The sequence below is a fragment of the Tinamus guttatus genome, unplaced genomic scaffold (genome assembly GCF_059628265.1).
Source record: "Tinamus guttatus ecotype Peru unplaced genomic scaffold, ASM5962826v1 Tinamus_guttatus_pri_ptg000459l, whole genome shotgun sequence".
In the NCBI taxonomy this organism is placed as follows: Eukaryota; Metazoa; Chordata; class Aves; order Tinamiformes; family Tinamidae; genus Tinamus; species Tinamus guttatus.
In genome coordinates, this window is record NW_028288993.1 from 2,577,916 (window position 1) to 2,680,446 (window position 102,531).

The 102,531-nt window shown below is 43.7% G+C and overlaps 2 protein-coding genes across 4 annotated transcripts; one reads left to right on the forward strand and one right to left on the reverse strand.

Annotated features, from left to right (window-relative positions):
• Positions 1 to 2,404: 2,404 nt before the first annotated feature.
• TAOK3 (TAO kinase 3) lies at positions 2,405 to 76,735 on the reverse strand. Of its 3 annotated transcripts, none has more exons than XM_088532310.1 (22): positions 76,674 to 76,735; positions 64,366 to 64,470; positions 47,450 to 47,548; positions 46,091 to 46,301; positions 41,320 to 41,391; positions 39,586 to 39,687; positions 39,039 to 39,084; positions 38,070 to 38,166; positions 35,231 to 35,344; positions 34,062 to 34,153; positions 31,015 to 31,108; positions 29,507 to 29,588; positions 25,275 to 25,442; positions 22,167 to 22,373; positions 14,617 to 14,751; positions 8,288 to 8,524; positions 7,611 to 7,739; positions 6,413 to 6,616; positions 4,449 to 4,688; positions 3,482 to 3,694; positions 2,851 to 3,033; positions 2,405 to 2,639 (listed from the first exon to the last, which is right to left on the reverse strand). In XM_088532310.1, exons 4-22 carry the CDS (start codon positions 46,208 to 46,210, stop codon positions 2,478 to 2,480), a joined length of 2,697 nt encoding a protein of 898 aa, XP_088388436.1. In that variant the 5' UTR covers positions 46,211 to 46,301; positions 47,450 to 47,548; positions 64,366 to 64,470; positions 76,674 to 76,735; the 3' UTR covers positions 2,405 to 2,477. The 3 variants fall into 3 exon arrangements, with proteins under 3 accessions (XP_088388436.1, XP_088388437.1, XP_088388438.1); XM_088532311.1 differs by lacking the exon at positions 76,674 to 76,735 and adding an exon at positions 70,760 to 70,778; XM_088532312.1 differs by lacking the exon at positions 22,167 to 22,373.
• A 2,868-nt stretch (positions 76,736 to 79,603) lies between these two features.
• SUDS3 (SIN3A corepressor complex component SDS3) lies at positions 79,604 to 96,541 on the forward strand. The gene is made up of 12 exons (XM_010224934.2): positions 79,604 to 79,775; positions 80,501 to 80,570; positions 81,380 to 81,435; positions 81,807 to 81,878; positions 82,754 to 82,773; positions 83,247 to 83,403; positions 85,727 to 85,822; positions 87,749 to 87,810; positions 88,634 to 88,655; positions 89,148 to 89,253; positions 92,985 to 93,069; positions 96,114 to 96,541. Exons 1-12 carry the CDS (start codon positions 79,604 to 79,606, stop codon positions 96,210 to 96,212), a joined length of 1,017 nt encoding a protein of 338 aa, XP_010223236.2. The 3' UTR covers positions 96,213 to 96,541.
• Positions 96,542 to 102,531: the final 5,990 nt, after the last annotated feature.

Sequence of the window (102,531 nt, forward strand, 5' to 3'; positions counted from 1 at the left end):
AGTTATTTTGAAGTGTCTGGGCCACATTATCAGTATTGTGTAGCCTGGGTGTGGGTGCTGGGTTGGTGCTGTATGGCTTGTCTCATCTTTTGGGAGGTGGGAGACATGGTGGCCTTGGGGAAGCTGCTTTTTTTGTATTGTGCTTTGCTTTTCTCTTCATTATTTCCACTAAAATAATGCTGGAATAATTGGTTGCATTAAGCAAGGAAGCTGGTTTAAAGAGATGTGTTCTGATCTGTGTAAGCTCTCAAAAGTTGACAGAATATTTTGTTTGTATTTTGTTGTAAGGTGTTACTGCTGTCCTGGTTACTCACAGTGCATTAAAAACTTGCCCAGGTGGAGGCTGTGGTTGTCTTCTTGTGGGGAGCAGCTGGGAGCAACCCACTCCCATTCTTCCTCCTGGCGTAATGGAGGAGAGAACTGGAACCATCCTCAAAGAGCCCCAAGTGCTGGCAATGTGGCTTGAAAGGACAAAGATGCATCAAGAAAAATACATGTGTGTTGAGCTTAATTTGCATCAAAGGGGAGGGGATGGCACCAGGCAAACATTAAACCTCTCGGTCTTGTCTCTGGAAGCATCTTTCAAAAAAAACCCTTTTACCAGAACACGTGTGTGCACACACACAGGTGCCATCTATGCAGCCTTATGGGGGCTGCTGCAAGCAGCTGGGGGATTAAAGCCTGCAACATGCTCAAAGTGGGGGCTAGAGGCTGCAGAAACTCCTGCTAGCTCCAAGGAAGGAGCAGGGCAGGGCTTGCAGGAAACACAAGGCTGTTAAACACTGGCCTAAGCAGAGCAGAAATTCGCCATGTCTTTAAAAATTAAGACAGGCTTTTTTCCAGGCTGGTTTTGAAGGCACAAGCTCATTTATCACAGGGTAACTTACCCCTGAAAACCCTCCTGGCACTTGGTCCCAGCTCTATCCTGTTTCTGGGAGCTGCAGGGAAGCAGGTTGGGCAGGTAGCAGATCCTCTCACCCCAGCTGCCCTTCCTGGGGTGCTGATAAAACCAGCACCCTTGGAGGACACTTCCCAGCAGGAAGAAGAGCCAGCTCAGCCCGAGCTCAGGCTGGAAGAAGGGCAGAAAAGCACCAATCCAGCAGCAAAACAGCCCAGAAAGTCCCAGCAAAACCTGGGGGACAGGCCCCAATGAGACAGCGAGGCAGTGTGAGGAACACTTTTATTTACAAATATAATTAAAAGCTCTGACAGTTATTCATGCTCTTCCTTTGAACCTGAAAAATGTTTTTGTTGTTTTTTCTTTTTTTTTTTTAAAGTGCATGCAAAAGAAGTAAAGCCTTTTTTTTTTAATCTTTTTATTGTAAGAAAATACACAGTTTGAAAGTGTGAATAATGCAATATTTATGACCAAGATCATGGGGTTGGGGGTGGACTTGGGGGAGGAACAAAAAAAAAAAGAAAAAAAGAAAAAGAAAAAAAAAAGAAAAAAAATAAAGAAAAGAAAGGGAGGGGGATGATCCGATAGACAGTGTTGAACTCCAAATACTGAACCGGAAAGTGGGGGGAGGGCTGGGACCAGGAGGGAAGGGGGGAAAGAAGTAAAAAAATTTTTGATCAGAGAAACAGTTAAAATACAATATGAAAATAAGTAAAAGCTCTCCTTAAATTCCTTCTATACACAAAATACACGATTTGACAAAGCCCAATTTGTGCTACTGGGATCCTGTGGGCTCATTTAAGTGTATTCACATTCTCTGCGACAGCAGAAAATGATTATGATACAATCAAGAATATGCCAAAGAGCGAGGTCTAATCCCCGCCTCGCCTGGCATGGTTCTTCTAAAAATCACCAGATCTTTGCCCCGTCCCTCCCCACCCCCAAAAAAGTAATAATATGTCACCACTGATATGTACATCACGATTAAGTTTTTTCTGTAAAATGTATCAAATTTTTCAATCTTTAATAAAATTTTTATTTTTATTATTTAATTATTCCTGATGAATAAATACCAAAAAAATAAAAATAAAATAAAATTATGCAGCAGCTAGTTAAGGTAAGGCTGCGGATTTAGTCTCTCTCCCCCTGGGTTTGTATATAGCATCTGATTATTTTTTTGCTTGTACTTCCATTGATTGGTGGAAAAATGAGTGATTGCTCAAAAGCAACATACATCCACTTTTTTTTTTTTTTTTTTTTTCCATTAAAACTGTCTCCAAAGTTTTCACTGAAACATTTTTTTAGTCATTGCACAGAGACATCAATACTGTGACATACTATGAAAAAGACCGCCAGGAGCTGCCCACCACTGGGACTCGACACAGGGGGGAAAGGGGGCCCCTGATGGAATAAGAATATACAGGCACTAGTCCGACACGATGTCAGTCAGAGAGACAGAAAGAGAGAGAGCTCGCCCGGTAACATGGGGAATGTTGCTTTTGCAGGTTTGATACCATTACTTTGCTTTTGTTGGTGTTGTGTTATTTTGTTTTTTTTTTAATGGCAAAGAAATTTAATCTCATCTACAGTCCTCCTTGGGATATTCTAACGTGACCAAATTCCCAAAGCCCATGCGCATACTCTCCATGTCAAAGGTTTCGATCTCTCGCTCCTGCCTCTCCAACAGGAACTTGATCCTCTCGCTGCGCTCCTTCTGCAGGGCCGCGAGCTCCTCCTCGATCTGAAAGCAGCAGAGCGAGCAGCGCCGCAGCGGGGTTACCGAAAACGCCGAGCTGCCCCCATGGCCTCGCCAGCTCCTCCCAGAACACCCACCCATGGATTCCGCTTCCCGATTCCTCCAGGGATCCAAAGCAGGATCTGGAAACCGCTGCGCGTGAGGCGAGACTGAGACCCACGGCCACGTACTGCCCCGCAGCCCGCCCCAAACGTACCTTCTGCTCAAGATGCGCCCTGCGCAGTGACACCCGTTGCTCCAGCTTCTGGAGTTCCCTTTCGTGCTGTGCTTCTGTCTGCATCTTAATTTTGCTCTGATAGGCGTTGAGCAGCTCCATCTCTTGCTGGAGTTGCAGTCTCAGGGCTTGGCATTCTGCTTCTTGGGCCTCATCCAGCCGTAGCTGTGAGATCACCCAGTGGGGAAAACAAACAAACAAACATTTAAGCCTCCACCAGTAACCGCTCTGATGCCGGCAACACGCGGCTCTTTCTTCCCCAAACCAGGGGGGCTGCATTTCCACATGGCCCAAATCGCAGCCTTTGTGCTTGCTGCAGGATAACAAGGAAGGGTTTTACAAACACCTGCTAAAAACCACTCACACCCAGAGGCAGGAGTCTCACCCAAGATCCTGATCTAAAACCTCAGTGTGCGAGGGAGAGGGTGTCTGTTTTAGCACATGCTGGTTACAAAAAATAAAAGTGGTGTCTAAGTCAGCAATTTAAAATGCTCCAAACACCACTGCACGGCCAGCAGCCCGCGGGAAGAGCCGACGGGCTACGCGGATGGCGGCCCGAGCGCGGCAGCTCCTGCACGTGCCACGCAGGGACAGCCCCGGGCGCCACGCTCACCGCTTGCGAGGCCATCATCTCATTGATGCTCTGCTCGTACTGCTCCGCGAGGATGGCGAGCTTCCTCGTCTGCTCATCCTTCAGACTCTTCAAAATCGTCTTGTGCTCACTCTTTGGAGTTACTTCCAGCTGGTGATTCTTCAGTGCTTTGTACTGCTTTGTTTGCACTTTGCATGTGTCCTGGAACTGCTTTTTGATCTGCATTTCCATAGCCTGCCGAGGAAGGAGCCATGTGAAGGGCACGAAGAGCTTTGGGAAGGGCCAGAATCAGCGGGGAGAAGCGACTTTCCCAAGCTCTGCACTATGTCCTGCCCCGTGCCCGGGCGCTGCCACTCCATATGTGCCCACAGCCTTGGGGGGCCCTGGGCATTTCCATCTAAAACTCATCCCCCAAGGCATTTCCATCTTCCCCCACTCCTTCCTGCTGCTCCCCTTCTCTGGAAGCTCTTGCTTTCCAAAATCCCCTCTTTTACTGCTCCACAAATGCCCCCCCATACACTGTGTGGAGACTGCGAATCTGAGAACTGTTACGAGTGCAAAGCAGCAAAAAAAAGGAGCGTGCTCCTGTGGCTTTCCAGAGGAGGAACACAGGTCTGCAAGAGCAGCCCACAGGCTTTAATTAACCAGTAGCTGAACTGGGAGGATGATGCACAGGGCTCAGCACACCCACGTTTGCTCCATCACCCAGCCCCTTTCCATACTGACAGGCTGCCACGAGCTGCACCTTGAAGAAAGCAGAGCTCCCCAAAAGCCAATTCTGTCACAGTTTGCTAAATATTAGTCTATTTCCACCCAGCAGGCCAAGTTACCGTGGCACTTAAAGATACTCAGCAAGCTCGTTGCTGTAACAGTCTGATGCGCGTCTGATCTGCGGAAGGGGAAAGGCCGCACGGGAAAGCACACGGAGGTGCTGGAGAAGGGGGTTCTGTGCCCAGCACTGCCCAGAGGCAGGGGAAGCTGCCAGCACCTTGAGGTTCTTTGGTTGCTGCCGGAGCTCCATGAAATGCTTCCTGTGCAGCTCCCGCTCTCGCCGCTTGTTGTACTCCAGCTGGTTCTCGAGCTCGGTCTGGTGCTGCAGCCGGATGAGGTCCATGCGCAGCTTCTGCAGCGTGTGCAGCTGCCGGTACTCCAGCTCGCGCGTGGACTCGTCGTGCCGGATCAGCATGGCGTGCTCCATCTCCTTCTGCGTCCGCTTCTTGTTCAGCTCCTGCGCAAGGCGACAGCAAAGCACAAGAGAGGAGCTGGGTGGCGGGGCACAGCTGGATGTCTCAGTCACTCATCCACTCACACCAGCAGGTTTGATCATACCCAGCCCGGCAGCACCTCCACTGAGGGCCCAAACCAGGGGGGATTCATTCCTGCCTGTTCCAGTTCACCCCATAGCCCCTGCTGCTCCGGTGCTGGGAGCTCCAGCATCCCCTCGACACGAGTTAAGGTGGTCAAAGCAAAGGGGCTCAGCTCCAACACGCAGCATTAGGGGGAACCACGTTATCAACCCCCCAGGGGATTTTGGGCCCTCTAGTTGCAGCAGGTTTTGCAAAGCAAGGAAGCCCTCCCAGTGCCCTGCTGGTTTTGTGAGTGCAGGTAGGAAATGCTTCACTCTGTAGCCTGGGGAAACGTCCCCCCACGTTGCAAACCAGGAAAAGAGGAGACTCTCCAATTCTTTCACTGATTTCTGTTAATATTTCTGATCCAGCAGATTTAAACTAAGTAGTTACTTTAGGGAATTTCAATGACATGTGCATCATTCTGAAAATTAAGTCTCTGAAGAGGCTAAATGAAGGAGCTCAAGGAAGGAAGGTGGGTTTCCTGCTTAAAGCACACTCAAATACCATGCTAGGAAACTGAAATGGGCTCTCATCCTTAGCCCAGAGCTTGCTCGCACTCACAAGGGTGCCCGAATCTGAGTTTTTGGTCACTCATGCCCTGTCATTCATTTGCAGGGTGTCCAAGCTGAGATCTTTGCATGTGATCTGCAAAGCAACTGAGCAGCCCTGGGCACCTCTAAAGCCAAAGGAAGCTCTGAGCAGGTTAAATACTAGGTAATGATAAAGCTGCTGAAAAAAAACACGTCACCAGACTAAGGACATAATTGTTAGAATTTTTTGACCACTTTCTCTCTGTCTTCACTAAAACTCTGACAGTCCTTATGCAAAAAAAGAATTCATGCAGAATTCAGATATATTGTAATGCTTGATACTGCGTAAAGGTCTAGAAGAATATAGTAATTCTATCTTCAAGCAGTATTTGATTATATGAAGCCTACTAGGCAAGGAAAAAAACAAGATGTTGAATAGCTTCTAATGAACAAACTACCACCCATTCTGGGCTTTAAGTAGGGCCCAAAGGCGACATCTGACTACTTGCAGCCAAGCAGAATGCAGACACATAAGAGCCTGAATTCTGGTATTAATTTTTTAGCATTTCGTTTGGCACCCTTAACCCTCTGCCCCTTTAGGGGGAAGGCCTAACTCCTGTGGGTGAGGACTGTTCTGCTCAGTGTATTTGTCCCGTGTGAGGCTGTTTTAGCCCCTGGGTTGACGTGCTCACCCGACGCCCTCTCAGTTGTCCCACAGCTCTCCCACACGTGTCCCCAGCACCCACTCGGGCCCACGATGCAGCTGGAACCCTGCAGCCTCCCCTGAAGCCCCAGGAGCAGCAGGTTCAGGTGGACGTGTGGGATCCAGAGCGGGCTGCCCACACCTTGGTTCTGACAGGAAGCTAATTCTGTCACTTTCTCTCATTAATGAAAGTCACCACCCACCAACTGCGTTTCCAGATGGAATACCAGCACTCGAAACACGTTCCCTACATTTTTCTTGGTTCAGATTAGCAACCGAAAACATGAAGACCTAGTACCACATAACATATCTTATAGACACAAAGCTAAAGCATTTAAACACTTGGGAGAGGAATTGAAGAGTGCCCTACTTCCCGAATGTTCTGCTGCTCCATCTCGTGCCTCTTGATCATCGTTCTTCTCTTGAAGGAACGGCAGTTTTTGTCGTAGTAGAGTCTCTGCTGGCTGAGAAGATGGGCCTCCTCTTCAGCCTGTGTGTGCTGCAGGTTCTCTTTGTGTTTGGATATTCTTTCTTGCTTCTCTTTCTTGGGTGTGCTGTGGTCCTCATTCATTTCCTGCGTGCAGGCAGAGCCAAGAAAACACAACTTTCCTTAGGATCACGGAAACATTGGACTCTCAGGACCTTCTGCTCACTGGCTGACTACCCCTCTGCAATTTAATTCACAAAAGCAGGACACCAAAAGCCTGACTGCAGCAGCAGCTATCAGCAGAACCAGACTTGTCACCTGCCTGTGCTCAGCTCTGCTGTTTTTAGAGCTGTATTATTAAAAGGAGGGGAAAAAAAAAAAAAAAAAAAGAAGAAGAAAATAGAGAACCATCTCTAGATCTAAACAGCACTACAAAGAAAAGAATGAAACATCACTGAAGGGGAGGCTCTGGTGGCCCAGGAAAGAGAAGGGGTCAAAAGCCTCATCTCACTTCCCAGCTCCCCACCTGTTTCACAAAGCCTTCCAGCTTGGATTCCAGCTTTCTTTATTCCAATGGGATCTGAATACAAGCTCAATTCCCTGCTGAATCACAAGTGTAACAGGGCTCCCTTTTCTTTCTCCTTTTTCTCCCCTCTACATTCTTAACAGCAGATGATTTTGGAGCTCAGCTGGGAACACTGTCCTTAGGTAACACAATTTGCAATGGATTAGCTATGTACTTCATTACTCATTTCTTTATTCTAATTTGTATAAGTGATCACAAGGCTTTTAGCAAAGTGACATCTACATGGCTGCTGTGGTTCCTTAAGGCTTGAGGGGAAAAGCAGGTAAGGAAAGGAGGAAGGGAGTTCTCCATAATTCCCATTTCACCTCATCACTCACAGTTTCAAAGCCCCTGCTCTGCAGAGAACCATGCAGACCTCTCTAGCAGCCTCATAGATTATTCTAGAAGTGTTGCAAGATGCTCCTACTACCTGAAAGGCAATTGCTGGGAACCTAAATTTGCTTCCAAGTATAACAGTGTCCCTTAAAACCCTGGGCTGGCCCAGATTTATCAAAAGGAAAGTCTAGTTCATGCTCATTCCACACCCCTTCAACCCTGAAAATAACAGTTTCTTGCCTCTTTAATCTTTTCCTTGCAAAGCTTGTATTGTTTCTTCTGACTTTCTAAAAAGGTCGCCAGGTCTTTCTTTTGCTGAGCCAAAATCTGTTGCTGGAATTTCTTTTCATCTGCTGCAGCTGCCTTTGCCTGTAAGGCACAGAGAGGGAGAGAGAAAAAGGGTGAGGGAGCAGGTACCAAATGCATCACAAAAATCAACCTCCAGATGTGCAGTTTCAGCATCCCCTCATCCTGGGCCAGAGAAAGCCGCAAGTATTCGGCTGCATTAAACCTACTTGTAAACAATAAACCACAAACAATAAACCACAAAGCCCCCAACCATATATGAATTTCCTTATGCATCCTGTATCTCCAGCAAAATAACCCGAGGGTAAAAAAAAATACCACTAATTTAACATGTGGACTAACACGGGACTTTTTGAAAGACTGAACACCGCAGCGGCGGCCGTTACAGCACCGTGAGCTTTTTCATACAGCTATAGGCAACCGAGGCCTCCATGAAGTCAATCTTTTCTTCTTGGCTGCCCCTAATTACGTTACTGGTCCATGCCAGTGCAACGCCATCCTCTAGAAGGGTTTTAAGAGCTACATCTACAGCCTCTTCCCAGAGGCTGGGACAAAGCTCTGCCCTTCTCACTTGCCTGGTACCCCTCCAAGCAGCCTATATCCGAACCCACCTCTTTCTCCATCACAGCTACTTGCTTCTTGGCCAGCTTCTCCAGCTCAATGGACGAGTTGTTGGCATGTGTCTCCACCTCCTTCTGCAGCTTGAGGCGGTGCTCGTCCATCTCGGCCTTCAACTTGTTTTCCAGGGCGATCAGCTGCTTCTGGTGCTGGCGCCGCATCCGCTTATATCCTGACATCTGTTCCCGCAACTCGTTCTCCTGCTCATGCTCATGGATCTGTCTTGTAACCTGGTGGCAGGAAAAGAGAAAAAGAAACTGCTGTGTGGCCTTCGTGCTCAGGCTTTCTCCTTATTAGCTGCTTACCTGGAAAGCAGGCCATGCTCTGCTGTACCCTCAGTAATGAACATCCAGGGAATGCTGTTTCAAGCTCTTGGGCAGTGCCATTGCTTAATATCACAAACTCTACCAGGAAGCTTCTCTTTTCTGGCATAGATAGCCAGATCTGGTATTTGCCCCCCATTTTTCCAAGGATTTTATGCACATTTCCACAGCAGAAAAGGTCATGTTATGAACAAAGGAAGCAGCAGGTTACAAACGGCTCAGGACAGATCCACGAAGGTGGCTGCTGTACAGCCTTCCTCAGAGCCAGGACACACCCCGAGCGTAGCAAGGGCTTAGCAAACAGCATCCATTTTAAATAAAATGCACATCCATACATCCTTCCCTCCTTACCAGGGCACCACAGCTCCGATTCACTCCCTCAATACCTATCCCCCGCTATGAGCTGCCTCCTTCAAAATTTCTTGATAAAATTCAGGAGATGGTAGCCTGATCCCATGTTTTCATCAATCTGCACATATTCTGCTGAAGCACCTGCCCAGTCTCCCATCTAGCTCATGAGATGAGAACAAACCATTTAATCCATTTTCATTATTAAACTGCAAAATTTCATATCAACTCGGCCTTACTCTGATCTTTTACTACAGCCACAGCGGAGCCCCTACGCTCAGCTAAATTTACGCTTCATGTGCATGGCACTTGCTTTCCAGTACAATTTTCTTCCTGCTTTTTTCCCCCCATATTGGTTGCAACAGCCTCTCCCTTCTCTGGATAGCTGCTGAACCCCAGGCAGAGTTTGCTACTCAGCTTTACTTCTCTGCCAACAGATGCTGAAGTCCCATTCCTGCTTATGCTGGACACAACCTGCAGACACACAAGCAGATCTTGCAACCAACAGGTTCCCAGGACCGTGCAGACACACACACAGGAGCAAAAGCTCAAAATGCTATAAAAACGCTAGCAAAAGAGAGGCGAGGAACTTTGTGCTGCGTAAGGAGCGCTCTCGCCTACGGGAAGAGAGTTTCTAGGAAGGGAACAGTGCTCTGGAACGGAGCACCCTTAACCAGGGTGATCATATGGCTGAAGCAGATTATAAACCTCGCTCAGCTGAAAAACTCACAGGTTCCACACGGATTTCCAAGCTCCGAGTGCATGCATGGGAAAGGAGGAAAAACGTGCGGGCGTGCCAAGAATTTTAGGAGGAAAATGCAAATGGAAATGCTTCCAATTCGAAAGATTAAGAAAGTGTCCAAATCTGAAATCATCTTTTTTAAGAATATAGTCCCAGGAACTTCACATATAAAGGTCTGCTCATCACTTTTAAGATAGTCCTGGGAGCCAAAAAGCTGCAGCCCTTTGCACACGTGGATGCAGAGCTGGAGACCACAGCTCCAAAGGGGGGACGACTTCTGCTTTCACACTTCACACATAGGAAGCAAACAGCCATTTGGGGAAGATCAGCAAAGCTTCAGAACCCCAAAATTCTTCTTGCCTGAAGTAGCTGCCGCTTTCCTGCGGTTTGCAAGATAAGGACACCATGGAAGTCAGAAGGAAAAAAAAAAAAAAAAAAAAGGAACATTTCATTCCTGAAGATGAAAGAGCAGCACAGGAGGCTCCAGGGACCTTTGGTGGATCTAAATGTCTGCACTCAGCATGTTGGTACTAAGGACCACCACGCTTTGGGCCGCTGGTTTTGAGGAAACTCTCAAAAATGGTGATTTTGGCCAAGGCCTAGAGGAAATGGAACTTCAAATAGTTACTGAGTGTGACCAGATCCTACTGAGATACCAGAGCAGCACTTCAGAGCACCCGTGGCAATACATTTAAATGAATGAATGATGATGGTTTTGGGGAGGAAGCCCAGAATGACTGAAGAGCTTTAGTGACAACTGTAAGAAGAAAATTTGAGAAAGTTGCAGTCCCCCCTTTCTGCTGTTCTTAGACAAAAGCACTTCAAACTTTCCCAACTTCTTCACAAACATAATCCCATAAATTATGAGGGAAAAAATGACAGTTGAAGTGCTCACTGCAGAACATTGTCCAGAAAAATGTCAGGATCCTTTAAAACAGAAATACTGCGGTTTCTTGAAACTCTATTTGAAGCACATAATAATCAATCAGGTCATCAGCAGAACTGAAAGCCTGTATAAAACAGAACAGCTTTCATTAAGGTATGACATTTTCTCAGTTTCTTATCTCCCTGCATCTTTGGCGTACACAGAACCGAGACAGACAGATGCCTTTCCCAACCTACTCTCGCAGGCAGGTCCCTTGTCATCTAGAATCCAGGCTTACTCTTTTTTTCTTTCCCCCCCTTCAAGATTTTAGCTTTACATAAGGAAGTTGGCCTTCCAATTCCTCCTTTAGTACTGGCAGTTCTTCACACTTCCTCCTTCTACACTGCCTAACCAAGATACCAAAGCCTCTCCTAAAGGACAGTTATTCTCCCCTCTCAATGTCCAAATGAAAGACAGAGGCAGATACTGGGCAAGACATTGGCTGCCTCTCACAACAAAAGAATTTTGAGACAAGAAAGAAGAAATTCAGTATTTTTAGTGTGAAAATCTACATAGGCAGCAGCCAGGTAAGTCCCTTAAGATAAAATCCACCATGGGGAACAAAATGTCATTGATTCAGCAGAAGGTGCAGAGGAACATGCAAATGTGCCACGTTTTGAAGCCAGGCTGGTCTGATGTTATTTTAATGACCACATCCACAGCAGGTCGCTCGCACGTGCTCAGACAGTTGGTTTTCACAGACCTGGGGTGAGATCACACTCTCTTGCTGGCATCTGGACTTGAAACGGAAAGCCAAGGCCATTGATGGAATCCACACTATCTGCTGTCTCTCAAGTTTTAAATATTAGATCATTTCACTTGAAAACTGTAGAAGCAGCCATCAAAAAAGTGAATGAAGCTGTGGAGTCTTAAGGGCTCAGGGCGAAAATAGAGTCAGAAACACTCATGCACATATGTACTTGTTAAAAAAATAAAAAACAAAGACCTTTCATAGGAAAAATATTTATAGGTATAGTCGTCTTTGGGTGCAGAATCTCTAGCTTTCTTTCAAAATGCAGCTTTGTCAGCTTCAGGGCTTAAGTCTCTAGTTTTAACTTTCAATTTATGGACCACTGCTAATCTGCAAAATAATATGGAAATTCAGCAGGCATTTGATCTTCTTTGCAGGCACTGAATTTCAGTGCAACAAATATTGTTGCAGTAGCACTACTGTAAGTGATGGTTATTTTTGCCAAAAGTGCTATTAAAAGAAAAAGTATGGGGGTAGACCATGCAATGTCCAAAGAGAAATTTACCGAAACTGAAATTATTTGAGTTTATTTTTGGAACGGGACTGGTCTTCAACTTGGCGAGCCTCCTTTTGGGATACCTGTCCTTCATCAGGCTGCAACATCCTGATCTAAGGCTGAAAAATGAGGGCTTGAGGGCTCAGGATGAGACCTGGTCCCAAGCGGAGCCTGCAGAAGGTGCCACAAAGCCCTGTGATGGCCCCGAGCTCAGCGCTCTCCCTCCACGATGCCCTTCCTTCACTTTAGAGGGGCTCCGCACATCTCACCGCAGAGTCTATACCCAAATGTCCTTCCAGTTACTGATTGGGTGTCAAAACTCCCATTTTCTGGTGGTCTGGGTTCTCTGCAATACAGCCACACGCCCCTCTCCACTGCATGACCCTTCTGTGCCTGGAAAGCAGCACCTAAGTGCTGAGAAACCATGGCCAGCAAAAAGGACAGGGCGTGCTTGATATCAGGGAACCTTGTGACTCTGGAGATGCTGCTTGAAAGACAGAGTGTAAATTAAGGGGACAGGCACGATGGAGGTTTTGCTGGGGCCAAAGCAGGAGCAGCAGCCACTACTACCACCCCGTGACAACCCCTGGGCGCGGAGAGACAATCAAATACTGCATGGAAAACACTGCTGTATGGAACAGTTTAAGTTATTATATAACAGTTTAAGTTAATTTCTACATTTCCATTTTGGCACATGCAGAAGTGAATGAACAATTACTAAGGGGAAAAGCCTGTCATGCAATTAACAGACATGAAAAAAAATACTTCTGTTATAAACTGTGAAATGAACCCTCTTGTCTCAAAACCCAAACACAGAGTAACATCTCCTATAATGCCAAGGTGGGGAGGTTCTTCCTGTGAGGGAAGTTCTCCCTGTATGATAAGGGCAAGAAAGCTTTTATGGGGCACATACAACCGTGTGCTCCCTCAAGGAAAGGCCTGCTGGCTAAAACAGGGAGTTACCATGTGGGAATTCTCACCTTCCCCGAAGGTACGGGGCTGTGCACGTACTGCTGCACTAGCGTGAACTTCAGCCTTCCTGGCATGAGCCCAGATGTGCTTCATCGCAGAGCACTTCCCACAGAAAAGCTGAAGGAGGGAAGTTCTCCAGAAAGCCTCATTTCTTTCTTACCTAGTATTCACTTCATTATAGTCATTTGGTCACTAAAGAGGAGCTTTAGCAAATCCAAGTGACCAAAGCAGCAAGGCAGGCACAACCCCAGCCTGCAGGATGCTGCTGTGGGATTTAGGAGTGACCTTGGCACAGCAGGTATCCTCTCCAGGGCTCAGAGGTCCGGGAAGACCTCACCATCCATATCCTCACACCCATGTTTTTTAACAGTTCTCCAGGGGCTTCACCACGAGAGAGCCTGGAGCCACTCAGAGAGCCCAGGGACGGCATTCTGAGAGGGGAGAATTTTGGACTCTGCTGCCGAAGGCAGGGCAGAAGATGCAATACCTTTCCTCAGGGAGTAGAAAAATACAACAAATACTCTCATGGACACATATCAATGAAATACATGCACGTTTAGAGCATGGTGCTCGAGTCGGTTGTCATTTTTGCCTCCAGTTGATCACCCTGCTTTTCCTCCCTGGCACCGCATGGGCACACACTCGTGTGCACACGCAAAGGAGGAAACGTGGTGGGGCAGAGGGTCCCCCTGAGCCAGGAGCACTGCACGGAGTCCCCTCCTGCACATGTTTCTAGGTCACGCTTTAGATCGGGGGAGGAGGCGACCCAGGGGACACTCGGGGCCCGGCAAGTGACAGCACCAGGGCCGTGCAGGAGCTCACCTGCAAGCCAAGGCAGCGCGGGCGCTCTGCCCATTTCCATGGTGGCAGCGGCCACCTCGGAGGGCCGCGAAGGGGCCCCGGTAGCCGGGGGGTGGCGGCCGCGCCGCGCTCATGTCGCCGGGGCCCGATGATGTCATTACAGCCACCGAGGAGCAGCGGCTACTCCGGCTCAACACCCGCCCACGTGACCCCCTGCACCGCGGGGCCCGGACGGTCCCCCCCGTTTGGGGGGATCGTCCCGTGTGTTTGGGGCTGGGAGGAGGCTCCGTGTGCAGGGGGGAGGCGGCGCAGCCACCCGTGCTCCCGGCACACACCCCTCTCGCTACTACAAAGGCATCTCCATGAGCACATTTGCAGTAGTAGGAACGCGGCGGGGGGCCTCCCTTCCCCCCCGGGGCTTTTTGCACCCCCAGATCCCCTGTCCAGGGCCGCAGCGGCCCCCAGCACCGCATGAATGAATGAAAGGATGAATGGAGGGATGGCGAGGAGCCGGCGCTCCGGCCGGCAGCCTTATTGTTTCCAAGAGCATCTGCATTTCCGTAGCACGGGAACGGATTCCACACATGCACACGGAGACGTTTTAGGCACATGCGGATAAAGACGCCTGGGGACATTAGGGGCCCTAGCAAAAGCAGAGGGGGAAAGGGGAGGGGAGATGAAAAAAAGAAAAAAAAAATCAGAATTGGGAGAGGATATTGCCCTCACCCTTAAATTTGGGTTATTTGACATATCCTGGAAATACCCCCCAATAGGAACCCATGAATATCAAATGCATTCAGCATTTTACACTTCATGCAGCTAAAGCATCTCTCGGTGCAATATCCAGTTGCTATGCCAACGAGAAAATTAAGGGCGGGGGGGCGAAAAGGAGACATCCATGACCCTTTCCCGGACAGACAGACACACGGACACGATGGGGGCCGGGGGGAGGACGGCTGCTTACCAAAGACGCCGATTTGATCGTGGCAAAGCGCTCGCGGTTCCGGTAGTGGAGGGCCTGATTCTGCACTGACTGGGTAGGCCGCACCTCAGGCCTGCGATCCCTGTGGCCCACCTCATCCCTTATAAATACATGATCCTGCAGAAATGGATAAAAACAAGGAGAAAGTCCAGCTGTGCTCGTTCCTGGCCGGCTGCTGCTCTCTCGCCCCTCTTTCTGCACAAGCGGCGCTGTTTGAAATGCATAGTTCAGCTCTCGGCTAGCCCCTGCAGCTCCCACGGTACGAAATGAATAAGCAACACATTGCAGCCAGCGGCTCGCAGCGTCAGCTGATCGCTAGCGGGACGCCCGCTCCAGCCCCTGCCTCCTTTTCCTTTTTTTTTTTTTTTTTTAAACTGCCGGTATTACATATGTGCCAAAAACCCAGCTGGGGAGCGCAAAGCGACGCAGAGCGGCCGGGCTCCTCAGAAAGGCCGGGCGCCGCAGCGCAGCGATCCCTCCAGCGAGGCCGGGGCCATGGCAAGGCGGGAAGATGCCGGTGCCTTTTGTCACGGCGGCGGCAGCATCGGCCTCATTCCCTCCTCATGCCCTCGGCGGCAGGGCCGGCCCCGGCGCGGACGGCGGCGCCCTCGGCCGCAGGGCAGCGCGCGGCCCGGCCGTGGGCATGGCGGGCGGCCCGTGTGGGAAGGCCTCCGTGCACGCTCAGGGATGCTGCTGGCCGGGCACGATCCGGCTCCCTTCTAGCACCTTCTCTCTACAGCCCACAAAAGGGTTTTTTTCTTCCTCTCCTTCTCTCTCCCTTCCCTCCTCTCCTTTAAAGCAACAGCTCCCAGGTTTCCAGTGCGCAATGGCTCCCTCAGCAGCCACCCTACTTTGTCCCTGCACACTCTTGGATATACCCGAAGCTGAAAGGCCACGGAGATGGTGTTAGCGAAATGGCCGAACCCCGACGTGTGCCCCATACGGGCTGCACCAGTGGGGCACGACCGAACCCTTCCCCTTGCCAGCTGCCCCGGGGGCAAAACGAAGGCATGGCGGGGCCCTCGGGTCATGTCCGCTAAGGCAGGTAAAGATGCCCTGGACGGGTGGCCCGCAGGGTGCGAGGCCAAACCTCCGCAGTCAAACGCAGGGCAGACACCCGTGCGGCTGGGGAGCCCGATGGCGACACCGCCGCGGGGCCGATGCCCTCGGCTCCCGTCCTGCTCCACCATCCACCGCTACCTGCGCCTCCTGCCCTGCTGCCACACAAGTTCAAGTGCTTCCCGTATGCGCTGCTACATGATTTGCAGGAAAAACAAAAAAGCTGCAGAAGTACTGATACAAAGAACCATATCATGGGTTGATTTTAAGTGCTTTCAACCTTCCCCACATCCTCGGTTTTGAGTCTCTATGTTCCTGTCTTTATGTTGCTGTTGCAAGTGGATACTTGGAAGGTAAATGCCATCCTGATGCTGTTTTATGGGGCTTCCAGTTGCTTTGGGGTGCTCAAGAAGTCCATGGCAGAATGCAACCGCCCATCAAGAAGGCAAATTAACTGCCCTCTGTTTTTCAAACTGAAAAAACCTGGTCGAGGTAGGGAAAAATTCCTTTGCAACTAAGCAAACTAAAGCACCAAGACAAGTCGGCCCCCCATTTCAAGTGGGCAAAAAGCTGAATCATTTTCCCCAGTTTCCCTGGTCTGGTATCTAGAACTACTGACAGGCAGGCAGCTGTTACCAAGCCTCAGACATGCCTGTAAAACCTTAAAGGCAATATTTTTTTCCAGAAAACTTGCCAGGCTACCAGAAATAAATGGTCTGATAACTCTCCATGTCAAGTGCAAGTAAGCTACTCTGCTCCTGAGACTGCTAGTAAACTAACAACTATAAGAGAAATAACCTAGGAGTCTCACCTCACCAAACTTCCTCAGATAATGTGATTGACACCTGCTGAGACTACGTCCATCTACAGTTTTTGGTCTATTTCTCTTCCCCAAAGAAAACTAGTGCTACTAGATACTGCAAAACCAGCTGTTTACAGATGTGGGCCCAACTAGGAAATTTAGTTTTAAACTTTTAGTCTACACTTTCAGGAAGCAAAGATATGAAACTGGCATCTCTGGGTGGTCGACGCTTGATCTTTGCGTCTAAACAAAGCACTCCCAAATCTCATAAGGTTTGTGTCAGGGTCTCTCTCCACCCTAAATCTGCACTTCATGTTTTGTGCTGTTTTTAAAGTAACGCATCTTCTGTACATTTTTCTTTTTCCATCTATTTTCTGTCTTTACAATAAAGATTTGACTTATAAGCACAACTTTAGGCAGGCTCAGATTTCAGCTCATATTAAGGCTTTAAAATCTCTTTATTACAGGTCAATAATCTGGTATCTTCAAATTTCTCTCTAAGGGAGGCATTTGGTCTTCTGACTGTATTACCTTCTACATAACCAATTTTCATGTTGATCAGAAGAAGAAATAAATCTGACCTTATTATCAATGAGAATTTTTCTTCAAAATTTAGTGACAATAAAATTGGGTGGCCAGATACATGAATTGCATTTGATATTTACATTTGTTTTACACCAGAGGATTCACTAGCTGAAAAGGACCACCAATTTTCTAGACAAGTCAGAAAGGGAATCTCTGAACCAACTGTAGGAAGGACCTTACTGGAACTGCAAAGCAGTGCATAATACTACAGCACATTACTAACTTCTAAGAATTTCAAGAAAGAAGATAACAATGTACTATCAATCATTTTAAGACACTGCACTAAATGCCTCAATAATCTGCAGAGAGGCTTAAGTATCAAGAGTAGTCCTGCTTTCAAGAAAAAGCTTTATGCCACTAGCCTGCTATGCAAGAGGTCATTACAAACTTGCATCAGTGCCTGCATATGCAGGCCAAGACAGCGCTCTCACTCATTACCTAAATAGCCTTTACATCTCTTAATTTTTTTTCCCCAAATATGAATAATAAAAAACACATCCAGCTTTGCATCAGCTACAGTTCATGTACAAGCTACATGCCAGAGAACTCTCCATCCACAGGAACCAGCACAGCAGTGAAAGGCAGTGTGTGTGTGGATTTATTTGATTTAATGGATTTGGAAAGTCTCTCAGGTTGCCAGGCTATTACAGAAGTATGTTTTTATTACAAACATTAGGCAGAATTTCTGATGCTCAACTAAGAACATCCTCCTTTCACATCTCTTGGTATAAACTAAACTAAAAGCATAAGATTTCCTTGACAATTCCTTTTTTTTTTTTTTTTTTATTGACAGAGTTTCATCTCTGCAAGTACAAATGATTTTAAGGTTGAAGTAAATTTAACTGCAACAGCTCTGGATTGCAGTCGAACAAAACCATAGCATACTAGTTTTTTTTTTTTTTTTTTTTTAAGATTAAAACATAACAGCCTTTTTGCTATTATAAAGTTTTATGGCAGTAAAATAGTATCCTAAGGAAGCACCCCAAATCCTGCCATTTGGCATATTTATCTATGACAACAGAACAATATTCTTCGGAAGCCAAATGTACACCTACTAACATGCACCATCAGCTGAACAGATACACCATTGAATAAGAATTTGGTAAACATTAGCATATCTTACTCTTATTTCAGTACTAACTAAAGAGAATCTCAAATCACTTTTTGGCTGTACTTTCAGATGTAAAGAATTAAAACCAAAGACCACTATATCTTATGGTAAATGGGGCACTGAGAATACAGGTGAACTCCCCAAGGCCCTCACCTACACTGCACGCTTCCCGTGGCAATACTGTTGGTTTCTGCATGTGAACTGCATGTGAACACTCTTGCTTTGGGTCACGGTTCATAAGCGTCAGTCTGGACTTGTACTGCTCAGAAATCCTGAACAGCGACAAACAGGGACCCCCTGACTGTCCAAAATGGACAAACTTGTACAAGACTAGACATTCCTAACATCTAGAATGCCACAACGTCTGGACACCTGCATCCTCAAAGACACAAAAATCTTTATCCTCACTTTAATATTAACTAATGCCTGCATCATTTCTGGGCTACATGGCTTTGCAGCATACGCTGTGCTTGGAGTTCAACAGCTCTCCACCTCCCAACATTTTCCTTATTTCTTTTTGCTCCAGCTACAATTGGGTTTGTCACAGAACTGTCATTTACTCTTCAATTCTTAACCTGAACAACTGAATTAGCTCCCCAGGGGAGCTGGCCAGGGGAACGTATATCCATATGTAACGTGATTCTTGGGTGAGGAAGTACAGTTATGTAACAGAGCCTAGAAACCTGGAGCTCTTACACGACACAGGGAGGTAGCCAGCCTGCAACCTGTACAGAGAAAACAGAAGTTCCTCCAGGATCTCTCACTAAAACAGGGCTGAGACACCTGAGTCTCCTGTGAAGAACCTGCCTGCGATTATGGGATCCTCCTGAGGAAATGGTTTTTGGCTCTAAAAAGAGGTAAGACCCCAGGAAGGGAGGGTACAGGAGTTGCTGCCTGAATAGCACATTTTTTTTCTTCTAGGAGATTAGAAAGCAGCTGTAGAAACTAAATACACACTCCCCCCCGCCCCTTCCGTGTCCCCTCTCTTGCCTGGTGTTTCTTCCTCTAGCACACAGGTTTTCCCTTGGTGAATGGGAGTCACCTTAGCCCTAAGCACAAGCCTGGGAACACAGCAATTTATTGCTGCACCAAGGCTCACGTGTGGTGGCCCTTATCTCAATACAATGTCCATTCACATGTACTCTTCTGGACCACGCAGATCCCAAGCACCTCAGCCACCAAAAGGTAGTAACCCCAGTGAAAATGCACTAGGTCAGGCCCTTTACTCAGCCCGGGACCACAAAGCTGTCTAGCAGCCGTTAAAAAAGGCTGTTGTTTACAAATGCTTGCGCTATCCCAGCCTGTTCCTTATGCTTCACCTCTGATTCAGCAGAGTTAGTCACAGTGAAGATGCCTGATGCAGGGATGCTCCAAGCTTCTCCCGCTCCAGCACCGGCTCCGCAGCACGGGCAGCACCGGTGCCCGGGAGCTGCAGCATCCCCACGACCACAGCTTTGTCACCCAAGACTTTTACAATTGCACATGACATCCGAGGGCTGCGGTAACACGCAAAGGCCTGTGACATTTAGAGCTTTGAGCCTTTAAAAAACAGGCTGGGCAATTTTGCCTCTGGATGTACCAGACTGGATATTAAGCCATTTATGGAATATCGTCACATTGCACAATGCTTTCATCTGACCCTTGCCAAAGCAGCCCGGTGTCTGAACCTGTGTCCACAGAATGGAGGCAGCTGGCTAATTATGTTCATCAAGATTTTCTTTTTAACCTTTAAAAGGGGTTTAAATGCAAAGCAAAAGCTTAATTTAAACTCTGACCCTAAATTCTTTCATTTAGTTTGTGGATGCTGGATTCGACATTCCCTACCTCTCATCTGTTAAGAGGAAAACAGGTTGCTTGGATCACTTTAATCACAAAGCATAGAAATACAGTTAAAGCAAACACATAAAGTGATTTTTCAGAATAAGAAACTTTATATGAGCTTGGAAATAGAAGGGGATTTATGTAAATTTATACAGATAGATAGGTAGATGACCTTCCTGAAATATCTAAATCCCACCTGGTGGTCACTCTTACCAACTGAGAAGATACCTGCCCTGCTACAAGGAGCAGACTTCTCAGCCTGTTAGCTACTTTGTAAAGGCTGTCACTGTAGACTGCATTTTGTACTGCAAAAATCACCCTAGAAACACCTACTTTTAGTGATCTACAGCCAAGTTTTTACTACACATCTGTTGCCCCTAAGCGTGCAAGAGATCCTAGTCCTACAAAGCAAACAAGAAAAATTTCCACGTGGCGACATGCATGCTTTGCTTTTTGCAGAGTGCATGTGTTTTACATACAGTGCAATCACATGGCTGGGCAGCTATACATTCCCTGCCTGTAAAAAACAGCAAGTGGAGACAGAAAATATTTATTTCTGTTCATAATTAAACATGACCCTACACATCAACCAAGAGTTATGGAGATTTTGTTTGTTTGTTTGAAAGGCGCCTAACTGAATTAGACATCCATCTTAACTGAATGCCTTCCTCTAACAGAAGCAGTTATGCAGAAGTCTAACAAGACTGAATTCATAGCCTCAGATATTTTCTACATTTAAATTTATAGTGATTACATGGCACTTCTAAAGTGAAATGTTAAGTTTCAGGAATGAGAGCTCATTCTTAAAACGAGCAGGAACACTGCTTCCTTCACAAATGTAATTTATGTCTGATGGAAATGGCTCATTTCCCCCCCCCACATTGACTGTAATGACACTGATGAATCAGTAATATTATAATGTATGACTATTGTGTAAATCAATCCTTCAAACTTGTATTTTAATGCATACATAAATATGACTACTTAACAATGAGAAATTAAAATTAATACAAATTTCTGAAGCCTACACATACTGAGAAAGCTCTAACTGTAATCAGACTGTATGTAAAATCAGTGCAGTTATTCATTCAGGAAGCCTCCTTGGGCTGGCATGTTTCTTCAGAAAGATCTCTGAAGATGGTATTGCAAACGTATTTGATAGAGTTGTAACCCCCTGAAACCTATGCAGCTCATCTGTCAATACCTTTAAATACATGCATCAATCTTTTTCTGAAGACAAAAATTCTCTTCAGAGCTCCAGTCTGTAAATGTTGCAACATTCAATTACACAAATACTGTATTTCAGAGAAAAAAATATGCTAATTGTTAAAGTTACAGGCTTACAGGAAAGCCTGTAACTAAGAATTTCATTCTTCTATTGCTGCTGTAATGTTTACAGCAGCAGAGAATGTATATGCAGTCTCTGGCTATATAGTCTGTAGCTATATTTTGAAGCTCTTTCCAACGAGAAACCCAAAGACGTAACCTACATTTTATTGCCCACTAGTCAACATCACTGCTTTCTCAAGCCAAAGTTACTCTATTAAAACAGTCTCAGGTTAGATGCTGACTTATTGGCTAGGCAACATCAGCTTAATGTTGAGCACTAACAAAACTAAAAGTCAACAGATTTGTGCTGCAACTTGTGAACAAAGCAGACATGCACGGAGTGGCATCAAAACATACCTTGTGGGAGGGCTCCAAAGTCCTGCACACTTCCAGGTCTCATGAGGGAAATCCAAGAGCAAGCAGATTTTAATCACACACTGTGACTGGCAAACGGTTAGCAGGGCTGCTGCGGCCGCTGGTGACCACATCCACAGCCCAGTGCGATCACTCGCAGGGAAGCAAGGATGGACATTGCAAGCAGAGCTGAAGTGCACGTGCAGGGCTGGGGAAGGAGGCATGCAGCAAGTCTGTGCACCTGCCTAGCCACTGACAGCACTGCTTTTCCTTAGCACCCTCCTCTTTATTATTTTCAGAGATGATCTAAGTGCAGTGGAGCTGCTAAACACAGATCTCTATTGCAGCAAGCCAGTCCCCTGCGCTCAGCGGACGGCCCCGCTCCAGGGCACTCCTGGGCCCTACACAGTCGAGGCAGCGTGAGCAAGGGCAGGGACTGCAGGAAGCTATGGAGAGCACCAGAAAACATACCTTCTTATGGACAACGGAGGAAGTGGAATTAATGGTGCTCTCGTCACTATGCATCATGACCAGTTCAGGGCTGCTCTCATCCAGGACCTCCTGCATGCTGCTCACACTGCTGCTCTGACTGCCTGTGCTCACAGACATGCTCGGGATGGAATGGTTGCTGCCCAGACTGTCCATCTTCCTACTCAGGTTTGATCCATGCTCACTGTCCTATAAAACAAGGGGCATCAGTTACAAACACTGCAGGAGATGAACTGCCACCATGTGTCTGCAGTGTACAAAGTTTCTTTGCTCTTTATTTTGGCATCTCCATTTCTTGAGGCCAGTTGGGTTATGAAATATTCCATATGGGGCAGTTGGGTTTCACCTCTTTCCCTGCAACCTTAACACTTCAGCCTCCAAGCCAGATTTTTTCAAACCAGTTAAGTCTGGGCATGAATGTTTATGGCTTGAATTGGAAACATCCAGGAATATTGGATTGCTGGTGAGTGTTACACCTGAGACAGGAGCAATCCTTCCTCTACTTCTGTATTAAAAACACTTTTTTGAGTCAGAGCATGCCACAACACAATGTTGTGAATGAGAAGAGATGCAACACTGGTCCAAACTGTTCATGATTTGATAAGGATCTTATATTGCTTAAGGGTGTTGGAGTTGTAAACTTCCATGTGCAAACATTTAACCATATGTGCCCCAGTTGTCATATTCTGTCAAGCTAAAACAAAGTGAACCAAAAACCCTTAATCTTGTACTGTCAATTAAGATAAATTCTTATGTAATCTTCATTCATCTTTAAACAGCTGACTCAAAAGAGCCTGCATTGTTATAGTAATCAAAATTGTTGAAATCAACTTGGATGTACCTAGATAAAGATTCCTCATACGTTTTTTTATATATATCAGAAGGCAGCATCTCAGCTTTTCTTGCTTGCAAACTTGGTTCGGTAATCCTATGGTATGAGCTTAATCTGAATGGACTTAAAGAATTTATGAAGTCAGTTGTAATAAACTAGGGGAATTGAAGATGCTTGCAAAGAGTTCATAGTGAGGACTAGACCTCTGGAATACCCTTCAGTTCCTTGTCCAAAATAGCCATGCTTCACCAGAATGAAAGGCTTGTTTCTAGACTCAGCTTGCCCTGGCCTTCAAAGAGAGCTTGGCAGGAATTACACTACAAATCAATTAATAGAATATTGCTTGTGCTGAAAACTCAAAGAAACTTGACAGATTTGTATTTGATTATGTGATTTGTTTTTTTTGAAAGCAATTAGCAGATTATTCAGAGCCTGGGTAAGGGCACTTTTAAAATCTAGAATGCAAAAGAATGATATTTGATTGACAACATATGTACATGAGAAAGAAAAGATTTCCAGGATGCTTATATAAATTTGAAGAAGAAATAACATAATGAAGCATTTGAGATGAATGACTATGTCATTAATGAATACATATGCACAAAGGACAGAGCTGAGATGGCATATGCCACCTTCACATTGACTTTCTGACTTGAATACTTTACAGATGTCCTAAACTTTCTTGCACCAACTTGGAGGAAAGCAGGTAAGCAGTATTTTGAGTGTTAAAGATTTATAAAGCCCCTTTTCCACGTCTTAGATTTTCTAAGGTATAGAAAGGAATGGGCTTGGGGCGTTTGCAGCTGACCAGTAAGTAGTAACTGAAGCAGATGCTGTTTTCCCTTCACTGCCAAGTTAGTGACCCAGGAGCAATCCAAGGGCCCTGCGTGGTGCACGGTGCGGGCCATGCTGTGCACGTGCAGAGCGCGGGCATCGTTAGAGGTTAATTCGCGGACAGGGAATTTCCTTTCCCCTTCTTTTTTAGGGGTGGGGAGAAGGGGAACCGAAAAAGATGCCTTTGGGCGTCAACTATTGCCATATCCATTCCATCTGGGCCGCTAAGCTCAGATCTGCCGAAGAGTCACTTGGGGGAAGCACCCCTGGCTCTGCCCTGTCCTCGCGTTCTCCTAACAGATTGTCACACACAGGCAAAGCCTGAAAATTTCAGTGTAAAGATGTGAAACCACCCCTGTTTCTCCCCCATACACAGGGTTGATGCTTAGGAATAGACTAACAAGAGGGTTAGAACTGAAGCACTTCTGTAGCATTAACTGCACCAGTTGCTTTTCTTGCTGCTCATTTTTTTTGTTTATATTCCATCTTCCAATCAAGGGCAGTTTATGCTGTCATGTCTCTCTGTCTGACACCCAAACTTGCCCTTTCCTTAAGCCAAAGCTCTAGTACAGCCTTAAAAGAGCATTTGGCATACACAGGTCTCAACACCAGATTCCAAATACAAGCTGGGCTCACATATCGCTCTCGCTGTTTTCTTGCTATAGTGCAGCAAGAAAAAGAATACAGACATCAGTTTGCCTGGGAGCTTGTTTTCTACTGAGAACCAGTCATAGATTTATGTATCGAATGTGCCTGCACCAAGTGACATTAATTTCCATTTAATCTCATCAATTGAAAAATGACTGGTTTCCTTCTCTAAGCCACAGTCAGTGCCAATTATCATACACTGATTAAGTGGGCTGTTTGTTACGAGATTTAAATTGAAACAAATTTATGTCTTTAATCTGTTCTTTTTTCCCCCTCTTTAACATTATAGAAGTTTTAGAAATAAGTCTTACTACTTTGATGATTTGTTTTTCAGCAATTGATAGGCCAATTACTTAATGTGATAGTTATAATAATAGAAAAGACATTTATCAACTGATCTTGATGTGCTTCTGAGACTGAAGAGCTTGGACTGTCAACAGACCCTCGCTCACACAGCCTCTGAATGACTCTCATCAGCACAGGGTCTGCCCTGAAAGGAGTTTCCTCCCTAAAGTTCTCAGATGAAGGGCCACCATTTGGAAAATACAAAAACAAAAGGGGTTTTTATCTTGCCAGTAAAGGCACATCTCACACTCCGGGTCATGGTTGCTGCCACTCGTTATGCTACCCTGGTCTGCTGATCCAGATGATACTGCAACAATCTCAACTGTATCCACTCCTAGGCTGGGTTTATTCTGCCCCATTAAGGACAAAATCATCTTGTTTTCTCTAAAAGTATTTAGAAAAGTACAAAGGGAATGAGAAAATAGCAGTACCTCCTCTTCCTCTTGAGACTCGTTCAGCGGGCCATTCCTCGTCTCCTGGAAGAGGATTTTCTTCATTTTCCGGTACTGAAGGTTATCCAGTTCTCGTACTGCATCTTTTGTCCTCTGTATGAGGTCTATTAGTACCCTTGGCGGTCGATCTCGGCGAACAAAATCGTGCTAATTTAAAGGGAATAAAGTACATGTTTTCACATATGACACCGAAATTAGTGTTCATGTTAAGCCTATATGCTTTATTCTTAAGGATTATTCGAGTAATATCAGTTCAAAGAATGCCACCCCAAGGAAACTGTAAGACAGATGCACAAAAATGAAAACTCAAAAGGCTCCTGCACAGTAAAACTACAAGTCCAACCGCTTATTTATCGTTCTAGGTTCCATATATGAGATATAGGCACCACTCTGCTAGGTTCTGTGCAACTCTAAAGTAATGCCTGAAAGGATTTAATCTATGTGCTTTTTTTCTTAAAATTTTAAGAAAAAAAGAAAAAAAAACACACATACTGGAAGGGAGGAAGAAGTTTATCAAGAGTCAGGTTGGTTGGAAGAGAAAATGCCAGAAGCCAAGTCTCCTGGTAACGTCATGCAAACCACCAATAACAGGAAGTGTTTAAAACAAATTTTACTATTTCTATCTTACAAGTGTAAATATTAGTGAGATGGGTACTGTCACTTTTGCTTTCCTCCCTTAATTTCAGCTGCATTTTCAATATGACTCCAGTCTTTTGACAATTTTCATCTAGGACACTGAGTCAAAACTGAATTAATTTTCAGGCACCTCATACAAAATTCAGGTCCCTTTAAGAAAATGTGACCACCAAAAAATTCAGTCTCTCCCTGTTTACTGTGCACAAGCACAAAAAGCTCGAAAGGCAAAAATGTGGTCTTGAATCCTATAAGGTGCTATTTAGGGAGACCTGCTGCAGAAGGGAACATCTGGGGTACCGCTCTGAGAGCGGAAAAGCGGATTACAAGGCTAAATATCCATCAGCTGAGAATGACATCTCGGCTGCGATTGTTTATGCAGCCTCCAAGCGAAGGTACTCAAGAAATCACATCCCTCAATGAGCGTACACTGTTCCTAGAGAGCAGCAGGACTGCCAATCCACATGAATGAATCATTCGGCAGCCCACAACATAAACCTATTAGCTGGTCAAAGGCTTGTCAGGGTGCTGCGAGCAGGAGCAGAGAACAAAACGCTGGGTATGTGCCACAGCACAACGTAGCACGGGAGGAAAAAATATACCAGCGCCGAGGGTGAAAAACAAGCTCATTCATCAGCCTCTACCTGGAAAGTAAAGGCATTAGGGTTAAATATTCCGTATGGTCCAGGCTTAAAGCAAAGGCACGACTGAGTGCATAGCTAACTGTTCAGCACGGAGGGCACGGTTTCGATTTCTCACTTCGGAACCAAGACACGGAGAAACATCCATGAGAACGCATTTTACTGAGCTGAAAGAGCAACAAGAGAAGCCATAAAACAAAGGCTGAATGGTAGCCTTAGAACAAAAATCAGCATCAAAAGCTGCCAGGTAGGCACACAGCAGCCATCCAGCCTACTGTGGACATTAAGCAAAACACCCTGTGGAGCTAGCAATTCCTCTGCTCAAATATTTAAGGAAAAACTGAGTCCTGTTTACCTGGTGTGGAACAGCAGCATGCCAGGCAAATTCTCACCAGCAGCTATGTACGGCAACCAGAGGAATAGCAGGGCCACTAATCAATTTTAAAGAAAGGAAATACTTAAGAGGGAAAAAAAAAAAAAAAAAAGAAAAAGAAAAAGCCTGATGGAAAAGGGGCTGGACAGGATTTCACACATCGCTACCTCCTAAAGGATTCTGCTCTTGAATTTCCCAAAGACAAAGCCCCAGAGTCACAAACACAGCTCCTCTGCTCCCCAGGTAAACTGCAGCCAGGTGGCTTAAGAAACTGCAACTCTGATTTATGATTCATTGACAGGTAACACGGATAACCCAGGGACAGTACCCTGCCAGCATGGGTGTCCCTGTCCTAGCTGCTCAGAACAGCTATGAGCTTGCACTAGGCCCTTTCCAAAGGGACATGGTTATCCCCAAAACATCTGCTAATTGATCAGACCTTAGTAGAGGAACTCATGAGGTGATATAAAAAGCAGCTACCAGTAAAAAGGTGATGGTTGGATTATACAAAGAAGTTAACCTAGCCCTGTCCTTCAGTGCTCCTTATAACTTTGAGTTCTGGGCTCGATGCATGAACATACTAAAAAAAAAAAAAATAAATCCGTAACTTAAAGATGTTAACGAATCAAGAGCAATTGCTTAAAATCCACCTAAGACAAATGATTGGGAAGTGGAGATCAAAAATGCAGACTAAAAATCAACACTGTGTGGCTAGTGAAATTGAAAAAAAAAAAAAAAAAAAAAAAAAAAGTAATGACTGGAAATGAACACTAAAAGCAGATGCAGAGTATGCCTGAAGTCACGATTATTAGCAGAGCTCTACAGGTGGCACTAGTCAGTAAATTGTCAAGGTTTCTGAGCAAGGCAGCAGCCAAAAGCACAAAGCACCCAAACGCCACGACGCTGCAGAGCAGCCCCGGCCCTTCCCAGCGCCTGCAGCGGCACCTTGTCATGAGCACACTCATCCCAGAAACACCCGTCCAGCCAGGGGGGCTTCAAAGGGAAAATACAATAAACCAAAGATCAGAAATACTCCAAGGAGCACTTTACAAAAGTAGAGCAAAACCAAAAAGCTGAACTAAGAACAGGCATAAAGATCAGGGAACAATATGTACTTGAAAGGTGTAAGCACATGAAGAATAATGGTGTTGATACAGGCATTACTGGAAAAATCCAAGACAGAAAACCTTCCTGAACTTTATGAGGTGAAAGCAAAAAAGAGAATATCGGCCACTTCAGAGTGCCCCAAAAACAACTGGCTCTGGCCAAGGATGACCAGGCTTTTCCAGGCTCTCCTCACCTCCAATTCCCATGTTTCTTGAAAGAAAAGATTTGCAGATAGTGGCTGATGAAGAGCTCAATCCCCCAATCTTGTGCCATATAATTCTCAAAGTAGACCAGTTCTGCAAAGGTGCAGGGGCTATAGCAAGTCTTCAGGAAGACTGGTTAAATCCAGGGTTTGAGGAGCAATTAAAATAGCTTTGTAGATTTTCTGTCATTTCTATTGAGCAAATACTTCTAGTTGAACTACGTCCACTGTTGCCTTGAAAAATCAACATTAAATCCTTTTATCCTTAGCCTGCTGACATGTTCTTCCTTCAACTAGAAAACCCACTGCTAACACTGCTGTGTCATGAGGCTTCCAAGTTCTCAGATATAAATGCACCATGTTATAAAGAGAATTTTAATTGACAAAATTAGGAAAGAAAGGTAAGTGGCCTTAAATTCTTCGATACTTCAAGTAGCGCTGCCAAGGCTTACAACCTTGAGGCTGAAGGCCACAGAAGTCTTAAGGACACACAGAGCATGACCGTTTCACTGTATCAAGCTTAGATGTTTGATGTGGTATTTTAAAAAGGTGCATCAGGAAAAAAGGTACAAAATTGTCAACCCTTAAGGAGAGACTGATATGCAGCCCCGCACGAAGGCCAAGCATGAGGCTTATGCAAATTTTTCACAGGGATTAATCTCAGCTGGGTCGAAAAACAGCAGTCTTTAAAATGCAGCCTTATTCCACGAAGTGCAAAGCTCATTCCAAATTCAAATTACAGCCGAGCAGCACTGTGGCAAGTATTCAGGTACAGCAACATGTACCTGAATACATTCATTCATTAGTTCTGTTAAAATTTCAAAGGTTACTTTAAAAGACTCCCAAAATGCAGATGAGAAGAAAAAATCAACTTTTTTTGGGGGGGGGGGGGGGGGGGGGGGGGGAAGGGCAAATATTTTCTGTGCCTTCAATACAATTACTTTGGAGCAGGCAATCAGATTCTGTGCTTTCTATGAAAAACGTTCATGACTTCTGCAAGTCAGCTTAGAAAAATTCACATGTGCCAGCTGACAAATGTGTTTCTGAGAGGCTAATCCAGGATGTCTCTCCCCTGTAGCACCTATGCTTAACTCTTTCCTACTGATGTGCTAGAAGATAGATACCAAATTCTTTTCTACCACTACAGATTGTGCCAAGTAACTTCCTCTCTCCCCGATACGGCTTTGTGATGATAAAACTTAGGGCCCAGTAAGTCTCATTTTCCCAAATTTCTGAGAGAAATTTGAAAAATTACCTGCAATAGATCTGTTGATGATGGCCTTTCCTGAGGTATTTTCTGCAAGCAGTAATCAACAAATCCCCTAAAGGAGTCCGACCTGTAAATTTAAAAAAATATATATATATATATCTATATGACAAATAAGCTCAGGGTCTGGAATGTATACAGAGAAAATGGCACACAGTGAAAGAAAAGCCTTGATTAATTTGTTCTCAGGTTCCAGGGCACAAAGAGTAACTGGATTTTTCCAAATTCTGGGTAAGTTGATCCCACTTGTTCTCACAACAGTTAAAGACTCATTAAAAACTACCATGGACACACAATTATCACCCACCACAAAGTGAAATAAAACAAACAAAAATGATGTGCCCCAGTCAACAAGATATTTTCAACCCTACTCCCACTAATAAAAAATTAGATGACAGTTAAATTAGCAGTTACTCCAGAAGTGTACTCATTAAGTTAGCTGATGACATGACTCTCTACTCACTAGAAACTTCTGTTTGTAATCCTGACATTTGTAACAGTAAAGTACCTTGGCACACGCATGGTTCAAAGAAACTTTGGGTTATAGGAAAGTTATCATAACTTAACAAAAGAAAAGAGGCCTTCTAGGTGCTCATGAAGCTCAGAAGCAGCATAAAACACACATAGTATAGCAAACAAATGGCTAGAGCCAACCTGCTTGCCATCACGAGTACTGATTATCCTGTGTCCACAGGCTGCTTACGCTCTGTACTGCAAATTGGGTCTAAAAAGAATCTGGGAATGGGTATGCAGATAAGTGACCAAGTGCTTGGAGTTTTGAAAAATGGACAAAGCAGACAGATGATGAAATAAGGACATTAAAGTGAAGTGCTTTGGATAAAATGATTAGCAATTAAATAGTTAATAATGTTACTTCAATGCCTAACTATGCACCTGGGGGAACTTCACACCTCTCCAGGAGCTGCTGGTTCAGCTGTCAGCAGACACTGAAAAGCATCACTCAGGAGCTATGTTCTATTTTTGTGTAATGAGACCAGGAAGTGGGGTAATCCTTTGGATTCTGGACACAAGCTTGGAGAGCATTTGCCAGCTCCAGAGCTCAAATGACATTTGGAAATGCTTCTTCTAAAGTCACTCACTGAACAAAATCTAATTACATCTATTCTATGTACATCTCTCCTCCTCTCCTCCATATTTCAGCTGCAGTGTAAAGCTAACAATACTTCTGTCAGGAATCTTTTGCAGCTGGAAACTTTGCTGATGCTGAGCTAGGCTGGCTTAATGCATCCAAGAACAGTTTAATTCCTACAGTGTCTACAGCCCCATAATTAACACCTCCACACATTTAGATTGTAGCACAGCCAAAGTGACAGAAGGTCAAAAATGAGCCTGCCTACATGGGAGCATTAATCGAGAACACAAGCAAAATCACTGCACTGCAACAAACACTTTTCCTGTCAGATTTTAACTATGCAAAGAGTGTCATAAGAGGATTTCCAGGGAAACAAAACAAAAAATGGTAATAGCTCTCTTACCATTCATTTGACTGTAACGTAGGGGAATCATTCTGGGCTATGTGATATAAGGCACTCATTGCATTCATGTTGAAAAGTGGAGGCTTCCTTTCAGCTAGAAAGAGAAGAGAAAGGCATGATAATGCAGTCTGCAAAGAAAGGGAGAAAAGGTCGGGAGGAACAAGCAGGGTATCACTGCCAAATCAGCAGCTCATTACTGTTGTCATCACATCTAAGCCAATTATTTTAATCCTCTAGGTTAGTTCAGGACAGCCACCCAATGAAAGCTGTTATTCACCTGAGGAGGGAATTATGACATCCAAAGAGAACAGGTAATTATGAAGGGAAGTTTCCAGTAAATTTTACATTAACTACCATGTTTTACATCTGACTGGCTATGGTAAATCCAGCAGAAGCTGACTACAGCAGAGCTCAGACATGCAGTATGTCAGGGCCAGGAGATTTATGCATCAGTCCCTGCAGATCCTTGATGTGCTGACACGGCACCTGTAGTTAAGGGGAGAGAGGGGCTGCTCACTGCATTTGTCATTGGCAATGACTTGCAGAAGTGGGGCAGCTGGCATCACTTGCCACGTACGTCTTCAACTCCCCATTACAAAAGCTCTTCCTAGTCCTTGTGCTTCCAAGAGGGCACCCACCTGCCAACCCCTGAGCTTTCAGGAGTACAGTACCAAGAAAGGTCATTTTTTCACCTCCATCTAAGACCCATCATGTCAATTAATCCATGAAGCCAGGATTAAGTTCATGTCAGGTCAGAGCAACCACTTGTGCTTGACATGCAGCATGCATACAAACCACAGCATCTTTTCTTGGGTACTTGCAGCTACATGAGAAATTAAGACATCAGCATTCAAAGAAAGCCAAGTGGTGCTCATCAAGAGGGATCTTTCCACTGCTACCCTGATCCCATATGTTCTGATGTGGAATCATGCAAGGACAAAGCTCAAAGTTAAATAAAAAGCACAGTACTTCTCAAGTTCATAGCATAATAGAAAAAGAAAGCAAACCCTTCAACTTCAGCTATGCTACATGGCTTTGATGTTCTCGAATGAAAAGCTCCACAGAAGTTCTAATATTAAAACTCAATGGCTATGCAGGGTAGCATAATGCCTACTCTATGATTGTATTTACTCCTCCAGAAGCCAGATAACTTGCTTAAATTCTACATAAAAATCAGCTGTCAGGCTGAAGAGTAAGAGTCTCAAACCGCTGATTTTGCAGCAAAAACAGTTTATATCAAAATACAGACCGTGTCAGCAGTGCATTAGCATTGGCACATGAAACGCAGCACTGGAAGGGAGCAGTCATGAGAGAAGAAAGAAACGATTACCGTCTCCATGTTGGGGTTAACGTTTTCTTCCATTCCTCTTTTCTAACCCATTTTACTGCTGCTGGCTAAACATTTTCAGAAATAGCTTTTTCTTTGAACTTGCCCTCACAATGAATTTCTGATGTATTGCTTTTAAGCATAATCCATATCAAGACTATTTTTAAGATAATCTACTCAGCACATGCAATGTCAATATTCAAACTTAGAGTGCAAACAGCTGCTCTGTATACCTGCTCTCTCATCTACATCTGCTTCAGGTAGTGGGGATGAGTATCATTTGCCCTTTGCAGTGCAAACCCTTTTCTTCTCATGTAAAGAACCTGTCCACGATGATTCACGTCACAAACTTTCAGCTGAGGTTGAAGATTTTTGTTTGTTTCAGAGAATTGGGAAGTAAGAAGAATGGAAAATTAAACATAGGTCCTCTCTGACACACTGTTTTTAGGACACTGATTCCCTTGGTACAGCAGTTGGTCGAATAAAGTTTTCTCAAAACTCAACTTGTAAAAAATACAGAATACAAACAGCTGCTCCTTCTTTCTGGGAGGAACCATAGAAGTAACAGCATTTTTTTCTAGAGTAGAATTATATAAAGATAAAAGAGACAAGACATCTCCTTAGCCCCTATTTGAAATATAGAGGACTTAAGCAAAACTACAGAAATAATCTACAAAATGGATGTACTTTATGATTGGCCCTACATACATATTTCAGGCGAGGTGCATTAGCCCCTCTCATACCAAAGAGTTTTGACTGAACTCATTCCACACCTTCCCTCATCAGCACTTCGGCACTGTATGAACTTAAGTATGAATTTAAGTATCCTCAGTCTCTCACCCATATGGATTATTCCTGCATTACGATGCAGCAATATGGACACAGAACATTACCACCACAGTTCTTGATACTTTCTCAAATTTGCAAATTCAGTTCTACCATTTGTAGAAGATATGCTGGATAAAACAGCTGCTATTTTCAGCCTGAAGCTTTTCCTAACATGCTAAGTGGACACAAGGAAATGAGACATGTTTGCCCATCACGGATCACAACCTGCTTCTTAGAATCAACTATATCTTCAAGAACACGCTCAGGACATGCCAAATAATTTAAGACAGATTCAGGTATGAAATTCCAACAGCTACGTGGGCCCAGACAGTGCTTAGCTGTATAAAGGCCCCAAATAAAAATATTTGTCACACAGGAAGCTAATCTCCACAGGCATAAAGGTCCTGCTTCTCAAGTCTAGCATAAGTATGGCTAACACAAGCATTCATTTGCAATCTAAAAGACAAATTCAGGCAATTCTACTAGGGGGTTCAATCTGCAGAACAGGACTACAAAATGTAGCCTCTCTCTTTTGGGGGGACCTTTTATTCAGAAGAGTCAAAATACGTTATCTGTCAACTTCAGTACATTCTGTTCTGCAAGTGAGCAAAGAACTGCCCAGGACAAAACCTTATGAGACTACAGCCTTTCAGGTGCTAAAGGAATAACTGAGCACACTAGTGTAGTATTAGGTACAACAGCATTAATGGATTGTCTTCATTTGCTAGTGAGGAAAAGATTTGACTCAACTGTGAGTGTTTTCCAAATTAAGGCTTTTAAAAGCATCTTATTGCTTGTAAGATGCTTCTTTCTTTTCATTTTTTCTTCAGGGCATTCTAGTAAATTCAGCAAATAGATAATTATTCACCTCAGCTGCCAAGTATTTACTCACCTAACTCAATACATGTGATCCCAAGAGACCAGACATCCACCTTCCCATCATACTGTCCTTCGTCCATAGCGAGGATCACCTCTGGTGCCATCCTACCAACCACAGTGGAAAGCACGCGGGTTAGGGGAGACGCACCGCAATTCCCAGCACGCAGCTTCATCTTCAGCAGTGCAGGGGACTGGAATAGTCAGCACGGAGCCAAGGAAAGCCATGCTGAAATAAAACAATGCTTGCCTGCACTAGCAGTCCTTCCAGGAGACATCTTTAAGAAAGAAAAATAAGAGGCCAACCCGTTCCTCTTGCTGTTAACGCAAGGTGCTGGCATGTGGGAGATCCGCACCAATCTCAAAGGCATTGTGCCTGCAGGCAGTCAGCACGAGCTGGGGGAGTCCTAATGGCATCATTTTTACTCTCCCCTGAGATGGGGGGTTTCCTTTGGCACACCAGGAGAATTTTCCAGCAGGTATGTGAGGGGAGCTACGAGAGGAACAGGGAAATCTGGAAAAGTGGGGAAATACAGCGGTCCAGAACTGAGGAATGAGCAGGGAATAAAAAAAAAGATGACCAAAAAAAAAAAAAAGAAAAAGAAAAAGGAGAAAAAAAAAAAGGAGAAAAAAAAAAAAAAAGGCGCAGCAGACCCGCCTGCAAAAATTCAGCCTCTTAACTTTTGGTTCTTCAAAGATGGAGCAGGCTTCCTGCCAAATGTTGTTCAGAGGTTGGGCGATAGGCGACCTCCCATCAATGCCTGGGGCGTCTGCCACAAAATAAATGGAGTGTAAAGCTATGCTGGGCACTATGGTAGGAATGCCAAGCAACAGAGTTTCTTCAAAACAGAACCTAAGTATAGCTTCCAGTCTGCAAAACCACTTAGCAGCAAGTGTCCCCTTCTCCAGGGGCTTGCCCGAGTTCAGTATCTATGGCAAATATCAGTAATTTTTAAGCCAATGACATTGTAACAGTCAAAACATTTACTGGTGCCATTTTAAACTGCTGCCAAACCTACCTCTACTTAAGCACTGAGAAAGAGCTGCACATGGAAATTTTAAAGAACTACTTGGCGAAGTAGCAAGATTTCTTTTTTTAATGCTGGATATTATTTTCAGTTTGTGAAATCCTGTAACAGAGAGAGCAGTTTCATCTAGGACTGAAGTATCCCGTGTTTTACTCACCAGTAAGGTGTCCCCACAAAAGAATTGGCAGGGCAGATTATAGAGGCAGAGCCAAAATCAGCTAGTTTCACTTGACCTGGTTCTGTTAGAAGAATATTTCCAGCTTTAATATCCCTTTAAAAGAAAAGGAAATGCATTTCTGGTCATGACAGAACTTTCAAAATATACAGACACACAGAAAATCATTAACTTGTCTCAAACATTTAGAAACCTAATATTATGTCTTGGTCTTTTAGATAGACCAAGTATGTAACTATATCTAACATACATAACTATAACTATCTATTAGATAGACCAAGTATATACCTTTACTGAGGATGGAAACTGAAGTAGTTTCAAAGAAGGGAAGAAGAAATACGTGTCTCAGAGAGATGCATTCAAACACCCAAATGTGACACCTTTAATAATACCAGGCATGTTATTTTCATCACTGAAATGCCCTAGGATTCCTTAGGTTATTCTTCATACAACTTTCAGATAATTCATACATTTAAGAGATTAACAATAATGAGGCCACTACAACATGAAAGGCACAATACACATTCGGCACCTTTGAACTGTAAATTTCTGAATTCCATCCAGAAGTGGGTTAAACTCAAATTAACTGCCCATAAAATGCAGACAAAGGTTAAACCAATTACATATATTCCAAGACACTTAGTGAAGGGCCTATTCAGCGTTAGAAATGAATTTATCTAAGTACCATTTACTTTAACCCCCTGGGCTTCTGCAGGCTTGTCTAACTGAAATATCTTATTTTCTTCTATCTCCTCTAACATGGAAACAGAGGGGCTGCTTTCAGAAATTCAGTTTACTTACATACTGTCCCCTGGAAGTCATCATCTAGTCATGTCCCCTAAAATCCTGAGACAGCACTTTGATAACAAAGGGAAAAAAGTATCCTAGAGATGCCAGGGATGCCTTTGCATTATAGCACCTTGGAGATTTGCTTTTCCAAAAGCAGACCATCACTATAAATGGTAGGTGTGCAATGGATCTCTGCTTAGTGAGGCTGTTAACACCATGTAAGTTATAATGCCTTTGCATTAAAAAGATATATTTGATTATATTTTAGATATATATAAATATTTATATACACACACAGATATATTTATAGAGACACACAAAGAGAGAGGAGAAAAGAACATATTAAGAAAAAAATAGCTTTTAAAAATTGGTGATCAACTGTAAGCCCAAGATCAAAAAGTTCTTATTAATAGTACGACACCTCCAACACAAACAAGCTGCTGTGCATTAGCAAACATGCTCTGACCCCGTGGTAAAGCAAGCTAGTTTGAAAAATGGGAGGGGAAAAAAAGCTACCGTGTGTTTGCTGCAGAGTAAGAGAATACACTGAGCTACTGTATAGGAGCTGGAACATTATAATTTGTGCATCCAGTGTCACTGTAGACCCAGAGGGTCAGGCAAACAAAGTCTCTCCAAATTTAGCAGACACTGGTGAGACACCCCTCGCTCCGAAGGGCAGCGCACAGAATAGGCAAAGCTGGGACCATCAGAGCCGCAGAGACAGAAATATCCTTCCAGCAGCGGTTCTGGAGTCAGAACCTGTGTTCCTTCATTTCCAGTGCACTATGGCTTCAAAACCAAGGTTGCAGTAACTTTCCAGAGAATTTTTGCACACACCTAGTGCTCAGAAACAAGCCCGATGGAGCTTCATGGGTTTGGTCTGCGCACCTGATACTTCTGCGGGAAGAGAAGTACCAGACAATGTCCCGTATGTGCAAGAATGAGCACCTCAAACACAGGTTGTCCTCTTTGCTCTCGTCTCCAGAGCTATCCTCCCTTTACAGCAGCAATAGAGGGCTCAGCAGGCCCTCCTGAAGCTAACACAGCCCCACGGCAAAGGCTTGTGCCCAGAAAGAGAGGCACTGCCCCAAGCACCGCGGATGCTGAACACATTACAGATGCACCTGCAAAACCCTCGGTGCTAAGCAGGTATATCTGCAAGCTTCAGTGGATCTTGTACTGCAGTTTAGCAGGACACAATCTAATCCTGCACTATCCATCCCATGTGGAACGCAGGATGCAAGACCAGCCTTGCTTTTTCCTGCATCTCCACAAGATGTCCCTCCGTTCTAGGTCATCCTCTCTTGGCTTTGCTCCCTGCAGGGCTGGGACACCAAAGCCATCCCAGCTGCCAGCTTGGGTCCTTTTTCCACCCCGCCCCGCTTCATTCATTTGCTTTACTTTTCCAAGGGGTGGCAGAACTCTGAGGGAAATACCTCAGAAAAAGTACTTTTTCTGCTCTGGTAGGAGCAAATATACAAAGGGTCAATCTTAAATCATTCTGATTTAATTTAATTGGCATTCTGGTTTGAATGAATATTTTACATAAATCTCCTTTAATACCCTTGTGTAGATATGTCCTAAGTGGCAATTTTAACACATGACAAATAATTCCCATCTCTGGAAAAAACACCTCACCGTCTCAGCCTCAAACAGACCAACTTTCTGCCTAAAGCCTGCCAGCAGGCTACAAAGAAGCTTTTAGCCCTATAGTCTCACACAGCCTCAGTTTAATAAGTCTTCCCTTAGATTACACTCATCTATCACTCACCCTTTTCACAGCAAATCCCTGGCATAAAATATCAATAATCCTCCAAAAAACTGCAAAAATATAAAATAAAAAAATATAGAAGACTCATTTTGATTCTTCGCTACCAGTATTTGAAGAGAAGAATCTCTCCATGGCAGAGATCTCTGCACTGGATGGTCCCCCCACTAAATTATTTCAGCCAAAGGAAAGTGTCCCCAAGAGCTGACACCTTTTATTTATAAATCCACGCTGGCACGAGGAGCCGGGTGCCAGCAGCCTTACCGGTGTATCTTGGAGTGGGAGTGCAGGTAGGCCAGCCCCTGCAAGGCACCGTGAGTAATGGCAGCAATCTCCACTTCCTGAAGTGGCTTCTTGTGAACTAAAGGGGGAAAAATAATCAAGAAAAGGGTTAAGTGTGATGTCTTTCACAGCACACTTTTTCATTTTTAAAAAGTAAAGGAACCCCCAACTTTGCCAGCCACAACATGAATGCTGCCCCTGGCATCCTAATTCCCTGTGGCCTGGTGGCCATTGGTGGCTTAGAGCCTGCGTACAGCCTGGGCACATATTTCACATCATCTACAACCACATTTTTCCTTTCCTCCTTTTCTCTCATACTACTCTTAAGGCCAATACTTACTGTTAACACAAGGGATATTTTTGAGTAGAGCTTGCCAAATATATGTGAACCCTTGTTTAGTTTTTCAAAGCACACACCACAGATCCCCAAATATGACCACCAGGTGCCCATGGCTGATGCATCTTAGATGCAAAAGATACAGCCCATGAGGAGTATTAGTTTTAGCAAACTATAGCTGGGATTCCTTACTCCTCTACAGACCCTACAGTTTTAGTTTTGAGGTCACATTATTCTCCTGTTTCATAAAACTATCTATAATTATTCCTATAAACTGCCAAACAAGGACAAGAGTGGTCTTTATGCATTATTACGGATATCCAGATAACAGGCAGTCTGCTTCAGACATCAAGGATGTGTGAATTACAGGAATATAGTTGTATTCATTTATACTTTCATTACATGACATAAAAATGTGTATGTCAAGCGTACACTGTAGCGGCCTCCTGCGATAGCCATAGCCTCCCCTTCATGCCACAAACACAGAGACAGAATGAAGCAGCACAGACTGCCCCTACCATTTGCAAAATACCAGTATCTAAGAGAAAATGGCCTCCCAGCATAGTCCAAGTGGGCACTAGAAGAAATAAAACCAAATAATACATAAAACTTACCCTCTAGCAAATCAGAGGCTGAACCTAAACAGTACTCCATAACCAACTGCAAGAAAAAAAAAGTGTTTTTAAATAATAAGGTAGATACTGTTGATGTTCTCCCACAAACAATTATTGTTTAGAGTCTCAGAAATACTAGAAAAAAAGAAAATTTAAAGCTGCAAGAAATACAAAAAGCAATGAATAACAAAGTGCTCTAATAAATTGCAGCAATATCATGACATCCCACATTCTGCAAGGAAAGCTGGGGCACTGGGAAGTTTGTGAGGAGATGCTGTAAAGGATGCCCAATAATAAGGCCAAGCAGCTTTGCTTAATCTCTATGAAGATTATTAAACTGCCTCAGAGAAGCAGGGTTTTCTTCCAATGCCTCAAATTTCCATTCCCTTTAAGTTCCTTGGAAATGTCCTCATGTGAAAGGGACTACAAGCAGCATGGGGTGAATACTGCTGCATGTAAAGGCACCATGTATGTATTGAATATTTGGCTATGCTGCAGTTGTGTGTTGTGTTCAGGAAGGCCTGCGTGCCAGGCCACGCTCACTCACCCATGCCGTATGCTCTTTCAGGTAACATCCCTTATACTCTATGGTGTTGGGGTGCTTCAGCTGTTGCAGAAACTTGACTTCTTTGATGATATCCTGCCATTTCTATTGAAAAAGCATTGAATCATTTATCAGCTTAAACCTTTCATGCTCTCATACCCCCACATCTGAAAAAGTGACCTTACAGCAGTTTTACACCCCTTTTCACTTTCCACATTAATAATGTAAACACATCTTAGCTGCCAGACTCATTTTTTCTCTCAGTGATATACTGATCACAGAAAGATACTCCAACTGTATCAGAAAACTGAATAGTCTAGCTTTCTAATGTCAAACCAGACTTTTTTCCATTGCTTGCCCATCCAGGCTAGTTTCTTCTCCAGGTTCATGCTGGCAGCTCTGTAGAGAAAGACCTGGGCGTTGTGGTGGACAACTAGCTGACCATGAGGCAGCAGGTGCCCTCATGGCCAAGAAGGCCAATGGGACCCTGGGGTGCGTTAAGAAGAGCGTCTCCAGCAGGTCGAGGGAGGTGATCCTGCCCCTCTACTCAGCCCTGGTGAGGCCACATCTGGAGTATTGTGTCCAGTTCTGGGCTCCACAGGACAAGAGGGATGTGGAGCTGCTGGAGAGAGTCCAGCGCAGGGCCACAAGGATGATCAGGGGCCTGGAACATCTGCCCTATGAGGAGAGGCTGAGGGAGCTGGGCCTGTTCAGCTGGAAAAGAGAAGGCTGAGAAGGGACCTGAGCAGTGTCTAGAAGTACCTCAAGGGAGGCAGTGAGGAGGATGGTGCTGGTCTCTTTTCAGTGGTGGCCACCAACAGAACCAGAGGTAATGGCCACAAACTGAAGCATCAAAAGTTCCACAGGAAGTTAAGGAAAAATTTTTTTAACAGTGAGGGTGACAGAGCCCTGGTACAGGCTGCCCAGAGAGGTTGTGGAGTCTCCTTCTCTGGAGATCTTCAAAACCTGCTTGGACGCAGTCCTGTGCCACGTGCTCTAGGTGACCCTGCGTGTGCAGGGGGGTTGGACTAGATGATCTCTAGAGGTCCCTTCCAACCTTCAGCATTCTATGATTCTATGATTAACCTCACAGAAAGAAGGGCCTCCTCTTAACAGTACTTTTAAGATTACCTATAGTCAAGCAATGCCAATTGTGAAGAGAAAAGTGATCCAAAAGGCATAGACTGAAATTTAATTGGTCAAAATAAAACATGCTGTTATTCAGCAGCTAGACAGTAATACTGTGTATCTATCCCTTCCCGGATATAAACAGTTCTAGGGTTATTTTATTATTCTCTCTCTCTGTACTGCAAAATCACACATATAGTCTTGCCTATGAAACAGTAGTTTCCAAAGCCCCACTGTGCTAGAGTCTAAATCCCTTTTATATTAAGATCCAGAAGAAACAGCTAGCTTGAGGGCTTCCAAATGCACTTGTACCATTTTATTTGCATACATTTTACCCCAAAGCACTGCTGCTGTTTGTATAACGAACTAGCTAGTGGTCTCAAACGCAGTGGCAAACCCAACTGCCCCAAAGTGGACAACAACAACAACACAGTACGGTTGAAATACCGATGGTATCAAGTAGTTGTTTGCTCCCTTCAGTGACAGCATGAGGCCACTGGCATTTGGAAGAGCACCATGACATTTACACACAGCTTATGGGGGAGAGCAACATGTAGGAAGGAGAAATGCAACAGCTACTGCATGCACACCCAGCTTCATTCACCTCACCTCGTTCGTTTGCTTCCCACTGTAGGACATTTTCTTGACTGCCACCACCTCATTAGTGTGGGAATTTGTAGCCTGAAGAAGAAAAGAAAGTAATTGAAGAAAGTCTCATTTTTTTCTTCCCCTCGCTGTGGAGTCAGCTGTGCTTTTGGCAAACATAGATGTCTTCTCCTTTGTCACATGCTGGCAAACTCCCATGCTGCAGGACATCATCTTCGTGATAAGATTTATAAATCATGACCACCCTCCTTTAACTTCATCCATCTGTGAACATCCCCTGACCTCCTTCAGCCCTTGCTTCACTTGTTACCTCTTCACTGAGGCACAAACCAAGGTCTGATAATGCACTTGGGAGAACATGCAAAACAGTTGTATTGGAATTGCAGTAAAAGCAGTTTTAGATAAATTTTGGGAAAAATATTTGCCCAGGAAAAAATGAAGAGATGCACGTAAATCTCTACTTTCATCCCAAAAACATAAAACACTGATATTCTCAAACAACTATTTGTATTTTCAACTTCAAAATGGCACTTGGTTTTGGAATTTATCTCCATTTAAAAAACAGCAGCCTTCCTCTCACTGCACATTCTTTCACTTTAAAATAATGTCTTTTGGGGGGTTTTGTGCATAGCAAAGGGAAAAATTATTTTACAATCACAAAAAGTAAAAGACAGACAGTGTAAGTTCTGTTTGACTCAACAAAGGAAAACAAATTTAAGTTGTAGACAAAATTACAGTGAAGACTGTTTTAGGACCATGGAGGACTACACGACAACTCGGCAAAGCTAAATGCCCTTTGGGCACTGACCCCAGGACACTAAAAGGAGAACAAATTTCACCTAAAATTTTGGTGAAAATTTTTCATCATATTTACTATACAAAAATTTGAATTTCTAAATATTTCAGTGGGCTTACTAATCTGCACTGATATTCTTAAAACACTGCATCGAGCTAATCAAATAAAATGTAAGGGCTCCAACATGACAGGGAAGGCATTGCGCCTTAAATTCTTCCTTTCCCTCGAAACCAAACTCTTTGGTTGGTGCATTTCCAGCATTAAGACAAAGGCTGCATCAAGATTTTCATTGCACTACACCTAGTTTTGGTTTAAAACTGAGTAAGAGGAGATAGATGTGCCAAGGCTGCTTTGGTCCCCTTGCATTCAGTATCAGACTATCCTCAAAGGTTTCTTCTTCACAGGCTGATGGAGCTCCTTGAACCTCGTGCAATCAAGGCAGGTTTTTGTGACTTGGCTACAACTCAAGGCAACCTCCTGTTGGTGAAGAACAGACCCCCTTCCGAACACCGTACGTAGAATTATAGAGCAATTTATGTTGGTTTTCCAGAGCTACTACAAAGGAATGCTTTGAAATAGCAAATGGAGTCAGTGTAATCCACTTCTGTTATGAAATTGGGTCACCTAACGTAGGCCATCCGCACACAGTTGTTCTCTTGACTGTCAGCAGCTGAACAGATGTCAAATTATGGAGCTGTGCTATTCATCTACAGGCAAACCATCAAATTCAAACCTCAATTGTGGAAACGAGTTTAAAGGCAGACTGTAAAAATCTCAGGACAGTTACATTTTCCACAAAAATTGCCAGACCCCAAATACCACCTGTGTTAATGCAAAAATGCACCTCTTCAAACAAGCCCTGTGGAGAGCTGATAACCAGTTCATACAATTCAACAAGCCAAAGGATTTGCAGTAAACCTGGCGCAGTTACAAAGCTGCCTTCAGCCTGGTCAGCTTAGTGTTGCATGGAGAGCACTGCTGTCTGAAAAGCCTTCTTGGAGAAGTGACCAGCAAAGCCACGTCTAGACCTCGAGTCTTTCTGTGAGTGTTATTTTCACACCACTCACTCCTTTTCCGTCACTGAAATGTAACACTCAGCCCCTTTATTTTTGCTTTCTTCACTGAAGAGCTGAGCTTCAAGCTGTAAATTAACCCTTGCAGACAGGATGTGTACTACACTTGAGTAAGAATGTATTAATTAAAGATATTTTGTGACACTCACAGTGACTTCAAAGGTGCAGGGTGAATCAGAAAAGCATTGCCCTTAACGGAAGCTGATATCAACCTGCTTAGCAAAAGCCTGACACCAGACAAGGTGAAAAATCACACCCTGCTCTTCACAGGGCAGTTTTCATCAACTAAATTACAGAAAGTAGAAAACAAATTGCTTCTGGAGAAGACAAAACCCTTCCTAACCACTCATCACTCCAATCCAGCACCTAAAATGTGAATGCCAATAGGAGAGTTAAACAATTCTCCAAGGATTTCTGTCTGTCACAGTCACGCTGGATGCCTTCTCAGCAACGTAAGAAGTTCTCCTGTTTCTGCTGCCAAATCTCCTTCATTTACCCCATTCTCATTTGCTTTATCACTCTTTCATACAGAGCATAAGTCTAACAAGGTTGTTATTATTTCTGATGAAGCTATGCTTTTGTAATCAAGTACAAATTTTACCTAGTCAGCATTTAGTTTCAAAACCTTGTAACAAGCAACAAACTTCTCAGCCTTTGGATATGCAAAGCATCATCTCTTTCTGCCAGGAAAAGAAATCTGAAATTATTTATCTTGCCACGCACAGACAATATGCAGGCAAACAAAACAGCTTGCAAAAATAAGCCTTCATTGAGGCTTATATCAGAATATTGTAGTAACTTGCCCCACTAAAACCAACAACCATGAAAACAGGCTCTGCATTGAGCTGCATGGGCAAGTTCTGCCCCAGCTGCTCCTGGACCAAAAGACCTCAGAGGACTCTTCTTGGGGCCAGTTAGTAGAGAGGAGAGCAAGGTGCTAAGCACGTAGCCATCTTCCCAGCACCCAGTCTTTGCCTCCAAAAAGAATGCAAACATGCTCTAAGTGGACATCAAAACCCCCTACCAGTCCTGAAGCTACAATGCCCAAGCCCTCCACTGTTTTTAACCGGGTCCTGCCCTCTTTCTGGATGGCCATCACGTAGCAGTTGGAGACGCAACCTTTCCCCACCGCTGCTGCTTCTCCTTTTTCATTAAGGATGGACATTTCTTCCATAGCTGTCACAGGTTTTGTGAGTAGCCCCAAGGTTTAAACAGGAGGACATTTATTTATATTTATCACATTTCTTTAAATCTCACTTTTGATATTACCCCCAGAACACTGAGCTTAAGTACAGCAGGGGGACTGCCACCATACAGCAAGACAGACAATTTCTTTCTAGATTGGCATGTCCTTTGAAATCCAAACATGCACTTCAGACTGCCCTGAATGCCAATGCACCTCAGTGAGGGGAAGAAAAAAAAGTAAAAAATAAAAAAACTTGGCTCATTAGCCAAACTGATAATGATTTGGCTCAGAACTTTTAGTAAGGAAAACTCACATGAATATTTCTCTTAATTTTCTGATGGGAAAAAAGGTCCCATAGGTGGTTCTTTACGAAAGAGAGAATCTCTACAAATATTATCACATATAAATGATGGGAGATGGAAGGGAGATGCTGTCACTTAGCCCTGTTCCTTTCAAGGTTTTTGATGTATTTCTCCATTCTCGATGCCAAGCATGTCCGGGTGCCTACAAATCCTGCAATGACTGAGATCTTATTTGTGTCCCCTCCCTCACTCCAAGATGCTCTGGGGTCAAGATGCAAGAGAGGCTATAAAAGCTTTTAAAAAGGAGGGAAAACAAACCCTAGACAAAGGGCATCCCATGCGCAGTAGGGAAAGGCTCTAGCATGAGCCACGTGGTGGAAGCAGAGACTTTCCAAGGCCTGGGCTGTTGTGCAGCCACAACCACAAAGGAGAGAAATGAATTCCAGTTTACTCCTTACGAGGACTCCAAAAGACAATGCACAAGCTTCATGCACAGAAAGTAAAGTTTAAAACAGTGCCAGAGAAGTCGGGGATGTACTATGAGAAAGTAGAGATTCCAGATTATATATTCCAGGATTATACTTTAATTATATTATTGCTTATCTGAAATAAAAATATCAGGGTCCTCTCCTATTTTAATAGCAGTTCCACAAACACTTCCACCCCTGGCTAACATTGCATAAAAACAGGGAATTGAAACAGAGTGCCTGTAAATAATTCATGCTGGTTACCACCATCTTCCACTGTGACAGATGTAAGGTTGCATATCTAGACTCTGCAAAGTCTGATATTCAGACATCTAAATTCTATTGAACTTGACCTTCTATTGATCATCACACAACCTCCTTTCCCCTGGAAGTCTCACTCCTCCTAAGATCTTCTCCTCACTTTTGCCTGCAAGCATTTGCTATTGAAGATGGCATGTATGTGATGATAAAGCAGAATGACACTTAAAAGATGTCTCTAACTCCTAAATAATCAGGGAAGTTACTCAAAGATCTGAAGGCAGTCTTGATACGACTTCCACAGTATCTTTACACCATGCCAATTCATTAACAAAAGTAGCTTTTAATGCCAATTTTGAATGCTTAATTCACTGAATCTATTAGTTTGCAAAAATTTAAAAGTATATGAGCACAAAGTAGAGTATCTTGAAATTCCCGTTCAACAATTTCCAACTGCTTAAATACAACCTTCAGCATCTGAAAGGTTGCATGTACTATTCAGACTGCAGTATCAGCTGCTACGATATATACTAGCTGTTACATTAATGAGCTCAACAGTGCTCACATTTTTAGATATGCTAAGACAAAAAGTCCTAAGAGCTAGAAGGACATTCACTTTTACAAATGCTGAACGTCTACAAAATATCACTGAAAATGACTCAGTTTTTAAAAACGTTAAGCATTATACTCACAAAGTAAACTGCTCCAAAACTTCCATGGCCGATTTCATGTAAACCCACAAATATTTCTTCAGGATCATCTTTGTAGAACAGGTCAGCTATTTCTGGGTCCTTTGGCACCCCTTTGCGCATGTTGAACAGTATTAGGAACTAGTTCGCGCTTTCGATTCCCAATCGACTTCTTCCTTCATCGACAACGTAGTTTGTAGACAGCATTCAGCACCTGAGGAAAAAGTTCATTTTCAGTATGTTTCTTTTACACATATTTCTTTTGTTGCTGCTTTGACAGCAAAATAAGAGGAAATGCTTTCAGGAGCAATAGATTTCACTATTATTTCCGTCACCTCATTCCTTTTAATTATTAGTCTAATTTAGATATAGAGATTAAAAAGCATTCAAAGAGTATAACAGTGCTTATCTCATACAGGAAGCAAGAGCTGTAGCTACACTAAAGTCCACTTGAAGACAAAAGTCCTGTTGCTAAGCAAAACATCCGGTGAATTGAGTTTGTTATTCTTAATGCTGGTCCCCTAATGTGTCAGTTTTTAGACTGTCACTATTGTTCCTTCTGCTTTTTTTTTCCTCTGCTGTTTACTTTATTTCTGTGTCCTCTTGCCACCTAGTGCTAATACAAACATCATTTTCTGTTTCATAGAACTACCTTAAAAAAAATGTCCTTTAGTTTTAAGTGCTGTATGACTAGCACTATTGGGTTTTGATGACTCCCAGGACACAGAACTGCTTTTGAAAAATCTCAGACTCCCTCCTATAGAGTAGATCTTTGCTTCCTTTCTATCTTTCTTTAGTACAGACCTATAGTTAGCGCAAAACTGAGTTGCAATTAAAGGAAGATTTAAAAGATTCATCCCAAAAATTTTGTTTGCAAAATAAACCGCTGGACAGTTTCACCTTTCGCAACAAAATAACCTGAAAAAAAAATGATAAAAAGGAATGATGGATGCATCTACCCAGCTGCTTTTGCCTTCTGAAGCCCAACCGATGATCTGCAGGTGAGTGAACCACAGCAGGTTCTAACTGTTGTCTGAAGAATGCTCAGAATTATATTTCTGCCTATATAGGTGGGAACCTTACTGATACCATAGCTCTTTCTGGCATAAAAGAAGAAATGGGACTTCCAAAAATATGTACCAAAATGTGCAGCACACTTCATGTTATAAACCAGCGTAACATTTGAGAAAGGACTGACCGAGAAACAACAATTAGATAAAATAGAATGAACATTAGAAGTTTAAGTAGGTTCCAGGCTGCAAGTGCCATCCAGATAGATCGGTGATAGAAGAGCATAATTTTGGTCTGAGACAGAGAGGTTCCTTGGCTCAACACACAGTAAGTTCTGGTTCATCAGCCTACCTGGGTAACTGTGGCACTAAGCATGCTCTGTGGCTTAGACTCCTTTCAGCAGCAGTCGTGTGCTCTGTTATCTCCCCAAAGTCTACGCACACCCTTATTCTGCAAAGAAAAACAAATATAAACAAAAATAAATACATATTTCAGCCTTTTTGTACTTCATGCATAAAAATACTGCATTTAAAGCTCACTGACTACCAAGAGATCACTTGGAAGTGCAGGTAAAAGGAATATGGACAATACAGGGCAGTGATCTGCCCTTTCCCTTTGGGTGAAGATACCTCTTGTGTTCTATAACCCTCAGGCTCGTGCTAGATATGACAGGAAGCCAGAAAAAGCAGTTAAAGGCTAAATTCTTCCAGCTGGACCCATCAGCTGAGATCATACCCAGGTTGCTCACAGTTAAGGAGATAGTTGGCTGCAGTCACACACACCTTCCAGCACAGGCCCTTCCATGGGCCCTCTAAGGCCCATCTTTCAGTAATAGAAACATACTGACAGCTCAAAATTAACTTGCCTTCAAAAAAGGAAATAGCCACAAAAAATAGCCACATCTATAGGAAAAACACCTCAAGTATAGCATGCTGCTAAAGCTGTATTGCCAAAACATTTATAGTATATACCTGAATTAATGACCAAAGCAAATAACCTGCCTTCACATCTATTAGCAAGGAACTTTGCAGACAGAAATCGTCCTGTTGGTTGCTAACATTACCTTTTTTTTTTTTTTGGCGACTGCCTTGAACACACTCAATAAACTCAATAAAATTGAGCTGTTCAAAAAATTTTTGAAGACCTCAAAAAAAAAAGGGATCTGCAATGTTTTAGCTAAAGTCAGCAATGCTTTAATTGAAAAGAAAACAATCATAGGAATAAATTGATAAAAACTCAGATGAATTTTATGATTATTCATACTCAGCTGATCGACCTCACCCTAAAGGTGCGATATTTACTACATGCCTCCAGACATGGGCAAAGAATGTGGTATTTCAGGTCTGGCATCCTCCAGCCAAGTGAAAAGTCCATCTGGCTTTAGAACAATAAAAGCAGAATGAGGAAAGAAAACAATTTATTCACCTCTAGTCAAACAAATTTCTCTGACGTAACCAAATTACCAACACTGTGGTTCCTCAAGATTTTAAAAATATATATGCTTACAGTGTTCCCCAATGCACCTACCGTGAGCATCTGCAGAGCTGGGCTTGTCCTGGAAACGCTCCCAGGGAGAAGACAACCCAAAGCAATTTCCTAGTCCCAATTTCCTACTCTTAATGTTCATTAAAAATGAACTTAGTGTAATACCTAGGGAAAATAGTTAATACAAACAGCATCTCTTCCAGAGCTTCCTGGTGGGCAGCAGGGAAACAACACACAATATTCGCTGCAGCAACAGGAGATTTATAATCTGAATTTTACCGTTGTTTTTGTATATTAGAAAATTTCTCTGGAGTGAGGACTGGATTTTAAAGGCCTGTAACTACTCCACTTACATCCCTGTGCATAAAGGGCTCTGGTATCCACATGCCAGAGTGCTTCCACGACGGGACAAGCCGTGAATCGAGGAAGTCTTCGAGACCATGTGGCTCCAGCAGGGAACACAACCCACCGCCACCTTCTCACTTTTGGGTGAAGTTGCTGTAGTTCTAGTCTGCTACCACAGTGTTTTTAGCATTCTCTGCTCCTCATTTATACTTAATGGCACAGTTATCAGATGCTTTTAGTGGAAGATGACGGGAGGCCTCGTTATGGCATTTGTAGGAGAAATGACTGGAGAAACTAGCACAGTTTAAATGAATGAAAAATTGGAGTCCTTGACTTGCATAGAAATGAAACATCAAAACGTAACTTGCGAGTGCTTTCAAGCAGACCCAGACTATCCATCCTTCCAAACATTCCACATATCTAAAACTATCTCCATGCACACACAGGGCCCTGAGGAGAGGCACAATGCGGCCCTCACCCATCACCTTAACTCGCTTTCAAAAAATGAGCAACATTTTTCCAAGTCTTAAACTGGCAAAAAGCTCCCTAGCCTGCTGGAATAGTTTGTCTCGACGCAAAATAACAGCGCTCACAAGAGCTAGGAGTCAACAGCAGCCTTTTCTCTTCAAGCTTCTCTCACAGAAGACAGACATATTTTTTGGAGGGGACAACACACGCAAGGGCATGTCTGAAGAAATTAAACTTCTCGTTAGCTAAACTGAGAGCAAAAGTTCAGACTCCCCAGTCAAGCTCCATCACTTCCAGCCTTTCTTTCCAACAGTTTCAAGGGCTCCTACGAAAAGGAAGGAGTGCAAAGACTTCATTACAGGTCAGGGTTGGTAGCCACTAGCTCAGTTTGAGGTAGTTGCCGTACCTAAAAACTCTATTATATATCCAGGTTTTAAAACATCACCTCACAGGGGATCTCATCTACTGGAATAAATTTCCTGATGAAGAACAAAGTTTTTCTGTTTGTTTGTTTCTCTCCTCAAGGAGCCCGGGAGCATCCGTGGCAGCCAAAGCCATTTACTCCGGGCCACCCTCCCTCGCCACGGCGCGGCTCCGACCTCAGCACTTTATAAAGGACAAACGTTTTGACCCGTCTGGTGGAGATGGTTTATAGCGTTATCCTGACAGTTTTGCAGCCATTAAAAAAAAAAAAAAAAAAAAAAAAAAATCAAATCACACAATGTTTTAATGACAAAATTGAGAGGAAGCTCTGAGTGGGTGAAAACCTCAGGGAATTAGCCTAATTAGGAAAATCATCAAAAATAACAAAAAATAGATAATTCCAAATTTTGCCTGCAGGCAGCATTTTAAGAGTAAACTGGAATTCAGCATATGACAGAACAATGCATTAAGACTTTTACTACCAAAATACTTGTCTCCTACAGGCAACAGCCCCTGAATTTTCTCTCTGCTTTGCTAAACAGGTAAAACAGCAGCTACCCAAGACAATGAAGTAGAATATTTGAAAAACCTTTTCAAAAACCTACAGTACTACACAGATACTAAAAAAAAAGAAAAGCCACTAAATCCAAATGAGATAAAAAAAGATCACCATTCTTCACAACAAATGCATAATGAAAACGCAAAGCATGACAAGGGACACTAAGTGACACTTTCTAACTGTCTTCCAGTTAAATTTAAAGCAATGTAATGAAAACGTGTATACCCTTATATTGCTTAAAGATAACTAACAGTATAACATTATCAGGATCAAATGCAATTCTTTAATCACTACAAAATCTGAGTGCATTAGTGCAGTTTTGCAGGTTTATTTGAGGAGCTTAAATATCTAAGTAACAAAATAAACTTCATATGGTTAAAAAAAAGTAAAGAAACTGGCTTCTTGCTCTAAACAAGATTTCATTAGTGTTTCATGACGGCACCCTCGAAATAATTCAAGAGTACATTCGCAAGGGAAAAAAGGATACACGAATCAGATTTTAAATCCTGATGCGTGTAAGGCCAAGCAACATCACGCAGCGAAATGAGTTTCATGCAAGATTCATCTTCTCATCAAAGCATCCCCAAGCCCCACGTACAGATCATGAAGTTGAGGAGAAAAAAAGATTTAAATGCTAAAGCCAGCTTTATTGTCCTTTTTATTTATTATGCTTCCATAGCGCTCTGCACAAATATAGCCTCCTGACTACCCTATGTACCATGCACATAGAAGCTGGGTAATTTGCTTACGAAAGTCTGAAGAGGCACCAGCAGCCTCCGTTTCCTACACATCAGTGCAACCACCTCCAAAGAGTCACATCCACTTTGCATTTCAATGCTATTTTTAGGTATTTCTAAATAGTTTCTACTTTGACTGAAGCGTAATCCAACAAGAAACCACCGTAACTGGATAAATCTTTTTCTGTGGGTGTGAACCTGAAGCGCCCGGCGCGACGCGCTGCAAGTGCCACCGGCGCAGGAGCCACCGCGGCGGCTGCAGCTCTATGGGCTGCGAGGGCAGTTGGAGCCCAGAGCCTAACGAGGCAGCAGACGCATCTCCCCGCGCCCTTCAGAAACTGCGTTCCAAACTATATGAGATTATTTGCTCTAACAAACTCGACAGGTTGGAAAAAAACATGTCCATGACATCATTGACCCTCAGAACTAAGCCAGAAACTGAAGAGAGGTGATTTTTTTATGGGGTTTCATATATACTTGTATATGAAAAGTTCAAGACATGGTTTGCAGCAAAAGGTGTTTTCATTGTACAAATGCAAGACAGTGAATGAGATCATCTGCTGTAACCACACGTTAGTCAAGACATCTATAATGTATCTGTCATGACACTGGCCAGCTCTGAAAAAATAGTTTTCTCTTAAAGCAAAAAGAAAACCACTTTCTTGCCCTTAGCACTAGCATCTCATAGTATCCCTCTCAGAACGTAGCAAACAATCCACAGAACCAGAGTGGTTTTTTTTTTTCCCCTTCACTTTTAGCAGACAGATCTTATGCAGACAACAGTGAAGCACGTTCCTCATCATTCCAAGAAACTCCATGGTTTATATGAAGAGCTTCCTATTAAACAACAGTATGAATTTCTAAACAAGGGAGCAGGCTGCAGCGTGCGGCTCCCACTTATACGCTGTGCGCTGGGCAATGGGTTGTCCTCTCCGTCGTGGAGCTTCAGGGAGATTTCCAGACCTCTCGGTGCCCGGGAAGCACCACAGAGAATCTTCCCCCAGCTCCCGGGGCCATCCGGGGGCTCCCCCTGCTCCCGCCTGGAGCCCCATGAATCTCTCCCTACCAAACACGTCTCCTTTTTATAGATCTCCTTCCTTCCTGCCGCCCTCGGTGCCAGTCGGAGATAAGGCTTTAGGAAACAGCCTTCTTTGACTGCTTGGGTTTATCACTCACGCTCGGTCCATGCTCAGCGCCTCACACCCCGCTCTCTTCCTGGCCTATTTACAGCCACTGCTGCAACTATTAACCTATATAAAAAGAATTTTTTCCACACTTGCATCATTAAAAATGACCATACCGTGTCATTCAGAGTCCACTTGCCCAGCAGAACTGGGCACAAAAAAGTTCATTGGGAAAAATTCACAGAATCAGTTATATGAGGAAACCCCATTATTAGAAGAGGCCAAATTCAATCTAGCAGGTACCAGCTAACACAGAGCCAGTGATTAATGTGACATGACTTCTGCCACTGGCTTCCCAAGTTTATTCTTGTTCCACACCTGCATTTTTTACGGCTAGGAATAAAAGATACACATAGAGGCAAACTACAGATGTCCCATTTCCAAGACATCCTCATCTGCTGACCATGGCACTCAGGAAGGGAATGTCACCCACCCGCTAGGCCAAGAGCGGAGCACTTGACGGCCAAAATCTGGAAACTAAAGATGATAGAAAAGGGTAGATATTTCATTTCCTGAACAGCCTTGCAGAAAACAAGAGTTATCGGGTGCTTGAGGATAAATCCACAGATGTCCCGGACCGGTCAGGACAGCAGAAGGCTGCACCAAGGAGGCCCATGCAGCAGGGTGGTCCCCGATGGCCAAAGATCAAACTAATTTGGTCCATTTATCTGCTTTTAACACACACAGCACTGGGGTCCACTGTTGCACATTTATCTCTCTCATGGCATCTCTGTCAACTCTCTTCTGAATGTAATTCAATGGAGGAAAATATATATATATATATATATATATATATATATATATATATATATATATTTGCTTGGAAATATGCCTGCACAAATTTAACTAGCTAAAAATAATAAAAAAGCACATTTGGGGAAAGCTTGAAAAGGAGATGATTTCATCCAGCCCCTTTTCCAGCAGCTCCTCTGAGAATGAAAAAAAAGGAAAAACAAAAAACCACCCCCCACACACAGCCAAGCAATTTTATTCTAGTTCAATGCCTTTTTCTGCACCAATTAAAACACAAACTAGTAAGGTATGCAGTTGGGAGACCTTCTGCAAAGCCTGGTGAGCATCACTGCACTGGTTAAAACACAAACATTTGGAGGTGAAGTGTTGGTGCAGCCCAAGGCGTCTTCCTCTCCTTGCTTGCGTTTGGGATGCTGCAGGAAAGCTCTGCAGTTATTTAAGCAGCTTTGGCCAATGTGGATAAAATTTAAACTGTGCCTAACTGCATTATACGCCTCTCTCCTTGTCCATGTTCTGTGTGTATAGCTGTCTTAGCTTAGCACGGCATGGAAACCATCCAGGAGTCCTAGAAAGGAGGGTTTTATTTGCATTTTGTGTACTGCTTTCAGCCATAACCTCCTTCTCTTTCCATCATGCTGGCACAGCTGCTTGTATATTCACCATATTGAAAAACACCACTAGAAAATGCTTCATTTTCTCACCAGATTAACTCCCCAGCCCAGTCCTACATCCATCTGTGCAAACTGCACCACCAGTGCAAACAACTACTTTGTTTTAAATGATTAAAAAAACCAACAAACAAAAAAACAGAGTTAAGACTGAAATTACATTTCAATCTACTGGACCTTCACTGACATTAAATAGGAATATTCAGCACTTGGAGACTCAGTAACTGGGTAGTAGACCAGCCAAGGCCTGCAATTTCAGTATAAAGTCTTATTTTCCTGGGATTTATCAGGTCAAAACAGGCCCTTTGCTTCAAGGCAGATTTTTGGCCTTTAGCTGCTTTAGCCAAAAAAAGAAAAAAAAAAGTCCTAAATTAGCACAGGGCAAATGCTTCACTGGGCACTGGAATCTGAGGTTAAAAAATTAAACTCAAGTCTTGAACAGACAACGCTCTGGAGGTGAGCCAGGAGCAATCCTTAGATAGTCACAATTCCAGCTGGAACTGAATGGCGAACAGCAAATCCAGTCACTAAACACACACCTGGAGTGGATCTGCAAGCTGCCAGGTGCCTAGCTTGCAGGATACTTGCCTTTTTTTTTTTTTTTAAATAGTGTCAGTCACAAAGAATCATTATACAGTTTTAGCCATGACATTGCTGACCCTCTTAAATAATCAGTGCTTAAAATTTTACTTTCCCACTCGAAATCAGCAACACAACTGATTTCACTGCTGGTCCCAGGCTCAGGCACACCCTCGGTCCATGAGGCAGAAAAATCAGCCTGCAAAGCCTACTCATTCACCTCAAGAAAACAAGAAATAACCAAATTCCTCTGGATGGGACTAGTTTGCTTCCAGACAAAGAAAGTGGGATGGGTCTCCCAGGAGCCGGGTCCTTTCGGGAAGGCTGGTTGCTATGGCAACGGAGCATTCCAGGAGGTGCCACCGCGATGCCAGTGGAGCAACGCGGCCATTCCGGACCACTCGAGATGCTTTTGGCCAAAATATAGAGGGCCTTTGGGTCTGTGGTCATTTCCAATAGCCACAAACTAAGGCTCTACCCGCCACAAGGGACACAGGTAAGAGAAATTATTAACAAAGCTTAAGCTACATTTCTGTGGTTGCAGGACGAGCTGATGGAAACATCTGAAGACTCACATAGTCCATGCCAGGAAGATGCTATGTGGGGAGAAAAATCATTAAGGGCTGCCCCGGTTTCTCCAGCAAGGGCCTAGGGCACGTCGGGATGCCGCAGGCCCGCAGGAAGGCGACGGCTCCGCACAAGGCCGAGGTGCCTCCTGCGCTGGCGGCCGCTCCAAGGAGGCTCAGGGAATGCCGGGTCCCAGCAATAGAAGTTCAGGTCAGAGGCAGAGCTATAACAAGAAAATATTAGAGAATAAAAGGGTATCAAAGGAAATGTCAGAGGAAATGTAAAAAAATAGTCTAGAAATATAGGTATTTCCATATGAGCAGCAAGCAGGGAACTGTCAATATTGATACTCCAGCAATGTCTAGAGCAAATAATAGATGAGCATAGGAAGCAGTTCAAGAGTCTTTTCCTTCATTATTTCTGTCAAACTTCCCGGGCAAAAAAACCTTTTATATACTCGTGGAAAGAAAAAAGTCACTTTTTCCTTTGTTTCTGTCTAACACAAATTCCAGCTCTACTTTCTAGAACTTATTGGAACCGTCAAACTTATTCCAAGGATGTTCTGGGAACCAGCATTAGTATTTCAAGTTGGTTACTATGGATAATACACTGACGAAAACACCAAGTTAGAGCAAATTTCAGTGCTAAGGGGCAGTAGCTCAGTCACTACTGACCTTATTTACTGGTTCCCACCGGCAAGCGGGTACATTTGCTTTAGCCTTGGCTGTCGTTAAAGACACCCATTTGCATCCCAGTCCTCCGGTGATTTCATAATTCAGTCTAAACAATTTCTGTATAAATGAGGCTCGATTCAGAGCACGTAGAAAGAAGCTGTGCTAGTGGTGAGCAGACACGACGGGTCCACGTTTTCGCTCCACACGCCAAGTTTATTTGAGCTTTGGTTTCCTTGAGCAAGAGCAGAGACGCTGCAAAGCTAAGTATACAAAATAAGCAGATCTGCACCGTTCTTCTGGATTAAAATGTAGCAGTTGGAGTAACTAAAACCCACTAATGTCAAGTGACAAAGGCTTAAACACCACTTAACCACTTCAAGATTTGTTTATTTGGACAGGCAGTCTGATAGAGTTACTACAAGTTAAAATTACTGTAAGAGCAAGACCTTAGTTAGACCTTTGCTTCTTTGTATCCTCTGCTGTAACAAGATTTTCTCAGAATGAGAAAATCAAAATTTTACAGAGCCCAATTTTGATAAAAGCTGCTCATTTTCTATTAAAAAACGCCCTCCCATATATTTATCTGTAAATCTTGTCAGCTGAAATAAGCAAAGCTGTCTTTGAATACCACAATGTAATTTCAGTGTCATAAACTTAAGTCTCATGCAATTAAGACAATAAACCTTTCCAACAAAAGAAAAAAGACAGAATAGTCTTTATACTGAATAAAACATCTACAGTCCAACCATCAATAAGATCTTGATGCTCTAGTTGTTACCTTTTTAACTAAGAGAAAATAAAGCCTAAATGAGGATTAAATAATGAGCTTTCCTTTTTTTTTTAAAAAAAAAAAAAAAAAAAAAAAAAAAAAAAAAAAAAAAAAACTCTAGGGATACCTATGCTTCACTGCTACGGTGAAGTTTCATCACTATTAACTTCTTTGCCAAGAGTATTTTCCTCGGCAGGCAAAGCTGTTGGACTTAAATCAGCAGCAGTCAGTGATTTCTATCAGTCTATTCAAGTTCTGCTTTTTAAGAACGACAAAAATATTTTTGCTACCACGAGTGCTGGATAAAACTGCTGCTGACCACATTTTATTCTGTTCACTGTTCATGTCAGACAGCAACGACCACGAAAGCCAGACCTTCACCTTCTGCAGTACCCATACACAGAGTGATTTCCTCCAAGAAACAAATCTTGAGACACTTGGATCTTCTAAGGCAACCTCAAAATTACAGCCTTCGTGAGATTAAGACAAATTCTCCAGAAACTAATTTTTTGAGCCAAGTAAATTTTACCAAAACCTCTGCAATCATTCTTACTTCATTACTGCCTTTTCTTTTCCATGTAACATTTCACCATTAACAATCCATTAATAATTCTTGGAGGAAAAGTATGTGCACGTGTTGGGAAGAAACATCAGGAGTTTGTGGGACTTGTGAGTTTAATACATTTATTAAGCAGCATCTCAATACATTTAAAAAAATCTATTTACAAAGACACTTATAAGGTGCCAGAAGCACTCAACATGCCACAGGATAAAGGTTTTGTGCTGCTTGATAATGCTCAAAGTTGCACCAAAATATTTATGTGGGAAAGTGCCAGTGATCATGACAACACCAACGCTAAGACTCATAATAGGCTTGTTCACAAGAAAAGATATTTCTTGGAAAAATTAATGTTCCTGTCACTTTACTTCTGAGGAATCTAGAATTTTGCTTTTGCAGGTGGTAGAACATGGAATATTTTACCTGACTAGTATTTTTATGGCAATTTTACCATCCTGGTCTAAACTTCCACCATAAATTAATAATAATAAAAAAGTGTATTCCTATTTATTCATGAAGGGCACATTAAGAAGGGTGTTCTGTTTCTTGTGATAGAGCTTAGACAGTTAAAAATCACCATCCATATAAAGGACTCCACTCAGATGCCTGTTAATTCAAAATCCTTGTTAATTCATAACCCTAAACATAATAATTCTCACAAAGAAAACAAAAGCCCCCAAAGAACAGGGCACTTAAAGCAAGCAGAGAGGCACTGAGTTACTAAACTCGCATGCTGGCTTGTCCTTCATCCTTCCTATTCCCTGAAGCTGAGCTCCCGCCTGGATCCCTGTGCTGGCTTGAACATGTTCTGTTCAAGAGTCTTAAACATTAATTAAGCCCAACAGCCTTCAGAGATGTTAGCAGAGCTATAAAAAGGTTTCTGAATAGAGTGGCTACTGAAGGAACTGGCATCTGATCAAATTTTCAAGAGTTGTGCTGCCTGCTTTATGAATAAATCAGGGAATTATCGGGCTGGGGAAGTCTCCAGCACTTCCACAGCTCTCAGCGCCTCGTGTGCATCTTTGGCAGGATGGACCAGGGCGGGTATCGGGGCAAAACTACCCCAAAAAGAACCTAATCCAGGACCTTAAGCAGGAGGTTTTGTCAGACAAATGCATACAGTTGATAAGAAACTAGAAGTTGATGGAAAGGCTAACAAAAGATAGTTCCATCATTTCTAAAAGCTACCAAGGGAGTGCAGAGAAGTCCCACATATAAAAATAATCAACTGGACCTGGTCGCTAGAGAACAGGACCTCATCCCTCCTCCTGTGAGGAAGGGATTTTCTAGGCAGTAAGATCGGAGAAAAAAATAAAAATAAAAAAAAACTTTGGTTGGTGTCTTCCTATCTTACCCTACAGATAAGAAAGATGAGTAGCAAAAGTCTAATTCAAGAGGAATAAAAATCTTATAGGCGTTACCAGAGCAACTGTTTCACCCAAAACTCTCGCAATTTTGAAGTGGCTACCTGCAAGGATAGCAATCCTTTAAGGGGCAGCTGCAAGCTCTGTTATGATGGTCTCTTTTGTATCAAATTCACAAAACTGTTTGGTCTTTTATGTTCATATTACCGAAAACTCAACACTCCTGGCAGCAGAACTAGGGGAGATGCACAACAGTTACTATTTGGATGCAAACAGCAGACCTGACATTCCCAACCTAGATGAGTTTTCAGTATCCTGCAACTTGGCAAAAAAAAATATATCTCACTGCAATAACCAGAGAGAGGGGAGTGCAAACCAGGGCGAGCACCGAGGTGGGAGCATTCGCAATCACGCACACAGAGGCTGTTTTTCTTCATTCTGACACCAACTTGCACAGTGACTGTGGGAGGGGACGCAGAGCTCACACAGCAAACCCAGGCTGGGTTTAAAAGCGCCTCTTAAGCCCACGAAGCCGAGCAGAGGAACTGCCCTCTCCTGAGCCCTGCGGAAGCGCGAGGGGCAGCTCCAGGCTTCCCCTTTCCTCGTGTGCCTGGGCACAACCTCCTCCCCGCTCCGATCCCAGGGTGGCTCCGGTGCCTTGGGGCCACCGACGAGGTCTAGATTTGCAGAACCAGCTCCTTTGCAGCAAACATAACCCTGGAGCTTGCTGCCCAAGCGAGCACTTGATGTTCACTCTTTGGAAGTATGGAAAAGCTCCTTGCTGCAACCTAGACAAGCCACTAATCTGTAGAGGAGGAACACATAAGAGATTCACATTTTTCCCATGAAAAAATCTCAAATGACAATGTTTTTCCATCCCTCCTTGGGCACTTGTGTACCATGAGGATAAGGCTCATGCTGTCCATCCAGCGTTTCTAAATAAAACTTGCACCTAAGAGTCCCAACCACTGACCTCAGAGTCCAGCAGGGCTTTTCTGTCCACTTTGGTATCGGCAACTAACACCAGGATGGGCGGCCATCCTAACCTCATGAGCTCCACGTCCACCCCAAAGGACAGAGCAGAAACACCAACCGGGGACTCCTTCAGAGCCACCTACTCCGGAGCACGATGACGGTCGTGGAGCGCCCGTGGAGCCATCGCTGGTGACGTGACCCAGGTGTGCTAAGGACATCGGGCTTGGATTGATCCTTAGGGACATCCGAGTCCCTAGTGTTCACCCCACATGCCAAAGAGAGGCTGGGGTGATCGAAAAACAAAGCAAAACCCCAAACTAAGCAAAACTGAATGGAGATGGGGAGCAATGACGCCGACTGAGGACTAAAACTAGAGGCAGATCCTCTCGACAGCAGGGTGAAAATGAAACTTTATAGCAGAAATGCACTTTTGCAGTAGCACTCTGCACTTCTGCAGAGCACAGACATGGAACCAGGCACCAAAATTTCACTCAAGTATCCTCATGAAAAAGGGAGGAACAGCACTGGTGTGAAATCATGAGGTTCATCCCCAAGATATCTTTGGTTTCCCAACACTCAGTTGTATTTAAGGCCTTCGGGAACTACCATAACGTTTTCAAAGCACATAGCATCTGCCACTTCTACAACATGAGTCATGGCAAAAAAATCCCCTATATTTTCTAGGAACCAGTCTGAAGCAGTGAACAGACTATGCACACAGCTACAAAATCCAGGAGAAGCATTCCCAGTAAATGCACGCGATATCCGACAGAGTGACCACACATTTCAAGAGGTAACAGTCAGTATTTTTGCATAACACTGCTGAGGTTAATTTAAGTGTATCACAATTTTAGGCATCAGGGATTAAGGTCAGAAAACACTGAACGAAATGAACCTAATTTTAAAGCATCGAGCGAGCCCGGGCAGAGCCCGTTCAATCTGTTCTTCCTGCTGGGACCTGGCCGCCCCGTGCAAACCTCTCGGAGCAGGGACATCTCCAGCGGCCAGAGCCTCTCGGAATCCTCGTCCATCCCGACTTTGGAAGCACCCTACACACGTTGGTCTCCCTTAGTTTGACCTGTGCTCCAGGTATGACACTGGTCAGTCAAAAGATTTTATAAAAAAATTTTATAAAATTTATAACATGAACTTCTGGAAGGAACATAATTGCTCCACCAACATGGAATTAATTTCCAACTATAACGGCAACTAAAACAAGCCTTTTGTTAGACAGAAGCACAAGACCTAGCCCAAACTTTTATTAAAAGTTCCTTTATATATAATGCATATAAATTTATATTTATTATATTTTCTACTCAACCAATTCTACAACTCTTACAATGCAAAGACACTGGAAGATACAGAATTTCTATGCAGCTTCACACAATCTTGGAGCAGCAGTTACACAGTTCAAGCTAAGATACATTTTTGTCTTCCAATTTGATAACCAGAGCTCAAACGTTCCTGTGCAAGCAGCAAACTAGTAACAGTGCCAGATAAGCCCTCGGGCTCCTAGAATTACTGAGCAGCAGTAGTCTCACCTTCAGCGAGTACAGGGTGGCCTTCTTGAATTACCAGGACTCTGATAAAAATCCAGCAGGACAAAGGAGAAATTCCACCTCACTTTTGAGTAACTGAAAGTTGCTTCCTCATGCCTGAATGAAGCAAACTGGGAAGGCGGGGAAAAAAAAAAAAAAAAAAGCAAAACACTGCAACACCCCAATCTATTAGGTCAAACTTCTTAGAAGAAAAGTTGTTATCAGGAAACCACTGACAACAGAAGAAAATTCACTATTTTTGACTGTAAAAGGGGTTACAGGCTGTAGCATTTGACTATAAAAACTATTTGCTATCCCAATAATGACCCATAAGAGGGAGTTTGGTCTTACTGAGAATTAATTCCCAGACTCACACAGGCTCTGTCCAACCATGGACAAGTCATTAGTTCTCTTTTAAGTCAGGACACTTTCTGCAAAATGGAAACTTCCTTGTTCTCGCTCTGTAGCTGCAAAATTTACTTTGAATATGAGTTTCTCCAAGCCTGAACTTAGGACTGTATTTGCACACTGCCTAGCTAAATGGGGCATGGCCGTTGGAAAGTCTTTTAATGCTGTAAAGCAGAAGCAATATATCAACAGAGTCAAAAGATAAGCACGACTGCTGGGGACCTGGCGGGTGCTCAGCACAGCAGCAGCGTCAAGCACAAGTTCAAAGAGGGGGCAGGAAACTCTGTGATAAAGGGAAGTTACACTCACACACTCAATTCTGAAATCAATACCATAAGAACCCTTCTGTAAAAGGGTAAATGCCAATACTTGTCCAGAACACCCACACAACCCCATCCTCAGCATCGGATGAAGCCCAAATTGTTTTTTAACTTATATTTTCCTTAAAAGACCTCTCATCAGGGGATTGTCACAGCTATCACCTAAAGTAAAGCAGCTTCAATTCTTTTCAAATGCTTCCAATAAATGAGGGATCTATGGTAAAAAAACAGATCACTACAGCTGGTAGCAACAAATAAACGAAGGAATAGACCTGCAGGGCAGCAACCCCTAACTGGGTTTAGTTCTGAAGGAGAGCATCAGTTATATCAGTAGAGCTTCTCTGTTCAGATGTTGTGGCTCCAACTTGCAAAACAGTATTCATTCAATTCAAAAAGCAAATCTGAAGCTGCTAACACAGTCATATTAATAAATCCAGTATCTTGTTACTAGTTGCAGTCACTGTTGCATAGATGAGGAAGATAGGTGTTGATTATAGTATTTAGATTTTGCATGTATGCAAATCCATCAAAATCCCAGGTCCTTCTGATTTGGAAACAACCTAAACCCAAGTTCTCCAAAGCAGTAGGAAGGTGCATTGAATCTAGGTCTATGCAAAAGCAGCAAAAATTTAGCCTAACATATTTCAAATTATGCTACAGGAAGCATCAGTGAAAAGGAAAAAAAAGAGAAAGACACAGATTTGCCAAACATTTTCAGGAGCCTAAGGAAAGGTAACATGCAGCTGTCATAGGATGAAGGTCCCTTCTTCCACTTCATTCTTCAGACAACAGCACTCATGAACATTTCACCTTTCTAGTAAAACGTTACCTAGGCATCAAAGTTGTAAGTATATATGAAGTACGTATAACTGTGCAAGCACAATTATGTCAATTATGCAAGTGTGCTTGCAGTACTCTGGATTATTTCCTTCTCTAGCAAAGGATAAAACTGTCAGTTCATATGGACTTATAAGTAGTTAAAATGACTTGTGGAGAAAAGCTTATTCCTGCTATTCCCTCATTGAGGAGAACTGTATGAAATGAGGTTTTAAACCTGACAGTTTAAAATGCAGTGGTGTCTCCAGGTAACGAGGACATTAGGCACATTACGGCATTCGGGAAAGCAGGGGACCTCTCATGTTCAGTCACCAGCACAACTTGCACCTGGTGAACATTTGCAGGATCCACGCAGTGAGCTGGTTGCTTAATTTAATTTTCAGTGCTCACAAACCACAGTATCCCTGAGGTGCCCTTACTCGATGCATTAAGAGCTCAGCATTAGACTATTTCCAATCCAGCATAAAACACCCATACCACTAAAACAAAGCACTAACAGAGAGCAGGAATCTAACTGCTGCTCTCTGCCTTCACATACTCCAGATGAAGGGAGGACCCAAAGAAATTATCTGTGCTTGTACTGGGTCAATATGTAGATTTTCAACTGCTCTTTTCCACAGAGCGTGATTCTCCGTGATGATGCATGTGTACTCTGCTGTACACGTGCAGAACACATGCATCATCAAAATAGTTCTAAAAAGAACCCCAAAACAAGCAAAAAAAAACCCCAAAACACACACCTCAAGTACATTTGCCTGAATCTTTCACTCAGCCCTGTGCATCACTTGGGCCTCTGCTTAAGAGATGACATTTTAATCCAGACTTTAAAAAAAAAAAAACAGCAGCCTGCATGGTGTTTTACAGTCCTCCATAGTAAGAGGTGGTATGCAGGGAAAACAGCATGGTAAGAATAAAGAACACAGCAAAACTTAGTCCACAACTTGCCACATTCATATTTATTAACCAGCTGCTATACTGTAGATATAACAAACGAGGTTGATATCAGTAGAGCATTAAAGGGTTTCCAAACCTGTAATTGAAATGTTAGTACTGAGCTTAAGAATGAATCCGTGAGCTGAGCGCAGGAAGCCTCAGCACTGCGCAGGAGCAGAACTATCGGCGTGTTCTGTCACCAAAGATGGGCCAGTACCCTAGAAGCAGTATGGGAAGCACAAGCAGAAGGACCATTTCATGACTAAGGCATTTAACAATTGGTTTCATTTTTATCGTTAATTTTATACCCAATCACAGACAAACTCAGCATAAAAAGCAGGGCAAAAAAACAAGCTCAACAGAGCACTCCACCCTGCGGCATTCCCAGCACACGCTCCAGCAGCATCCAATGCCTCGCATCCTCTCACCCACTGCCAGAACAGGCCAATCTCCATCAGAAAGCGAGATAAATTCACAGTCAAAACACAGAAGTGCCCTGCAAGCCTCTCACTAATCCAAGACAAATGCTAAAGAAATCCAACAGATTTTACAGGCTACACAAGAAAGTAAAACATCCTTCAAAGCCTGCACTATCTTCCGAAACGACAACAGGCAGAACACGTGCACTTTAAGGATGAGGAACAAGATGACCAGCATGAGAGAACTCTATCATTTCATCTGGATGATATCTTTGATAAACAAAATATATAACAGTTAGAATTAACTGCAAGCCAATAACTGTTCTAGAGCTGAGGAATTAGTCAAACATATTTCACAATGACTTTTATTTGCTTTCTGCTAGGCATTTGTCCTTGAAAGTTTAGCGGAGAGGAGGCCTGGGATGAACTCACTTTGACACAGACAGCAGAGGTTCTTCATTACCTGCTGTAAATTTTAGATTTCAGCAGATAAATCTGGCAGCCCTACATACAGGTCTGAGATTTCCATTTCAACCACTAGAAGCTTCTTGATTGAATGCAATAAAGGTACCATTTGCTGTGTATGTGGAATAGGTCCTCCCTGATACGCAAAGAGACTGGAAAAGCTGTAAGGAATTTAGGCACCATTTAAAGCACTTCTGCCTCTACTGGTAGGATATTAGCAGTGGAAAGTGTCTTTTACCTCTTTACTTCCATTCAGGGCTGGTTTATGCAACCGGCAACTGAAAGCATCCACCATCAGGTCTTCCTCATTAACAGCAGATATGGTAGATCTCAGTGCAGCATCCTGGGGGAGGAGGGAAAATAAATAATCATCTTAATAATCAAATTTGCACAAGGAATCAAGAGTACTAACATGAGCTCTGCAAATGAACCTGTCTTGGGGAAAGAGTCAGCAAGAACAGCAGATCCCTCAAGATCAACATAAAGGAAGACGTTTTGGAAAAAAAACGTATAGGAAAAAAAAAATCATATCCAGGCTACACCCATTCTGTTGACTGTGGAAGTCTTACTCTAGACCAGAAGTTTTCAGACTATCACAACCAAACTGAGTCATCATGAGGGAGTTTAAAGCAGCATAAAAAATAATTTCAAAAACACGTGGTTTAAGATTGAACAAGGGCAGTACCCATATGCCCTGGTAGTCCAAAAGAGCAGCCTTCCCCTCACCATGGCAGCTTGGTAAAGGTCACCACAAGCCATCATCTTCCTCCCTCTCACTTCTCAAGCCAGCCCGTCCACCTTCCCCTCGCACCCCGCGCGCTTCCCGTTCATTCCGACCATCGCTGCTGCGACCGGTCAGCAGAGATGGACACAATTTGAAAACCTAAACCGCCTGCTAACCTTTGGGAAACGGGTCGATGGTTTCAAACTACTCCTTGCAAAAGGCAGCCTGCACTTCCATATTTTTTAAGGGAGCAGAAATACCCAGGATTACCCCTTAGCAAAGACGTTCCAAGCCCTAGTAGCTCTGAGCAATCCAACATGCAGTCACCAGCAGTATCTAACATGCCAGGGGGCAGTTGGGAACCAGGAGAATATTGCTCTGCATCTTTAGAAAACTTATGTTTCACAGCACAAATTCAGAGCAGCAACCCTGAAGCAAAAGCACTAGAACATTTTATTCTGCTCATGTGCAGATAGCGGGCAAGGAGCCTTCCCAGGCCTGGTATTTTAAGGCAGGGAAGCGAAACAGACTGATCCTGGGGAGGGAGGTTCACCCGCTGAGCACAACAGCCAAGGAAGGGTAAGTTTATTCATCCATTATCCAAGGAGCTAAAAATGGAAACATTTTACACATCTTTTCTTAGGCGAGGATGAGCCACTAAGCAAGAAAAAATAAATATGAATCACTATCACAGTGAGTGACTGGAAAACACACTGATGGAAACTGATGGTATCTTTTACCTCTACCCACAAAAAAGTCCTTATGACCACCCTGGTGCATGTTCTTGCATGGAAGGAGCAAAATCCACATCCACTGTTTGTTCTTTTTTCTGCGCCCTCTGATTAAGCTTCTGTTTTTCCAACTGCAGAAGTTGATCTAGAAGCCCTGGCCCTTCCTTGTAGTCCCGACTGAGCCCATAGCCTTAGCAGCAGGATCCAAAGCATGCATATCCGGCAGCAAAAAGCAAGTGAAGACATCCCACCCACTTCTGCATCACTCAAAGTCTTGAAGGTGGAATGAAGAAAATAGTTGTGAAGAACTCATCCATGTCTAGGCACATTTTGGTAGGGAAAAGGATTCCTCATAACAACAAACCAAGAGCTGAATTTACCAAACATGCTGAAAAAGAGAGATGCACATGCACGATGAGATAAGGGGAAGCTAAAAATAGCGAGGCAGCTGCACGGCCCACGTCGCAGGGCGGCGGGAGGCTCAGCCCCATGGCGCGGGCGCCCGCGCGCTTCCCGCCGCCTCGCGGCTCCCCGGCCCGGCCGGACGCCCGCCAGCCCGTCCGGCATCGCAGAGCGGTCCCAAAACTAACGCATACGTTTGCTTAACGTTGCTTTTAACTTCAAAATATGTGGATTAACCATAAAGATGAAAAGAAGTAGCTTTAGCTTGTGAGGTTTGCTCACTCCATTTTTGCTGGCACAGAGATTAAACTCGACCCGAGCGCAATCATTTTTCTGGAGGAGATCCCATTTTGGGCATACTGGATCTTCACCTTTTCTACACAAAGCATATAAGGGACACATAGTGACAGTGAGCGCAGAAGAGAAGCACAGATTTAGGGTAAGCTTAAACTGGAAGTCACCCGCGCAAGAGATGTGCCCCTGTCAAAAGGCAGTCCCAGACACCAGAGCAACCCGCAGCGGAAGCGCAGACCCTCCAAAACCCTCGCAAGCTGCCAGCAAAGAGGCAGCGCCTCCTCTCCGACCTCGTCGCCCTCATGACGGGGCAGGCAGGGAGTCTCTCACTCCAGCACAACGGGAACAGAGCCCTTCCCATCACATGTCAAACGCATCCCCTTGGCCTCTGGTTAAGCTCCAAACTGCAAGCACCTGGTTTAAATACTCACTTTAGCAAAACCCTCCTAAGATGGTTGGCCCAGCCTGGATAAGGCCTGGGCAGGTGGAAGCAGAACCGCCTGTTTCATTAAGAGAGACTGAACATTGCAAGAGTTTCTTTAACTGAATCCCGAGCCAGGAGAGGGGGTTCTGCCTGCACCAGCAGACACTTGCGGTTCTGCTTCGCTAGCAATCGGCACTAGGAAGTTCCCGTGCCGGAGACCCAAGATGGAGGGGGTAACGCTTCCCCCGCGCGCTCCCGCTCCGCACCCGCTGCCGACAGCCTCGCGCAGGCCCCAGCGCCTCACTGCGCTCCGCGGGGCTCCCTCGGGAACCACCGGGCCCAGCCGCCCTCCGTGCTCGGGGCCGCGGGGACGGCAGCGACGATGAAGACGAAAGTTCTTCCGCTTCCGCCCCTGGAGACTCAGCCGCAGCTGCAGCGCGCGAGCAGGCCCAGCCCCGGCCACCGAGCGCTCTTTACCGGCAATATCTTACCCTGGACACGCTCACCACGAGCTCCCGAGCGGGCTCCGAGGGCCAGGTGTGCCGAGCAAGGCTCAGACGTTCCTGCTGCACCGCGCTGCGTCCCCGGGATTCGCCTCAGCTCCGTTAAGCGAATCCACCTTTCCTCCCAAAGCAAACTTCTTCCTCTAACTTGCAGCTCTTGGTTGCGCGCTCCAAGTAATTCACACTTCTGCAGTGCTTAGGGCTGAATATTAACAAATAACTTTTTCCCCATGCCCTGATTCCTGTCATAAGACAGCTAACATTCAAAAAAGCCACCATGTATCTGCAGCATTACATAAAAGTTTGTGCTCGGTGATATCTGTTTGCTAATTGCCACCGGCTTCCACTCTCTTCCCAAGGCTTAGGGCAAGTGGCCTGTTTTGCATTTCCGCTTCTTAAAGTCAGGGTATTTTGCTATAAAACACCACAAGCACCAAATATGCACCAAACACGTCAGTTTTTAAATATATGTATATATATAAATAAATAAGGTTCTCCTTGTGAATATTACATATCTGAACACAAAATTACAAAAATACAAAATACAAAGAAACTACTCGCGGTTCAAGTAATATGTAAAGCTTCAAATTTACCTAGAAGGAAAACCTGTTAGTTTTGATTTAAAGCTTCCACTGCAGTTTGCAGCCTAACACTGGAGCTGCTCGGCCAGACCAGCACGCCAGAAATAAAAGTGAAACCGGCCAATTCACTCGGCAAATTTCACCCACGACTGCGGGGTTTTCTCAAAAGGAGGAGCAGGGAAGACAGAAACCAAACACTGAGGGAAATTTAACGTCATGGTTCTGAGAGCTGGGGGAGGTCTCCATCCCCCAGCCCGCTCCGCATTCCCCACCTGCTCCCTCCTACTCCCCAAATACCCTGTGCAAAATACACGGGCTGGTTTGACTGATGTGACACCTTGATCCATTTCCTCACGTGTATCACCATGTGGTACCACAAAAGTTTGGGCCAACGCAACTCACTGGGGCAAAGGAAAATCCAGAAAGTAATAGCTGCTTTCCTCTCCAGCAGAAACATCAGCTTGAAATTCATGTTAACTTAGTCTTGCGATTTAAAATTCACTATCAATTTCATGCCCTCAAAACCCTATTCCTAGTGCCAAAGTCCTGTGTTTACAGGAAATGAGGGATTTTTTTTTTTAATCAATACATTTCAAATCTGCCAAGTCACCAAAACCAGCTAACACACATAACCACAAAGAGAGCAAACCCCGGGGGCAAATAAGAGTAAGCCTAGATTTAGATCTCAATTTCTAACGCTGTCTCCCATGTTTAGGTAGGTGACTGCAGCGCTGTTGAATTTTAAGAGAGTTACTGAAGTTTAACTTCCCACTGCAAATGCCTGGCAAAATTATTTGGTTTTGGAAAATACACTGATAACCTACTCTTCCCTAAAAGAAGTTTTCTCCTTTTCGTGCCACTGCTTATTACAACACGTTTTATAAATGTACTATCACATAAAATTTTAAAAACAAAATACGGACATCACACAGAAGCGGACTGGGTTTTCAATAAAATAAAAACATCTTGAGCTTGAAGACTGCAAATTCTTCTTATTTCTAGTTGGTTTATACCTTTAATATCACATGCTAAAGTTTCTGCTGCCTAATAAACATTTCTGTCCTGTTCAATTAAAAGGCAAAAAAGTGACAGACAGAGGCAGGCAGATGCAAAGGAAGATTTCAGTGGAATGAACTGCCCTTTTTTAGGTGAGAAGGCACTACAGACACACCAATGGCAGAGGAAGCAATTGCTACTGGGCTAAACAGCCAAAATTCACCGTGGCTACGGCACGACCTGCCTGCAAAGCCGGCAGGGAAGCAGAAAGGAAGAGCCCAAGGCAGATCCCAACGTCCCTGCATCCGCTCCAGCCCCGCTCCGAACCCCTGCGATGCTCCAATAGTGCAGCAGGCTGGAGCTGCCCGCTGTAATTGCGGGCAAAGCCAAGAGCAGCCACTCTCAGAGCTTCACCTATTAAGTCTGCCCTTAATGAACAGCCTGACATTAACCCAGGCCTAACCAGTTCTTTCACTGCTGGAGCCTCAACCATAATAAACGCCTTGGACATTCCTGTAGTGTTTTCCAGAGATCTCACAGCATGTGGCTACTACCTGTGCATTCAGTGCCCCGTGAGACACGCATTAGTCAACATTTTTTAATTTAATTTAAAAAAACTGAGGCAGAAGAGCTAGCAAGCGACTTCCTTGTGGATATGCAGCTGATTAGTGGCATGTAAAAATCCAGTTCTTCCAGATTCCACTCCTGTCATCAGCCAAAAGGCCGTCATTACAAGGAAAGAAATTAGTCTGGTCTTATAAATAGTATTTGAATACTAAAAATATTTGCAAGCAGTTGACCTTAAACACAAGCAGAGCCGCACGGGTCGCCCGGGGCTCCGGTCGCTGCCTGGCAGTATCGGAGCCGTGTTCTTGTCCCTCTGCTGCTCGGAGCTTCTCCAGCACCTCAATTCAATATAAACTGTGCAACAGATCAGGCAGCAATTAGGTTTGACCAGTTCTGGTCTGATTTGGGCTCAGCATATCAGGAAATGGTAAGTTTGCTCAGAAATGCAAGTTACATTCCTCCAAAACATTCTGATAGCTGGAAAAAATAAACAACTAGCTTTAGCCCATAGATTATTGCCCATCTTCCTATAATGGGCTGAAGAATCCTCTCCACGCTCACAAAAACCTCACTACAACACACAGTTAAAAAAGGTCTCAAACGCACCAGAACCTGAAGCATTTGGCTACGCTGGTATTTAGGGAGCCTTTAGATTTTGCATTGCTCTTACTGCATAGCACACGTTTATCTGCACTTTGTGCAGCTCCTTACAACGCAGGCAACTTTGATATGACATGTTCAAGAGCTGCTTGGAAGAGCAAGAGCCTGTTCTGGATTATAGACTACCATAACCTGCAGCTTTCCTACACTGCATTTCTTGCAACACAAGAACCAGCACAATAGTCACTGTAATAAAGAAGATACTAAATTCACATGCTCTAGGAGAAAAGCTGAGTAGAAATTAAAGACTTTTTGGGGAGAGGGGGAAGAAAACTTGCCCAAAGTTACAAAGCTGAAAAGGGCAAAAGCAGAGCTAAAGTAAACAAAACAAAAATATATACCAAATTTTGTAGTATAAAACCATTGCAATAACAATTCCTTTACTGTAGTTACGTATATATGTGCATTACCATCATCTACTCACTTGGGCCATCAAGTCCCAAACATAACAACCTTTAAAACCACAGCAGGAGCTCTTCCACAAGAGGAAGAACTGCAAATGGAAAGGTTGCCATTTCCTGTGCACATCCTGCTACAGATAAAGGCATTGCTCAAAATTTATATAGAAACATTTGAGAAATATTTGTGCAGCTAGTTGGAACATTTTTGGTTTCTATTCCTCACTTTAGGAGCAAAACATTGTTACAGATAAGATAAAATACTCATTTTTTCGTTATCACAAACGAACATAAACCTCTGTGAAAGTCAGAACCTCTGTTACTTCAGTTAAAGGCTCAGGACTTTTGATACAAAAGCGGCAGGAGGGTCAAAAGTCACCGTGTTATCCAAAGGATGACAAAACTCATGGCATTAATATGCATTAAAGCAGCATCCAACTGTGGCAAACTGGATGAGACCCAACTCTACAACAGAGACCCAGTTTCCATCCTAGCTCACATTTAGGTCTCAATTATCTTATCTGCTCTGCCACTCGCATACTTTCCAGATAAGAAATGTTCTCCTCCACCTCTTTTCAAAAAAGCTTAAAGTTAAAATTACAATCACTGTGTGGTAAGGTTAAAAATGCTATAGGATAAAACTCATTTAAGACTATTGCTCATCTGACTGGTTTGTGTGCAGTTTAAACTAGTAACTGAAGTTCGTTGATGAGCTAAATGAATTTTAATAAAAGTTGTTCGTTCTGTAGATGAAAATGGAATATTTTCCTTAATCTTGGTTTATTCAAATAGTTTACATCAATGATTAGTTCATCTCAAGTTAAGAAACTGCTTAAGAGTTGGGGTGGGAGAAGGAAGAAAAAAATAAAGCTTGTTTGCCCCTTCCACTTTATGATCAAGAATGAGGCAAGAGACAGGAAGATCTAAGATCCTGAAGGTGATGATAATGAGAAGTCATTAGTTAATTCCTTCAACAGCAGATAATGCTTCCTTTTATTAAATAAAGCACTTGCTAACGACGCCAAGAAATATTTTTTTCCTTATGGATGCAACATACCCAAACTTCATCTGCACCAGCCAAAATGAGTGGAAGCACAAGCAGCACTGAACTGAGAGCTTCTGTCCCAAAGGAGATGGACGCAGTGTTAGCAGGTAGGAAGTAAATAACTCATCTGGTATCATCTGGTATTCTTCATACAAAAAAAAAAAAGCCTAGAGAAAAATGCATATATTCCTTTTAATTGCTAAAAGGTTTACAGATGTTTACAGTTTATTTTGAGGTTAACAAAAATAGAACCAGATGTGGATTATAATTTCTTTCACCAGTGATGATAACGTTTACAAGTCTGTTAATTTTCCTTGGAAAAAGGCAAGTCAAACGCAAACACCATTCTAAAATTCAAAAGAAGGTTCCTGCATATTGTTTTAATCACTTTTTAGAAAGCTTCACCAACGCACGCCCATGCCCAGCTCCTTGTTCTCTGTGTTCTGCAGTCCCCATGAGCTTCAGCTACATTGCAGGGAGGGCTACAAAGGCACCACAGAAGCGATGCCAGCTCCAAAGAGATCACAGCCGCCTAAAACACAAATAATTAAGAAATGCAGCAGGGCACAAGGAAGCACAGCTGGAATTCCTGCTCTAACTGCCCCGTAGCACACGGTACCCGCTGCCTCGGTGCCGGAGGGATCCAAGGGCACCTCTGCTTCCACCCACCTCATTACGAAGCCTCCGGTAGTCGGGCAGGGAGGGCAAGGGGAGAAGAGGGAAGGACCTCTCTGAAACAAGAGCTGCAGCTGTGCCACTTCCAACGCCCCCACGCAGCTAGATTTGCCTGGAATATTTCAGCTTTCAAGACCCTTCTCACGATCAGCATGAAACCTCGGTCAGCAAGCAGCGTGCAGCATTGCAACATCACAAAACAGATGTGAACACAGTGAGTACGACAGGAGGGAGGGAGGGAGGACATCCCTCTAAACGTTATTTCTACCTCTGCTCCCCATACAAGGCCAATAGGGCTGAAGTTTTTAAACCCTCATCCACAAGAACCTGCAGGATCCAGCTGGATGGCTAAAGGGTTGTGTGACCTGGCAGGACAGACCTGCATTCAAACCTTTTTCAGTCTCAGAAATCACATATTTTTAAATAAAACAGCCAATAAATTTATACATTTTCTCCAGGGTAACAGACATGCATAATTACTCAACGAAAGCTGTTTTCATTTAGCGGAATTATTTGAAAAGTTACCACTACAACACAGTGCGTCCAGTAACAAAAGCAGCAGCCAGAGCTGTTTACAAAACTGTTCTGCTTAGTGTTGGGCTAAAAAGCCCAACTCTTTTCGGCGTGTAATAAATCAAATCTGGGCTCTACGTTTAACAATTTTCAGCAGTCCCATATGCTGCACACTCAGATATGCTCCATTACGAGAAAGAAAAACATCATCTCACCATGAATCATCAGTGACTACACTCCTGTAAATGTGGCTTACATACTTGCAGTGTTCAAGGGCAGCCCCAAAGAAGTCTGCTCGCTGTGGCGACAGATTCTGTGCGGGAGGATCTCAGATTGTTTATTTAAGAGGAAGAAAAATTAAAGATTAGTGCAGGAAGCAAGCACATTATCTGCATCGCTTCAGAAGTGCCCTCAGCATGCACGCTGTTTAGCACATATTCATCAATTCCCATCTAATAAAGACATCCTGCTCGTAAAGTGGTGATGGTATCTGGTAGTCATAACACCTTTCATCCTGAAGTGCTTAACACACGTGAAAAGGCACACGCGCCGGGTGAGATTCATCCCTCCCAGTGCTGAAAAGCAGTTACTCAGGGACACAGCCTTTACCATGTTCTGTATTGTAATAATAGTTGTAATAATTTGTGAGAAAAGTTAGAAGAAAAATAACACACATGCAATGAGAAAGCCCCCATGCAGAGGGGTTTCAGGCTGCAGGGAATTGCGGGTGGGCAGCGTGTTGGTTCCCTAGCTGGGATTTAGCAGGACACAGGGTGACAGGGCGACTGACGAGGACTTCTCCCAGGCAAGCAGCAGCAAAGGGGCCTGGGCAAAAGTGGCTTCACAAGGGAAAACCCAACACGCTCAGGTCACTGTTTACTCCCCCGTTGAGGAATTCCTCCCTCTCTGGGAAGCCAGATCAGGGCCCATTTGCTGTTTCCAAACTCTGAAATCAACCCAACAGAACTCACCTGAACGAGCTGGCCTAACTTTGCCCAATTAACTGGCATTACCCAGAAGTGCCCAATTACATTCACTTTTGGAGAGGGCAATTGAAAATCATCTGCTGAACGAACTGTGAGAATGTCCTTATTTGAAGCCTTCTGCAGCCAAGGCGTGGGGAAGGCAGCCGTGCACTCCCACATAACCATCGGTTTCATTAAATTTGAAACAAACCAGAGTCCAGTTGGACCTAATATTCAGGGCGCGGAAAAATAGTAATTACATCAACATCAAGCTATTACCTGTTCAAGGACATAAGTGCTTACAGAACAAGTTTGTCTGAGCTGCTAATGAAGCTCCCTATATTAAAACCCAAATTTCCTTGTCCTTACAAATTAATCCAGCAATTTCTGACACCAAGGGAAAGTCCAGTAAGACACTGCAAACACAAGGCCAAGGAGATAAACAGGAAAACCCCCAAACAGCTCAGAAATGCTCTGCGATCCTCAATAAAAACACACTGATCCCAAGCCACGGAGAGAAACTAAGTTCAAAAAAAAAAATCCTCTTTGAACTAATTCAAACCTTTTTTTCCTAGCAGTACTGTCTGTTTCTTCAATCCGAGAGCAAAGCCCGCGAATCTTAACCTGCATTTTTTCCTCATTTCCAGCATTCAGTTGAAATATATGCTAAGCCTTTAATTTAAGCACAGCAATATGCCTAATATTAGAAGCACTGCTCCCTGCTGCTCTGCAGGGAGGTTTCAGAAAGACCCTGCGGAAGCCACGAGGGTATCGCAGGGCCCTCAGAGGGTATCGGAAGGCAGATTTCCAACATCCCTCCCTTGGTAGCTCAGACACAAGCACCACACCCAACTCATTTACCTTAATTTGTTTCAGCTGCCCTCCTGGTTAATTAGGAAGTGAGGTTCACAGATTACAGCTCCGGACATGCAGGAGCCCACGATGACTCTTGATGGTGCAGACTGCACCGCTCCAGCAGGGCAGCAAAACGAGAAACCAGCAGTGCTGCTGCGTCAACATAGGCTGAGAGTTCCTTCTTTTTACCCCAAAAGGTCTACTGGGACATGGATTTCCCAAATCGGTGCCTTTGTACAGCAGGTTTCACCTACCAAATTAAAATGAATGCACCACAGAGAACTCAGAGAGGGATAAGGAGAGCCCGGAAACCCCCCGAGCTCTGGGGAGAGCCGAGGAAGGGCGCAGTTGCACAATGTTTGTTGTGAGCGCTGAGCCAAAGGCAATCACATCACCCTGGTTTAATCAATGGCCCTCAAATACGGAAGTAATTTAAAAGGACACGGTGTAAAATAAAATGCTCCTTTTTATGGTTTGCTCTTTTTGATTTCTTTTACTGTTGGGTAAAAATACATCGACTAAAAAGCTGAGCAAGTGCTGAAATTCAGTTTTATGAAAATCTGCTTAAGTATCAAGCTTAAGCCTTTGCAACATCCTTTGTTGCCTAAAAGGTAAGTGAACTGAAAAAGCAACAAATAAATCTCAGTCATTTCCCCAAAGCCCTGACCCCATCCTTCCCTCATAACCTGAGCACTGCAGCATTGCACGGGGCTGCAGAACCACCTGGAGCAAGAGCCCGTAAACGGGAAATGCCCAAGGCCGCCCTCGCCACCGCTCTCCTTCCCAGCCGGAGCCTTTCCCAAAAGCCTCTACTTACCCAGCCACTTGCTACATGCAAAAGGAATTTTTTACTTAAAGCCATCCCATTCTGCAACACATTGCGAAAAATGAACACAGCAACAAATGATGGTTGGTATGAGATTGATATTTATAATAGATAAGCAGGAGAAAAAGAAAAGAAACTTAACTTGCAAGGACCCTTTTAAGTGATAGTTAGCAGAGGAAAAAAAGTGGCAGGGATGAGCAGAAAGGCAATACACATGCAAAAGAATTAGCTTGAAGTCTGAAAACGCTCATATTGAGAAGGTGGATACAACCCAGCTCAATTTTCCCTCAAAAGAAATGCCAAGGAAAGTTCATATTCATATGATGAGTAATTCATTATTGAGTAAATGAAAAAAAAAATCTTAATTTGACATCACCACAAAATACACAAATACAGTTTGCAGCCTCACAGTGGGTCATAAATCACTAAGATGTGAGAGATTTTTTTCTTAACTGCAGTGTTTAGCAAAAGAGCGCTTGCTATGAAGTGTTCACAGTCACCGCACTCCCCGTGTCACTTTACTCCTTCAGACACCAGCAGCAGCTACAGAGCTGACAGGGCTCTAAAGAGGGGCAGCGAGGAAGGCGCCCGGGTACCGTTCCCGGCAGCTCCTTGAGTGCAGGAACCCCACGCTCTGCTGCGACCACGAGCCAAAGCAGCTGCACGAAACAAGCGTCAACGCCTTTGCCGAGCTTTTCCGAGCTTTTTCCGAGCAGTATAAGCGGAGTTCGGGCTGCCTGGGCCCTGCCTGTGCTCTGCCGAAGGAGCGCTGCACGGCGGGCCGGTTCCCGGGCGCGGGGCCGGTGCCCGGGCGCGGGGCCGGTTCCTCATCCCGCCGGGACGGGCGGCTCCAGCGGGCGAGGACAGCAGCGCCCCGGCCGAGCCCGCGTCTCCCCGCGCCGGCGGGTCCCTGCGCGGCGGGCAGCGCTCCCGGGGCCCTCCCGGGGAGGGAGCAACGCGCACCGGGAGCGCGGCCGTGTTCCGCGGCCCCGCAGGAGCTGCCGGGATCCTCCGGGCACCGTCGTTCTCTTTTCTGACCTCCGGGCACCCTCGTTCCGCCCGCTCTCCCCGGAAAAGCGAGGCCCGACGCCCGGCTGCGCCCGCGCACGCTGTGTGCACGGACACGCACGAACCGCAGCAGCGCAAGGGCCGGCACTCGCTCCCGAGCCGCACGGCCGCCTCCCCCTGCTCGGCGAGCACCGGGGCGTCCGCGGCCCCCGGGGAAGCGGCGGGGGCCCCGGCCCCGTCCCCGTGCGGGGGAAGTCGCTGCCCTTCCTGGGACGCCGGGACAGCGGCGCCCGCTGCCGGGCGCGGCTCGAAGTCTCAGGGCAGGCGACACGGCGACCCCATCGCGCACCGGCCCCGCCAACGGCCCCGCCGCCCTCACCTGGTGCCGGGAGGCCGGTGGTGGCCACGTCCGCGCCGCCCGGGAGGAGGAGGAGGAGGAAGAAGGGAGGAGGAGGAGGGAGGCGCCGCTCCCGCCGCTTCCTGCCCCGGCGCCGCCGCCGCTCCCGCCCGCCCGCCAGGCGCGGCCAATCGCAGCTCGGCGCTCGGCTGCACCGCCTGTCCGGTGCACAGCCCGGGAGCGCAGGCGAGGGAGCAGCGCGGAACCGCATCGAGCGCCGCTCGGCGCGCCACTTAGCTGCCTGAGCGCGCCCCGCGCCCGGCCCCGCGCTGGGAACGGCGTGGAGCGGCGGATCGCGCCAGCCGCGCTCGATTCACTCTGCCTGCTCGCGCGGCGCAGGAGCGATCGGGCGTCGATTGGTAGCGCCCAGGAACCGTTAGCGCTGTGGGACTACGGGGCGCCGCCCAGGCGGGGAGGCCCCGGAGGCCCGGGGGGCTGCGGAGGCCCGGGAGGCCCCGCGGGGGGGGGGAGCCCTCCCTGCTTAGGGGCTCCCGAGGGAGCTCGCGGCGGCCTGAGGCAGGAAGAACAGGAGGAGATTTAGTAGAGGCCAAAAGACCCCAAGTAGGAAGAACTCAGGGCAGAAGGTTGGGGCGAGGCTCACTTTTGGGCGCTTTCTGGCTAAATAAAGCCGGGAGAGCCCAGCTCTGTGTGCTGCCAGTGCCCCGCACTGCCTCGTTCTGCGTCTCTGTCCCACAGCTATTTTGCTCGTCTTTTAAGTCCATCGTCATGGTGTCCTTCCAAACAACGTGCAGCAACTTAAAAGGCCTCTGTTCCAGACGAGGGGTGCCGTTGTGTGCTCTCCTGTTAAAACGGCGCTGTATTACAGCTTTCTAGTTAGTCATCTAATTTGTGCAATAAATTAGTTGCCATGATGTCTGTTTAGAAGCTAAGCTCGGTAAGTTTATTTATTTATTTTCTCCAGTTCTTGCAAATGGAAAAAAAAAAAAAAAGCTGGACTGTGGTGTGAGCTGCTCTGCCAGTGGTTGAGGAAAAAATCTTCCTTCAGACTGAGTGAACGTACATAAAATAATGAGTTGCAATAAGCACAACAGCTTTAATGAAAACATGAGCCAACTTAACTAGCTTTAAAAAACGTTTAAATTTTCCGTGATAGCTCTTTGGGGTGTAGACACTGAAGCTGCTGTGCTTGTGAGGGAAACATGACATTCCTTAAAGCTGAACCTCCTCCCTTGGGTTCCCACTGAATGCCTGAGAGATGAGAGCACAGGGTGTCTCCAGAAGGCTAATATTAAACACAAGGAATTAATACGGAGGGAACAGGCAATGAGATTCCGGTTTTGACCACAGAATGAGCTAAAAGGCTTTTTTCAGCAGCAGCTACGTGCAGTTTCTTACTCATGCCCCATAGGCAGCTGCTGTTCAAAGGATCCTGATGTGTCTGCATGTTAGCAGGTGCTCTTGCCCCGTGTGTGGCGTGCGAGGGAGACGCTTCTCTTAAAGACAGAGGGTGCTGAGGCAGCTTGACAGGATGAATTGCTCTCGGAAGGGCAGGCTGCGTCCAGCCTCGCCTGCAACTACTTTACTTGTCTGAAATACGCAGCAATTAAAGCCTGCAGAGCGAGGATCTGATGTGCAGACATGGAAGGAATTCAGAAAAGGAGCGTGAAAGAGCTCATGGCAAAGGGGGAGAGTTTGCTGTAAAGCTCAGAGCAGGCTCTGGAGAACTCTAGGAAAGGGTTTTTAGCTGGTATGCTCCCTATTTTTAACTCTGATGCAATCATATGACAAGTTGTTTCAGCAGTTCATGCCAGGTGCAAGTCGGCAGTGAGAGGAAGTCCCCGGCTGTGCCCTGGTGCAGCCGCCGCACCCTTTCCTGCCACCCTGTGCCATGCGGCCCTGGCAGCTGCGAGGAGAAGCCGCAGGGAGAGCCTGAGCACCCAGGGGCACCACACTGGGTGCCCTCAAACAGAGCACCCGACTCGTGAAATCGCCCTCAACAGCACTGACGTTTAGCTGCACCTCAGCCTCCTCTGCCGTGAAAGGCGGCCCTTGCTGCGCTCCTCGCGTGGGTGCTCGGGTTCAAGATCCTCACTCACCGCAAACGGCTCTTCAGGGCAGCCTGCAGAGAGGAAAAGGGCACGGGTTGTGTTGCATTATTGCTGTGCTTCCCAGGACAAAGATTAGGCAGGATTCGCTGCCGCACCAGAGGGTGAACGGCTGGCTTGGATAGTTGGAAGTAAAAGCACAGCACTGTTTTTGAATCCAGTCCTTTTTTTCTGCATGGAACCTTTTATCTTCCTGTTCCCTGCCCCAATGTTTGTCTTGCGTTGTGATTCCACATGTGCGAAATGTGCCTGGCTGCATGGGAGGCACCAGAGCCCCATGGTTAGTTCATTCTATGTGACTTTACACTTGCAGAAAAGGGCTAAACGAAACACTTGGCCTCAAATACCAATTTGGGACATTTTTGTGCTGACTGGGATCGTGTATTTAATGTGGTTCCTGAACCATATTGTGGATCTTGACTCTGTAGCCGCACGCAGGCGGGGGCCGGGGCTCGAACCCGCCACCGAGGGAAGACCCAGCCGTGAAAACCCCGCCTCCGGTGAGGCTCCGCCCCCAACGCACTCCTTCCACCACGGCTCCGCCCCCTCGTGGCTCCGCCCCAACACACCCCCTCCCATCGCGGTTCCGCCCCCAGTGCAGCCCCGCCCCAACATGGCTCCGCCCCGCACAGTGAGGCTCCGCCTCCTCCTTGTAGCCCCGCCCCCAGCGCAGGCCCTCCTCCGCCGCCGCGAGGCCCCCGCCCTTAGGTGCCCGCGGCGTTCGCCAGGGCGGCCTTGTTCGCGCGCGCGCAGCGGCGCCGGCAACCCGGAAGCGGAAGCGCGGGGCGCGGCGCCGTTGCCGAGCGCCCGGCGGCGGCCGCTCCCGTCGCGTCGCGCCCGGTCGCCATGAGCGCGGCCGCGCTCGTGTCCGCCGCGCCGCCGGCCCCCGCGCCGCCCGGCGCGCCCCCCGCCGCCGCCGCCATGCCCCCCGGCCCCGAGTACTACGAGGAGGAGGAGCTGGAGAGCGCCGAGGAGGAGGACGGCGAGCGCAGCGCCCGCGCGCGCGACTCCGACGAGGGTCGGTCCCGGGCGGGGCGGGGACCGGGAGGGAGAAAAATAAGGAAAAACGCTGGGTTTACAGGACCAGTTGCCCTTTCCTCCGTTGTGGGGAATATCAGTGCGGTTTAGGGTTTGCAGTTGCAGCCTTTAGGTCTGAGTTCCCCCCTAGAGAAACTTGCTGGAAGAGGAAAAGTAATTATTTCAGAAATAAAAACCTTATAGGTGAAATAAATAGTGGAAAACCAGCAGCGCTGCGTTAGTTTATTTATATTTACTTGAATTGTGGGCTATGCTTATGTTCTTGGGGTAGTCTGTATTGCATATAAATGTTGAAGTACTTCAGTGTGTAGCTGAGATGTTAGTAGCTTTACTCGTTGGCTTGGGAAGCCCTAATGGCACTTGGTAATAGTGGTTTCTTTGAGAAATGCATTTTAGGGTCTTTGGATTGTGTTGCTATCCCACTTTCGTATTTGTAGGCACTAGTGCAGTGTCAGCTGTCTTAAACCAGCAAGAAACTGCTCGGGTATCTTAAGCTGAAGTTTTTCAAACAGGGTGTAAGCTGCATTGTGGCTCTAGAGGGGACAAGTTGCAGGAACGGATGGGATGGTTCAATTCGCTGCTGAATGAGTCTTTCCAGAGTTGTTTTGTGCCTGGAGCTCAACTGCATGTTCTGTTTAAAAGACTTGGTGACCTTGCTTTTGAACACTACTTTAGCCTTAACAAATCCTTCTTTACCTCTTTTAGATACTGAGGATGCTAGTGAGACCGACTTGGCAAAGCATGAGGAAGAGGACTTCGTGGAAATGAAAGAACAGTAAGTAACCTCTTCTAATAAAAGTAGGTCGATACTTTATTTTCTTTGCATAAGGTTTTAGACCTGGGTTAGAGATTTTTTTTGAAGTTCTGAACAGCAAAATAGGTGCAAGTTTCTGGGAACAGCAAAATTTTGCTGCAAATTATTCCCTCTGCAGAAAGATTTCTTAAATCAAATGACCTACGAGATTCAAGACAGATGGAAAGCAAGTTATCTGTTAAAATCACATAACAGAAAGCCAGCAGTGCGCAAGAAGGTGGACTTTTTGGAGACTTGAAATAGTTTCTCTTGATATTTAAGTGTATTTGTATCATTTTGTGTTCTTGTTTGCTGGCAGAGATTTTATGTGCAGATCATGAAGATGCAGCTTGTGTTAAACTTCAGATAAGTGAGAAGGGAAGTACAAAATCTATTTCTAGTGTCTTTAGCTTTTCTGATGGGGGTGCTGGTGAAGGTTGTTTATAACTTTAAGTCCTCGGTAAGCCTAGAAAATGTTTTCTGAGTAGGGAACTAATACACAAATATTAGGATTTGTCAAAGTGGCAGAACACTTCTGTTTGAATACCTGGTGCCGTGTTAGATTTCCATGTACAAAAGATAATTCTGCAGTGACTATCCCCGAAATAATTGATTTGGTATCATAAAAAAGGTGGTACAATTTTTAAATTGAGTGATGTTCTTTCAGTTATTTGTTTTCTGGAGTTTTTCTCCAAAGTTCTTAATCCAGTATAAGAAAGCACATAATAACCTAAAATAGTGAACTGTCTTTTGTTTTTCATTTTTTAATGTGTTTTTTGTGCTCCCTATAGGATGTATCAGGACAAGCTGGCATCTCTTAAGAGGCAGTTGCAACAACTGCAGGAAGGTAAATTTTGAAAGGGATAGTTCTTTTTCTAAATAACTTGGCCCTTTTCAAAACTGAGGTCTGATGTGAAAGCAATTGCAGAGTTGCCCCTCAGTCACACTCCCCTCACTGGAAAACGTCAGTCACTTGTGATCATTTTTGTCTGCCTTACAGACTTGTAGGTAAGTCTGTGTACTCAAATAAGCATTTCTTAAAACGCGTAGCCTCTGTGCTTTCTGGAGTGGGGAGGAAAGGGAATGTCCTTACCAAGGCAGGGAAACTAGAGCTGTGTTTTCCTGATTTTTGAGCTCTTTCAAGTAGTATATGGATATCTGAGAATATAATACAAGGGAAAAATAAAACCTGAATGGGAATCCATCTGTTTTAACTAGGTACTCTACAAGAATATCAGAAAAGGATGAAAAAACTGGACCAGCAGTACAAAGAGAGGATACGGAATGCAGGTAAGCTGAATTTCTGTCTGAGAGGCTGCATGCAGATCACATATTTCCATATTTCACTTTTTCCTTTGCTGAAACCTGAAGAAAAATGTCAATTTTATCCTTTAAAAGTAGTTCCTATTGAAGCCAGGGCTTTTTCTGCTTCTCTGTGTAGCAGACTGCATGAGGATGTGCAAGGCATGACAGTCTGTCTCCATTTTCTTCACTGGCTGTTTAATAAACATCAGTAAACAGTTTTGGTGTGAAGTAGAATGTTAGTGTGAAACAGAACCAGTGAAAGGGCTCAATTTTTGATGGACATCATGCCTACTCTACAGTTTCCCACCTAGCTGATGCTTTGGTGCATCTTGTCCTAAAGCTGCCTGCAGACTTTCCCAAAGGTCTGTTTTATGCTGTGGAATAATAGTTTGCCCTGAGACTTGTTCCCAGCAGTGTTGGGGCAGATAAAGGATTTGTTTGAGCAATTCAAGTGAAATCGAACTCTGTTCTTGCTAACAGGAATCTGGATTCTGAGTAAATTTCACACGTTAGAGCTGCATTCTAGTCATATTAGTATATTCTGCTAATATTAAGACTAACCCCAAAATTTGTATTTCTCTTGGCAAGTGCTGCAGCAGCATATTTCTTCCACAGGAGGGCAGGTTGTGATAACTTTCAATTTTACGATAAAATTCCAACTTCAATTAACAGTATGTTTCTATCTGTTTTTTTTTTCGTGTAACATTTCAGCATTAAATTGCAAAATGAGACTAGAGGTAGAGTAAGTATGTGCAGCCTTTAGCTTGCTGACTCTTGGTTGCATTATTGAATTATTTTAAATGCTGGGAAAGTAATTTTTTGCATCTTTCAAGGTAATAAATAAATTTCTTTTATTTCAGAACTTTTCCTCCAGCTGGAAGTAAGTATTCTTAATTTATGAAAATACGTATTGATTCAATGGGAGGGGTATAAGCCTAATGTTTCATCAGCTAGTAGTTGTGCTTGTTTTCCCCGAAATAAGTTTTCTTAGTCTGTTTAGTGTTGTGAGAGCTACTGTAGAGATTAATATTGATATTACTTCACATTTAATTGTTATTGAATTAGAGTTTTTTTTTAAAAAAAAACCTGTTCTTGGACCACAGTTTGCTGGCTGTGTGATTGAATTGAACATTAAAATGCTTTAAAAATTAAGTATTTTTTGGCAGTGTATTTGGGGATTTTTTTTTTCTTATGATTCTCTTAGTTATTTAACCATCAATACCCGTTATTATTGGCTGTAGTTTTCAGTTAAGAATCTTATCAGGACAGTGCAATTGAAAGAGAAGCTGTTGCAATGTTCTACACTTGGGAACTTGTTCCTTAGCTAAACCCTTTTCTTCTGGTTTGCATTAGACTGATCAGGTGGAAAAAAACTATGTCAAGGAGAAGAAGGCTGCTGCAAAGGAGTTTGAAGATAAGAAAATTGAGCTTAAAGAAAATCTGATTGCAGAGTTGGAAGAGAAAAAGAAGATGATTGAGAATGAGAAGCTAACCATGGAATTAACAGGAGGTAAAAAAACAAGATAAGCGCTTATCTTTTTATCTCACTTATCTTTCCACAACTTGCTACTGCTTGGAAATAAAAATGTAAAAGTTGTGATGCTAGTTTGTATGGGGCAGTTAGCACAGAAGCTTTAAAACCTTCCACATGCCAGCAGATGTAGAACAAGAACCGTGGTCTTTTTAGTGGGCCGCACATTCAGAATAAAATACTCACCTGGATTCTCAACAGGCAAAATAGTGTCGTGGAGGTAGCAGAGCAGATGAACTTTCTCCTTTACATTTTCTGCTTTCAGACGAGAAGAAACTTGAGAAGACTCCTTAATTTTGTTGCTTGGTCTCTAATTAGTTACTAGGATTTTTAAACTGTAGCAGTGGGCTTGTGAATTGGTGCATCTGAATAGCTGTCTGCCTGGTTTTACTGATGGAAGATTTTTGCAATTTCTGTGGGCTGCAGTCACGGAGTTCTTCTTTCATGGAGCCTGTTGCAAAACCTGAAATGTGCGTGGCAGTGATGCTGGCCTCTGAGTTAGATTTCAGGCACAAATCCAAATTTATATATTTAGCTTTGTAGCTTTTCATGACAGACAGATGTTTAGGATGCTGCTACAGGATCATATTTTGTATGTTAGATTTTACAGAATTACAGCTTACTAACTCATCATGTATATAATGTTTTCCCTTTTTCGGCTGAATTTTAATGGCATTTGGAGCTAATACGTTTTTTTACCAGCTGTGTCACTGAATTCTTCTAGTGGTCACCCACTAGATGTTCATATCTTTCATTATGCTAGTGGGAAATATCATCGCATGACCCCCTGTTTCATGTGCAGGGAAAGGGGCTTCTTTGATACTTGTCATCTGGTAGTAAAACTATTGAGATGTGCCTCAGCATTGACCTGCCAGTGTTGCCTAAAGTTAAACTGTGTCCCTTTTTTCTCCAGCAATATATGGTAAAGAAGCTGGAAAAAGCAAACAATAAATCGAAATATGCTACTTTTTTTACTGAGCTGCATTTGTGTCGAGGCTCTGGAAAAGAGGCACTAAGTGAACAAATCTTTCACAAAACCAGTTGGTGCAGGGATGAGCTGTTTCATTGGATGCAACTGTTGGAAAAAGCATTTAAGCATCATTCCCTTCTCCTTTCCAGAGAAGCAGAAATACAGTTTGATTTCTTTAAAATTATTTTGTGAGTGCATGCTGAAGGCTAAGGAATTGGAACCCAGGAAGCTATATAGACTTGACAATTTTTAAAACCTATGGAAGTTTAGCGTGGACTAGGATGCTCTGTGCAGCCCTGTGAGTGTTGTGACTTAACCTGAGTTGTCATGTAATTTACTTTCCTGAGGGAAAGTAATTAGTGTTTTGATCGTGCGTGGTCGCCCAAAGTTTCAGCATCTAGAGGGAGACAGAAATGTTCCCTCCAGACCAAGTGCCACCCAGGATGTGTTTCAGGACTTCTTAAAGAGCAAATTCTCAGCACAGTGGAAGAGGTGAAATGGCCCTGGCTTTTAGGATGTGATCTCTTTCTCTTCCCTGCTAACCCAAGGTGCCTTTGTAAGGTATGATCTGTGAGAGTGTGTCCAGGTAGAGTAGAGCAGATTGGTACATGTAGGTATTTGGACAACCTGCGTTTCAGAGAATTAGAGAGGAGGATGTTGCTTCAGGTTTAGACTGGTTCTTTTTGCTTAGTGCATAGCAACAACAATTTATTAACAGTTAGCTATTCCTACAAATGTAATCAGCTGGGTTCTTTTCATTAACTGTAGTTAGGTCTGGATTTAAAGACTGTTTGCATTTAAAGTAACTCCAGCAGATTTGTGTTAATCTTGAATGCAGTCATTAATTGTATTCCTTTGACAAAGTCCTTCTCCAGCTTGGAGTTAAAAAAAAGAAGTCAGTTGCTCCCTTTATGTGCTTTTTCCTGTTCAAGTATTTTACCAAAGAACTCTGTGAACTTTGCTTTTTAGGCAATGTGTTTAAAAGCAAGTATTCGACATTAGTACGAGAGAAGTTTGTGCAGAGTCCTTGCAGCATCACTGTGCTTTAGTTACCTGCATCGAAGATGCCCCTGAAACAACTGTGGCACTTGAGATGATGAAAGCTGTAGCCGTGGCATCCCAATCCTGTTAGTGACCACTGGGTTTTGTGAAAGGGAACTTGTCTTCAGTGTCAGCTGTTCCAGCTTCGATGCTGGAAGCTATCATGAAGAGATTCAATTTTCTGTGTAAAAGAAGAAAAAATATTTTCCTTGTGCCTTGTATGAAAAGCTGCTGCTGCTGCTTACTCTTCTCCCTCCGTCTTATCAGCTCTCCAACTTCATTACTTTACAGATTCTATGGAAGTGAAACCTATCATGACGAGGAAACTGCGGCGGCGACCAAATGATCCAGTTCCTATTCCCGATAAGAGGAGGAAACCTGCCCCTGATATCCTTTTACAGAGCCCCTGCAGGGCTGCTGGGCTGGGAGCCAGCGTGCTGTGTGGAAGGCAAAGTGCATCAGTGTTGTGTTTGTACAGGAAATGAAATGAAATGAGGTGCTAGAATCAGATTTTAATCTAGGAAATGCTGCTGTGAAATATGTCATGTATAATATGTGATAAAACAGTACAGTACAACCAGCCTTCAAAAACCTCTCGGTAAGAGACTCCGTAACTCCGGCAGTTTGAAATCATGTTTGTTTGTTTTGGGCCAGAATTGAAGTTGAATTCTTTTGGCAATATTTTTTCAGTAAGGAAAAACCTTAGGAGACCATTATTATATATGCTGAGTAATTGATTCCGTAGATTGAAAATGGTATTTTAGTAAGCTAAAGTTTTTCTCCTTTCACGATGTGACAGAGTGCCAGAAAGATCATATCTGTTACATCAAACTATTTTTTTTCCTTTTTTGCTGAAGGTTACAGATTTTTAATCCAAAGAGATGGATAGCAAAAGCAATGAATGCTAAATTTGTTCTTTGAATACAGAACAAATGGAAATCCTTGATTTTATATAGCAGGAGAAAAAGTGAAAAAAGATGCATATTTAATCCTTCTCTCCTGTTTTGTTGCTTGTTTCTTGCAATTAAAATCTTACCTAGTTTTTGAAAATATCTTGGCCCTTCTGCAATGATAGGCACTCTTTCTGTTTGTATATCTGATTTCCCTGGAAAGGAAAACAGTGATATTTCCTTTGCAGAAGTTTATTACTAGGTTCCAAACTTGTTTGGCTTAAATCAGATTAAAGACTATTTTGTGATTTCTGAGTGACACAATTTCTGAAGACAGTATCAAACCTTAGATGTGTAAAGTTCACGCAGGATGGTCACACATCTCCAGTTTTAATTAACCTCCTTCTAGTTGGAGATTCTGTTCATTCTTATAGAAAGAGATATCCTTTTATTAGGTCTAGTATCTCATCAAAAATAAATGAGTTTCATGACAAACATGACCTATTAATTGAACTTGATACAGCAGCCACAGTGTGAAACTCTTTGCCTTTTCTCACTGTGGAAGGGATGAATTCCATGAGAACCTGAATCCTTAAGAGTCTGATGTTTGTTTTAGCCTTGGTTTAAGTCTAATACTTTGAATATTTTGAGTTTGACAGTTTCTTTGCATAAATGCCATAGATTGAAGATGGACACTGCTTTGGGTATTGTTTTCTTTCTGTGTAGTTAGGTGTTTCTTGGCAGGTGTTAGTAGTGCTATACGCTTACTAGAACTCTTAACTTCTGCATTCTTTTTTTTACTTTGGCCTCAGAGCTTTTTTGTTGTTTCCTGTGTAAATGATAGGCTCTTATTTGTCCTCATCTGCATGATTCAGAGGTTGGTGCTTTTTGGCTTCAATTTCTGTTTTGGAGGGGGAAGTTTTGAGGGTGTTTTCCCCCTCTTCTCCCTATCCATCTATTCCTGCCCACTGTGTGAGTTGCAAAGTGCTGTTTTCATTTCCTAGGTTTGGGTGGGATTCAGCTCAGTTGTACAACATCTGAAGTGACTCCGTTGCAGCTCACATAGACTGTACTCTGCAGTGGTGCAGTATTTGAAAAAGAAATTGAAAATGCCACTGTTTGATACCTTTATAAAGCAAATGTTGATGCTTTAAAGTTTTTTTTTGTTTTTTTTTGTTTTTTTTTTTAATTGATGGTTATGTCTGAATAAGTTAAACTTAAATTCTATTTGCTGCAGTATATGAGGTCATGTGGAGATGATTTGTGCTAATACATATGACAAAAAAAGCCTAAAATTAACAGCAGGTGTTAAAACTTTATCCAACTACACAGAAAGTTTTCTCTTGTTCAGTCAAATTAAATGTCATTTACATTTTTTTAGCTTTGCTTGTCAAGAGCTTATGGGATCCTTAATTCTGGATACCTCAGCTAAATTATTTGTTGACTGATGAGCAAATAATGGAGGACCTGAGGACGCTGAATAAGGTAACGCTTCTCCCAAGGAGGCCAGACCTACCTGTCTTCAGTACGTGGGGCTACTTCGTCCCAAAAGGCTTTCTGCAGTAACACAGTAAAAGATTCAGCCAGATGCTGTCTCCACCCTTTTATTTTAATAAGCCTAATTAAAATAACTGTCATCTAAAAATGTGCCTTTTTGTCTGAAGCAAGTGATGAGTTATCTGAAGGAGTTCTGCTCTTCCTCTGCGTGCTGAGCAGATGTTAGCCCATTTTTCTGTGAGATCACAGGGCTGCCTCTGCTTCAGGCCTTTGTGGGTTGTTCTTCATTTGTTCTTCACTTTTCTGCTATTGCAGATACTTCAGCAAGGCTCAGTGGGTGTTTAGTTTTTCTAGATTTGATTTTCCTACTGCTTTATTGCTACAGACTTGAAGACATACAAGTTTCCTTATAACAGAGGGTACTCATTAGGGGTTTTGGAAATGGTAGTTTGCTTTCAGTGCCATCTGTTGAGGTCTGTCTAGTGACTTGTCTCCTCTGCAGTAGAGTTTCTGAGAGATGTCAGATTGTGCTCAAATAATGAGACATGCTACATGGATTTGGTTTTGACTTGTTCTTGATGAATTGTCTGAGTGCTCTGAGGTTCTGTTTCTAGACCTTTAGCATCGTGATACTGGTCATACACTGCATCTTTGGCTCTTTACAGCATACTGTTCTGGTTATGCTATGCCAATTTAACAATATGTTTTAAAACTACATAAAGTAAAACTATCCAGAATGACTACTACATGCTTTTATGGTATAAAATTCGTGTCAGACTTCTAATGCCTTTTCTCTTCTTTTCTCATATAGCTTAAGTCGCCCAAGAGACCAGGTGAGTTAATAGTAAAGTAAAATTTATTTGCGATTGGGTTGTTCGGAACAGACTATTGCAACCTTTTTTTGTCTATGAATGCTGACATACTTTCCTTGTGTAGCTGCTGTGGCAAGTGGGTGCTGTGTTAAAGTCCCTTCCACAGCCCTGAAGTTTGGAGGTGGTGAGGGAGCCACGTGCATCTCACTGGGGACCTGAAACATTTGGTTCAGTGTGGCACCAAGTTCTCTGGGCAAAGATTTTTTTGTTTGTCCCCTACCAATAAATGCTTTTTCAGATCAATGTTATATTCCATGTGTAATTAGCTTTTTCATGTACAAAAGCAGAGGTTGAATTATTCACCCAAATACAGAACACTTTGGAAATCTGAGTTTCTAGCTATCTATGCTCTGCTTTTACTGCTTACTATGACCTTCCTGGTTGGGATTCTGCAGTCAGGTGTAGTGGTGGGCACATATTAGTCTTTAAACTTTGCATCTCTCCTGTTTGTAGCCTCTCCCTCCTCTCCTGAGCACCTCCCAGCAACACCAGCAGAGTCGCCAGCACAGCGCTTTGAAGCCCGGATAGAAGATGGGAAACTCTATTACGATAAAAGATGGTAAGTCCTGGGAAATTGGTGTTATGTTTTGAGCCCTGAGTTGTGAAGGGCAAAAAAGTCTGTGGACAAAAGTTGCTTTCAAGAAAAAATTTGGGAACAAAATGTTTCAGGACAGGGGTTAGGAGTTTCCTCCAACGGTTAATTGTTGGTACTTCTGTAAATTAAAAGTGATAATGGATCTGCTAGACTTCATAAACTTTCAGCAGAAACCATTGACTTGCATAACAGGATACTTTGGTCTCTTCTGCAGAGGTGGTTGCATCTTATGATACTGGGAACGCATTTTTTTCAAACCGAGTTGTAAAAAAGCCACCAACAAATGTGGCCTGATGTATTTGTACATCCAGGCACTGCGAGTGTGAGTGGAGCTGCAACAGCCACCAGCAGGAGCTGAAGTCCTTCTGTTCTGCTCCCTATACACTAGAGCCTTGTTCCACAAGGTGGCAGAAGAAATGTGCTCCAGATGAGCAGAATGAAAAATATTTCTAATAACAAAAAACAAGTAACCTTTATCAAGCCCACAAATAAGAAACAACTTCAGGGTTGCTGTTTGGATTTATCTTTTATGGCTCTATAGCTGTGAACACAAGGAAAACAATTTTTCACAGAAATCTTAGGCTTAAACTTTATCTGCGAGCCATGCAAACTGGATAGTCAAGGGGGCAATCTTGTACCTGAAGAGAAAGCAATTTGCAAGACTTCTGTGTTCTGAGGGCTTGAAATAACGAGATAGGGTTGCAGTTTTCTCACTGATGATGGGACATGCAAAAGGTCTTGTCTACACAGTAACTGTCTTGCAAAGTTAGTAATTTTTGATTCCATTGCCTTGTCTTGTAGCACTGAATTTTCATGAAGGGTTGAACTCTGATTAAAACCTGCTGCCTGGAGCCGAAATATGTAGAGCAGAAAGTAAGCATGAACAGGCTATTGGGTTGCCGCACAAATTCATGAAGCTATTTTTGCTTCAGATGTTTAATGCAAAACTGCTATCCTCTCCTCTAGGATATCTTTGAATGAATAAACCATTTTCCGGAATTCTTAAGCACACAGATAACTAAAGTTATGTAATGTTCAAAAGAGAATTCAAGAAGATTCTGGAGTCCTTGGGCAGTAAACTTCTCACAAAGTTTAAATTTGAGAGAGCCTGAGGTGTGTCCAGACTAATCTCTCCAAGATCCAAGCACTCTCCCAAAGGTGTGTGGTTGTGGAAGAAAAACATGTTTTAACAAATGTTTTCATCATCTTGAATTCAGTCATTGTGGGGCATTTCTGTCCCATGAATGTTGCTTGTTGCCCTTGCTCTCATGCTTGTTCTTATGCTGTTTTTAAGTATTTTACTTTTTTTTTTTCTGCAATAATCCTGCTTAGAATTTGATTGATAGTAATGGTACTTCTGAAAAGTATCTGATATTTTAAAATAACAAAGTAACTCTTGATAGTGGGAGGATAATTCTTTTTCTAACGTATATTAAAGCTGCAAGCCCCAGAAATGATGAAACCAGCAGCTCAGGGGCAACTGCGTTTTCTGTTTCCTGGCAGGAGCCACGAAGGGCTGTTATCTCAAAGCAGTGAATGATAAAAGCTAGTAAAGGACTCCCTAAAGCCTCATAGAGGCATCTTGCAAGTGTATCTTCAAAATGCAGACTTTGTAGAGGGAATTTCAGATGACTGTGGAGCTAGACTTCTTTTTTTCTGTCCTCAGAAATCGTCTCCCCCTTTTGCACCCTTAGAAACGCAGCATACTGTTAAATTACTTTTATTTTTCTTTTGCTTTTAGCTTTGTCTGTATGCAATAAGAGGGTTTTTTTGTTTGTTTTGTTTTTTAATCTTTTGATCTGCTGACTCCAAAACACTTCACTGAAAAGGTGCAACCCCCTGTGGTGGATTTTAGGAGAGAAGAGCCTTCTGTCAGTGCCTTGGTTCCTTTGATTCCTTAAAGGTAGCCCACAGCTGAATGGGGAAGTTAAGAGATTCTTAGCTACAGTATTGATAATTTAGCTTTGTCTTTTGTACCAGTTCTCAGTTGTATCCTTTTGATTAACTCTTTCCTTGGAGATGTGGTTGAAAAATCTTAGCCTTTTGGCAATTTTTTTTAACATAAAGTAGAATTACTTCTGCTCAACACAAAACACTTGTCTGATTGCAGCTTACTTGCCCTGCTGCAAAAGCAAGAGTTGTTTGGTGCTTTCCTCCTCCCCTTGAAAACCAGCTTAAATCCCTTTCAGCTTCAGTCTAAACTGTTTTGCCCTGTTAAGTTCTACCCCTTTGCCGTTCCCCTGGGGGTATATAACTATCAGGGGATGAAAGACTGTGATGTGAACCTGTTCCTGTGCTTTCAGCTGACTTGTGTCTGCACAGAGAGGCAGTTTGAGGTAGTTCCTCAATGAAAAAGCACTGACCTAACCCTCTACTTTCCCTTCCCATGCAAACTTGGCAGGGGTTAGCTGGTGGGCAGTCACTTGGGAGGTGAAATCTAGGGGCTGAAGCCACCTCTGCGTTTATGTCATTCGTTTTGGAGTTCACTGATACTGAAATTATTTTTTCACTCAAAGCTGTTTCTTTCTGTTTCGCCCTCTGTGCCCGCATTGATCTTATTCGGGAGCTGACATTTGCAGGGTTGTCCTCTGCACTCTGAAGCTTTTGTGCTGCTTGTAGCAAGATGATCAATTCTCCCCGCTCATTCACTCGCTGCTGTCGTGGCTAGGCTGGGATTTGTGCCCCTCCACACGGTGAGCGCTGCCTTGTAGCATCTTGCGCCGTGTCCTTTATACCACTTAATGACCATCTGGGGTCCAGCCGAGGCTTCTGCTCAGATCATTGTTGCTTTTGCATTGCCCTGGAAGCTGCTGATAACCTGCTAAAATGGGGCAGAGAATAATGATTGGACACCAGTGTCTACAGCTGACAGGACCTGAGGGTTTTTATTAGCTTTCGGTGATTAGTACGATTGGAAGGCTGAATGCAGATGCTATCACTTTTGTTGCTGGTAAATCGTTTGAAAATTTTCAGTACAGGAGTCGGTCAAAAGAATTTATGGAGTAAAGTGTTAGAAGCCTCCTGTATTTATGGTATGGTTAATGTAGGAGTAACAGTGCAGCTCGTGCAAATCCATGTCCCAACAAAGAGCTGCAGGGCTGTGGGGAGGTGCATTTCCAGCTCCTGAGGAAATCTGGACACTGATTCTGCAGCCTGGATTTCCCAGGTAAATACAAAGCTTGTCGTGAGTGAAGTAAAGGTGGAAATGCAGTTACTCTTTCTCGTAGTAAAGCATTAACCTCAGTATACAACCTCTCAGTATCTGTGCTGTGCTTTGTCATGCTTTATCAGCGGGAATATGGACTTGCCCTTCTAAAAATCCATCCTTTGTCCAACGTGTAGCAGGTTAGTTTGATTAACCCTTAAAATAGGGTCATATTGTAGTGCTCTGCCCTGTGTTTTTTGACAGGAAATCTGTTTGAAGCAACCAGTGTTGAGGATTGGATTCAAATTGATAGTGGGTCTTGTAGTAGCTGTATCTGAATGCAACGTATGTGTGAGATCAGATCACAGCCATGTAAAGATGGGGAAGGTGATATGGAAAGGGGCAAAGGAGAAGGCTACTACTTATTTTTTCTGTCCAAATGCTTGTAGACTCCTGACCTTATAAATCTTAGTGCTGTTGGATTTCTCAATCTTTGGGTAGCTTAATGGTTTAATTTGTTGTTCCCCATTTTTTCTCTTTATTTTTGCAGGTACCACAAGAGCCAGGCTATTTATCTGGAGTCTAAAGAAAACACTAAGATCAGCTGTGTGATCAGTTCTGTGGGCGCCAATGAGGTTAGTGGTTTGCTTTGTGTTTCATGGGAGTGTGAAAATCCATGGTCAGTACAGGCAGACAAGACTGCTGTCTGGTAAGGGCTGAGAGGAGAAAATCATTACTACACAAACTCCTTGTGGAGCAACTTAGTCCTTTCAGAAAAGGTGTCTGAAGAAGCTGAATCAAAGATGAAACTGAATTTTCTTTATACAGGGGTCAATTGCAATGGTCAGGATTTGTTGTTGAGGTTAATTTAAGTGGTTTTGATCAGTCTTTGGGTAAGAACCTCAATCACAAAAAAAAAGTTATGTTTTTTTTCTTCAGAGACTTGAGAAGGTGAGAGGCTTGCTGTGTTTCTCAGCAGAGTGATCTACTACTTTTACAAGTCATAGTTTGGCAAGCAGGAAAATGAGGGGAGCTGGCATGTTGCATCTTTTGGGCACTGCGTTTATATGTTTCATTTCTATTATTTCAAGAATATAGATGCTATTAATGCAAGATAAAAATAATCTTGCTGGGAAACCAGAAGAGGATGAGGAGAAAAATTGTCACCAAACTTAGGTTAGGTCTCCTTACGATAGCTAAATATGTATATTGTGAAATAAGCTTGAGGAATGTGCATCTAGGCTTGGTGTGAATCTTGCTGCAACATACTCTCAGTTGGAGAGGTGCATCAGCTGGGCGGGGGGAGGCAGGTTTTTCTTTGCAGGCTCCAAACAGTTTAAGGAAACAAACAAGACTCGACTTTACCTCTCTTCAATTAACCAACAAAGTAACTTTAATTTTAGCAGTAAAGGGAAAATACTTTATTATCAGCAAAATCAGTTGCATGAGGGACTTGCTTTGTATGACAAATATTCTCCTTGCTGTTGAAATTGTTAAGTTTGGTAGCTGGTTGTTTAGATAAATTAATAGCAACGTGCTAACAGGTGGGTTACAGAAATAATACTGCTAATTTGATTGAAATTATTGCTGTTTAAATCTCTTAATCTTTTGGGAACAGCTTGCCTGAAACCTGAGACACTGCAATCTGTTAAATATTTTTGCATGAATTTCATTTTCAAGCGAGACAGTTTTTGGTTTGGTTTTTCTCTGTTTGAGTTTCTGGGGTTTTTCCTGTAGTGGTGGTGGTGTTTTTTTGGTTGGAAGTTTGGGAAGGAGGTGTAGCACATGTTTTCCCTGTGGTGCTCCATGGCAAATATAGAAAGGCAGGGGAGAGAAACACTTCGGAGAGTGAAATGAGGAGGTGTTCTTGGGTACAAGCTGTACTCCAGAATACGTTCAAAAGCACAGTTGTCAAGCTGTGATCTTTCTGGGTCCCACTTCAATTCAGAATCTAGAAGGCAGACTTAGATTGGAGACTTCCAATTGCAGACTGGAGTCCAAATTTAATAGCATCTCTAAAAGAAGCCAAGTCATTCCAGGAAACTTTACTGAAAATCTTTGCACAAAGTGTCTCCCTTCCAGTATTTCCATTAATGCTCAAAGTGAAAAAGACATTAAAGGAACCTAAGGAATGTTAAAGATAATATGACATGTGATTGTGTCCTTGTGGCTGGGGAAAGGATGCATCTACAGTGCACCAGAGGCATCTTTCTTTGTGTGAAGGTCTAAATGAGTTTACCTAAACTAGATTTGAAGTGTATAATTGACTGCTGGCCTTTCTCACATAGACTCTGAGCTGAGAAGATCCTAGTTAATCACCAAAAATCAATTCAAACCAAGTCCTTGTTCTTGAAGTGAATTTGGTTGTTTCTGATCACTGTATTCACTTTCTTAGAACTGGTAGTTGTTATTAAAATACATACATGTATACAAATACATTCTTTTAAATTCTTCAACTGTGTAGCACATTTTAAGGTTAATGCATAATTTTAATTTTATGGTCATTAAAAACTTAATTAAAACTTTCCTCCAAATTGTCCAAGAAAGTTAACTTTAATAGAAGCCGTTTACCATTTTGTCCTATTCTGACAATGTAAAAAACAAAAATGTTTATTTAGAGTTTTTACATTTACAAGTTCTTCTGACTACCAAAACAGACCAAGTGTTTTAGAAAATGTTCTTGTAGAGAGATGGCTATTGAGAAAGATAGATTTTAATTTCTCTAGGGAAATAACCAAAGAAATATATAGGCAAAGATTACTTTTATATCAAGGGTTTCTGCTACTAAAATCAATTTATAGTTGGAGTAGTAGAGTTCAATCAGTCTAACTTGCAAGACCTGTAGCTAATGAAATAGCTAAAGGAATTTTGGATAATTCACATTCCAATACTGATTTTATAATCCTTTGTAGTACAAAATATTGGACTAAAATACTCCAGTTCTAACAACTGGAAAAGTCTTAATTTTTATGTATTTAAATGTTTTAAGTGTATTACGCTGATTAAATGCAGAGGAGTTGTACTCAGATTTGATTTTTGAAGTGCAGCTATTTGAGGTCCAAAGTTCTTGAAAGTAATCATTATTTTGAAAAATTCTCTGAGTGGCTGCCTCCGTGGAAGCAATTTTGTCCTTTGAAACATATTGCATATCTGCAAATGGCATGATTTTTTTTTAAAAAGGAGACCCTTTTATCTTTAAATACAATTTATTTAATACCTTGAGAGAAATGCTTCACTGAACAAAATCAGAGCACACTTTTCATTTGACTAATAGTTACTTGTCTGAGCAAATCCCAGGATAGGTAATTTTTTGATCTGTGGGGCTAGAGAGACTTGATTTTTATTAAGTCCAAGCCTAATATTAGAGTTCTGTTGCAAACTATAGCAAGAAGGAAACTCTGCTTTCCTGATGATGCTCAGAAAGCTTAATTTTTCTTCAGGACTTATTTGAGGAAGAAGTTGGGGTGGTAAAGGTAGAACCATGTTGTTTTCTACTCAAGTCGCAAATGCCTGAAGTGAAACGATGGCCATGGGTTAACCCAAGTCATTTGTGCGTCCTGAGAGCTGTGAAGTCAGGCAGTGAGGATACTCGGAGTTAGTTGTCACTGCATTATTTATGGTGGGTCTCCCCTTTCCTTCTCCAACGTGTAACTCCCTCTCTGCTTTTATTTTTGTGCAGATCTGGGTGAGGAAAACCAGCGACAGCACCAAGATGAGGATCTACCTGGGACAGCTGCAGCGAGGGGTTTTCGTGATTCGCCGGCGATCAGCTGCATGACTGTCTGCTCCCCCTTGGCCTTTTGTTTTTTTTAACAGGTAGAAAAACCTCCAAAGGGGAATGACACTTGGTTCTATCTGGTCCTAGCAACAGAGAACAATGTCATGACCTCCTGCAAGACAGTTTGTGGCTGGCCACATCACCCCAGTAGCCCTTAAACCTTTAGTGATACCCACGCATTGCCCTGGACTGTTTTTGGACTTTGCATCAGGCTCCTGTATGCTTTCTTTATATTTCAGGAGACTATTTAAGAAGATTTTGCATCAGACTTTTATTCATCATTTCATGATGCACAGATGGGACCTGTATGTTGAAAACAGCGTAGCGTTTGTTTTGGTTAAGACCAATGGGAAAAAAACCCTTTGCTTTTCAAGACCTGAGGTTTGTGTTCTTTTTGTTTTTGTTTTCTTGCAAAGCTCAGGATATGGGGAAAAAAAAAAAAAAACGAATCCTGCCAGCTTTCAGCAGCAGCTGAGATGCATCTGTAACATCTGGTATACAACACCAGCTTTATTGGATGAACTGTTCAAAGACTTGAGCACTGAAGCTTTTTTAGGAAAAAATATGAACAGTTTAGGAACTGCTGAAAATCCAGCTGATTTTATTGTTGTTAAACAGTCACACTTGGTTAATCCAAAGTTTTATTTTCTCTTCATATTAAAAAAACCTTCAATGACCAAGCAAAGAGTATGTCTATACCACTGCAATAGACTTCCTGAAATAGGCAGATAGGTGTAAACCAAAGGATTAATTAATTGGACTTTGCACCAGGGGGCAAGACTGTATGAATGAGATATATATACACATATATATCTTGTGTGTGTGTGTATACCACCTGTATGTAGAGTGATGAAAGGTAAATTTCAGTTTCTTTACTGATATCTTGAGTAATGTGTCGTGCTGGAATGACATTGGCATAAGATACTGGATCTATTGTGTCTTATAAAGAAGCTTGATACAGAGTGGAAAGCTGCATTGACAAGCTCTTAGTGTGTATCAGAAAGCTTAGTTTCCTAAAATGTCATATAAAGCTTCTCTTTGAAGGGTATTTTAATTACAGGAGATAATGCTGGGTTTCTACTCTTTCCCTCCAGTAGCACAGGAGTTAAAATGTTCAAGGGGTGGTAGTGATGTTCTCCTTTTCAAGATGTTTAAAGATCTCTGGACTCTGGCATTGCTTTATTCCCAGTGTTTTGCAGAAACCAGCAATACAATCTGTGACTGCTCTGATGTGAACAACACAGCACTGGCAGCACTGTTAGATTTTTGCTTTCTGTGCAAATGGACTTTGTGATCCTTTTGATTACTGGACAAAAAGTTGTAATTTCTGCCTTTATCAATATCCGTCACCTTGTGAGGCATCCTTTGTTTTTGCTTTTGAACTGCCTTCCTTTTCAGCATCAGTCTAGCCTTTCATATCTGTATAAAGGGAATATTTTAAATGACTGTTTCCATTTCTTTTGCTTACTGCAGTTGGGTGGCAGTCAAATCCAAATAACTCATGTGCGTACGTGGGTCTGGAGTGGAGTGTCATGGCTGAGCTGCTCTCTGTGCCTGAGACCTCTTACATTTTTATTGTGTTTAGAGATGCAACCAAATCTGGAGCTTTGGGGCAAGGAGGGTGCCTTTTTCCAGCTCTTGAAGATATGGCATCTTTGCTTCCAAGTTAGTCAGGTGGAAAGCAGCAGGCTGTATCTTGTCAAGGTAACAGCACACTTAATATAACTTAGTCTTCTCTGCATCTGTGACAGGTTTTTATAAGGTGATGATGTGCCAAACAGGATTTGTCACTGAACGTTAAACACTGTAGTTCTTAAAATAAAAATGTTAAGTAAATAGCAGGATTTACTTCCTATCCATATCATTTTATCAATATATGTATTTAGGGAGATAGTGGGAGTTTGGTTCAGATTGGGGGAGATTTTACCAACTCATTTTAGCAGGTGGTTTTTCTACTTCTGTAACATCATCTGTTTTGTGGCAGCTATAAAAGTACTGAGAAACAGAAATGTGCCAGCTCTTAGGGCCAAGCACAGTATGGGAGTGTGCAATACAAATTTAATTAGACATTTTCAGCACTGCATCTCAATGCAGACCCCTAACATCCTCCCCATCCTCCCTTCCCCTGGGCAAAAGAGGGAGGAAACAGCTGTTGTCATCCCCAGAAGAACATCTTCCATCAACCTGGTTGTGGGGCAGGGCATGGACAGATGTTCCTAGTGCTCCCACTGTGTTGCCACACTGACCTTGGATGCCAGGGAGGAGGTAACGAGGGTTGTAGGGGCTCCCTTTTGTCAAGAGTTTCTTGTCCATTGCCTGATTTCCCCCTGAGTTATCCTATAGGATCTCTCTAATATACCCATAGCTGCATTTGAATCTTAATTTCTGCTCTTGGCACTCCAGAGTGTGGCCTTGTAGCCCTTTTTTATCCAGTTACCTTCTATCCTGAAGGTACCTCTTTAAGCCTACTCCATCCTTTGCTTAAAAGTTTAATAAAACTAAAGTCTTGCCTCAATTGATGATTGTTAAGGTAAACCTGTCTCTTTCAACAGAATTATGTGAATATTGTATCCTGTTTTCGAGCAGGCTGTTGTGTGATGGTCTGTAACATTTTCAAGGCTGGAGGTGATAAAAATGCAGTGCCTTATTGTGTGCTCAGGGAAGCAGTGCATTTTTTAATTCTGGAAGGATGCTAAAAGTGTTTTGTGGCAAGGATGAAGCTAGGGTGTATAGACGTCAGCCCTAGAAATGCAGTTTTCCTGCTGCTGGTTGGAAGAATGAAGACAAGTTACTCAAGGAGGTGAGCAAGGTCTTGCTTAGCACCTCAGAAAATTGGCTTTCCTGTCTGCTGTGTGCCTGTCTAACATCAGTCTTCAGTGAAACCTTCAGTGAACAGAAATGACTTTGCTACAGGTATGAAAATAATTAATACTGTGAATGGTGTTTAAAGTTTTGTGTGGTGTTTTTTTTTTTTTTCCAAAATAGTTTGGCTCCTGTTATAGTAAATATAAGTAAGAAGGCTTCTGCCAAAAAATAGACTTTTATTGGGGATTAAATTGCTATAGTTCACTGTTTTGTATTAAACACTTGTTTTTTTTTTTTTTCCCACTGCTCTTTGAAATAGAATGTGTATCGGCTGGGGGAGCTAAACATTAAAAAACTTTATTTCACACTGAATCTGCCCTTAGATATTCAAGTACACAGGAGGCCAGATCCAGTAAACCAACTTCCAGTGTTTTCTTGAAAGGTTTCAATAAGTCATATGTCAAGAAGAGGCTGTTTACCAGGTTGAATGCTAATAAGAGGAATTAACTTTTTAACTTGTGCGCTTTGGCAATTCTGGAAAGGGACAGAGTGATTTAGCAGCATAAATCTTGACATATTTTCATTACTTTTCTTAAATTGCTGGGGCACTTTCTAAGATGAAACCAAAGAGCAATGAGTTGTGGCTGTGGGAGAACCTCTTCCTCTGAGAAAAAGAAAGATGGAAATGTTGGATTCTCCTTGTGACATGGAAGTAAACACCAAATGTTAAATGATTAAGAAACTCTAAATGGAATATTAAGGTTTGCTGTTACCAGTTTTAGCTTGTCTAATTTTAAAATTTAGAATGTAAACGAGGTACCGAACAGCAATAAGAAAAGTTACTTAAGCCTTCACGTCTCTAATGGCAACACAGTGAAACTAATCATTTTAAAGGCTTTAGAACTAGTAAATCTGGCAACAGTTACTGACTTATTTAATCAGTTTTTAAATTTGCAACCTATCGGTTGTCTAGCATGCCTAAGGTAGCTTTGACATTTTAAAATTAATACTAATTTGCATCTACATATTTCTTCCCAAATCTTGAGAGGGAAAAGTATCTGGCTAGAAAGTGGTGAAAAACTCAATTTTTATTTCACTTTATTAGTGTTCATCACTGAGCTGGAATTCTTTTTGATGGTGATGATTGCCCGCAAATCTCTGCTATTAAGCGGTTACACCAGTTAATGAAACTAACAGTCTTTAATGAAAATAAATACAAATGCAAATCAAGGTTAAAATTAGTGTCTTAAATCAAGGTTTTCTGCATGATGATTAAAATTGTGTTTGGAGTTGGTGATTTAAATATGTGAACAGATTTATTGCGCTGACTGAATAAGGGTTTGGAGAGCGGTTGGATCGGGAGACGTGGTGGTAGCTCCATTTCTACTTGCAGCATAAAATGAGAAGGTAGGTGGAATTTTTTGTTCTGGCCCTCTCTTCTTCCCCCAAACATAGCAGATGCCTAAAACAATTAATTGATTTCCATTGAAACAAGTAGTTTAAGATGTGTTGATCCGGTAAGGTTGCTCTTGATGAATGCCAGTAGTGAAGAATATAATACTGTACGTGAATTTGATGTTAAGAACAAGGCATAATGCTCACACAAATGTATTCTTATTTCTGATGTAATTGGGAACCATCATTCCAGACCTTGTACATCATGAGGCATCAAATAATGGGGAAGGCTCTGAATATTAATGATACTAAATCACGTGATAGTTGCACAAAAACAGCAGAGATACAGAAGACCATCTGATTGAGAGAATTTCTGTGGTGGTACCATCTGTTCTCTTGAAATGGGAAGTCCCACAGTTTAAGAACTGCCTAAATAATATAAGATGTAGCAGAAAGTTTTTTCACCCACAATTTTAATAGTACTTTTGCATTAAAGTATTGATTAGGGCTAATTTTGCATCAAGAGTGAAGTTGGCAGAAGTGACAGGAGTGGTTATAAGCCTGGACTCAGTCTGTTAGACTGATTCCTGAGAACTTCAAAACTGCTGATTCGCTGCTGCTTTCATTGAAATGACTGGGAAGAACTTTGAAAGCCTGAGAGAAATACAGATGGAAGTGTCTGTGCCCTCGTCTCTGCCTGTATGATCCCAAGGCAGAGCGCAAATGGGTGCTGAGGATGGTCCTTCCTCCCTGCCGGAGATGGCGGGATGCGGAGCTGCAGTGCTGGTGCTCCGTTCCCTGGGCAGCTGGCATGGAATACGTGGCCAAGGGAAGTGGGGCTTGCAGGAAGCCTGAGCTGTGCTTGGAGGGAATGGATGAGCCAGTCTGAGGAAGTTTCTGGAGGATTTGACACCTCCAATCTGAAAGCTGGTTTTTCTCAAGTCTGATTTGGCTCCAAAATACTTCCAGCTCCCTATACAGCTCTGGGCTGGCTTCTTGCAATGTCTTCTGCACCTCCACTACCTTAGTGCTAAGGGTCTTTGGGAACATGTCAATGCACTTGCCTTGTAATGGATATAAGCAGCTTTAAGCAGTGGCTCCAGCTTTCCCTAGGCATGCTAATTCCTGATTGCCCTGTGATGTAATTAAAGGAACGAACCTGTAAAGTCTCTGTGCAGAAGGGTTTTTCCCTCTCCTTTAGAGCATCACGCAGCTAGTCCATCTATGTCTCAGCGTGCAGTCAAATCTCTCATATCCCTGAGCTGAGTGACAGAAGCAGCAGTTCCTGGTGGATACATTTCCTTCCTGATCTGACTGATTGATAAAATCCCTCAGCCAAGCAGAGGCAAAACCCGGGAAGGGAGGTGGCACCTTCTTGCCCCTCTCTGTGCCAGGCTACCGCAGCTTGCTACACCACCCTCTAAGTGTTGTTGCTACAGGTTTATTACAGCCAAAGGCAACACAACTTTTCTTTCTTTAATCCGTGTGCTTTACCACGAGCGTTCACGGCACTCTGGCTCTCGCTGAGCAGCTTGTTGGGCAAATGCAGCGTCTCAGAGGGAGGCCAGGCAGGTTCAGCGTGCTTGGTGACGGCACGTGCTGCAGAGCCTGCTTCTTCCCCTGCTCTTCTAGGCTGAGAGCTTCCAAATTGCTCTGCGTGTTACTGTGGGCCTGAGTTAGCCGCAGCCTTGAGCTTGGTGACCTGCTCTGAAGGGATAGGTGGGTTCTGGGCAGGGTAGTGCAGACGAGCGTTGCTTGCCTTTCTGCTTGCAGGGTGCTCCATCCAACCATCATCATCATCGGAGCATGGGGAAAGCTCACTCCTCTCCTGGCATAAACGCTGAAATATTTAGGGAGGTTGTGATGAGGGGAACTAGACATATAGCGAATTGTTTTTGGTGTCGAGAGTGCTGCTCTTGTGTCATTTAATAGGTTAATTAGACTGGGGAGGATTTCAGTCCCCCACTTGAGCACCCCGTGCTTGTTCCCGTTGGGCTGGGCCACAGGAGCAGTGGCAGTGCTGGAGGCAGAGCAGGGTGTCCAAGCACCGGGGCGCTCTGCCCTCCCTTCACCAGCCAGAGAGCCCTGGCTGCAGCTTAGTCCTGGGCACCTTGGTGCT

What these genes read in the sequence shown, in the direction of transcription:
- SUDS3 (XM_010224934.2), top strand. Translation starts at nt 79,604, where the DNA reads ATGAGCGCGGCCGCGCTCGTGTCCGCCGCGCCGCCGGCCCCCGCGCCG. An exon ending in GAGGAGGAAACCTGCCCCTG is followed by an intron (nt 85,823 to 87,748) that starts ATATCCTTTTAC and finishes AATTCTGGATAC; the next exon opens with CTCAGCTAAATTATTTGTTG. An exon ending in CTCTATTACGATAAAAGATG is followed by an intron (nt 89,254 to 92,984) that starts GTAAGTCCTGGG and finishes TTATTTTTGCAG; the next exon opens with GTACCACAAGAGCCAGGCTA.
- TAOK3 (XM_088532310.1), bottom strand. Translation starts at nt 46,210, where the DNA reads ATGCGCAAAGGGGTGCCAAAGGACCCAGAAATAGCTGACCTGTTCTAC. An exon ending in AGCCTCTGATTTGCTAGAGG is followed by an intron (nt 38,167 to 39,038) that starts GTAAGTTTTATG and finishes TTCCCCCTTTAG; the next exon opens with TTCACAAGAAGCCACTTCAG. An exon ending in GCAAGGAAAAGATTAAAGAG is followed by an intron (nt 6,617 to 7,610) that starts GCAAGAAACTGT and finishes GCCTGCACGCAG; the next exon opens with GAAATGAATGAGGACCACAG.